Source organism: Zophobas morio, unplaced genomic scaffold (genome assembly GCF_036711695.1).
Source record: "Zophobas morio isolate AGI-343-1 ecotype UQ-CSIRO unplaced genomic scaffold, CSIRO_AGI_Zmor_V1 ptg000007l, whole genome shotgun sequence".
Classification (NCBI taxonomy): Eukaryota; Metazoa; Arthropoda; class Insecta; order Coleoptera; family Tenebrionidae; genus Zophobas; species Zophobas morio.
This window is the reverse complement of record NW_026972112.1, coordinates 8,631,287-8,775,465: the sequence shown is the minus strand read 5'-3', so window position 1 is coordinate 8,775,465 and position 144,179 is coordinate 8,631,287. Positions and strand designations below refer to the sequence as shown.

Genomic DNA, 144,179 nt, shown 5'->3' with positions numbered 1-144,179 from the left:
ATTTTTGAAACATTTTAATTGAGACCGAATATTTAAAAAATCGGTCCTGAACTATAAACAACCACCTTGTTTTTTTAGAATTGGCACGTAGAGATCTATATGTCTGAGTTTTCGCGGATTTTTGGACAATTTTTCCAAGATCTCAATTTTTCGACTAGTTGTAAAAACCAGAACACTTTGTATAATTGAAAAGAATTTTAGTATATGCACTCAAAAAACTAGATAATTTTGTTTTTTAACTTTTTTCGATCTCTAATGATTAATGAAATATCGAGGACAGCATCCTTAGTGACTCACCCTGTATACGTTCAGGCCAGGTTACCTCAGATTCAGAAATTTTAGCTATCAACTAAAGAAAAACATTATTATTAGCAGACTTTGAAAGTGAAGGACCAACCTTGCATCTTTCAAGTAAGACATTATAAGAACAGTTCCTCGTTACTATTCCTAAAACACAGAAAAGTAGGTCTCCCGTTTCCCTTTATTATCAGTCGTCTATTGATAGACAGATGATTTCAGAAACTACTGGACTGATTATTGTGAAATGTCAGGGGCGAGAAAAGTTCTGTGTAAATAACTGTACATAATTTTCCATCCTGAGCGAAAGTGAATAAAGTATCTAATAGGGTCCATCTGGCGAACGCCTATTTTCATATTTTCTCGACCTTTCATGGCCCCTAGAGAATGAAAAATTAGGTCACCTGTTTCCGTTTGTCATCTATCGTCTGCCTCCTTTCATGTGTGTCGATGTCCAAATATGTGTATTATGAATATCATGTAGACGGTAAAACGCTAAGAAAAATTTGTCTAATCATCCCCACCAAAAATTTGATGACGTTATCTCAAAATTTTGCAATGCGTCACAAAGATCGCGGGTTCGATCGCCACATGGACTTTTTTTCTTACACTGTGACTAGTCCTATCTATTTTTTTTTCTCAAATATTGGATTTCTTTGATTGTACTACAGACCGCAGAGGTAAGGGAGGTTCTCTTGTTAGTTGTAATTATCATATGATCGAAAAAAAAACGTGTCCAGTATACTTTGGAATTTATTTAAAAAATATATATATGTTGGCAGTATGATTAGTTTTGACTGACGTTATTTAAAGCTGACGTTATATTTGATACATAATGAGTTATCATTGTCATTGATTTACATAACCTTAAACTATAAACGTTGCACTTCTCATACGAAAATAATAAAAATCGACAACTCTGAAAATACAATTAGGTAAATAAAAAAAATTCAAAGCACACTTGACATGTTTTTTTTTCGATTACCTATATGATTACCTATTTGGAAATTTCCTTCTTCTTTCGAGAAAAGTTTATTACTTAAGAAAAATGTATGTCTGGACATTTGGTTATTAGATTATGCCAGTTTCACCCATTTTTGATTGCTTTCAAAATTAAGGTAGTATTTTCTCTTAATTACTGTAGTTAGAGATTTAAATTCGGTAGATTAAAATTATGACGTTTGAGAGTACTTTTTTCCTTTTTTCTTCTAAATGCACTGACCATTAATAAACTGCACGTCAAAATGGGAAAATAAGTGTTTAAAAATTTTCTGTCGCTTGTATAGTAACTAATAAAAATAATGTTACAATACAATAGAACACTATGATACTATTTTAAAATTTAATAACGGACTAGCATTTGGATCAATTTAAATTTTTTTAAAATTACTCGAACCAGAATCCGCTAAGTATTTTCGCTCGACAAAAAACCTTTTTCGGAGCTTTGTGCAATCTCCATAGCGCACACAAATTACCCCAAACTCAAACATAGCAGATCTCTCCAACTTCAATAATTCGATCATTTAAATATAGAGAATCTGCGCGAACAAGTTAAATTAATTAAGTATATAGTTTGTAATGGCACACAGGCTCGGTCCCCGCCAGCAAATTTGTCCACATTATTCCGTCAAATTGAGTAAAGCCGGTACAATTTTCCCCAATTAAGGGTTAAAAACAAAGTAGGGAAAGTGGCCTAACTCACTAAGTGGAAAACATTATAGTGGGAATAATACAACACGGCCCAAACTTCCAACTCGTACCCAACTCGCAACCACATCAACAACTTTCTAATTTATTAATAATGTTCACCGAATAACTGTATGTATAATCAGAATTGACCACCGGAAATGGACTAAAAGGCATCGGCGGTCACGTGACTGGGCGTCGCGACGGCCGCACGCCACATATCACTTAACCGATGATGGCCGGTGTCTTTCCTGGTTTTTTGTCGGTCATGGAAAGTGGTGACTTTCCAAGCGGACTCCTCGGTGCCGATAATTAATTGCAGTTGCAACGGCGTGGTGGGAAAAATCACGAGCCGGTGCCGCTACCGGAAGGCCATAAATCGGCTTATCTTTGATAAATAAATGTAACGTACGAGGTAGGCAAACAATGTTGTCAATGTGGCGTGAAACTCGTGGCCGTTCCTTTATCGGAAGATTATTTTTATGAGTCAATTAAAGGGTTGATAACTTTGATTCCATTCATAATTATGTGGCGTACTGGCACCGAAATGGGTACTTCAGATTTTTGTTAATGCAATCCAGATTTTTTTTCAGTTCTCGAAAGGTCCTTAGATTAAATATTTTTGTTTCCCTAAGGTAAGCTGTTTTCTCGACGTTTCATGAACCCTAGAGTACGAAAAAATAGGTCCTCGTTTCTGTCTGTTTGTATATCTGTCTGTTGTCTGTTTAATTTTTTATTAGACGATAATCTCAAATTTTATATATCCTTTACATGTGGTTTATGAAACCGTATTCAGTGTTTACTCTAGACATCCATATTTTCGGAAAAAATTAAAATCAAATACTTTGAAATCTTGCAAATTTTAAAGTTATCATCATCATGATAAATCGTTAATCAAAATTTATTTGTTTATCTCCTTCCAAAAAATTTATAACGTCATCACAAAAGTTTGTAATAGAAAAACTCACTTGAAACAAATGCATAGCATGATTTTTAAATTTATTTTGACATATCATACATATCTTTATTTTATATGGGTCATCATAAAAATAAAATTTGTAAAATGAAGTTTATAATTTTTTCCAAAAATCTCGATTGATTTTTTAACATCTCAATTTTTTGTTTTTTCATTTTCTGGAGTTTTTCAATACATTTTTTCGGTTTCATAAATTTTTTCTTTTTTTTAACTTTAATTTTTTCGATTTTTCGATTTTTCGGCTTCCAAATTTTCAATTTTTGGCGTATTCAATTTTTCGATTTGCAGTTTTCTCATTTTTTCCATTTTTTGATTTTTATTTCTAATTTTCCCGGTTTTTTAATTTTCATTGTCTCGAATTTGGGTATTTCACAATTTTATATTTTTTTATTTTTTTTATTTTTTCAATAAATTGTCTCGGTTTCATAATTTTTCGATTTTGCAGTTTTATCACTGCCTCAGTTTTTCAAGTTACTGTTTTTTTTTAATTTTCATTTTCTCAATTATATACATATCACAGTTTTTTCGACTTTATAATTTTTCATGTCTTCAATTTTTTTAATTTTCGAACTTTAGATTTTTCAGTTCCTCATTTTCCAATTTTAAAATTTTTCAAATTTGCAATTTTTGGATTTCTCAGTTAATATTTCGTTTTTTAGATTTTTGAGATCCTCAATTTTTAATCTTTCGATTTATCAATTTTTCATTTCTTTAGTTCCAGTTCTTAATTTCTAGTTTTTATATTTTTCAAAGTTGTCATTTTATACTTTTTCAATTTTGATTTTTCAATTTTTCAAGTGTTTGCTTCCAAATTTCTCATTTTTTTGTGTATTAAAGTTTTCGATTTGCAGTTTTTCAATTTTGCAAATTTTAATTTTTCGATTTTTTGTTTCCTCAATTTTTCAATTTCTTGAGAATTTTTTTCCCGATTTTTTAATTTTCATTGTGATTTTTTTTTTCCGATTTTTTAATTTTCATTGTTTGAATTTACGAGTATATCACAATTTTTCATTTTTTGTTTTCTTTATTTTTTCAAAAAAATTTTTCGGTTTCACAATTTTTCGATTTTTCAGCTTCCCAAATTTTAATTTTTTGATTTTTCAATTTTTTGCTTCCTCAATTTTCCAAGTTCTTGATTTTTATTTTTCATTTCTCCCGATTTTTTCATTTTCATTTTCCCTATTTTATATCACAATTTTTTCGATTTTATAATTCCTCATTTATTTTCAATTTTTCAAATTTTCGATCTTTGATTTCTCAGTTCTTCGATTTTCCAATTTTTAAATTTTTCAAATTGGCAAATTTTGGATTTCTCAATTACCCGATTTTCTAATTGCTTTAATTTTCTATATTTCGATTTTACATTTCGTTTTTTCGAATTTTGAATTCCTCAAATTTTAATCTTTCGATTTTTCAATTTTTCATTTCTTCAATTCTAGTTCTTAATGTCCAATTTTTATATGTTTCAAAGTTTTCATTTTCTAATTTCAAGTTTTCCAAATGTTTCAATTTTTTGTGTATTCAATTTTTCGATTTGTTTTTCAATTTTGCACACGTTCGATATTAAAATTCTCCATTTTTCGAATTTTTCAATTTCTCAAATTTTAATTTTTCGATTTTTAAATTTCTGGCTTCCTGGTTTTTTAATTTTCATTTTCTTGATTTTATATCACAATTTTTTCAATTTTAAAACTTCTCATTTATTCAATTTTTCAAATTATCTATCTTTTAATTTTCTAATTTTTAAATTTTTCAAATTTGCAATTTTTGGATTTCTCAATTATACGATTTCCCGATTTTTTTATTTTGTATATTTTTCAATTTTATATTTCTTCAGTTCTAGTTCTTCCAATTTTTAGATTTTTCAAAGTTTTCATTTTATACTTTTTCGTTTTTTAATTTTTGATTTTTCGATTTTACAATATTTCAATTTTTCAATTTTTCAGCTTCCCAATTTTTCCATTTTGTGTTCATTCAATTTTTCAATTTTTAGTTTTTCAATTTTACACACTTTGTATATTATAATCTTTCATTTTTCGATTTTTCAGTTCGCTAAAATTTAATTTTTCGATTTTTCAATTTTTTCTTTTATCAATTTTCCAATTTCTTGATTTTTATTTTTAATTTTTCGGATTTTTTAATTTTCATTGTCTGGAATTTACGAGTAGATATATCATAATTTTTCATTTTTTTTATTTTTTCAGTGAATTGTTTAGGTTTCATAATTTTTCGATTTTTCAGTTTTTCAATTTTTTGTTTCCTCAATTTTTCAAATTCTTGATTGTTATTTTTATTTTATATCATAATTTTTTCGCTTATATATTTTATTCTACTTTTCAAATTTTTTATCTTTTGATTTTTCAGTTCCTCGATTTTCCAGTTTTTAAATTTTTCAAATTTGCAGCTTTTGAATTTCTCAGTTATCCGATTTTGCAATATTTCGTTTTTTGAGTTCCTCAGTTAAAAGCTTTCGACTTTTCAATTTTTCATTTTTTCAATTCCTGTTCTTAATTTCCAATTTTTATATTTTTCAAAAATTTCCATTTTATACTTTTTCGTTTTTTCATTTTTGATTTTTTCAATTTTTCAGTTTTGCAGTTTTTCCATTTTTTCATTCGAAAAGTTCAAAAATCAGAAAATTGCAAATGGAAGAACTGAAGAAACATTGAGAAACTTAAAATCGAAAAAACAATGATTCGAAAAATTGGAAAAAGAAAAACGATCCGAAGAATTGGAAAATCTCCAAAAATTGTTGAATAAAAAAATTAGAGTCGTCATATTTGTAAAGTCGAAAAATTATAACAGTGGAAGTTTGAAAAATTAAATATCGATAAATTAAAAAATTAAAAATCGAACAATTCTAAAATCGTAAAATTGAAAAAAAACTTATAATTAATTGTTAGATATTTACAAAAAAAAGCTGTAAATCCAAAATTGAAGAAACGAAAGAAAAATTGAAACAATACAAAGAATAAAAACCGAAACGAAAAATTGTAAAAACTGAAAATTCAAAAATCGCAAAATTACTGAATTTGTAAATCCAAAAACTACTAATTCTGAAAATGGAGACATCCAAGAGTTGGAAAATCGAAGATTTGAATGATTTTAAAATGAAAACTCAAAGAGTTACGTATCGTAAAATTGAAGACAAAGAAGAAATCAAAAATCAAAAAATTGAAGAAACGAAAACTTACAAAATCCGAACATTGAAAAATCAAAAATTTAAAAAATAAAGAAATTAGAAAACCGAAACGAAAACGTGCAAAATCGAAAAATATAAAAATCAAAATTTGGAAAATTGAAAAACTGTAAATTTTAAAAGTGGAAACCCGAAAAATTGCAAATCAAAAAATTGAAGAATTGAGGAGTGTGATTTACGTTTTTACTTTATGGAGGTTATTTGAAAAAAAAATCCCAAAAATTTTTTGTCATTTTTCAAAGAAGCGGAATTTATTGGGCTGCACGTCAGGGCCGAGGGAAATTCTGTCGAAATAACTTTAGACCAATTGTTTCTATATGTAAGAGTCTATGGATATTCCCAGTGGGGCTGTTTCCTTGCATTACTCAACTGGTTGTGTTATTGTTTAGCATCCTTCTTTTACCGTCTCTAAACCTATTCTAAGCAAGTCACTCTCAATTCCGCTCCTTTCTCCCACAGACTAAATTCTTGAACAATTTTCCATCTGCCCCCTGCCCCTTTATAAAATTTCCTTTCACTCTCAGCTTCCTCCCTATCTGTCGCTCCTCTGTGCCTCTATTACAATTTAAACTCAACAATGATATTGTGTTGGAGTGCAATTTCCAATTGTTCGTGAAAATCTGTATCGGGGCGTGCATGAGCTTTTATGACGGCCGATCAAGAGAGAGCTTTAATCACTGCTAGAGGACTTAATGTGCATGTCTCGGTCACTCCGACAATGCCCGTGGAGGGTCCCCGGCACAATACATTATCGATTTATCACCATCACGACCCATCTTGAGCAGTTCGTGTCTTTATCGAATCATTTTTTCGCAGTAGACAGGGCGGTCAGGAGACACAGGAAGCTAATGGGATAATTTAATAATAATAAACGAGAGGAGACGGGATTACAGGGCCGGAACGGCAGGGACCACCGGTGAAACTTATTCGAACTGACACTTTCGCCGAGGGGCACTTAGCGCACAACTTGCAAATCCGAATGCAACAACTGGGATTAATTCGTACTGGAAATGGTGACTAATTATTGGGATGTGATAGTGTTGTGATGGCAGGGGGTGTGGAAGGGAATAAAGGCACGTTTGGCAAATTGTTACTCGTTTTAATAAAGTTGAAATCACCAGCTTATTAATATTAATTAAATATATACATATTATATGTAGTTTTTCTCTTATTAACATTAATGACGAATGATTTGCATTCCCGGAAATATCGTCTAGTAATAATAATAATTATACATTTCGTAATATTACATGTTGTTACATATATGCTTACACTCAAGAAGTTCATTGCATGAGTAATAGCTTTTATGTAGTAGTGACGATTTTAGTTTTGTATTGAAAGAATCTATTACAAGATTTATTGTTAGTGGTAGATACTTAGTTAAAAAAAAAATTGGTTTCACTAAATAAGTACGAACTTTGGATGAAGAAACCAATGTAACAGTCGGTTCCCTAAGGAGCCTTGACATTCGATGTTGTATTAGTAGCACGTACTATCACCTTGTCGTTAATATACTTAAATTAGAAAAAGCAAAGTTCCTAGAACAAAGCCCTGAAGTATACCCACATTTACAGGAAGATATATTGCACTTTTACTCAGGGGTCGATGGAACCATCTGGAAATCGGGAAGGCGCCAGTAGGCAAATTTTGTATATTTTTAAATGAAGTAAAATTTTAGCCTTCAGGCGCCGGTCTAAATTTTTTCTGCGTTAGTTCAGCAGATCCCATTCGCTCCTGATCAAGGGATTCCGAGATTCTTTCAGATTACTTAAACAATAAGACAAGGAATCGCCAAGATTCTTTCAAACTACTTCAAAAACACAACAAAAAGAGTCCCCGTGATCCTTTTAAACCCTTCAAAAACACAACAAAAAGAGTCTTCGAGATTCTTTCAAACTACTTCAAAAACAAAACAAAAAGAGTGCCCGAGATTGTTTCAAACTACTTCAAAAACACAACAAAAAGAGTCCCCGAGATTTTTGCAAACTTCTTCAAAAACACAACAAAAAGAGTCCTCGAGATTCTTTCAAACTACTTTGAAAACAAAACAAAAGGAGTGCCAGAGATTCTTTCAAACCACTTCAAAAACCAGACAGAAGGGATCCCCGAGATTCTTTCAAACAACTTCAAAAATAAACTAAAGGGATCCCAGAAATTCTTTCAAACTACTTCAAAAACAAAACTGAAGAGGTCGTCGACATTCCTTCAAATTACTTCGAAAACAAGACCTACAGGGAGTCACCGAGATTCTTTAAAACTACTTCAAAAACAAAATGCATCGAGTTCTCGAAATTGTTTCAAACCACTTCAAAAACCAGACACAAGTGATCCCCGAGATTCTTTCGAACTACTTCAAAGACCCAACAAAAAGAGTCCTCGAGAATCTTGCAAACTACTTCAAAAACAAAACAAAAGGAATCCCAGAGATTCTTACATATCACTTCAAAAACCAGACAGAACGGATCCCCGAGATTCTATCAGACTACATACTTCAAAAACACAACAAAAGGGGTTTCCGAGATTCTTTGAAATCACTTCAAAAACCAGACATAAGAAATCACGAGATTCTTTCAAACTACTTCAAAAACACAACAAAAAGAGTCGCGAAATTCTTTTTCAAACTACTTCCGAAACACAAGAAAGAGTCCTCGATATTCTATTTCAAACTACTTCAAAAACAAAACAAAAGGAATCCCCGAAATTCTTTCAGACCACTTCAAAAACCAGACACAAGGGATCCCCGAGATTGTTTCAAACCCTTCAAAAACACAACAAAAAGAGTCTTCGACATTCTTTCAAACTACTTCAAAAACAAAACAAAACGAAACAAAAGGAATCCCCGAGATTATTTCAAATCACTTCAAAAGCCAGACACAATGGATCCCCGAGATTCTTTCAAACTACTTCAAAAACACAACAAATGGGGTTCCCTAGATTCTTTGAAATCACTTCAAAAACCAGACATAAGTAATCCTGAGATTCTTTCAAACTACTTCGAAAACTCAACAAAAAGAGTCCTCGATATTCTTTTTCAAACTACTTCAAAAACAAAACAAAAGGAATCCCCGAGATTCTTTCAGACTACTTCAAAAACAAAACAAAAGGAATCCCCGAGATTCTTTCAGACCACTTCAAAAACAAAACAGAAGGAGTGCCCCAGATTCCTCCAAACCACTTTAAAAACCAGACACAAGAGATTCACGAAATTCTTTCAAACTACCTACGTCAAAAACAAAAAAAAGTCCTAGAGATTCTTTCAAATTACTTTGAAAACAAGACAACAGGTATCCAAGATTCTTTCAAATTGCTTCAAAAACAAAACACAAAATGAATCCCCGAGATTCTTTTATATCACTTCAAAAACCAGACACAAGCGATCCCCGAGATTCTTTCAAACTACTCCAAAAACACAACAAAAGGGGTTCCCGAGATTCTTTGAAATCACTTCAAAACCAGACATAAGGAATCCCGAGATTCTTTCAAACTACTTCAAAAACACAACAAAAAGAGTCCTCGATATTCTTTTTCAAACTACTTCAAAAACAAAACAAAAGGAATCCCCGAGATTCTTTCAGACCACTTCAAAAACAAAACAGAAGGAGTGCCCCAAATTCCTCCAAACCACTTTAAAAACCAGACACAAGAGATTCACGAAATTCTTTCAAACTACCTACGTCAAAAACAAAAAAAAGTCCTAGAGATTCTTTCAAATTACTTTGAAAACAAGACAACAGGTATCCAAGATTCTTTCAAATTGCTTCAAAAACAAAACACAAAAGGAATCCCCGAGATTCTTTTATATCACTTCAAAAACCAGACACAAGCGATCCCCGAGATTCTTTCAAACTACTCCAAAAACACAACAAAAGGGGTTCCCGAGATTCTTTGAAATCACTTCAAAACCAGACATAAGGAATCCCGAGATTCTTTCAAACTACTTCAAAAACACAACAAAAAGAGTCCTCGATATTCTTTTTCAAACTACTTCAAAAACAAAACAAAAGGAATCCCCGAGATTCTTTCAGACCACTTCAAAAACAAAACAGAAGGAGTGCCCCAGATTCCTCCAAACCACTTTAAAAACCAGACAGAAGGGATTCACGAAATTCTTTCAAACTACCTACGTCAAAAACAAAAAAAGCCCTAGAGATTCTTTCAAATTACTTTAAAAACAAGACTACAGGTATCCAAGATTCTTTCAAATTGCTTCAAAAACAAAACACAAAAGGTCTCTGGGAATCTTTCAAATTATTTCATAAACAACACAAGGGATTCCTAAGATTTTTCCAACCTACTTCAGAAAGAAAACAAAAAGAGTCTCCGAAATACTTTCAAATTGCTTCAAAAACAAGACACCAGTGGTCCTCGAGATTATTTCAAATACTCCTAATTGTTTTAAAAACAATGCACAGAAACATCCCCAAGCTTAGCTATAAAGCGTACAAATCAGCAAAAATCGAGTAAGCAGTTAAAAATGTTTGACGGTTCAAAAATTGTCAAAGATTGCAAAACCCTACGTTTAGAATGTTTGCAGTTAATTTTAGGTCCCCTGGTGTTTTATTTTCGGATAAATTTAAAGGAATCTGATGTTTTGTTGCTGGATGAAATTGAAAAAAATCTTTTTCTACCGCCCACGTTTTTTGGTTTTCTAATAGAGCTATTAACGCACGCAAATGACGTCACAGCAGTTCGTTAATAGCCGAAAGGCGTTCTTTAATAGATCTGGTGTAATTTAGATCGGTAAGATTGGTAGCAATGACGAGAAATGTCAGGTGAATGTCAGTGGCAAATGTAAACTTAAAATTTCCCATGTTTCCGGACGCGTAACTTCTTCGCAAGACATTTTAACCAATTTTAAATTACAAAAACTCGAATTGATTCGAATTACAGTTGTTGTTGTGAAAATTCGAACCTCAAATATTTCGTGGTTAGTGTCAGACCAACCCATCACCAACCACGACAAAAGTCCCCAGATTAAAAAAAATGCAAATTTCAATTAAATTTTGGGAAAAAACGTGTGCGGTAGAAAAAATAGTATAAATAACTCGTTCATAAGGCCATTGAGGCACTCATCCTTTATATAACTCGCGGCTTCGCCGCTCGTTCTATAAACTTGGATTCGTGCCTCAATATTTGCCTTATGAAACTCGTTCTTTAATATACTATTTGAGCTTTTAGTGTTTTATTTTTTACTAATTCCAAAAAGTCTTCAGTACGGCAGTGTTTCCTTTTTAATTCGGGAAACTCTTTGGCATCCATGGTGTATTATTTTAAGAGCCCATACATATTTTTTTGTAAATTATTTAAAACAATTTTGGGGGACTTTGGTATTCTATTAGCTGCTAAAATAAAAATGATTTTGGCAAATGACATATCCTCTAAGAAAAGAGAGGGTAGGTGGGCGGGGCTAGTAGCTACTAAGATAAGACTGATTGTTGGCTAATGAGATACCTTCTAAGAAAATAAAGGGTCGTGGGCGGGGTTAGTTCTTGGTAAAGTAAGATCGATTTTGACAAATGACATACCCTATAAGAAACGAGGGGGTGGGTGGGCGGTCCCCTGGTGTTTCATTTTCGGATAAATTTAAAGGAATCTGATGTTTTGTTGCTGGATGAAATTCAAAAAATCTTTTGAGCTTTTAGTGTTTTATTTTTTATGAATTTGAAAAAGTCTTGAGTGCTGCATTGTTTTTTTTTTAATTCGGGAGACTCTTGGGTACCCATGGTGTATTGTTTTGGGAGCCCATGAACGTTTTTTTTATAAATTATTTAAAACAATTTTGAGGGAGCTTGGTGTTCTATTTTTGGAAAATTCTGACCTGATCTGTTTTTGAGTCAATTTTGGGACCCCTTTTTTTGAAAAATTTAAAACAATCTTGAGGTTCCAGGTGTTCCTTTTTGGAAAGATTTTGAAAGTGCTTTGGAGCCTCTAGTGTCTTTTCTTATAATAATTTAATTAAAATTTTTAGAGGATGCGTCATTTGCTAAAATCAGTCTTATCTTGGCAGGTACTAGCCCAACCCGCCCGCTCTCTATTTTCTTAGAGAATATGCCATTTTTCAAAATAAGTCTTAACAGGTACTAGCCCCGCCCACCCACCCTCTCTTTTCTTCGAGAGTATGTCATTTGCCAAAATCAGTTTTATCATAGCAGGTACTAAAATAAAATAAAATAGTTCAATATAATATAGATATTTTTTACTTAAACCATCACATATTTCTTTAACTAGATCTATAACGGCTAAAATAGTAAATTTCCTGATTCTAAAACCACATTCTCTTGAATCAAACAGCTTTCAAAACGTTGATATAATTCAATTTACAGTCTTTTTCAAAGATTCCAGGTGCAATAAAATGTATCCGATACAGAACGAAAATTGTGCAAAACTGTATGTGCTTCTGTGGATGCAACCTTATTATTTGTTACTCAATTTAGTTTCCTGTCTGTCTGTCGTCGTGTCGGTCTTTATTAGATAGAGAATCTCCGAAACTACTGAACTGATTGTCGTCAAATTTTATAGGTATTTTAGTCAATAATTAGATAGTCACCTCAAAATTTTGCGTGGTAAATGATAATTAAATTTTAGAAGACAAAATGCTCCTGTACTTGGAGTTTATGAGTGCGCCCTGCAATTTTTGTGCTAGATATCCAGATTTTCACAAGAAATCTGTGGCTGGTGTTAAATATTTTTTTCTTAAAAACTGGATTCAGCACGAGGAGAGTTCTGTGTAATAATATGAGACGATTTTTTTTTTTTTTTTAATATATCTGGAGATAAACCTTCTTCCACCCATTGATTAAGAAGCTGGATTAAGGGATAAATGACAATATTTTGCAAACTTAAGCTAAAAATATATTTAGAATGGAAAATATTTTTTAATGCTAATGTCATAATCTAATTTCGTTATAAGTAGCAAATTCAGAACTATCAGCATGTTTGTTAATTGAAATAGTGTATAAACAAGTCACATGAAATTAAATCCTTAGCTAATAGATATAAAATTTGGGAATTATTGATTACAGATTTCAGGGTGGAAATGTATATCTGGGGACATAAATACTGTGCCTTTCGAGTGATTTATTAATTCCATATTGCTCGTGGGCCAAGAACTGTCATAAGTTCGATTCTTATAGTACGTTTTACTACAAGTTTATATATTTTTTTCCAAGATCTTTTAATTGTTCCAGATATTCATTAGTATTTGTTATTTTATAAAGTTCTTGCAGTGAATGCAATTCGTCTCCTTTATACATAACTTTTTCAGTACGATGACTCCGTTAGGTATATTTCTCGACGTTTCATGACACCTAGAGAATGAAAAAATAGGTCACCTATTTCCGGCTGCCTGTCGCGTGCCTGCATGCATCTGTCGTCTATCGTCTACATCAATATTTATTATAAAGCTATTCTCCAAAACTACTGGACCGATTATTGTCAAACTTTGTGCATAAACAAAATTTGTCTGATACTCCTGCACTTGATGTTTTTGAATCCACCTTGATTTTTTACCCAAGGCATCCAGATTTTCGCATAATTAAGTTGTTCAGTTTGCCAATAACAAAATTGACCAACAATTTTAGAAATACGATGAGTGCTCGTATGAAGAGTAACCACGTTTGGCTCTTATGGTGTTATCAATACATTTTCAGAATATAATATCATTATTAACAGATTTTCATTACTTAATGCGAGACAGTTTTTTTTTTTAATTTTCATTACATTATTGTTATCAGCCACGCTAATGAATTTCTGCCCAGTGTGACGATTTAATTTATTTTCACCTGCAGCGATTAAAAATAGGTCAATGATCGCCTCAAACTATGTCCAGTGTTTTAGACATTTGCTTTTTCCAAATTTATTTTTCCTACCACTACCAAGATTTGTATATATTTCGGGAGTTTTGGACCAAAAAGAACTACTGCGTGTCCTTAATACATACATAATTTTTATTGTCTAAAACCAATTTTTTATATATAGATAAAAAATAATACTTGACTATTGGTTGATTTATTTGCACGAACTTACTTTGGCAACGGACACCATACAACAATTTTGTACAAATGCCGGCTTTTGATAGGCAAAAAGGGAGCCGAGCTACCTGCTCTTACAATGGGTTGAAGTGTACATTTTTCTTACAAAGGTAGCGCACCTGCAACGATTGTACATTTTCTAGGCGGCTACCTGACCTTCCTGGAAGTATACACTTGTATACTTTCCAGATACCTATAGGATAAATTCGGTATTAGTGAAAAAAAGTGATGGAATACAAATTCGTCTATATAATTTAAATCAATATAATATATGCGATCCTACACCACAATCGGACTTTCCATTGTTGTTCTTTTGTTATTTCAGTCAACAATTTGATTAATATCTCATCTACATCTTAAAATTATATAAATTATAATGAAAACCACGAAAATCCAAAATTTTCTTAGTAACAAAAATTTCTAAACCTTAAGCAGTTTCTCCTCGGCCATCGATTACTTTGTCAAAGCTTTACAGTAGGGAACCCCCCGGTGCCCCAAAACTCACTGTCCCACCCCTTTAAAACCGCATCATTTATAAATGAATATGACGGTCCATTCAACAAACATCTATTTCCACGTAAGATCATTTGTCAATCAGACCCGAAGCGCAACCAATCAATTTCCTTTGCGCATTGTAGGAAAAAAAACTATAAAGCATCATCCATCATGCTAAGGCTCCATTTGCACACCCTTTCTGCGAAAACAGCTCACCATTATTCAAAGAAAAAATGCTGAAAAAGTGGTAGAACATGCACACGTATATACATGTTGTCTCGTGCATTACCCGCGGTTTGAAAAATTGAAATATCGCCGCTCGGATGATGCAAGATTGATGTTCCATCAAGGCGTCGCTCGTTTGTTTCAATCAACAGATGACAGATAGGTGGTGGCGATTATTGTTGATTGTTACCTGTAAATATATAGAGCGTGCTGTACTGAATCATGCCCGTGCAGATGGTCTCGGTGTGGATAACATCTGCGCGATTTATTAGTCTACTGTCTCATTTTGAACTCATTTGCTGGACATGAAGCGAAGTCATGTGTGTTTTGACCCCCGTTTCGATTTTGGTTGGTCATTGTGGTGAGGTGATGGTGACGCACAATCATATTTTTTATGTGAGACTATCAATCAACGCAAGCCTTCGCTTTTACAGAAAATACAGAAATATATTACTTTAGAAAACAGCAAAATACAATTTATTATCATCATTTTAAGTTTCTGAGCGTAAGGTCTCCCGTTTCCGTCTATCTGTCTGTCTGTTTGTCGTCTGTCTGTTGAGTAAATTACCATGCTTGACCGCCAACTTCTCATACCTGTTTTAGAAAGTCAAACAAAAGTCGTTATTTCACCAGCAGCAAGGGAGTTTTCGGCATATTAAACGTTTTGTAAAAAATTGAGCACAACCCCGTCGTGACTTCGCATCAAAATCGATTCACATGCTGGCCTAATTAGAATTTATGTGGTGTTATAATTATGATAAGAGAAAGCATCGGGTTTTTGCAGGGCAGATGGGCGCTTGGCGTGTAGGTGTCGAGGGTTGCGTGACCATCAACCACCGGAGGCCTGTGTTGGGTGACTTGACTGCGGCCCTAATCACCGCCGAGTCACGCTCATCAACCACTATCAGCGTGCCATCCTCGTGCTAACGTCAATGTTAACTAATAGTAATAATGATGATTGCATGCGCATATGACGGAATCGCTTCACGAACAAAGGGTTTCAGTTTCGTGCGGGTGACATAAATATCGCGTTTTTCTGAAACAGTGACCTCTGAGGTATATGCTTTTTTATTTTCTCATAGACGATGGATCGGGTGATTTTTTTTTCATTTATGGCTAACTAGAGCGGAAATTTAAGAAATCACACGGTACACTTTGTACTGAGGTGACGAAAATAAAAATCAACAAAACAAAATCACATTTAATGCTATTCCTATTTTGTCATTCAACACGTAACTTAAGTGAAAGAAAGAAATTACCACTTGAGGAATACGAGAACCTGTCATACTTTGACCAGAACTCTTGTGCGGAGTCTGTCTCAGGCGTCTATTGACTTCCACCAGATTTTGTGAAGGCTTAACTAAAGAAAGACCCTTGTAAACTTCCCGCAGTCGAGATGGCTGGGAGGAGATTTGTCGAGATGGACAGTAATGAAAATTTTACTACCATCTGAATATTACTGAAGACAGCGGTTGGGGTAAGTAGACATGTTTACAACAGTGGGTGGTTAAGCCCTCATAAAACTTAGTGGAAGTTAATAGACGCCCTAGGCAGACTCCGCACAAGAGTTCTGGTCAAAGTTTATGTACCAGAAAGATACAATCACATTTTTAAAAGGTGAGACATAACTCCAAAAAGGCACGATTCCGTGAAGCTGCCTAGTTCTACGAGTAAATTTTCAGACTGAATACTCGATCCGTTTATTGTTTTTGCCATTTCTATTGAAACACCACCTGGTGACAGCTTTCGGTTGATTGACAACGGCTTTTAGTTAGAAAATTGTCTGAATATGAACGTTGCCAAATTTACTATTAACAAGTGGTGTTTCAATAGAAATGGCGAAGATTTTAGCTAATTTTACAAAAGTAAAATACAGCTATTGGTTAACAAGTTTAACACAAGTCTTGGTGATAAAAAATGTACTCCTAATAAATTTATTAAACTACATAAAAATATAGAAACAAATTCTATTTAAAGGTAGGTTCCTCTTTCGTCTTGAATGCCCCAAAGTAAAATCTGTCCAGTTTATCTACCATCTGTTTACATATTTCTTCGTCTTTATAAGTTTTTTCTACACTTATTGCTTTGGGTGTCCAACTGTCCACACGAAAAATAAACTTATGAAATACCTGTAACAAGCATTTGTCCCTGGGCTTGAAAGTAGTAATCGTGTTTTTTTTTAAAGTTTCAATTCTCTACCTGTCAATGTACAAAATTTGATTTTTTTTTTTAACTGCTTCTTCGGGAGACAAATCTTGCCATGCACTCCTATCCTCTAGAACCCTGTCTGGACTAGCAGAAAAATAAAGAAGTTATTTTGAAATAAACAACCCACACCGTTCAGTTTTTATACATATTTTTATTTATTTCAAAACACTTGACAGCTTGTTTCTGATTTTGTTGTCCATATGATCAGTCTATACTTGTAATTTATCATTGCATTCATATGTTTTATTTTTGCTTAAACAGATGGCCCAAAAAATTAATGAGTGGGTTAGTTTATTTTATTGATTAAATCAGGAACGGCTCACTCCATTTTTCGAGATAATTTTGGGAATACAATACTGTTCTTTTTCAATTTCCATTTTACACTAAATAAAGTTAGACAGACAAATGGAGAAAGGAGGTGGGCGGAGCTAAATTCAGCTTTTTTCTAGTTCTATGAGCAAACAGTAGCCGCGCCCACCCACCCCTTCTTCGTTCCAGTGACTACTCTCAATATTGTTCAGCCCTACCAAGTTCTAAGAATAATAATAATATTTATTCATTCAAAATATTCAAAGAAAGAGAACAAAAATAGACTAAGGTGTAGTAATAAAATACAGGGTTTTAGGATTTCATAGGATAATACTAATTTTGTAAAAAATCATTAGCTTCCACTCCCACTGTACAGGAGAAGATATTTAGGCCCACCCACCCACCCTGCCTCTTTTTCAGTGATTGATTTTATCCAATCAGAATAAAACTTATACTTAACAGAAATAAAATTAGCTGTTAGAATGAGAAGAGGGGCTGTGTGTGGGGCTAATACTTGCTAAGATAAGACTGATTTTGGCAAATGACCTACCTTACAAGAAAACAGAGGGTGGGTGGGCGGGGCTAGTATTTGATAGAATAATACCGATTTTGTCAAATAACATATCCTCTAAGAAATTATAGGGTGGGCGTGTATTTGATAGGATAAGACTGATTTTGGCACTTTTAGACATTTTCAACCATTTTTCAACTAGAACAGGTCAAGTCAAATCAGGTGCATGACACTTATAAGAAATAAATTTTATAGCAAATAGTATGACAAAAAAAATACGATTAGCGTTTTTTTACTTTTCCCACAATGCCATCCTAGATTATATTATTAGTTTCCACTCACACTCGACAGAAGAACATAACATTTTTTATGATTACTGCAATTGGTCGAACTTTTGTAAAAAATGTATTCATTAACAGAAACCATAACTTTAGTCAAAAACATGCTACTGTAATAGGGGCTGTCGGACAACTGACTATTTTCATGTTTTCTCGACGTTTTATGACCCAACACTTTGGTAACGTTACCTCAAAATAGTACATAGTAACTGTTATTGAAATTTTATAAAATAACATACTGCTGTACGTGTGGTTTATGAATCCACCATAAGTTTTTCCTCTTTTTATGTTAATATTAGCGAGCGCCGGGTGGTGCATCGGTTACCGTGTACTGCTCGGAACGCGAAAATCGTGTATTCGATTACCTTTTGCGCGTTTTTATTCTTACGTTGTAACGGTTATTATTTATATTTTATAACTTATAGGGGTTATCATTAAAAAATCTCTAAATCAAATTTTATAATTTTTCGAAGAGGCATAATTTATTGGGCTGTACTTCAGGTGCTAGTGCAATTAATCACAACAGAAATTAAAAAAAAAAATTGGCATCAATCTAAACAAATCTGGCATCAAAAGGAAAAAATTTTCAAATATGACCTTTAGGTACATAAAAATGTCGATTCACGCATGGTGTATGATTTGAAAACAAAACATCCTGTAAATTTAAAAATAATTTTTAAAATCTTTTATTATTTAAAATGATAATAACTGTTTTCATTTAACGCATTTTACATTTTTTTTAGGTTTGTTTTGAGGTTTCCGTTAAAGTGGCAGTTTTTTCAGATTTGTTAATTAAGAGTACACTGAAAAAAAACTGTTCTTCCCTCGCTTCTGAAGTACAATGAAACATATCCAACATTTTCGGGTTGAGTTTTTCTTACACAATTTTGGGATGACGTCATCAACATTTTTGCAAGGACACCTGTATCAACTAGGATTGGTGCAGTGTAATACTAATAATAACAGTATTGTATTCCCAAAATTTTCTGGGAAAATGGAGTGAGCCGTTCCTGATTTAATCAATAAAATAAATTGACTCATTCATAATTTTTTTTAGTTCACCTTTTTAAGCAAATCTAAAAAATATGAATACAATGAAAAATCACAAGTAAAATTCATCACATTTTGCACATTTTGGGTAAAATTTATTCGGTAAAATTTTTAGATGTCGTCATTAATTGTTTGGGGGAAATAAGCAGATAGATTTTGATTAACAATATATCATGCTGACAATAACTTAAAAACGTCTGACAGATTAAAATTAATTGACTGATTCATTAATTTTTTTGAGTGACCTTGTATAAACATACATAAAAAATGAGCCTCTTAATTTGATCAATAAAAAATTCGAAGGCTATAAGTTTAGTAGAATCCGGCAAATCCAGTTCTTTGGAATTTGATTTTACGACTTTTGTGATAAACGCTGTTCGCTGTAAAATAAAAACCAGGGGTATAAATGACACCCATTGTCCTTCAGCACTTATACATCGAAAGAATGTCACGTAGAAGTTAGTTTGATTTGAATAAGGTTTCTGAGATTACGTGTCTAATAAAAATGGATACAGACACCAGACGTACATACAGGCACACGGAAACGGGAGACTACTTTTTTCGTGCTGTAGGGGTCATGAAACGTCGAGAAAACATAAAAGTGACCATTCATCCAACGGACTCGATTACAATTACAAAAATGTTGACATCCATCTTAACAAATCGGATGCTGAAATAAAGTTTAATTAGAGGTAAGTTCGCAAATCTACAGTACAAGGCGGCCCGTTAAAAAAAGACAAAACTGACAATGTAAATTCAACCACCCTCTATAAATATGTCAAACAACTTTCCTTTTCTACATGTTTGTTAAGGCAAGCTGTGAGTTTAAAAATTATTTTTTAATTGGAGCCTAGTTAGAGTATCTCAAAAAAATTTTAGGGAAATGCTAAATCTTTTTCGCATTTTACAATTTCATTTCCTAGAGTTGTTTTGAAGTTTCCGTGAAAGTGGAAGTTTTTTTAGATTTTTTGCTAGAGTACAGTGCAAAAAACTGAGTACACTCCTGATTTTTGGTTATAATAATATTGTATCTAAAATTAATTTTATTGATTGTTTTAACAAAAAAATATATTTACGAAATACACCCTTAAGTCGCCCCGGTACGACACCTATGGCCGTCGAGAACTCTCTGACGATGATTCATCCTCAATGCGACTGAGCGACGGAGCGCTAAAGAAACGCGTGGAAACGGAAGTCGCGAATGGGGGGTTCCGGAGGAGTCTAGAAGCGGTGACGTAGGGTTTTGAGAAGCTAGTTTGAGTTTTAATCCACGCCGATTTTATTCGTCCGATCAACGTAACAATATTTTGAAGCTTATCTTGGAAGGAAATTCTAAGGCAAAGCAAATGTTGACGAGCCTATGGAATAGGGATTGAAACGCTGTAGTAAGTGTGGGAACACTTTGAGTGGAATGAGATTATGATTTTATCTGTTCTTGGTTTCCTAAATTACAATAATTTCAGAGATAAGTCGGATCTTTCTCGAGTTTTGACTATAGAACTGGAAAAAATATGTCTTAGAATTAACTCGGTCACGAAATAAAAATTAAAGCTATGGGTAGATACATGAGAGAATAAAAGAGATCCAACAAGGTTTTGAGTGAAAGAGAAATAATACCTGCTCTAATGGCGAAAATTTGAATATTTAAAACAAATTTAAATTTTCGTACCGCCTTGACATCATACTTATCAATCTAATTCATTTAAACCTTTGTGGATATGCTACAACAAGTTGGTCACTTAGCTAAGACAAAGCAAAATATTTTAATGAGGTTTATTACACCAAGAAGGCGTGAGTGGTAGTAAATGCCTCTTGTTAAATTAACAAGTCTTATTTACGAAACCTCTAGGTATAAAAAAGCCTTAAGTTGGTGTCTAATTTGTCGGTGCAATATCCGCTTCCCAAACGCGCACCTAAATTCCAGCCTTAATTGTGTGAAACCCGCACCGGATTAGTAAATGCAACTTTTCCGGGAGCTTTGCTGTATTATTCATGACGCCAGATGTGTCCGCATCACGAGTCCTCGCAGATAAACAAGCCAATTAATACCTTCTACACGATTAGACACCGAATGCTTTTTCGTGTTATTTATTTATTGGCCGTTGCGCCATTAAGTCCCTCGGAACACGTGCAATTATCCCATTCCGATCCAATCTCAGAATGACAAGCATCAAATGCAAATTTCCTTTGTCTCGGCTCCTCGAGAACAAGACGCAAAAAAGCATCTCTCACACCATCTGATATGGCGGTAATTAGACTCATTTCACCTGTAATTGTTGTTGATTGGTGTAATTATAAACAATATCGGATTTCTGCTAAAGCACGCTGTGCTCTAATTGGACGACGTTAAAAGCATCGGCGAAGGTGTAACGTCGTGCTGGAAGAAGCACTCTGATTCCGGCCAAATAACATAATAACTATTTTCAGGGACCGACCAGATCACACTAAGAGGTTTTAGATTCAAACAATAGCCTTGTTCCATTTCACAAATTGCTGGCCGACACACCTGAAGCTCTTCTGTCGCGCATGTGATGCCCAATGGGGGATGGGAGGCCCGGTGTTGGGTTGGTTTAGAGCGAGCTAATTTCAAGATGGAATATCGCTGGATTTCTGAATTATATGAAGTGAGAAAAGAACTGTGTTAAAGCGAAAATTGCGCGAGTTTTGCAGAAAGATATATATTTATTCGGCTGGACAATCCAAAGGTAAATATTTATGCTGCTCTGCAATAGGTTCCAAGAAAAGATCTGTTAGGAATAAAAGATGATGATTAATGATTATTATTATTATTACAGTTATTTTGAAGAACTCATGAAACCGTTTGTTATTTGACTTATTTGCACTACTGTAACTACATATTTTGACCCCTAGAGTGCAAATAAATAGGTCTCTCGTTTCCGTCTGTCTGTCTGTCTAATTATCGTCGTCTGTCTGGATTTTTATTAAACAGATAATTGTCAAAACTACAGGGCTGATTATTGTCAAATTTTGTATGCATGTTAGAACTATCATGTAGAACGTAAAAAGTTAACCAAAAATTGGATAATCATCTCCACCAACAATTAGATGACATGATTTTTATAAAAGACAAACCCCTGCACTTGTCGTGTATGAATCCGTGTGGAGTTATCACCTTAAACATCAAAATTTTTGCAATTTAACTTTGAAATTGCAAAACCAAATGCTCTAAAATCTTGCAATATCCCCTCCCAAAAAATTGACGATGTCATTTCAAAATTTTGCCGAACAAATCGTCTCTGAAATATTATGCAAAACATTGTAACCCTATAATTGTGGTTTTTAACTTCACATACATATCTTTATTTTAACTGATGGAGGTTACGTATCATAAAAAAATAAAATTCGCAAAATCAGATTTTATATTTTTTTGAAAAATCTGGATTTATTTAGCTTTGATATCACAACTTTTCGTTTTTCCTTTTTTTTTCAATTATACAATTTTTTTATATCACCATTTTTGGTTTTTCATTTTTTTAATTTTTTCAATGTTTCCATTTTCAGTATTTCGGTTTCATAATTTTTTAATTTTTTCAACTTTAATTTTTCCAATTTTTCAATTCTTCGATTTGTATTTCGGTTGCCATTTTTCGACTTTACAGTTTTTGGTTTTTGAGTTTTCGTTTTTCGATTTTATAGGTTTTCAATTTTACAATATTTTGATTTTTCAATTTTGTTTCTTCAATTTTTCAAGTTCCCAATTTTTCCTTGTTCTTCAACTTTATAATTTTTTGATACCATAATTTTTCCTTTCTTCGTTCTCTTTATTTTTTCAATTCTTCCATTTTTCCATGTTTCGCTTTCATAAACTTTTCGTTTTTTCAACTTTAATTTTTTCGATTTCTCGGCTTCTAAAATTTTCAATTTTTCGTATCTTCAGTGTTTCGGTTTGTAATTTTTCCATTTTTCATTTTTCGACTTCACAGTTTTTGGTTTCTTGATTTTTCGTTTTTCTATTTTTTAGTTTCTTAATTTTTAATTTGTAGATTCTTGAATTTTTCGTTGCTTCAGTTCTTCAAGTTGTTGATTTTTATTTTTCAATGTCTCAGTTTTACAATTTTTAGATTGTTCCATTTTTGTTTCTTCAATTTTTCAAGTTCTTAATTTATAATTTTTCATTTTCTTGTTTTCAGTTTTTGGATCTTAAATATTTTTTGATATCACAATTTTTCATTTTTTCGTTTTCTTTATTTTTTTCATTTTTTCCATTTTTTATTTTTTCGGTTTCATAAATATTTCGTTTCTTCAACTTTAATTTTTTCGATTTTTCGATTACTCGAATACTAAAATTTTCAATTTTTCCTATCTTCACTGTTTCGGTTTGTAATTTTTCCATTTTGCCATTTTTCGACTTTACAGGTTTTGATTTCTTGATTTTTCGTTTTTCGATTTTTTAGTTCCTTAATTTTTAATTTGTAGATTTTTTGGTCTTTCGTTGCTTCAGATCTTCAAATTGTTGATTTTTTTTTATACAGTGCCCAACGGGATTAAAACCCAATAACAGGACAAGGTTATTATAATACATAAATTAAAATACAATATTACAAAACAAAACAAAAATTGACCAACAAGGCAAAACAAAAATTGACGAATTATAACATATGCAGGTCACTTAGGGATGTTCAGGTCGAAATTGTCTTTTTATATCTTTTTATTTTTCAATTTCTCAGTTTTACGATTATTCGATTTTTCCATTTTTGTTTCTTCAATTTTTCAACCTCTTTGTTTATAATTTTTCATTTTCTTGCTTTTCAGTTTTTCAATTTTTGGATCTTACAAATTTTTGGATATCACAATTTTTCGTTTTTTCATTTTCCTTTTTTTTCAATATCTCAGCTTTTTCTTTTTTTCGATTTCCAACTTTTCAATTTTGCAAATTTTAATTTTTTTGATTTTTCAGTTTTTCAGTTTCTAATTTTTCGATTTTCTATGTTTCATTTATTCAGTTTTTCTGGTTCCTGATTTTTATTTTTCATTTTCGTGGTTTTTAAATTTTTATTTTCTTCAGTTCCTTTATTTTTTCAATGTTTCTTTCAATTTTATAATTTTTCGTGTATTCAGTTTTTTAAATTTGCAATCTATGAGTTTTCAATTCGTCAAATTACCTATTTTTTAATAATACAATTTTTGGTTTTCTAAGTTTTCCAATTTTCCGATTTCTTTAATTTTCAACATTTTGATTTTACATTTAGATTTTGCACTATTTTAACTTTTGAGTTTCTCAATTTTTAATCTTTTGGTTTTTGAATTTTTTAAGTTCTTGATTTCCAATTTTTGGTTTTTCAAGGTTTTTATTTACGCTTTTTAATTTTTCCATTTTTGATTTTTCAGTTTTACAATATTGCAATTTTTCAATTTTTTGACCTGATGAGTTGAGAAATCGAAAAACTGAAAAATCGAAAAATTGAAAATTGGAAAAAATTGGAAAACCAAAACATTGAAAACAAGAAAAATTGCAAAATCGAAAAAGTGGTAATTCAAAAAACTGCAATTCAAAAAATTGAAGAAACGAAATATTCAAGTTTTTGAATATTTCGTTCCTTCAGTGATTTTTGATTTTTAATTTTAAAAATCGAAAAACTTAAAAATCGAAAAAATTAATGAATTCAATTGTGATGGCATCGTCAAAATTGTGAAGTCGAAAAATTAAATACCGAAAAATTCAAAAATTAAAAATCGAAAAGTTTAAAAATTAAAAATCGAAAAATTAAAAATCGAATAAATGAAAAAGTTTAAATTGAAAAACGGGAAAATTCTAAGATCGTAGAATTGAAAAAGTGCGAAATTTTAAAATATATATTTATTAAGTAGATATTACATATTTATAATGAAAACTAGAAAAATTGCAAATCAAAAATTGAAGAAACGAAAAATTGAAAAATCGAGAAATTGAAAAATCTGAAACTGAAAAACTAAAATTAAAAAATTAAGTTGAAAACTGAAACATTGAAAACCGAAAATTTTCAAATTGAGAAATTGAGAAATCCAAAAATTGAAAAATCACATTAAAAAAAAATTAGAATCGAAAAATTAAAGAAATGAACAACTGAAAAATCGAAAAATTGAAAAATCAAAAATTGAAACATCCAAAAGTTGGAAAATCAGAAAACTGAACAACTTAAAAATTAAAAGTCGAAGAACTGAAGAAAAAAAAAGAAAAATGAAAAACTGAAAAATTTCAAATCGAAAAATTGAAAAATCCAAAAACTGAAAAAGTTCACATTGAAAAAAGAAAAATTATAAAATGAGGACATTGAAAAACTGAAAAATTTAAAAAATAAAGGAAAAACCGAAACGAGAAACTGCAAATCGAAAAATTAACAATTGAAAAATCAAAAATTGCAAAACTAAAAATTGAAACATTCAAAAGTTGGAAAATCGGAATACTGAAAAATTTAAAAATGAAAACTCCAAGAGATACATGTCGTAAAATTGAAGAAAAAAGGCAAAATGATTAAGTGAAAAATTTCAAATCGAAAAACTGAAAAATTACACATCAAGAAAAGAAAAATTATAAAATCAGGGTATGAAAAACCGAACTATTGAAAAAGTAAAGCAACTAAAAAACCTGAAACGAGAAACTGCAAATCGAAAAATTAAAAAATTGAACAACTGAAAATTCGAAAAATTGCAAAATCAAAAATTGACACATCCAAAAGTTGGAAAATCAAAAAACTGAAAAATTTAAAGATTTTAGATGCATGTCGCAGAATTGAAGAAAAAAAAAAGAGAAAAATGAATAAGAGAAAAATTTCAAATCGAAAAATTGAAAAATCCAAAAATTGAAAAATTTCACATTGAAAAAAAACTATAAAATCAAGACATTGAAAAACCGAAATAGGTACATAACTACATACCTATATATTTTAAAAATAAAGAAAATTAAAAACCGAAACGAGAAATTGCAAATTGAAAAATTGCAAAGTTAAAAATTGAAAAATCCAAAAGTTAGATAAATGGAAAACTGAAAAATTTTGTAACCTCAAGAGTTAGATACATAAATTATCGTAAAATTCAAGAAAAAAAAGAAAAATAAATAATTAAAAATTTCAAATGGAAAAACTGACAAATCCAAAAATTGAAATATTTCACATTGGAAAAATGAAAATCAGGACATTGAAAAACTGAACAATTAAAAAAATTAAGAAAATAAAAAACCGAATTTTAAAATAAAATAAAAACTCGAAGAGTTGGATACATGTCGTAAAATTGAAGAAAACACAAAAATGAATAACTGGAAAATTGTAAATCGAGAAATTTAAGAATCGGAAAATAAAAAAAAATTGAAATTGAAAAACAAAAAATTATAATTTTTCTTCTGTGTTCTAATAAAAGACCTTTTCTTTCCGCCTTTTAAATACTTTTTATTTTCTGTTACCCGTTTCGGGCTAAACACCGCCCTTCTTCAGACAGTCGACAAATAGAAGGGCAGTATTTAGCCCGAAACAGGTGACAGAAAATAAAAAAGATTTAAAAAGTGAAGAGAAAAAGGCAATTTATTAGAACACAGAAGAAAAATTGAAAGGTACATACCTCAAAAAATTGTAACATTGGCACACTGAAAAATCGAAAAATTGTAAAAAAAACCGAAACGAAAAATTGAAAATTGAAAACCCCAGAAATTTTAAGTCGAAAAAAAATTTTTTTTAGTACACAGGATTCCGTTCAAATTTTTTTTTAATCCGAACGTAACATACAGGCTGTATAAAAAACTGAGTTTTCTATAGCCCGAACTGCGTGACAGAACTTCCATGGCCACATATAAACCATAAAATGAGATAGTATAGCCATTACCTAAAGCTTAGCTGTTTTTCTACCACTATTATAGCTTTTTAGTGCTTCAGTTCCATTTCCAGCGCCACAAATACATATATCACGATGAAAAATGTAGCAAATCCGTTTTTAAAAACCTTTTTATTCCCTAAATAAAAAATACTGCCGAGCTGGTAATTGCCTTTTGTTATAACCACAATTCTCCTCCTTCTTTTATTTTTTGGTAAAATTTAATGCCCACCGCACAACACAAATATGTCATCGTTATTGCCGTTTTCCTCTCCAATCTGCAATTTATCCGTAGCTCGGCAAACAAAAAGCCACTAATTAAAATAAAAATAAACACCCCAACCGACTCGTGTAAACATTCGTCTCTCTCCTCATCCTACCGAAATAAAATAAACAACCGTAATTAATTCAAACGTAAACATCGATTCCGATTGAGAAGACACGGTTTAGTGAATCGATAATCGACAGGGTGCAACATATGGGCCGTCAATAAAACAAAATCAAGGCGGCTGAAAGTGCAGTAATAAAACACTATCGACGGGATTAGCGCCCTCTGCGTCCTGGAGGGCGGCCCATAAACATGTGGCGAATTCTTCCGCGTCGGTGGATGTTTTATAAGGGCTTATTTTTGGATTAAAGGGCGCTTTTATTAGGCGACTTGACAAAAATAGGAAAGGTCGAAGTTCGATTAAGCACAATTAGAAGCTTAAAAACCGTTTGGTAGCTCAAAACTAGACTTCATTTTTATATATTTTTTTTTGTAAAAATATATATTATTCTGCTTTGAGACCAATAATGAAACTGAACTATTAATACCTGTGGATAAAAATACACTCACAGTACACTTTGTATACACTATTATTACCACAGCTCGCTACAACATTTATCTTGACAACACTTACTTAATTAAAATTAAATCATTCTATCCAGTATCACGTGTACATACCTCGCCGTACATATTAACTACGATTATCTGTCCACGAGGATCAATACAAACAATGGCCACATCTGTTCTTATGAATAATTCAGAAAAACTCCCTGAAAAGTTCACTTACAAATTAGTTTCAGATTCTGTATTGTTAATTATTTACAGAAATTGGCATAGCGGCACTGTAAAAAGCACATTAACGTCGTACAAACATTAGAGACAGAGTTTTAACGATCGTCATTTATCGAAACACACCTGAGCTTCAAGAAAGCTGCATTAATTATTCAAGTCGGCTTAAAGCTTCTACACACGCTAATTATCCGACCGACGCGACGGAGGAATTAGCTTTTTCGTTTACTGGTGTTACGTTCTCATTCAGTCTTAGATAGCACATAAATCCCTATAAACGTACTCATTTTACTTTACCTAATACAAGCAGTTACATGTTATACAAAATTAACTATTACAACGCAGTCTGAAACATTTTGATCAGAGCTAACTTTAATTGGTTGCATTTATTTAGCCGTTTAACTCAAAATAATGTGACAGTAAAGCGATATTTAACCGCCATTAGTTACGGCCAGCTGTAAATCAAAATGTTTTCGATCGTGCACTAATTTTCAAACGTTAAATGTCAATATAAACTAATACCGTTTTTTTATTATAACTATAAACAAACGGTATTTGTTTATTTGAGTGAGTAAACTTTTCAACGGTGGTTGGTTGAAATTTTTTATTTTCTGTGAACTATTGAGTAAATGTTTTGCCAGTTTAATTGAACACGTTTAGGTTTAAAACCTGGTTATTCCACGTGTTCCATTTCAAAGTTGCACATCAAACATGTTGATTTTAATGGATCATTTCATGAATTTTTGCTACTAAAGTAGACATTAAATTTGAAACAGTTAAGTTTGACCAGTTTGCAAAATAACTAAAGCTGTTTAGAAAAATTTTGAAATTGTCCACAAAGTGGAAAATTTGTTTTGTCGGATAGTAAGCTTCTATTATTATTAAAAATGGCTATACTTAAAAATTCAGCGTAACGTCATTTTTAAATTTCAAAAATTGTCGAAAATTGGCCGAAATTTTTGTAATTTACGTTTTACATATACATATACTTGGAAACCTTTTCAATATATACACCTATATAATATGTATTGAAAAATTTTCCAACAAAAAACAAAAAATTGTGGCCTATAAAAAAATACTATTCAGATAAAGAAAATTCGGTTTAAAAATCAATTTTTTTTAAGTCCAGGCAATTGCAATTTTATTTTAGGGGATTTTAAAAAAATGGAAAGAGCTATCGACGAAATAAGACCTAAACTAACTTCTGGACATCGAATTCTATAAGAAAATGTCTTTAAGAGTGAAAATTTTCTACCAAGTGACAATTAATGTTCGTAATCTTGTTTGTCAGGTTGGTAACAGATTTAAAATTTTATGATGGCTGATTGTCAAATTGACATTTTTGACAGCAAATCAGTAGCTGTCAACACGTTTCTTAGACGCGCTTACGTGAAAATGACAGCTATGAATTGACATACTAGCACTACTGCCAATAATTCAGAATTGCCAACACAACAATTTGCTTCCATCAATTTATAACAATTTTTATTTCCCGAGCGTAAACTAACGAAATATAGTAATCGAGTCTATCGGACGACGGTCTGTCTGTCTGTCTGTCTGTCTGTCTGTCTGTCTGTATCCCTTTATATTAGACACACAATCTCCAAAACTGCTGGACTGATTGTTCTCAAACTTTGTATGTATATTAGAAATCTCATATAGATACTTAATTGCTAACCAAAATTTGGCTAATCATCCCAACCAACAATTTGATGGCGTCATTTCAATGAATGGTCTTTTAAAATGATTTGAATGTTACACAAAAATATATTCATATACTTGTACTGTGCGAATTCGCTTTCAGTTTTTTCGCTAAACGTTCAAATTTTTAAAAACATTTGCAAGGTATAATAACGTTTTATTCCCAACACGGTTTGTACGTCTCCGTGGCGCAGTGGGTGTAACGGAGAGAACGGCGACCCTGCGGTACTGCGATTGTGAGTTCGAAACCAAACTTGGCGGTTTCCTTTTTTTTTCATACATTGGTGTAACGCTGTAATTATTTTTCATTTGTGCTGTGATTAGAATTATCCATGTTGATGACGTTATCGCAAACTTTTTTATGGGTCAAATTAAGAACGAAAATGTGAAGAATACGCACGTCTTTATATACTAATAATAAAATAAGGATTATAATAATCAGAACATTTTGTTCGATTGTGGTTTAATTAATAATTTTAGTCCTGTTTTGAGAAGAGAAACTCATTCAAATCAAACTAATTTCTACCTGATATTCGTTCGATGTATAAACATTAGGGTGATTCAAAAAAAAATATATTTTTTTTTTTCGTGTCAAAGAGGTTCAAAAGTTTCTTTTCAACGTAAAAAAATACCAGTTAAAAGTTGAGCTCTTAATATTAATATTAAGACCGTCCGCATCGCGTTTTTCTATTTCCCATAAGAATAACATGGGAAAATTTTTGTTTGCACCTTCTGATTTTTATTGCTAGCCCGTCGTGTGTCGTGAAAAAAATTCAATCACATATTTTTATAGAGAATTGAACGCTTTACAAAAAGTGTCTCCTATGATTTTGCGAGAAACCTGACTATGATTTTTTAACCCACTGATGCTGAAAATGTTCGGAAAGAGTTTTACTGGCCTTATTATAGCATAAAATTATAAACAATTACTGTTTAAAAAACTAAATTTAAAATGTGTATAAATTTTTGTGGTGATTTATTCCAATAAGACCATCAAATTTATTGTAATGCATCAAAAACGTCAAAATTTGGATAAATTTAACTTTAGCCTAAAATAACTCTTCAACTATCAGGTTTCTCGCACAATCATAGGAGACACTTTTTGTAGAGCGTTCAATTCTCTATAAAAATATGTGATTGAATTTTTTTCACGACACACGACGGGCTAGCAATAAAAATCAGAAGGTGCAAACAAAAATTTTCTCATGTTATTCTTATGGGAAATAGAAAAACGCGATGCGGACGGTCTTAATATTAATATTAAGAGCTCAAATTTTAACTGGTATTTTTTTACGTTGAAAAGCAACTTTTGAACCTCTTTGCACGAAAAAAAAAATTATTTTTTTTTTTGAATCACCCTAATAAACATAATACATAAATAAACACTTGAGCTTCAGATTGCTATTACCTAGTGCTGAGGGACAAGTGGGGTTATGTATGCCTCTGGTTTTTACTTTGCAGCGGTTATCACAAAATAAAAATCGTAAAATCAAATTTTATAATTCTTTAAAAGCTGGATTTGTCGGATCGCGTTTTTTTTTTGAAAAATTTAAATAAAACAATCTTGAGGTTAGAGGTATTCTTGTTTGAAAAGAATTTGAAAGTGCTTTGGAGCCTCGAGTGTCTTTTCTTACAATAATTTAATTAAATTTCTTAGAGGATGCGTCATTTGCCAAAATCGGTCTTATTTTAGCAGGTACTAGCCTCACCTACCCGCTCTCTCTTTTCTTAGAGGGTATCTCATTTGCCAAAATCAGTTTTATCGCAGCAGGTACTAGCCCCGCCCACCCGCCCTGTCTTTTCTTAGAAAGTATCTTATTAGCCAAAACCACTCTTATCTTAGCAGGTATTGGCCCCGCCCACCCGCCCTCTCTTTTCTTAGAAGGTATCTCATTAGCCGAAATCACCCTTAGCCCCGTCACTCTCTTTTCTTAGAGGGTGTCATTTGTCAAAATCGGTCTTATTTTAGCACGAACTAGCCCCACCCACCCACCCTTTTTTTTCTTAGAGGGTATGTCATTTGCCAAAATCAACCTTATCTTAGCAAGTACTAGCCCCGCCCACCCACCCTTTCATTTCTTAGAAGGTATCTCATTTGCCAAAATCACGCTTATCTTATCAGGTACTAACCCCGCCCACCCACCCTCTCTTTTCTTAGAGGGTCTCTCATTTGCCAAAATCACTCTCATCTTAGCAGGTATTAGCCCCGCCCACCCACCCTCTCTTTTCTTAGAGGGTATCTCGTTAGCCAAAATCAGTCTTATCTTAGCAGCTACTAGCCCCCCTGGTTGTGATGGTTATTGTCCTAAAAAAAATAAAAGATGGATTTCAGTCATCATCGTTACTAAGAAATCAGAAAGTAGGCCGTAGGTATTCATGCATTAGGTGCGTACAGTGGCAATTTTACTTTTATAAAACTACGTTCTAATGTAGATCATAAAGAATTTTTTGGGACTCCCAAAACCCCCGTAGATAACGTACTGAAGAGTTATCCTCCATTTTCCAGATACCCGGTATAAAGGTTATTAGAAAACAAAAATTTTGTATAATTTTTCAAAGAAGCGGAATTTGTTGGATTGTACTTTAAGGGCGAGGGAAATTCTGTCGAAGTAACCTTGGACCAATTTTTTCTTTCTGTTATAAACTATGTAGAACATTAAAAACCATCTACTTAAAAAAAAGCATTTTTAATGCTCAAGCGGAGCATCACTAAAAAAGTTTTAGGCTGATTCTATAGGCCATCCACAAAAATAGGGGTTTTACAATTATGACTCCTTCACCACCCTTGTGAGCGAATAATGCAGCTTATTAGAGGCAAATTTATGACACCATCACCAACTCAGGTAGCGGCTCTTTCTTCGCGAACGAAAGGTTTGGAAAGTCAAAATGATAAAACCACTATTTTGATGGATGGCCTATACCAAAACTAGTCGAAATACTTTTTTTATTTGTTTTGTGATTACCATGACTTACTTCTACCGTTAAAAATAGCATTTGAAAGATTGAGAACAGGTTACTTAAAATCTCTTACAAATTTCAGTTATGCTACCTACCAGTGTCCAATTTTTCCACCAAAAATAATCCTTTTGGAATTTTTAAAACGAAATTTTCAAATAAAACTTACTCGAAAATTTTGTTAACCCCTAGATTTTCGGTGGATAGATAGTCTCCGAAACTATAAATTGTTGGGTAATTTTATATGTCAGTAGATGGTAAACCGTTAACCAAATTTTATCTAATTATCCCCAGTAACACCTTGAATTGAAATTTTAGAAAATAACATACTCCTGTACTTGTAATTTATGAATCCGTCTTATAATAAAATTGTATCTCAGTAAGAGACTAATTGCTAGTACCTGCTAAGATAAGAATGATTTTGGCAAATGAGATACCCTGTAACAAAAGAGAGGGTGGGTGGGAGGGGCTAGTACCTGCTAAGATAAGAATGATTTTGGCAAATGACATACCTTCCAAGAAAAGAGAGGGTGGGCGGGCGGGGCTAGTACTTGCTAAGATAAGACTGATATTGGTAAACGACCTACTCTCTAAGAAAATGAAGGGTATATTATTTGGCAAAATCAGTCTTATCTTAGCATCGACTAGCGAAGGAAGTATTGTAATCGAGATCGTCGGCCGACTCTCCTCTACTTAATTTTTTTAGCTGAGGGGCGGAGTTTAATGTAAAATCCTTATTTTTCTACGAGAAATTATCATGTGAAATACGTTCTTTAGTAATCGTGTTATACAAAGAAAACTAAATGTATTAATTAAAACAGATGCTCCACCCATCCGTCTCGATCTCAATTTTGATGAATTTTTCATTCGTTGTCAGACCGAGGGGCGGAGCGTAATTGCAAAATCGATATTTCCCTATACAAATTTACGACGTTAAACATGTTTTAAGTTTTTTGTTGTGAAAAGATGAGTATACATATTAAGAAAATAGGCGAGAATATGAGCCCCGCCCACCCGCCCTGTCTCAATTCTGATAATTTTTTTTTATTCGTCGTAAGCAGAGGGGTAGAGCTTAATTGTAAAATCCTTATTTCTTTACAAAAATTTACCATTTGAAAAGTGTTTTGTGTTTCTAAGAATTAAAAAATCATCACAATTGAGATGGGGTGGGTGGGTGGGGTTTATATTTTGCTTTTTTTCTTAGTATACATAGTATTCCTTGAACAATACTCAAAAACAAGTTTTTACACACTATATTCCTTAGTACACTATAACAAACTTCTTTGTACTAGGACCTACTATCACTAACATTCGTATTTAGTAGATATTATAAAAAAAAACCTCGTAACACTCTTTTCAATAACAAACATGTAACATCAAAAATAATATGGCTAATATAAAACTGTAGGTGAAAAAATGTATAAATTATTTCTTTTTACTTTCAGAGTACGCTGCTTTCATGTTCTCACGACATTTCATAACGACCAGAGTACGAAAATATGGGTCTCTCATTTCCCCTGTCTGCTATCTCATTTTTTTTTTAAATCACCGTTTTATTTTTTGATATAATAACATATTCCTGTACTTGTCGTTTATGAACCTGCCTTGAGTTTTTACCCTAGGGATCCAGGTTTTGCAAAAAAATACAAATTCCATCATCATATTTTATACTAGTATAAGAGCACTGACGTGTCGAGAACTTACTAACGCGAGGATTACGCTATTTTCTCGAAAACTTGGGAGCGTTGGGGCCGCCGATGCATAATATTAATAACAACTACTTATCCAAAATAACATTCAGAACGTTTTGCTCCATTATAGCTTAATTAATAATAATTTTAGTCGCCTCTTCTGGTTTGAGGAGACAAAATCATTCAAATCATACAGCTTGCTACATGCTTAATCGTCGCATTCTTTCGATGTATGAACATATAGAATCGAAGTCAAACATGTATTACTGATAATACATTTTTCCGTGGCGCAGGATCTTCGAAGGGTTACTTACGTCACTGCTTTTTATTTCCGTCTGTCTGTCTGTCTGTCTGTCTGTCTGTCTGTCTGTCTGTCTGTCGGTCTGTCCGTGTCCGTGTCCATGATGTGTATTATGATTTATGAATATCATGTAGATGGTAAAAAACGCTGCCATTAGATGTCATATCATTAGAATAGACAATACTTAGTTAAGTATGTAACTTTTAAAAAACCAACACAAAATTCCAAATAAATTACGATACATGATGTGCTAATTCCAAAAATTGTAGAATGTCAAAAGGCTTCAAATAAATTGGATATACTCAAAATAAATCCTTATTCCCATACAATACGAGTTCGCTACACCCTACTAAAAGTAAACTAGACATTAATTATTGCGTATAAAATATCTGGGACGACCTTCGATCAGAATCCTTTTCACTCCCACACACCTCTCGCATTCCAATTTCTGCCTGTCGCTCTCCTTTTTCCAAAATTCGCGGCCGTCAAAATATTGTCCAGCCCTCGCCCGTCCGTCACAAAAATGGGAAGCTCAGCTTTATCGCATCACCATCTTGCCCGTAAATCCGACAAGACAAAGGCAGAATCTTGAATAAATTACGTTCGATTGTGTCAAGTCAGCATGCCTTTTAAGTCCGGAACCGCCCCCTGCATTTGGCGGCGGCGTTCGTGCATCCTTGATTAACGCCGCTAATGTAGCAACGACTTGCATCCAGTCATCATCCTGCGGTTAGTCCTTTGGTACCGTCGCCATGTCCACACCACCGCCGATAGCGATCTAACCAATGATGACGACTCTTTTAACGTTATGAGATTATCATGATTTCACAAAGGACGACTCGGTTCTTACCATGCTTCCACCGTCTCCGTTATCAAGATCAAAGAAATGTCTGCGACGGGACAGTAGCGCCGATAATAGTACGGTCGGAGCGTCTATTAAGACTTTTTCAGGATATGAGTTCTTTTATTCGTCGTGTCATGCTAACTTTGCTCGTGGTGATATGACGAAGGCTTCTTAGAATAGGAAGGTTTGTGATTGATTTCTGGGTTTGGGATTGGGAGGCTGGTGGAAATGGAAATGGACAAACTGAAAGGTTTTTTTAATTGGGTTGTGGCTGATAATTGGAATTGTCTGCTGTCATGAATCATGAATTTGTGATGTTGGTGATTGGTGAATGGTGTATTAATGGTTTGTTAATGTGGGAAGTTTAATATAGACGTGGACTCTACTGGCCAAAGGTGTGATAAGAAGAAAGTATGAGATATAATCTGATGATGAATGATTTTTTAAATTGTACGGTGCGTTTCGTATAACGGTTGCTGCCAAATTATTTCACTTACTTATCAGCAAAGAAGTAAGTAATTTCAACTTAAAGTGCCATGGGTATTATTTTTAAGTTTTATTGCGTCAGTGAGATTCCACTTATTATGTATTGGCAGTACCGTTTTACGATAGAAGCTAAGTTTAATGAGCAGTTGAATAGTTTATAAAAACAGAGTTAAAAGGTCGAATGCTGGTTATCGCCACTCTAAAATTCTATAATTTGATTTTGCGATTTTTCGTTTTATATCTTTTATGAAATAAAAACCAGTGGTTTTTTTTTTTTTTTTTTCTAAATGGTTGCATACGATTAAATAAAATTTACTATACCCTTTATCACTTAAATAACCTACCAGCAGATTGACAATCTAACGTACGAAAGCATCAGAAGTTTCGTCCACCACAAAATATATACCTAAACTGATTTTTTACAATTCCTTTAATACTAGAAATAGTGTTGCTGTAAATATCTGATACAAAATTTTTTCTCAGCGTATTTTCGTCTGTGTAACATTTTTACAATATTTTTTTTTAATGCTTTGAAACAAGAATCTTTCAAATTTTTAAAGAGAGTATTAGCACTAGGCATCGCTTTATAAATCTGAATTAAATACTTATTTGTTCATTTTTCTTTGAAGTTCCGGCAACAGTTTGTTTTAAGGAAATTTGTGACAGTTTTGATTCTTGGAGATTTTGATACTCCCTTTTGGGAAGCTGTGTTAAAACATGCGAAATTTGGAACCTGCGCTCACAAAATTTACTACCACGGAATTTCTTCAATATCTAATTATGAATGAATTAGAAATATTTTGTCAAATTATTCTCTCCATCTTTACTTGCCAATATCTGAAATATTGTATGCTCAGTCGACATGTACCTAGTCAAACTTTTATGACTTAAGACAGACTACCCTTAGAAATCAAACTGGCTATTGTAAACTGCAACAAGGAAATTTTCAGGTACATTTATTTTCAAAATACCAGAAAAACCCATATAGATCGTTTAGGTTTTTTTTTTATTAACAAAGTAGAACATACACAAATATGTAAGTATACATATGCTCAAACCGAAACAATATTGTATACTTGCAAAATTGAGTATTCTATTATTTAACACATTAATACCTAACTAAATTTTGTCGATTTTAATGATATGCCCTCTAATGCCCAAATGTGCCTATTTAATTTTTTATTACCTGCATAACATTTGTTTTTGAACTTTTTTTCAAATCATATTGTTTCTTGTAGATGAGTATTATTATTGCATTCTATGACTATATAAAAAAATATTTGTCAAAAATTTTTAAATTAATATTCCTGACACAAAGCAATTTCTAAATTTCCCTATACTCAATCCGAAAGTTTTCTCAAAAAAAATTCGTTACTGAAAATTTTAAAATTCTTGTAGTAAAAAATTAATTAGATATTAGTGAATCAGTAAAAATATGTAAATTTCAAAAAAAAAAAAATTCAAAGCATTCGTTTTTGCAGTTTCATTTTTTTTCCAAAAATCTGGATATCTAGGATTAAAAATCAAGACCAATTCATAAACAACAAGTATAGAAATATACTATTTTATGAAATTGAAATAACATTTACTATTGTAAAATTTGGAGATGACGACATCCCATTATGAGCGTTTTACCATTTACACAATATTCCTAGCATACATACAAAATTTGACAACTATCGCTCCAATAGTTTCGAATATTATCTGTGTAATAAAAATCCGGGACGGCAGACAGACGGACAGACAGACAGACGGACAGACAGACTTCATCAACATTTTTACAAGGACACGTACATCAATTTGTATAGGTGCAGTGTGTAATACTACTAATAAAAATAGTATTGCATTCACAAATTTTTGGAAAAAAGAAGTGAACCTTTCCTGATTTAATTAATAAAATAAACTACATTATTCATTAATTTTTTGACTCACCCTGTATAAGCAATTCTAAAAAATTGGTTGAAGGTTGTTTCGACAGAACTTCCCTCGTCTCTGTACTTGAAGTAAAGCCCAAAAAATCGAAAAGCAGAAACATTGAAAATTCAAATATTGAAAATTGAAAAGTTATGTCGAATTCGAGTTTTGTCTATCTTTCAATTCGTTCATTACTCAATTTTTCGATTATTTAATTTGATTTCTTTAAATTTCAGATCTTTCCAATTCTCGATTTTCTATTTTCTGATTTTCTGGTTTTTTAAATTTCCCATTCATGGGTTATTTAATTTTTCCATTTTACAATTTAATTTTTTTTTTAAATTTCCATTTTTTGATTTTTCGATTTTTCAAGTTTTCGATATCTCAACTTTTCGTCACTTCTGTTTTGGGAATTTTTTCGTTTCTGTATTTTTCAGTTTCTTGATATTTTAACTTTTAGATTTTTCGATTTATCGATTCCTCGAATTTTCGACTTTTCGATTTCTCGATTTCTCGATCTTTTGATGTTTCGATTTATTGACGTTTCAATTTTTCGATGTTTGGGTTTCTCGATTTCGCGTTATTTCGATTTTTCGACTTTTCGGCCTTTCGATATTGCAAGTTTTCAATTTTCGAAATTTGGAATTTTCGAATTTTCCATTTGTTTCGTTTTCGGTCTTACCATATTCGAATTTTTTAATTTGACCTGATTCGTTGAATTTCCGATTTTTCAATATAGGTATTTCCTTTGCGATTTTTCGACTTTCATTTTTTCAATTCTTCGATTTTTCACACTTTCAAATTCTCGCGTTCTCGAATTTTTAATTTTTCCATTCTTCAGTTTTTAAACTTTTCATATTCTTTGCTTTTCGATTTTTCGATGTTCGAGTTTTCAATTTTTTTTAATGTTCGATTTTCAGTTTTTCCGTTCTTTAGTTTTAAAGGCAAAGAACTGAAAAATCGAAACATCGAAATCTGGATTATTCGAAAAATCGAAAAATGATCAAACTGAAAAATTAAAGAATTTAAAAACCAAAAAATTGAAACATCGAAAAACCGAAAAACCGAAAAATCAAAAAACGGGAAATCGAAGAAATTAACATAACAAAAAATTGAAGATTCATAATAATTGAAAAATCTTAAAATTCGATCTCTAAATATTGAGCAATCGATAAATCGAAAAATCTAAAAATTGCAAAAGAAAAACTGAGATATGAAAAAAATGCAAAATCCGGAAATCGAAAAGTCGAGGAAGAATCGAAAATATGACAATGGAAAAATCCAGAAATCGCGAAATTGAAAAGCCGACACACTGAAACATTGAAAAATTGAACAATGGAGAAATGGGAGAATCAAAATATCCAAAAATCGAAAAATCTAATAGTCAAAAGATCGGGAAGTCGAAAAATCGATAAGCCGAAGAATTGAACAATCGAGGAATGGGAAGATCAAAATATCGATAAATCGAAAAATCGAGAAGTCGGAAAAGTCAGAAATGGAAAAGTCGCAAAATCAATTGATTGAAAAATCGAAAATTTAAACATCAAAAACTGGAATATTAAAAACCGAAATATTTAAAAATCGGAAAATTGAAGATCCGGAAATTAAAAAATCTCAAAACTGGGACATCGAAAAACTGAGATAGGGGAAAATTAAAAAATTGAGAAATCGAAAAGTCGAGAATCAATCGAAAATATGAAAATCGAAAAACTGAGAAGTCGAGACACCGGAAAATTGAGCAATCGAGAAATGACAAATGCAAAATATCGAAAAATCAAAACATCTAATTGTCGAAAAGTCGAAAAATCGAAAAATCGATTGATAGAAAATTAGAAAATTTAGAAACACCAAACACTGGAATATTAAACAATCGGAAAATTTAAAAATCGAGAAATTGTAGAATCGAAAAATTGAAAAATCGTAAAACTAAAATATCAGAAAATAGAGAAATCGAAAAATAAAATAATCGAGGAATGAAAAATTGGAAAAATCCAGAAATTTAATAATCGAAAAATTGAAAAATCCCGAAACCCAAAAATCGAAAAATTGATCAATCGATAAGTCAAACAATTGGTCGAAAGTTTTACATTTTGACTAAAAAGTCACTTCAAAACGTCTACAAGATTTCAAAGTATTCAGCTTTGCACTTGTCCACTTAATAAATAAAATAAATTGATTCAGTCATTAATATTCTTGAGACACCCTGTATAAGCAAATTTAAAAAATATTAGTACAGTGATAAATCACAAGTATAAGACTCACCATATTTTGCACATTTAACACAGGATTTAGTCAGGAATATTTTGAGGTGACGTCAACAATTTTTTTACGGGGGATGGACAAGTACATTTTGATCAAAAATTTGCCATGCTTATCATGACTTTAAAACGTCTGCAAGATTTCAAAACATTCGGTTTTGCAGATTCCAAATTAAATTGCAAAATGTTGTTTGATTTTTGTTTTTTTTTTTCAAAAATTTGGACGTTTCGGGCAAAAACGTCTGCAAAATTTTAGAGCATTCGGTTTTGCAGTTTCTAAATTAAATTGCAAAATGTGATTATAGAATTTTGATTTTTTTCCAAAAATCTGGGTAAAAATGAAGAGTATGTTATTTTATAAAAGTTAAAACCCACATACTATGTACAATTTTGAGGTAACGTCATCACATTGTTGGTGGGAATGATTAAACAATATTTGGTCAGCGTTTTACTTTCTACACGATATTCATAAGTCATAGCACACATTAAATTTGACAACAATCGATCCAATAGTTTCAAAGACAGCGGACAAACAGACAGACAGACATACGGAAACGGGGATCAATTTTTTCGTATTCTAAGGGCCATCACACATCGAAAAAGCATGAAAATGGCTAGTCGCTCTTTTATAATATTTCCTTAGCTTACGCTCGGCAAATTAAAATGAAGAAAACGACTAAAAGAGGACAAGAACACGCTTCAAAAGGGGTTACAAACGACAATACAAAAGCGACAAAGAAAGAAACAAAAAACGACCAAAAGAGGACAAAAAGTGCTTCATTTATAATAGATTTTAGTAAAGAAACGTCTGATGGTAAACCATTAAATATGTAAATTTTTCCAGAATTTATAAAGCGGTTTTTTTCGAGAATTCGCGGTGTTTTGAACGAACTGGCAACACTGCTACAAATGTGTTATATAAAACGCATTACTTGCGTTTCCACGCTCTACTGCTATTATGTGATTAGGTTTATTAGATTACAATGTGAAACAAATTGGATAACAGAAACTGGTTATCACACCCGGATAGAGAGACATTTTTCTGTTATGGACAAATTTGACTATGATCTATCTGTTGAATATATTCTGAAAACTTGTATCTATTTGTTCATTCCCTGAAAAAAAAAATGTTGACGTAATTTCAAAACTTTGTCCAGTAGGTGAAAGTACTAAAACATAGGGCTCGTGTTTCGGTCTGTTTGTTGTCTACGTCTGTGTCTGGCCCTACCAACAATTTAATGACGTTACCTTAAAATTTTGACTGGTAAATGTCATTTAAATTTTATAGAATAGCATGCTCCTATACTTGTGGTTTATGAATCCACCTTGATTTTTCAAAAAGCTTTTTTTATTCGGATACGCTCTTGCATGCTGTATTAATACTTGGATTCAAACTTACTTATCTATAGGTATATCAAAATAAATTTGTTAATTTTTACCAAAAAACTGTAAAATACAAATAAAACACAACCCTGAAATTTACGCAGACGTCGTCTTGGAAGGCTCTAAAATTTTATTAGTATACAAAATAGTGTCTTTCGTATACTAAAAGTTGTAAGAAAAATTGACAACTTCAATTGAAAAGATGCTTTTCTACAATTTGACCTGAGATAACTATGACCATTGTATTTATTTTGTTTGTATTTCTGCCTTTCAATATTCTAAAATCCTTGCATGTATCTTGTTACCTTATCAAAAAATAAAAACGTTCCAGTGTAAACATTCTGATAACGATGATGTCATAAAAATCTAGGTTTCTTATTTCTATTTACTCAGCAATTAATGTCTCGGGTAGGTTTATTGACGTAGATACCATCTAATCCACAAAGTTCTTTTTTCACACAAATTATGTAAAATTATTTCAGAATGTTTGACTTAATTATTATTATTAATCAATAAAATAACTTACGTTAAACCGTCTCTACACATTTTCTGTGAATATTTAGCACAAAGATCTTAAATGTAATTCTAAATTTACACTCAGTGTTAGCACTCAAAAAAAAATGGTACTAGATTTTGTTTATATTAAATAAGCTAGTTACATAACATAAATTAAAGAGTGTCATGTGGAGATGATGTATAACAAAAACGTAATTGTAAATATGCATAATCAACATCGAAATGATTTTTTACGAGTGAGTTTCACTGTGTCACTTTAAGCGACAATTTTATTGAGGAATAAAAACGCACGTTTTCGCGGTTAATTATCTCTAGATATATTTCACAAAGAGTCATAGTGGATCACATATCAAGTGTGTACTTCACACATGAATCAGAGCAGTTTGTCATTTCCTACAAAATCAACCCAAAAAAATATCATCAAAATGACTGAGCACAAAAATATTTTACAATATCGATTACACATTTCTTATCACAAGTTCACAGAACCAACAAACACTTGGACCAAAGTTCCGCTATCACCTCTCAGATACGGATCGCTCTTTTTTCTCCCAGTACAATGTGTACCGACCGGTCCACAAGTGTCGTCTAAATTACAGCATGCTCGATCACAATCTCTGTCTCTATGTGATTACCGTATTACGTAAATCCTGCTACTATGGGATGCTCTTATTCAGCTGGGATCGCTAATCCTACAGTCCCAACAATGCACCCAGTAAGCGTAAAGTTATCTATTCTTACAGTAGCGTTTGCGTTACCTCCACAAACACCACCTTTGCCGACGGATTTTAACGCTACATTACCTCGAAAGTGGCCGTTTTCGACACGGCTTTGTATTTTTAGCTGGATCGAATGGGACAAACGTCGGCGGATTATTTTTATCATTCATAAGTGGTCGGGATGGCGAATTCTGAACTGATCAAAATTTATTTGATGAGTGGCTAATTTCTCGACGTTCCATAGCTCCTAGAATGTGAAAAGTAATTTGTCTGATCATCTTTTCCAAAAACTCGATGAGGTCATGTAAAAATTTTATCAAGTTATTCGTGATTAATAGTGAATCCATATTTTTTATCGTAAATACGTCTGCCGATTATCGTAAAAATATAAAATTTTTAAACAAAAACTTTACAGTTTGTCATAATATACCTAGAATCTACGAAATGATTTGTTTTTATTTTGGCGAGATACCAACTTTGATTTATTGATTACCAAACAACGATTAAAATTTATTTATTCATCGCCTTGAGAAAGTTAATAACGTCATCACAAGATTATTATTAAATAAATATTTGCTCAAAATAAAAATGTTCTTCAAGACGCAACATTGTTTACACTTTGGGAATAAATTTTTATTTTTAGAATTATTTATGTAGGTAGACTAAAAAAGTAATGAATAAATCATTTATTTTTGTTGATTAATTCAAAAATGGCTGGTAACAAATTGATATATTTGCCCCCACTAGAAATTTGATGAAGTCAGTTGAGACTTTTATTAATAAAAAACCATAGCATGCTCCTTTTTCATCAAAATTTCTCATCAAGAAGTACTGAGTAAATTCTTAAGAGTTTTTTTTTTATACAATTTTCACTGGAAATTTATTCTCCTTGCGTTGATAACTAATGTTGTAACCAAACATAAAAACTTTTCTCGTCAGTAAAATCCTGAGGGAAAATTAGAAAATAAACAAATTTTACGTCCTGTTTGCGGAAGTTGAAACTAAATATGTGCCTCAAATACCAGCGGATTTGTGAAAACAGTTAATTTCTTTTTACCTGTATTGTATTTAGGGTTGAGTGATTTAGACTAAACAAGTAGTGACGTTAGCGACTTAGTGCATTTAATTGAAAGGCAAAGCAGCGTGAAAATTCTAAACAGCATTTAGCTAATGAAATGTGGTTTGCTTTGTTAGGGAAAGCAAATATGCAGAAACAATTGGATACGACGTACCAGTGAAGCATCGCTACTAACAAGAAAAGTATTGATAAAAGCAAAACTGTAGGATTTTATAAAATTATCGTACAGTGGGGAGAAAAAGTTCTGATATTTGCGACTGAATTAAAAATGTTAGAAAAAGAAACACAATTACCTAATTAAACATTTTTTTCGGAAATATATGCTGATGTTAAGTATCTGGAGGTCATATAAGATGAAACAATTGAATATTTCTACTAAGTAGATTACAAATTATTGCTGTTTTACCACTAGTTAACAAAAAACTAAAGCTTTTAACTCTCCTATTCATTGAAAAAGAAGATATTCCTCAACACATTTGGCGCACTAAAAGAAAACTTGATTGTGATCAAAGCAATTTGTTATTAAATAAATTTTGAAATATTTCTAATTCTACTTTTATCAGGCACCATGAACTTCTTCATGTTCGATTTATATGTTAAAATATTTAAGTAATTTAATTTAAGTAGTAATATTTAAATTACAATATTTTTTGTAGCTATACTAAATATATTATAAAGTTACCTACATTTTTATTAGAAACTCTTATTAATATACCTAATTTGATCAATTTGATGTTTCCTCAAGACTATTTTAAAGAACCGAAAAACTCATCAACATCAAGAATTCTCCCAATAAAAGTTTCCAATGGACCGAAAAGTTAAATTTTCTCATATTTATTAATGGAAATTCTTATCAATGTAACTTGATGTTCAAGAATATTTTATAGAAATAAAAAAAAATTATCAACATCAGGAAATCTTTCAAAAAGAGTTTCCAGTAGCCCGTGATGTCTCTCAAGATGAGTTTCTAAACTTTCTCATATTTATTTATGGAAATTTTTATCAATATAACTTAATTTCCTTAAGATTATTTTATGAAAACGAAAAAACTGATCAAAGTCAGGAGGTCTCCCAGGAAGAGTTTTCAGTCAGCCAGAGTTACATTTTTTCATATTTATTAATGCAAGTTGTCATCAATGTAATTTGTTGTTTTCTCGAGACTATTTTACAAAAATTTAAAAAAAACTGATCAACATCAGAAAATCTTTCAAAAAGATTTTCCAGTAGCCCGAAGAGTTAATTTTTTTCATATTTATTCGTGGGGACTTTGATCAATATAACGTGATATTTCTCAACATTTATCAGTATAACTTAATTTTCCTCAAGATTATTTTATAGAAACAAACGAAAAAACTGATCAAAGTCAGGAGGTCTCCCAGGAAAAGTTTCCAGTCAGCCAAAGGGTTAAATTTTCTCATATTTATTAATGGAAATTCTCATCAATATAATTTGATGGTTCAAGACTATTTTACAGAAATGAAAAAAATCAACATCAGGAAATCTTTCAAAAAGAGTTTCCAATAACCCGAAGAGTTAATTTTTTTCGTATTTATTCGTGGTCACTTGCATCAATACGACTTGATGTTTCTTCAAGACTATTTTACAGAAACCAAAAAACTCATCAACATCAGCTCTCCAAATAAGAGTTTCCAGTGGGCTGAAGAGTTAAATTTTCTTATATTTATTTATGGAAACTTTTATCAGTATGACTTCATATTTCCTTAAGATTTTTTTAAAGGAATTTTCAAACTGATCATTGATCAGCATCAATAAGTTTCCCAAAAAGAGTTTCCAGAGAGTGAGTAGGTCTTTCAAGATGAGTTTCCAGTAGTGTGAAGAGTTAAATTTTCTCATATAAATTTATAGAAACTTTTCTTAATGTAACTTGAAGTCTCCTCAAGACATTTTGCAAAATGAAAATTACATCAACATCTAGGTTCCAAAGAAGAGTTTCCAGTGGGCTGAAGAGTTAAATGTTCTCATAATTATATATGGAAACTTTTATCATATGACTATTTTACTTAAACGAAAGACAGTGATTGACATCAGGAGATATAACAAGAAGAGTTCTCATTAGGCCAAAAACATAAATTTTCTCATATTTATCTATGGAAACTTTTATCAATGTAACTTGATGTTTCCATACTATTTATTTTACAGAAACGAAAACACTCATCAACATCAGGTCTCCAAAGAAGAATTTCCATAGGACCGACGAGTTAAATTTTGTCATATTTATCTATGGAAACTTTATCAATATGACTTAATATTTTCTTAAGATTTCTTTATAGGAATTAAAACTCTGACCAACATCAAGAGATTTCCCAAAAAAGAGTTTCCTGTAGGCTTAAGAGTTAACATTTTTTCCTCAACACTATTTTACGTAAATGAAAAACCTTAGCAATGTGAGGAGGTTGTGGGATGATCAAGTGATTGAAACAATACTTGCGTTTTGGCGTACCTATTTATTTTGATATTGTTTGATAAGGTATTCGAAATCTGGGAAAGGATAAGTATTACTGAGAAGGGTGAACAAAAGATAGGTTTTACGACATGCAGGTGGACGAAGAGAAAGTTTCGGGGTGATACTGGTTGGAAGTAAAGTTTAATTAAATACGGATTATATAGGTACAAATTTACAATTTTGTTTTTAAAGATGAGTTTCCAGTAGTCTGAGGAGTTAAATTTTCTCGTATATATTTATGGGAACTTGAAGTCTCCTCAAGACTCAATTAGCCAGAATAAATATAACTTAATGTTTCCTCGAGACAATTTATATAAATAAAAAAAAACTGATCAACATCAGAAATTCTTTGAAAAAGAATCTCTAGTGGACCATAAAGTTTAATGTTCTGATAATTATACAAGGTGATTTTTTTCACTTGAAACATTCAAGTATCTCGAAAAGCACTCTACAAAAAAACTAATGAACATCAAGAGGTCTCCAAAAAGAGTTTCTAGGAGGCCGAAGAGTTATATTTTTTCTTTACTTATTAATGGAAACTTTTGATAATATGACTTAATATTTTTTCCTCAAGTCTATTTTACAGAAACCAAAAAGTCGTATCTAATGCATAAAAAAATTTAAAATAAGACTTATAATCTGTTGGATCTCACCACTGAATATTGAAATTTTTCATGTTAACTTCTGCTACACAATTCTTAATTTTTTAGTTGATAATAATCTTCAGTAAATTTTTCAAAAAACAATTCAAGATTTTAGTGCTATTTAGTGCCAAACTGAGACAAACAAAATCATTCTTAACAAATACCAAGCTTAACAAAAAGATTTTTGTGATGTTTTTTTAAAATCGTACTTTCACTAAATTATAAACAAATTATAAGTATTTTAAGAGAAATTCCTCTTTTCGAAAAAAAAAGTGAAAACGCTCATTAAATGTTCAGGGAAAGGCAAATTTTTGCAGAGAATAAAATTTCAGATTTGACCATTATATTGATAAGACAATAAAAAAAACAATATTCAATTCAAATTCCAATGCTAATTATAATTACGGCGTCGTCATAATTGTACTACAATTTTACGCAGTTTTTTTCTAGAATTTTACAAGTCTTTTTTATAAACGCTTTTATGATAAATATAACTGCAATAATTTATTTTTACCTAATGACGTCCTTACCGTTTTTGCGCAAACAAACACTGCCCCAAAAAACAACTTTAAACATCTTTTTATACAAAGTTATTTCTACAAAAACTGGCTTTTGTTGTTATAACATGAATCATGTTTAATAAATACAAAGATTTGTTCGCTAACACTAAAAAACTTGTTTTACAAATCTTTTCCAAAAAAACGTTTCTTTTCAGTGTGTTTTTTTTTCAGTAATACCTACTTATTAAATATTTTTGAATTTTTGCTACATGAAATAAAGTATTAGAGAATTAAAGTGTACGTAAAAATGAACTAAAAGGTAAATGTGCATTCGCATACATCTTGTTATTTAAAAAAAATCCACATCTATACTGAACACTGGAAGAGTTGAGTCATAACAAGTTTCTACGCCCCGATTAAAGTGTTTATACAAAAAGTTGTTTGATTCATGCAAATAGTATTTCTCGAATGATTTCAGTCTTGTTAACTAAAATCAACATATGTAACATCAATTTTTACGTAAATTTATGTTTTTATTTGAAATATAGTTTACAATATAGTTTTTAACCTCCATTCACGACATATTAATTGATGTTCTTAAATCCGAATTGTTTTTGGGATTTAGTACTTTCAAACTCATGAGAAATTTTTTTCAAAATTTTGGTAAATACTTAGAAAAAACTACAATTGTGTTCACATTAAGACATGACTATTATCACGTTATCTCAAAATTACTGTATTTACCCGGGACAAAATGTTGATAATGTCATCTCAAAAAAAAACGGTATACCTGTTTACAGAAAATGGAGACGTTTGTGTCAATAACTCAAAAGATAGCTGTTACAAAATTTTTGGTCGAGCTTGATCTACATTTTACAATTCCCCTGCACCACGATTACACCAGTTAAATTATTACATATCCTGACCTCACTATCCATACAGTAGCGTCTGCGTTTTACCTTTTACAAACACCACTTTTCCGACGGGATTTAACGCTACATTACCTCCGAAGTGGCTATTTTCAGCACACGGGTTTTGTATTTTTAGCTCGATCATGTTCGCTTTTATTTATTGGCCTATCAGAATTTGATCGATTGGCATGAAACACTGGCTTAAGCATTTATCGGGCTTAAAAATGCTTAATTCATGGGGATGAAGAGGTCACGGATATGTCATGTAGGATCACTTCGGACTCAAGTGTTTTATGATCGCCGATTAATATTTATGATCGATAATTTGATTTGGATCGGTTTGTAATTACAAAGTCGTTTAATCGGCTAGATTTAATGGTGCTTGAGGTGTTTTTCTATTGATAAGATTACCGCTTTGTCATTCACCGGAACTGGAGCCGCTTCTTCAATTTCTCTTCTTGTTTGAACACTTTTTTTTTAGCAAACATTTGCACAAAATTTTGATAACGTGAGAAGGTGCAACTGAGATAAGGTCAAAAGTGCGTTGCGTCATTGATCGCGGTTTTGTGATTTATTGCATTTAATTTTAGTCGTAATATGGACAGTAATTAAAATCGAAGAGCTTCTTGATGTTTGTATAGTGAAGCAAAAATTATTATAGATATTTTATAACATAAAACTTGAAGTGATTATCGCGCAATGCAAAAAAGATAAAGCTATAAAGTTGTCATGTCATAAATTATTTTTCATTAATTGGATTCCACTAACGGATGGAAATTTAAAAATTAACTATATTGGTATTTGTGGTATAAATAAAATATAAACATAAATAATGTAACTGGATTTAAAATTAAAAACATTGAAAGGTTTGTGGGCTGGTTTTTAATTAAATTTTGGCAAAGTGCAACTAATGTAACATTTTTAATAAACAGAAATTAGGTAAACTGGGATTTTTATGTTAATTAGTTTATTTTGGATAAACCTTGATTAAGAGTTTTAGAAAATTATCATTATCAAAATGCCTTAGCCCTAACGCTTTTAGTAACAGCGTTATGAATAATAAGCAAACAATAGTTTTGTTTTAAAATTTTAATAATAAAATTAATTAAAAATCTCATTTAAATTTGACGTTTCATTTATTTACAATGCCATAGCAGAATGTCACTTCCTAGCATCACTATTAAATCACTCGTGAAATAAATACTAGCATAATAGCACTTAGTTAATAACAAATCTGATACCTAATATAGACAGACAAAAAAATCTCTCTAAATGTTTTCATATTTTTTAAATTAAATTTATAAGTATTTTCATTGTACCTACAAGAAAAAATCAGCTACAACATTTGGCCAAAACCTGGTACCAAACTATTCCACATGAACAATAAAATATATTTTACTCCATTGGCAGTCGTAAAATTTGAAATTTATACCTCCGCATTTTCGCCGTGTATTCTGTGGTATCTGTGGAAGCCGATATGAAAGACAAACAATGCATTTTTACAATACCTGTTCGTGTTTACCTTGAGCAAATATGTATTCTCCGATATAAATTCGAATCAATGAAAATAACACGTGGAAAGATCACCCAGCCCTCCATAACCCTCAACCAGTGAAACAACTTGAAAGACACATACAGAATTTTATTAAATGAGACAAACATATAATTAATTGAACCGATGCGGGGCGGGAAAATAGGGTTAATTCCGTTGATTGCTCGGGGGCTTTCAGTCCTATAATTACATTTTTTTTTATCACGACATATCTTTACGTTATTAGTGATATTGGGTATTCGTGTTAATCGATTTGACTTAATCGAAAACTGTTTACACAGACCAATTTGAATATTTTATTTGTTCTTGTGTATAATTATTTGGAAGTTGCTGATGCAATAACACTCGATAAAATTATAGCCACTTGAAAATTAGCGCACATGTGACTGAAGAAGCCGCAGTCAGCTTCTTGTGTTATCTAATCTCCCACATGGCACTCGAATCAAAAGATTTAAAAAATAGCCGACGGACAAGCACAATATGCACAGATTTTTCCAAGTGGTACTTGATGTTTTTCCCAATTTTGTTGATGTTTATTAGACCGGTTTTTTGTTGGGTTATCTTCAGATAACGCACTTTTAATCTGCTAGATCAACGATTGCTTATGTCTAGAGACTCGCTATATTTTTAGAAATGTGGGGTACTCATGTAAATGATAGTACTTCGATCGACTTAATTGACTGACTTTATAGAAAGTGGTTGGAAAATAATTCATCCTTTTTGTTCCTCTTTCCTTATTTATTATCTTTATTTTTTATAACTATATCATTTAGACTGATTCTCTGTCGGCTTTTGTGTTTGTTTGTATTGATTTCCCAATATTTTTCAGTCGAATCTGTAACTCTGATAAGAATACACCTAATTACTTTGTTTTAGAAAACACTGCAGAACTTAGACAATACGAATTATATACTTATATTTTAAACTTTTAGCCCTGTAAGATTTATTTTGAAAGTTGTGTGGTGTTAAAAAATATAAAACAGACTTCTCCATAGTTGCCAAGGTATTTTTCCTTTTCTTATCGGTTAATACATTACTAATTTGCGATATCTCTGTTAGAGCTTGAGATATTACCTATCCATAATTTCCACGATGCATCATACAAAAAAGTGTGCAATAAATAACGTTGTTCAATGATCAGAATTTCATTCTCAATATAAACTTAATATACTTAGATAAGTTAGTAATCCAAAAACAAAATATATTACTGTTCAAAGTAATACTATTTCCTGTGGTTAGTTTAGAATGGCGTCAAGTAGTTAATCGATGTCGAAAATCATTTTAATCGTACGTCGTAAGCGAACATAACTAATAGGTCGATTCTGTAACAATCAGTTAACATTATGTTATTTTAAATTTCTGTTATTAAAATTGCTATGTTATCAGGACGTTAACATAAAACAAGAAATGTCGTATTCTGTAAACCGTTATGTTAGTACCTAAATAACAGATGTGTCATTTGTCCGAAAATGTTATTTTTCGAAGTAATGACACCCTTTTCATCATCTGTCACTATCAAACAAATACACCACGAAAATGTGGTTTTTCATAAAATTTTTGCTTAGTAGATATTATCGCTTCTGCTGTCGTTGGGAACTAGATCCAGACAGGCATTAAAATTTCACTAATTAGGCGACAAATTTAAGTCATGACCCTGCTAACCGATGGTTGACTCATTCCTACGCAGTGTTGGTATGGAACCATGGCCTAAGAAGTTCAATGTGGCTAAAATTTTTAAGTATGCCGGAATACCACTGGGACGTAGATTTCCCAAATGAGGTTCCAACCTCTCCAGTAAGAAACGGGTCATATTTTTGCTAAAATGAAAGGCATGGGCGCCGGCAGGATTATTTGCAGGGGGGTGCACCCATACGTTATAGGATATAGTATATTTACTCCATTTTCGAACTGAATCTGGGGTTGAAATTTTAAAAAATCATTTAGAGTCAGGAGCAAGAAACTCTTTGTATATATCGCATCAAATTCAAAATGAATTGATTGAAATTTGTTCTGATGTTCTGAAGGGAAAAATAATTGAGGAGGTGAATCAGGCATCTGTTTTTTAGGTGTTGGCTGATGAGACTGCTAATATTAGTGGCACAGAATAATTATCGATTGGAGTTTGGTATTTGCGTTGTGATCAAGACAATAAAAATCCAATAATTTGCGAAGAATTTTTAGGATATATGCCGCTGTAAGAACTGAATGCGGAAGCCATTTTAAAAACTATTATCCACTTCCTAAACGATTGCAATTTGGATTTAAAGTGTGTATTTTATACTAAGCCAGGGGGGTGCAAGTGCACCCCCTTGCACCCCCCTGCCGGCGCCCATGATGAAAGGACTTTCTAAATTCCGTCTCTGTTAAATTTTCAAAGGAATTTTGATTCCGAAGCTCCCTCAGCCGAATTCTCATTCTGTTCATATAATACATGTATTGTTATATTTTTAGTAATACTATGATATGAAAGACCTACCGTTGAATTTCGTCTTCTAATAATAAGTAACCGAAGACTGGTAGAAAATCATCCACTTCTGTCATTTTACTTCTTTTGCCACCTCAGTCAAATTTGTGATATTATTAATTAATAAACCTTAAAATAACCGCATTATGTTAATAACATTGACTCAAATGTCTCTGTTATTTTACAGAGTATTTTAATAACATAATGTTATTAACATAACAGAAAGAAGCTTAGCGAATTGCAATTTATGTTAAATATGTTATTACGTAGCAACAACAGAATGTTAGCTGTGTTTACATAGTGATAACAGAATGTTATTAACATAACAAGTTGCAGAATCGATCTATAAATTGAAATAATGTTTTCTGGTCCTTTTTCTTGTTAAAATAACTTTTAAACAACGAGATTCGACGGCAAAATATTCTTTAAGCGAGAAGTTGCGTAGGATTATATCGTGTTAATCATGTATAATTTCAGATAATTTTTCTAATTGATTTCCTTCGATTAAGATTAAGAGATTTTTTTCAGAATTTAATAGTACTGACTGAATATTGTTGACGCGATTCAGAAACAGGGCTGTTAATTTACGATTTAGGAACAATACATACTGAATGCATATTGTAGAGGTTTTCATTTTTTCTTTTTCTATGACCATCATTTACGACGTTCCTTACATGGAGCTTGTCAGATATGCTGTATCTACACTTAGTGGATAATTTATTACAAAAAAGAAATATCGGAGCTGTTAAAGATGTTTTAACATTTAACTTTTCATTAGACAATTTAAATTTTGTTGATTTAATTGAAGCTTTTATACTTAATTGTTAATAATAAGAATACAATTTTACCGTATTTTTGTGGCACTAAGTTGAAACAAATATGTACCTAGTATAGAATAAATAAAAATAATACATAAGTATACTGGAAAAATATAACTCTTTCAGTTACAAGTTGCATAAAAAAAATTCAAGCAAAGTTACATTTTTTTTTAACTTTCATAATACAAAGTGTTAAAATAAATTGTCAAAAGTGTAGACCTCAACTAATATTTATTAAAAAAAACCTGCAGTTGACGAAACTCTGAAATTTTACATAAAAAGCACAAGGATGTCAAATTTTTTCTTTGGGTTTAATATCTAATATAAAAAAAAGTTGATACTTTGACCATAGATAATTACGTTATTTCTCCATTAACTTTTTATTTAAAAAATTTTAAGGTAATTTTACAATTTTTCAAAAATATTATCGGTATGTACCTATATGACACGATTTTTTTTTAAACGCAAAAAAAAAATATTTTACATTTTTTATATTTTCAACTATACCTACTTGTGTTGTACTAAAAAGATTTTTCGTTAAATTTAAAACTTTCGGCTTGCGTTGTATCCAGCAGATTTCAAAAAAGCACATTACGTTTAAAGATTCAGTTCGACCATTTTTAAAAACGGAAATTTGGAATTTTGCACGTAACTTTTTAAACACCTTGCCTTAACGCACCAATAAAAACTGCACCAGGTGTGAGCTTATTTATACAGGATGTATAAATTTGCAAATTTTCAGTTTTCTGACGTCTACTCTATTTTTAAACTGGAACAACAGCTATTTATTTTACAATATTTTAGAACTTTTCTCTTGTAGTAAGCTTTCTTTCGATGATATATTGTGATTTACGCTAATAATAATTTTTAAAAAATCTTAAGCTAAAATCCACAAATTTCACACCAAAAGAAAGCTGTCTAGAGATTAGCTCCTAAATGTTATACAATATTCTATTTGAAAAATATGAGAAAACTGTCAATTTGGAAATTTGGAAGCGCCTTCTTGTATAAGAAAGTTAAAACACACTTCAATATGGTGTAAAACACCAAACTCCCATCTCTAAATATGGCAGAAGTAATTATTTTTTAAAAATGACTATTTTGTAACATAAAAATGCAAATATGTTAAAAATTTTGGTTCAAAAAATATGTTTACGTTTACGACTGTGACTTCATAAGATTTTGCAGTGGATATCCCTCTTAAATAATTTTTAGAAATTTGTTACTTTTAAAATATCACAATTCACTATCGTGAATAATTCATAAAAAATTACCTCAATTTGAGTAGCAATTAGGTTATAACGGAACTATATTTGGTAAGCTTTTTTTTTCTTTACTCTAAACAACCTCATTAGAATAAATTACAGGGTAAGACTTTTTTGCAACAAAAACTGTTCGATATACGACGAATTTTTTTAGAAGGAAACAATATACCTACCTACCTACCTAATTAATTTTCTTTAATTATTATCGTCTAGTTTAAAGTCTATGATTTAATTCTCAAAAATATCGTGTTTTTTTATTTAATTTGTAAAGGCAAAAATTATAAGAATTTAATTTTGTTACAGAGATATGTAAAAAAAATTTGAACATTCAAATCTTCCAAAAACAAAACAGTGTAGAGTAGACTACTAAGGCTAATTTAGTCTCTTTAAAAAACAAAACCCCTGGAGGCACCTAACATTCTATTAAATTCTTTGAAAATATAAGACAGAACCAAAAATTCCTCCAATTATTGTCCCCAAAATTTTTTAAGGAAACAAAACACCAGAAACCTTAAAAGTTATTTTGTTCTCATTCATAAACAATAGTTTTCTAAATTATTTCAAAAACCAAAAATTGCGGGCCCTCAAGATTCTTTTAAATTATTTCAAACAAAAAAAAAAAGAAAAATGCCAGGGACAACAGGATTTTTAAAAAGGAACCAACTGAAGCCTCAATTTTGTTTAAGATTCTTTCTAAAACAGAACACCAAAATCCCCCACAATGTTTTCAAATTCGTTCAAAAAGAAAATAGCATAAATCCCAAGATTCTTTTAAATTCTTTCAAAGAGGAAGACCAAAATTTTCTCAGATGCAAACCACCAGAGTTTCTCAACGTTCTTTTATTCTCAGTAAACAACAACAATACTCTTCTAAATTCTGTCAAAAACAAAGATTATGGGTCATCAATTTTTTTTAAAAAAGAAGCAGTAGGAGCCCCATTTTTTTAACAAAACAGCTTCTAAATTCTGTCAAAAACAAAGTTTATGGGTCATCAAATTTTTTTAAAAAAGAAGCAGTAGGAGCCCCATTTTTTTAACAAAACAGCACAAAATCACCAAGGTACTTTTAATCTCTTTTAAAAACAAAACGCAAAATGCACCTAAGATTCTTCTAAATTCTTTCAAAGAATAAAAGACAACTCAAAATTCGTACAATTTAAAAAAAACGCATGGTCCCCAAAATTCTTTCAGAAACAAAACACCATAGACCTTCAAAGTTCTTTTACTCCATTCAAAATCAATATTTTTTCGAAATTCTTTCGAAAACAAAAATTGGGGATCCTTAAGACGCTAAATTATTTCAAACAAAAAAACGCAAGATTTTCTAAAAAGGAAGCAGCTGGAATCTTCAATTTTGTTTCAAATTCTTTCAAAAAGGAAGGCATAGCACCCAAAATTCGCTCAGAAGCAAAACACTAGAATTTCTCGAGATACTTTTAGAGCTATAAAAGCTTGATTATAATTAATAAAGTACCGTCGAATTTATATTTGTTTTATTGTTGTTATTTTCTCTTCTTTACAACAAATCTTATTGATGTTGTAGAACATTTAAGCCCTATTAATCTTGTATAAATTAGTAATTCAATTTAATACTGTTGCTGTAAATTTTGACAATCACAAATTTTTTAATTAAAAAGAATTTTTTTCAGATCCTATAGGCTTCGAGTAGGTATACAGTAGAGAAACCTACTACATATATACTTAGAATATTTAATTGTTTTTATATAAAAAATATATAACTGTGGGCCTGGCAAGTCCCACAAAATTGTATAGTATTTGTATACCTATAATCTGTATTTAATTACTTCCAACCAGTATCACCCTGAAACATTCTCTTTGTTCACCTGCATGTCGTAAAACCTTTTCAGTAATACCTACTTATCCTTCCTAGATTTCGAGTATGTACCTTCCTAGAACTCTTTTGATACAACCGTTTTCACCGTTTTCTACCGACCTTTCTTTTCATTTCAAATTCACAAACTCCAGGACTCTCCCCTCATCTGCCGAACCGACAACACCAAAATAAATACGTCAAAACGCAAGTACTGTTTCAATCACCTAATCACCCCTCATAACTTTGTAAATTTGCTAAAATCCGTTTATATTTTTTAGTCTTCTGTCTGTGGAATTTTATAATGTATTATAATTACTTTATCTGCAATAGTACTTTATCAGTGAACAGGCACTCAAAATAATATGGTTAAAAAAATAATCTTCTGCAATCACTTATAGACGCAAAAATTATCTTACAGATTAAATAAAAAAAATCGACTTTGTAAGATTATAAAATGCATGCTTAATCATTGTCGTCTGTCTTATAATTTTTACAGGCAGATTTTAAGCTATTTCACTTTAATTTTTCGGTATATACCAAAAATTACTGTGGGCACATATTTACCAAGTCCTATAATTTCTGTAATTAAAATCTGAGTTTTATTTTAATGTCACCCTGTATAGCTCACCTAGAACTGAGAATTGTATATTATCTAAACCTTGGTGGAAACTACTGATCCTCTGAAAACAAATATAAACTTAAATTATTTTGTATGTTTTTGGTGAAAAGTATATATAAGTATATGTTAAATTTAAGATTATTTTCTTGTTTGTTTTAGTTTTTTGCTTTGTCCTGCTCTATCATATTTTACAATTTGTTATCTCAATAACATCATAGTTGCTATCATGTCACCAATTTATCAGCGTCATTCATTTTTAGAAAACCGTATAAATTAATGATGCACATGAAGCTTATCGATAATATATGTCATTCAAAAATTGCAAGGATAAAGATTAAAGATATTATTCATCAATCATCATATTGTCAGCTAATCATTTTTATATGATCTCCGGGTCAACAGGTCTGGATAGACCTCCGATAAGAAAACCACTTGCAAAAATCTAGTACATGTCATTTATTTATCAACCGTCACACTTCATCCATCTACAAATATCCAGAATTCCCCCAGAAATGACATAATAGCACTATCACCCAACCGTCCCAACCATGTGTACTAGAACTAGATATCCTCGTTTACATATACACACACGAGCCTAGGTGTGACATCCACGTACTTGTAATTTTTATCGCTGATAAGATAAGCCGACGTGTAGGCACTTGTCCCGATAACGCAAAAAAGCACCAGCACTAATTCCCTGATCCCTGCACGAACCCATCCCTCCCTGAGCGCTCCCATCCGGACCCATTCCAATTTCCATCTCCAAGTCCGAACGCAGCGGCGAATTTTACCATGACGTTGTGGGACGAGACTCGGTTATTGATTACCTGCCGACCATTTTGTGATTCCGGGCCCCGTGCTATCAACAAAATGGACCAATTGGGGAGCAGAACACGCAAACGCGGTGGGCGTGGCGGCGGGGGATCGAACAAAAACTAATCGCCGGACCGAGTTCTCCCGACGGCTGCCGCGATACCATCAGTCGGTCCGAAACGCTCGCTGTTCGTGGATGTGCTTGTGCGAAAACAGTTGCGGTCAACTCCGGATGAACCGATTGTAAGAGGTCGCGCTCGGTGCGGACTGTGCCGGTTGTACTTCTGGTGGACGGTTCTTTGACGTGCAGTTCGTATGGTGATGTCAGAGCAAGGCGGACTGGCCATGCACCAGTTACCGATGCACCACAGGGGTTTGGTGCAGCCGAGCCTTGTGATGAACCCGCATCCTATCAACAATTCTTGCTCGATGGACTCGCAAAACAGTAAGTCCAGTAAGAAGATTGTTTGGGGGTGGGACATAGGAAGAGGGTTCAATTAGCATTGTCTTATGTGTGTACTATAGTACATAACTATATTGTTTTTACTACCGTGTAAACTATCAAATTTATGTTTGGAAATTTTGTGAACAAATAATACAAAATTTTTGGCAACCATTTGTCGACCAGTGATACTACGGCATCTGTTATTTAAATCTGTGGGTTTTGTTGTATAGTGTGTTTGTTGTCAACTTCCAAATATTCTTTAGAAGTACCATATAAACTCAGACAATTTGTCAAAATGTCATTCTTAAAATTCTTATGGCACTGTATGCTATATAAAGTGTACTATTAAAAATCACATTTTAACAAATGCAGTAAAAAAAAATACTGATGTGTTGTAACTGCTAGTATAGTTTTGGAAATTTCATTCTACCCTATAAAATTTTATTGAGAACAACGAGACAGACAGTAGTACACCCGAATTAGTCGGAGAACACTAGCAGGTAGTTGTACTAGATAATGGTCATTTTCATTCGTGAGTAACGATGGTTCCTGTCCGGACCTGGATTATTCTGCTTTCTAACATCTGGGGATTACCGGCACTCGACAACTTGAGTTTTAAATATCTCTTGCTATTGTACTACTGTCCGTGTCGTTATTGCAAATAAAATTTTATAGGGTAGAATGAAATTTCCAAAACTATACCTACTGTAAATGAATTAGATACAGCCTTTGCCATATTTTTTTCAACATTTTCAGTCCTGTAATTTTTCATCTCACAAAATTTAGGAAATCATTCCATTATTAATAATTATCACTGAAAAATATTCTACCTTAACACATACCCAGTTATTATTATCAATGATTTAAATGCAAAAAATATTTTTTTAAGAAAAAAAATTCCCATTCGTAATTGAATGGATTTAGTTTAAAACTAACAAATAAGTCAAAAATTAAATAGTTTATGTCTGCGGCTCTTTACTTATGAAATTTAACACCTAACCCTCGTCCTTGACGCTTTAAAAAAATAAATAAATAAAATTATAAGCTCACAAATAAGTCAGTACTTAATTATTTCTAAAAGTTGGAAATAGAATCTAAAAAGGAACTACTGATACCTATACTAATAACACTATGACAACTTCGACTAAAAAGTCAAAAATTCTGATTCTAGTTCCAATCATTCTGTAAGGATTTTTTAAAAAACGAGTCATTCGAATATTATTATTGAAGCCAAAAGCGGCGTTAGATATTTGAACTACCACTTACATAGCTACTCGCAAACTTCAGATCGGCCGAAAAAGTTCTTCTTTATGGCCTTGATACACAAATAACTATTAGTAGAAATTACAATATCACAACACACGCAATATTCACAACATTGTAGTTAGATAAGTCAAAAATCAGGAAAGTTATGCTATAAAATTTTTCAACATCCTACCTCTATCCATGAAAATACTAAAAATTTATTTATTACATCAGACTGCACTTAGTCCTCAATGGGTTTTGCTGCACAGTGTTTATTTGTTGTCAGCTTCACAATACTCTTTAGACATACCAGATAAACATACCGAATACTGTCATTGTTAAAGTTCTTACCATACTTTATATTACACGTTCGCATGAGGCATACTACTATACAAGGTATCGTTTTTATCGAATACCATACAGGTATATCCTTTCCAGCAAATACCATACCCTCTTCACGAAATTCTTCCCCCTTTTTTTGTCTGTAACTATAGTCTTTTACCTTGTTCCAGTCACTATTTCGTCCCTTCCCACGTTCACTACTCCATCAACCCATGTTTTTCTGGACCTTCCTCTATCCTTTTTCTTTGTTGCAGTTTTCCATACTGCTTTTGCTATTTTATACTTTTCACTATTTTTTCTTCTATTGATTCTAGTCATAACGTTTCCCTTATGTCCCATTTTGTTTACCTCAAATTGATGTAAATTCATCCAAAACGTAACATTTTACAACATTCAATCAAAAAAATATATTGGGTCACCACTAATACATTAAATAAATTATTATAACGCTGGTATTAAAGGACCTCAGTATTTGCCATATTTTTTTCAAAATTTTCATTCCAGTATCTTTTCACCCATGTCGCTTTTGTTGTTTGCTACATTATCAAACCTACTTTCCAGCATCATTAATTTTATTAGCAAAAAATTGCTTAGGTACCTACTTTAAAAATCACATTATTTTGTTATTTTCTGAGTACCTTGGAAATTATATTATTACGAATTTCTTTAGTAAATTCCAAAAATTGACTAACCTATTCGATAAGAAATGTTTTCTAATAATTAATAACAGTAGAAAGTAATTTTAATCCGTCACGAAATTTTTTAATTTTCTGATAGGTATATTTTATAGAATGACCATCTTTCAATAACATTATTTACAATTTTTTTGTCATATAATTCTCCATTAAAATTGTGCAGTAGTGATTGAATCACCCTGTATATCTTAATTGATTCTCTTAGTATTTTTAAATACACTTGAATACTAATTTTGATTAATAACTGACAGTTTTTTATATGATATACAAAACATATGATTTTTTAATTAAAAAACTGTCATTTAAAAAAAACATTGTTTGACAATAAGTTAGAACTACTAAGTACGATGGTTTCGCCTGAAAAATTTAAAAATCAAAATGAAAGAAAATGAAAAAAAGAATATATTTTAAAAAATGGGCAGTCTATTTTTTAAAACCACCACAAACTCTAAAAAAATATTTCTTATTTTTGTGCCCTTTTATTAATGATTAAATATGATATTGTAATTTTAAAATTAATATCGGGTGTTCAGTTGAAAAAAGTTGTCAAGTTGGCTTTGATATTTGTAAACATCGTGAAACATTCTACAATAAATCTAAAATTTAATCAGTGACAGCTGACAACGGGGAAATGTCAACTATACAAAACAGTGTGGATTAATACAACACATGCGTTTTTCGCTACGTCTTCCTTTACCATCAGCAATCAACTTCGTAAGAACAGACCTAAAGCATCTGTAGTAATAATTTGAGTTTTATTTTATTATTATTCTTTCGATTTATATTGATAACTATTTTAAAAGTCGCGATCATGCTTAGAGACAATTTTTAATAATAAAAAAATGTGTATGCAACCAAGGTAAATTTATTGCTTTTGCCATCACCAATCCGACGCCTACGCGACATGCCGATTGAACAAATTTTACACGCTTTTTTACACGGAATTCAACAATTTGTTTCTCTTTGATTTATCCTACAAACAAAAAATAATCACCATGCATGATGGCTTGTAGTTCTTATAATTAAAACACTTGACTCACTGAGAAGTCACGCTATATAAACTTAAGATTTATAACTCTTGTCCTAATAATAATTTTTACTTATCATTATTAGTATTATTATTATTACTTGCTTATTTTAGGAATATAATACTGAAAACAAAACTACGTTTTTTAAAAATATGTAGATAATTGTGCTTCTCGTATGAAGTTCAAACGGTGACGATGCTGGAAAAAATGTAAATTGCAGTGATGGTTAATTACTCGGTATGTCAGTAGTGATAGTTTTGGTTTCAACACTGCTCGATGATGTCACACACCACTCAAATTAGACCAATAAGTATCCAGTACTTTTCGTGAATCTTGAAAATTCAATATTTGTGCAAATTTTGACCCTAATATTTTAGCTGAGTAGATAAGAGAAAGGTCACGCATACAGGGTGAACTTTTTTTTTATTTTTGAACACTCTTGCAACACTGAAATTTTTTTATCAATAATTATTTACAGTGGATAAGAAACATATTTAAATTAAGAACTAATTTGTTGACTGTTTATATAAATTGTACTTTTGCTAAATTCCAAAAGGGTCAATGACAGGAGTCAGACTCTGTATTACTTTGTACTTAAAATTTGTGTTCACACATTTTTCTTTTGTAAACAAATTTTAATCTTTATGTAGCACAATATATTATTTTTTCATATTTATTTTCACGCTTTCTACCAAAGTGTCCCATTTCCATATAAAGTTTAATTAAATTTTTTGTATTTCGCGGCAATTTTTCACTAATCGACACTCGGGGCTCCAATGGGTGAAAAATACTAATAAGAATAAGTTTATTAATTTACCCAAATATACACATATTTTTCTAAAAGATGTTAAAAGTATGTGTAAATATTGCCCAATATGGTTTAACTTACAAAAGTTGTCATTTAAAAAAATACGTTTTGTTTTATTAAAATTTTTTAGTACAGTAGAAAAGTTAAAGATGTGTTCCCTCGAATAAATGTGTAGGTATTCTTGACGTTTCTGATAAACTTAATGAGATTCCTGTGTACCTACATACAGAATTAATACATTTTGTGTTACAAATAAGTGACACATAACCTAAAAAAATTATTAAAGAAATCCTTGTGAAAAAATATTCTCTGAATGCATGCGTGCTTCAAACCCGACGGAAATTCAATGTAAATAAATTTTTTTCTTCATCCTTTTATTACCACAATTTGCTAGTTTTCAAGATTTTGTTAAGTAGTAATTACAAGTCGCTGGTCATTTACAGTAGACCTAATTAAATATGCACAAAAATATAGACGTTTGTAATTAAAGTTATTCCCTGTTACTTTTATTATCGTTAGGTATCTATGCTTTCATTTTTCAATTAATTTTATTTATTTTTACAATTATCACCATCAGTTTAACAATTACTTTAAAACATATTGAGTTAACGCTCATTACATATCATCACAACAAATGATTTTCGAATAATATTTTGAGTTAAGCGATGAAAGTTGAAGAACTGGTTAATATGATTTTGAAAATAAGAAAACAACTATTTTGACATTCATTTAACACCACACCGAAAAATATTTAGATCCGGTTTACAGAAGCGCCATTAATTTAATCACTCAGTAAATCGATCACGTGTCCAAATTCAACCAATCAACCTCCCAAACGCGAGGGTTAATACCAATCATCCAGTATTTAATCACTTACTATAAACCATTTAATTAAATGTGAATTTCGATAAATTGTTCAATTATTTAAACTATAAAATTTGTACATCGAAATTTTCTTGTAAAAAAAATTAAATACAAAAAACGCATTGAGTGCAACGTGGCCCATGGAGTCTAGATTCTAGGTTACTATAAAGGTGAACCACATTTACTCAAATTTATAGTTTCGATTCGTCTAAAGCGAGAATTACACGTGTCTGTGTTTCGCCAGCATAGGCGTCAAACTTAGCATCACTGAAATGAGTTTTTTTTTCTTACTTCAGTGGTGGACTACGATAATAAATTAAAATTTTAGTTGATTGTAACGAATTATTATTATAAATATTTTTAAATCACTATATCTATATATTATTTCCAATTTTTTTAAAAGAGTTTCCAACATATTAACAATGAGATAATTGTGTTAAATTTGGTGTTTGTATATGTTGTTACGAGTTATTTAGGTTGTATTATTTTGTAATCTAAAATAAATACTTTTATTGAAATAATGATAATTATCTAAATTTTTTAAGCCTTCAGATAGTAATCTGAGCGCAAATTTTGAGCAAACATCGTTTGAGAAAAAGCCGCCTCTGCCCTTTTAAAACGAAAGCAAATTATTTAAATTATTGTTAAGAAATTGAGAAAGTCTATCCAAATAACGCTAAAAATTGCATCACATTTATTTAAGTACCATGAAAGTGGATAGAATCTGATAGCCGGATGTTCCTCTACATACAAAAAAAGATAGACAAAACGCAATATTTAACCACAATTTTCGCACTTTTATACCATTATATAACGTTTCCGGAAAAAAGCTGCCAGCTTTTTTGGTTATATTTCTATATTTTGCCAATCCTGTCACTGCATAATTACCCAAATAAATCACCGGCTTAATCCTTAGATCATACCAATAAGAATTCGAAGCCTCCCAGACATCCACTCGATAGTATTTATGTCAATTAATTACCAGTCAAGGTTTTAAATTTGATAAGTTCATAGCTTGATCAAGCCGCAGATAGAAATCCAAAACCAGTTAATCCCCAAAATTATGGGCCACTATTTCATGTAATGCCACAAACTCCGCGCACGTATTCCAAAATCGTGAAAAATTTTCGCCGAAAATGTCCTTTGCCTACTTTTGACACCTAATCCGGTAGAGATAGCAGGTAAGATTTAGGTATAAACCATCGTAAAATGCAAATTAGGTAATTTCCGTCTTCTTTCACCACGAGAAATGCGTTTGATTGTTGCCGGCTAACTGTGTTCGAAATTTTTATTCGTCAGTGTTATTATTTTCGGAGTTTGAGGTTGCTCGTAAAAAAATGGAAATCATTTTGGTTACGGTTTGGCTTGACAACAGTTCTGGGAAAAGTGACACAAAGAGTTCTGTGGAACGAAACGTTGTTTAGGTAAACCGCAAAAGCAAAATTTTGAAGAAGAGAGAAGAAATAAATGTGAAGGTCTTTGTAAATAAGCAAACATTAGATGTAGTTTTGTCAACATGGGTTTGCGTGTTTTTATTGTGGAACTAATGTATACTTCGTAACTTATTAATAAATTATTGCTTTATTATAAAAGTGATAACTACAAGCCAAATAATGTTACAATGGGAGAACTAAGTCTTAATAAATATTCGCTTTTTATATGCATGCTTCATTGTTTTACTAGTACATAAATATACATATATTGAGGCTGTTGGAAAAGAATGATGTATACTGTACCTTTGATAAGAAATTGTAGGTAATTGTAAAAAAGATGATTACTAGAACCTTGAGAAAATTACATGAACCTGCAATTATGTGACTAAATGCACAGAAACTTATCGCAAATGTAAACTGTGTCGGTAGTGCAGTGGCGGCGTCAAGTTTCGGAGTATATAAATGTACATGTAAAACTAAATTAATTTGTTTGATTTTTTTAATTCTTCATACTTGTTATTTGTGGATATAAGTTAGCAAATATATTATGTTTCCTGAGATAATAATGACAAAACATTTTATTTATTCATCCCTTCCAAAATGTTGATGACATCATCGTAAAAACCCACTAAATTTAAAATTTCGAAGCAAAATTTTTGCAGTGAAAAGTGTGTTTTTCGATATTACCATTAGCACCAATTTTTTTGTTAATTTAATTATTTGAGTGACGTCATGAACATGACATAGCTGTTTTAAGCTAATCCTAAGAAGTCAACTATATATTTCGAAGTGACAATTGACCAATTGACTGATTGGAGTTATTTTAAAAAATTCCAGTGACAAAATCACCTTTAATATTTAAGTTTGCAACCTTGATTTTCCATGACTTACAAATATTATTGTAAAATTCCCGACACTAACGAGCCGTAATTGTTGTAATCAAACAAAGGACAAAAGGATGATTTCGTTTGTATTTATTCTGGCACAATAACACAGTTGAATCATCCTGTTTGTATTTGTGTAGTATCCTCAAATATTTAAATAAAAAATTAAGAGCTTGTCACTTATTATGATGTTGGACATTTTTATGTATACCCCGCACTTAAATGTATAATCAAATTATTACCGTGATTATAATAAAAGCCCCGGACTTAACGATTAATTCCGTATAAACATAACCCAAAGTGATTTATTTTAACCGTCGGAACGTGCAGGTACAGTATTCACATTCACTAGACTAGAAATAATAAAAGTAATTTTAAACCTTAATTAGAAATCGGGAAATTCAATAAAAATAAAGATAAAAGCAACAATAAAACGAGTAGTAAACCTTTAATACTACAAATTTTTAGAGTCAATTTTTAATGCAGGTGTATGTGTTTTGGGAAACAGTAACTGATCATTATCTGGTTTAAAAGCTTGTTAACATTAACGCTTTCCTCGTTTGAATTATGTCTTTTTTCCTGTTATTATTATAATTATTAATCTCCCGTCGATGTCGCCTTTTCGCTTGAAATAAATTTTGTAATAAACGATCCATAATCGTTTTTATTATTTAAGCGAACGTGTGTTTGATTTATTGAAATGAACGAGAAGAGTAGCGCCGAGAAGTCGTAAATTAATTTCTATCTCGTAATTAATTTTAATAGCTCATCGCGTTTTGAAGCGTGAAAAATGAAATTCTATAACGAGACGTGAATGTAATTAATGTTACACATTTAATAATTCATATACTTATTTGTCAAATTTAAATTCATGGCCACGAAACCAATTAAATTTACATCGAATTTCATCTCTCGAAAAATCTAAGTTTAATTAAACGCCGGGGAAAGAGCTAGAAAATTCACTCCAGCTGATTAGTCGCTCGCAAATTAGCGTAATTAAAAATTATACGCTACAGGTGCTCCGATTATCCGTGTCTGTGAGTATGTTATTTCGTCTCACGTTTTGTCATTTTTCGGTGCGTGTTTTCCCTCCGAACGGCTTACGCCAGACAAGTAAAACGCTAACAAATACTGCCTTGTTGCGGTATCCTCGAGGGCTTTATGGCAGGCATACCAGGACCAGACTGGAGATAAGTGAGGCGCCGGCCAGGGCCAAGAATGTCGGATTATAGCCCGGCTCTGATAAATCCCGAACCCGGTCTTCGTCATCACGAAAATTCAATTAAACGAACGGTACAGGCGATAAATTAAATAATGCTTGACCCAGAACTGCGACTTTTGGGTAATCGACTTTGCAGCGAAAGTGAGGAACGAAAAATCGGTAAAATTATTTACGCAGAAAGAACAAGCTTATCACTGAATTAGAATACAGATGGTTAATTCGTTCCATTTTGAAACATCCTGTGTGTTTCTAAAGTGCCGTTTTATATAGCTAGGTTTGCCAAGCCAACCAGCGACGTAAAACGAACCAGATTCAGCGTGAGAAGTGATTTAAAGGCATGGTCAGATTCTAATTTATGCAATGCTGGTAGTTGACGGAATTATAACACATCGTAAAGTCCGGTTTAAGTTATTGTTTGCCAAGCTCGACTTGGCAAACATACAACTGTGTAAATAGCCCTTAAAAAATGAATGCAATTAAATCACAAGCACCGTATCCCAAGGTGTATTTTTCATAAAATTATATCTAAGATTTTCTCAAAAGACGTCATCAACTTTTTGCGGAGGATTTGTACACCAATTTTAGTTAATTATCAAAATTTTGAAAAAAACTGTCACGTTAACTGTGATTTTTTGTAAAATTTTATAAGGCCAATATGATTTCTTCATCCTTAAAAATAAAAAAAAATACTTGATAGTATTCTGAGATCTTAAAAAAATATCAAAGTAAAAGAATACAGAGATTTCGATTTTTTTATTCTTTCTCTTATTCTATTACGCAAAATTACACAAGAAAATATCGAAGTAAATCAAAAGTAATTTTATTTAAAAATTATTAGAATCAGTTTTGACTAAATATAAAAACATGGTTGAAAATTGTGCCCACAACAATCAGTTTATATGGCAACACAGTACCTAGCATTTTATAATATAATATAATGCAAAAGTGCTTATTTTAACCTATGTAAACAAATTTTGCATTATTATATAGATCAAATAAGGGGTGATCAAAAAGTTTTTGGATTAGAGTTGGCCACGGAAATATTTGTCACGTCTTTGAATAAAGTGCAAATGTCATGCATAAGCTGATTTGTATTTCAATAATTTGGATTTTTGCATTTGGATATTAATCAAAGACACAACAAATATTTCCATGGCCAACTCTAATCTAAAAACTTTTTGATCACACGTTAATAGTTAATATTGACCTTACTAACGAACTAAAAGGTTTTAAATAGGCTCAACTTAGCAAAATTTTAGGACGATAAAATTTTTGGTGGGGATGGTCAAACCATTTTGAACATGTTTTAAGTTTCTTGTTGTGAAAAGAGGAAAACGTTAGTCAGTAAAAGAAAAAGGTAAAATATAAGTCCCACCCACCCACCCTATCTCAATTGTGATGATTTTTTTATTCGCTATTAGCCGAGGGGCGGAGCTTAACTGCAAAATGTTCGTTTCTCTACAAGCAATTATCTTGTGATTCTTCTTTGGACAACAAACCTGTTCGAATGGTAGGTAAATTCTTGTGGGAAATATGGATTTTGCAATTATGCTCCGCCTCCCGGCTCATGACGAATAAAAAAAATCTTGACAATTGAGATGTGTCGGGTGGGTGAGGGTTGTATTTTATCCTTTTTTTTCTCGATAGACACAGTCTTTTTTCACAACAAGAAACTTAAAATATGTTTAGAATTGTAAGCTTCTGGATGGAAATATGGATTTTGCGATTACGCTCCACCCCTTGGTCTTACATCGAATGAAAAATTCACCACAATTGAGATCGGGGTGGGTGGGTGGGGCTTAATTTTTGGCTTTTCTTTCTTTATACATATATATTTTTTTCTAACAACACGGTACTCTAAAACATGTTTCGCAAGGTAATTGCCAGTAGAGAAATGAGAATTTTGCAATTAAGCTCCGCCCACTGGCTCACGACGAATAAAAAAATCATTACAATTGAGATAGGGCGGGTGGGTGGGGTATATATTTTACCTTTTTTATTTCTTAAATTTTGTTTGCTTCTTTTCCCAACAAGAAACTTAAAACATGTTCAATATGGTAATTTTTAGGAAAATATGCATTTTGCAATTTTTGTAACTTTACCATTTTGAACATGTTTTAAGTTTCTTTTTATGAAAAGAAGAAAAAATAGGTCTCCCGTTTTCGTCTGTCTGTGGTCTATGTCGATTTTTATTAGACAGACTATCTTCGAAACTACTGGATCGATTGTCGTCAAATTTTGTATGTATTTTAGGGGGATGAAGGGTCCGGGGAGCAATGCCGGGCCGCAGCATTTTTTCCAAATTAAATTTTACAAACTTTCGAAAATGCATTTGTTTGATTGTACCTCAGACTTCAGGACGAGGAAAGTTCCATGTTCATAACCTTAGATCAATTTTTTTTTAATGAATTTTGTTGTGTACTATACGGCTTAAAATACTTATCTTCTGATTTATGATACCAATAAAGGAATTAATGAAGATTAAGTTGAATTAAATGGATTAAAGACAATACAACAAGAATATAGAGTACGCAAATTTAAAAAACTAAAGTTAAACAAAAATGAAAACAACTGTCAGAGGAAGATAATTGAACTAAAACAGATTTTGGTGAGGATAAATGGGTACATTATCAATCTGACGCTCTTAATTAACACAATCGCAACTTTACAATGTTAGAAGAATTTTAAGAAAATTATTACGTAAATTTGTAAGACTTACTAATTTTTTTATAGAAAAACTAAAAATGTTTAAATAGCTCCTGAAATTATCCTTTAACAAAATTGCTAACAGGCAAACGCAAACAAAAAATTGCTTTAAAGTTATGTCGACAGAACTTCCCTCGCCCCTGAAGTACTATACAATAAATCCGAATTTTCCGAAAAAATATAAGATTTGATTTTTATGATCGCCTTTATAAGTTGGAATAAAGATATGTACATATGTAATGTTAAAGTAAAAGTAAGGAAGCATTCCCAAATTTTCGGACGACAGGCAGACGGAAACAGGAAACCACCTGCATTTTCGTATTCTACAAGTTATTAGTAGCCTAGAAAATATTCGTCCAAATGGTCTCGTCACAATATTAGTTGTAGTTCAGAATGTCAAATACCTAGAATTATGAAAAAAATCTTTTGAAATTAAGGTCTAGATATTTTGAAAAATCTAAATCTATCGAGAGTGTTTTTAGTTTAAATGTAACATCTCCTTTATTACTGAAGACACTGAAATAAAACCAGATTTAATGACATGTTGAATAAATTTCAAATAACAGACTCGGGAGTGTTACGGAGATAATCGTCACCGCATAACCACTTTCATTATTTTTTTTACTTTCCGAGCGTTAGCAAGAAAAGTATAGTGAACCAAGAGTTATAAGGTTATATGGCCATCATAAAATCATCCCATTGTGTCGAAGTTAAGTTGTTTACAATAGAAAAGGTTTTAGGGTCGTAAATAACGTGTCCACTGCAGCTCGACCGGCTCTTGTGGTTTCGTTCAGGGGCGGCTTTCACTAAATATGAAAATCCACCACTCCACTATTTCTTTACTACCTGCAGCCGCTGAGGGTTCCGAAATAACCACTCGCTTTGTTAAATATGAGCAAGAAATGTTTAGAAGATGATTTATTGCCAACCGGTAAGTTTAGTGCGAACCACACAAAGGGGGTATTTATTTGCGGTCAACTACTTTTATGATGGCCATATAACCTTATAGGTCTTGGTTCACTATACCAAGTATAACAAGGTCTCTATCTTTCACAGATCCTAAAATATGAAAAAGTAGGCACCCCATTTCCATCTTTCTGTTATCTGTTGTCGATTTTATTAAACAAGCAGTAACTGAAACTACTGGACTAAGTGTTTTTAAACTAATCAAGTTCATTTGTCCATCTCCACCAAAAATTTGATGACGTAATTTCAAAGTTTTACAGATTAAATCCTATAGATAAAATACAAATACATACGAGTTCAAAATTGTACAGCACAATGTTACAGTCTCTAAATATATCGTTTCTAAACAACTCTAAACCAATTTTTGCCGTCAAATACAATTTTCTAATACCTTTCTAGCGTGAAATTTAAGTGAGCAATGAACAATTTTATCTGCATCAATACAACGATGTACATGTACAGGTGATTTTTCCTGGAAAAATGAGATAATTCAATAAAATAAACGTAACTTATCAAAAATGTAAACATCAATAAATAGCGATATCCTTTTTTTCGTGTTTTCTTAGAATTTTTATCGTACTTGATAAATTGCCCGAAATGTTTCATATAGGTACATGATGACAAATAGCGTCTGAAATACCACTTTGAATTACTAAATTTCAACCACACCTTCTCAAAAATGATCCACCAGGGCTTGGTTTAGATAAATTTCTACGTTTCTTAAAAAAATGTTATTTAAAACGAAACTCCACAGAAAAACTAAATTAAGTTTAATAGGACACCCTGTATATACCTATGTAAAACTGAAGTGCTGAGGCAATAAATTTAGGGCTAAAAATCGAAAAATTATCGTAAATGAATTATGTAGGACATCTTAATTAAAACAATAGATCAACAAGGAACGGCGTCAAGTACGGAGTAGACGCTCGATGGGTTTGTTCGAGGTGCGACATTAACTATCTAGTTTTCACTTGACGTCGTTTTTAGTGGATCACATGCAGAGTATAAAATTTTATGAGCTCACTTTGCATATAAAAATTAAAATTCTCTTTCGGAAAAAAATCCGAAAATATTCCTCACTTCCACCGAAAGTGTGATGATTTCCATATAAAAATGTCATCGCCGTCGACACAACCGTCAACAAGTGGCACAGAACCACAATCAAGCATACTAATTTTGGCCGAAAACCAGAAAATTATGCAAATCGCTCGTCAATACTAACTTATGGCTACTTCAAGCCATGTATTTTTCGAGTGAAAGGAATCTTGTCGATCCTTAATCTCTCGAAACCGTGCATATTAATCGGACTATCGAGTATAACTGTACCGAAATTCACCAAACGTCTTTTTCAATAAAATTCCGCGGCGAGAGACACAAGATTCCCTTAATCGGAGGTCATTTCTCTTGAGGAGTCGGCGGTCGCTTTGAACATTACTCGGCCACGGTTTTATTGCATTTTTAGGCTACAGGAATCTGTTAGTTTTATTTAATTAGAGACCGGGCGTTATATTTAACTTTGACGCCCGCCAACATCAAAATATTGGGACGTTTTTGGACAAAATAAAGAAGGGAACGGTCGGACCACCACCAAAGCCGCAAGTCGCCTGCAGAGAGGACAACTTGTACGAAAGACATTACATGTGTTTGCCAATTTAATCGAACGGCGAAATTTTCGTTGAGTCAACGAGATTTTTTAAATAGCGATAAGCGGGCTTGTCGTGTTATGGTTTATGGCATTTGGTATGACTCAGAGTTTCAAACAATACACGAAAATCTGATTTTCCGGATAAGCTAATTCTAGGTCGTTTCCTCTACGTTGTATCCCTGTGGAATAAAACTGCAGTCAGGTGAAATTGCTTCAAGTGTGTTCTTAAATCACCTCAATCCGCATAAAATCATCATAACAATCTTGGTCAGTATACAATTTCGTTAATCGTTATTTAAAAATCGCAATTTCACAAATTCTAGAAAGTAGTTTGTGCATAAAATTATACTTTTCTTGTCAAATTTAAGAATCTTTATTTTTAGCGTTGTTGTAATAGTTGAGCAAAACATCCGAGCGATTAAATCGGACTATAAAGTTTGAACATCCTTTTTTAAGAAACGTAGTTCCGTTTTCAAAAAGGAGAAATCTAAGATAAAATGGGAAAAAAATTCTTCAGCTTGTGCGTTGTTCCAGATAGCGCTGATAACATTTTGTTTGTATATAACAATTATATATTTTTTAAATTATGCAACACATAATACGCCATCAACAAACAACTACAAGGAAAAAATACAACTGACTAAGTTTTTCTTGTAAAATGATTTTAGCTCATTTGGGATCAAACACCCTATAGAATTGTAAAAATGTACATGAAATATATGCAACACTATAGTTTTTATAACAATTAGAATTCGACATTTCATTGCTTATAAATTCCAAAACACTGCACAGCTGCCAGTTAACTTGATTTCCACTGACACCTAACAGCAAGAACAAACTTCAAAAGAATAAAGACAACAAAAAATGTTATTATATAAAAGCACAAAAATCCAAAAGCTTCGTCCATTAGAAGCTCCCTGAGTAGCCATTAGTCAGATGAATTTAAAGCACGGAAATAGTGTAGAATATGAAATTTCGTTAAAACAGTTCCATTAACTAGTTAAAGTTTAATCACAATAGTACACGACAGTACCATTACGGCCTTTAATTTTTAAAGAGCATTACCAACACAAAATACGTGACAGTAGAATGAATGTTAATAGACATCTAACAGACGCAGATAAAATTTCCTAACGGGTCATTTCACAACTCATCACCAAAATTAGGTAAACGAAATATATTACAACTTTTAAAAAATCGTGAATAAATAGGATACCTGTTGAAACTTGATACAGAGTTGTTTGAAAACATCGAAAGCCGACTTCCAAAATATAACTGTAAACGCTTGTTCGGATCATATTTAACATGGAAACTAAATGGAAACAACCAAAACAAAATGATTCATCGAGCTTAACCATAACAAAAAGGGTACACTGGAGAGTGATTTATGTTTACACACTTGATCTTGCAATAAATACTTGGAACAAATAGGATTAAACACTTGCTCTTGTTTTGTGGTGTTGTGTTATGTTGGTTGTAAATTGTAGTTTCATACACAGCTTGGATAACTTTGTAATTGTATTAAAGACGCACTACAAATCATATAGTTATACAGAGTGTTTACTAAACATGTGGCAAAACTTCTGAGGGGTGTTCTTTGGATCATTTTAAGATTTTTTTGTTGTTGAATGATTTTCAGAAAAACCCTTTGTTTCGAAGATAAAAGCAACTTAAGTGTACTGCCCATATAACGATTGCTGGATTGACCTTATAGCCTGTTCGCCCCTAGATTTAAAACTTTTGGATTTTTATTTATGGGGTTTTGTCAAAAATTGTATTTTTGAAAAAGTTCAGCAGTCAGTGCGAAGATCATCCTAGTTGGTGGTAGCAGTTTTTGTAGCACCCTGTATCTTCGAAACAAACAATCTTTTCCAAAATCATCAAAGGCCAAAAAGATCTTAAAATAATCCAAAGAATAACCCATGACTTTTCCCACAAGTTTAGTAAACACCCTGTAGATCAAAGATTTCGACTTCTATATTGAACTTTTTTTTTAATCCAAGCAATTGCAATATTTTCAGTGTGTGATTCAGGAAAAATAGGACGAGCTATCGAAGAAATGAGGCCTAAACTAACTTCTGGAAGTCGAAATCTATAACAAAATGCCTAGTCCAAAATTGCCAAAAATTGGCCCAAATTTTCATAGGAACGGAATATAGAAAAGTTTTGCTTTTGAAAATGCTGCCAAACAATCTGGAATATAGATTTCGGAGTGGTGTAAAATTTAAGAATATTCGGTTTGAAATTTTTTTTAATCCAAAAAATTCCAATAATTCAGTGGATGATTCTGGAAAAATGGATAAAGCTATTGAAAACACTAAGCCGAAACTAACTTCTGGAGGTCGAAATCTATAAGAAAATGCCTTTAGTTCAATTTTAAAAATTATCGAAAATTTACGAAATTTTCATGGGGTCTGTAAAATTTTGTTTTTGAAAAAGTTGTCAAAAAATCCCCCAAAAATTTAGATATAGATTTCGTCGTGCTGATTTCAAAAACATGGCAAGATTTAAAAATATTCGGTTTGAAAACATATTTTTTTAATCCAAAAATTGCAATACTTCAGTGGGAAAAAAGAAATGAGTTCGAAATTATCTTCTGGAGCTCGAAATCTATAAGAAGATGTCTTTCGTCAAATTTTGGAAATTGTAGAAATTGCTTAACTTTTCGTAGGAGCGGGATATTGAAAAATTTTGCTTTTGGAAAAGCTGTCAAAAAAATTTTAATTCTGTCTGTCGTCTGTCCGTCGTGTGTCTGTCGTGTGTCTATCATCTTTTTTTTTGAAATCCAAAAATTTGCAATATTCCAGGGGAGGATTCTGGAAAAATGGTAGAAGCTATCGAAAAAATTATGCCGAAACTAACTCCTGAAGGTCGAAGTCTATAAGAAAATGACTTCAGTTCAATTTTAAAAATTATCCAAAACTGGGGAAATTATCAATGGGTTTGTAAAATTTTATTTTTGAAAAATTGCAAAAAAATTACCAAAAAATTCTGGAATATAGATTTTGTCGTACTGATTCCAAAAACATAGCATGTTTATGCTGTCGGTGCAAAATTATAAATAATTGGTTTGATTTTTTTTTTATTCAAAAAATTGCAATACTTCAGTGGGCAATTCTGGAAAAATGGTAAGAGCTATACAAGAAATGAGTTCGAAATTACCTTCTGGAGGTCGTAATCTGCAAGAAAATATATTTCGTTAAATTTTGGAAATTATAGAAAATACTCAAAATTTTCGTATGAGGGAAATATTGAAAAATTTTGCGTTTGGGAAAGCCCCCAAAAAATTTTCAATTCTGTCTGTCGTCTGTACATCGTGTCTGTCGTCTATCTGTCTATCTGTTGACTATTTCATTAGGCAGACAATCTCCGAAACTACTGAACTGATTGTTGCGAAAATTTTAAGAATATCGTGTTTAGTGTGACAAGAAATATAAGTTTTACGACTTCGAAAAAATATATATATTTTAGATGCAACTTTATGACACCATCCCAAACTTATATGGTGGCTGTTCTTAATATTTGGCTAGACCTCTTGACCTAAATAGAGCCGATTATTTTTAAGAGTATTAGTTTAAGATTCTCTTATTAATAGACGAGGGGGTTGAAAAAGTCAAAGCCTACAATTGGAAAAAAACAAGTCAAAATTTGTCTAATCGTTCCCACATTCCATGAGCATTCGAAATACTTAAATTTTATAAAATAAACGTTTTTCCGTACCTGATTTATTATTTCGCCCTTATTTTTGCTTTAAACGTATAGATTTTTTTGAGAATCAAAACTGTTAAATAATATTTTACAGTTTAACTTGGAAACTATAACACCGGTTACTCTGAAATTTTGCAAGTAATTTAAGGTTATAGTAATTTTTTTTTGTTTGTCCTCTCCAAAAACTTGATGATGTCATATTGAAATTTTACTGGATACATACTGTCTAAAACGGTAAAATATTATGAGTTAGCACTTCATTATATATACAGAGTGACTCAAAAAAATTAATGAATGAAGCCAATTTATTTTACTGGTTCAATGTTTCACTTCATGTTCATGAAATTATGGAAATACAGTGCTATATTTAGTAATACTACTCTATCCAAATTAATATATTTTCCCCTACTAAAATATTGATGACGTCATAACAAAACTCACTTGGAACATACGCATAGAATGCCTTTACCTGTAGTTTAAGAATCCACACCCGTTTGTATGTCAAGTTTTAGGAATTATTATAGAAAAATTAATTTCGCAGAATGAATTCAGTTTCAAAGTCAAATTTTTTTAAATCTCTCAAAAATTTTGGGCGAATTTTCGAAGTACTGAAGCCGTAAAAAACTTCAGAGGATTAAAGTCAACAAAAAGATATCTTTTGTTTAATATTGAAGGTTCTTGAAGAAAGGTTAAAAATTTAACAGGGGAGGGTATTGAGAGATTGACCTGTTGGCGAAATTGTCTATAAATCTACAAAAAAATCTGGGAGATAGATTTCGACGAGCTGGATCCAAAAATATGGTCAGTTGATGGTTCCGGTTTAAGATTGTTATGATCGAAAATTCCAGAGGGCATTTTTTTAAGCACGTATTTAGCTTTTATTCCGGAAAAACTGGGTGACCTAAAATTATCAAAAAAATCAAGATTACGCAGGAATGGTGTATTTATTAGAGAAAATAATTCCAAGTCGATACGACAATTACTTTTTGAAACATTCCGTTCCAAAGCAAAATTTGAAAAATATCTCAAAAATCGCCGCATTTCATTCTGGCGATTTTCAAAAAACGATATAAATTTTCTAAGTACTGAACTTCTAGGAAACTTCAGGAGTTGAAATCAACAAAAAAAATCTTCTTTATTTAATTTCGAAAGTTCTTGAAGAAAGGTAAAAAATTTCATAGGGGAGGGTATTGAGAAATTGACTTTTTGGCAAAATTGTACAGAAATCTACAAAAAATTCTTGGAGACAAATTTCGAGGAGCTGAATCCAAAAATATAATGGTTAGTTGATGGCTCTGGTTTAAGATTGCTATAATGGAAAATTCCGGAGTATATTATCCGGGCATTTTTGTTAAGCACGTATTTAGCTTGATTCCGGAAAAACTGGGTGACCTAAAATTATGAGAAAAATCAAGATTACGCAGGAATGGTGTATTTATCAGAGAAAATAATTCTAAATCGATACGACTGCTTTTCAAACAATTTAGTTTCAAATTAAAATTTTTAAAATATTTCAAAAATTGGCGTATTTCATTTTGGCGATTTTCAAAAAAGCGTCGGAATTTTTTGGAAATACTGAACCCCTGAGAAACTTCGGGGATTAAAGTCAACAAAAAATCTTCTTTACTCATTTTCAAAGGTTGTTGAGGAAAGGTAAAAAATTTCATAGGAGAGGTTTTGGGAAATTGACCTTGTGGCGAAATTGTCCAGAAATCTACAAAAAAATTCTGGCAGACAGAAGAGCCGAATACAAAAATATGGCATGTTGAGGGTTCCAGTACAAGATCGAGGGCATTTCAAAATTTCGGTGTAATCCTGGTATTTTTGTTAAGGACGTATTTAGCGCGATTCCGGAAAAACTGGGTGTCCAAAAATTATTATGAAAAAAATCGTACTTACGCAAGAATCATGGGTTTATCAGAGAAAATAATCCCAAGTTGATAGAATGACTGATCCTCAAAATATTGGGTTTCAAAGACAAAGTTTTAAAATATCTCAAAAATTGCCACATTTGATTTTGGCGATTTTGGAAAAATTGTAGAAATTTTCGAAGAACTGAAACCGTTAGAGACTTATTGTTTTGTGTTTTCGGTTTTATGAGAAATAAACATTACAGTATCAAATTTTATAATTTTTCGAAGAAGCTGGATTTGTCAGACTGTCTTTTTTATTTAATTTTCCCAAAAAAATTGTAGTTGAAATAATCAAGGAAATTATTTTATTCATTAATACAAAAATTGCACTATACATTTGTGAAGAAGTTTTACGCATTACAAACATACCGCCCACCAAGATAGCAATTAAATAATGCATAAAGCAGACCCGGCGCCTTCACACGTTTTTCCTGGAAACTCTTGAGTGACTCAACCCCCATTCACAGCTTTTCACCCCATTCGGCGCCCTTTGCGCCAAATTCCGTAGTACGCGTGGGCCGGAAGAGCCCCCTCTGTGGCGAATACTCCATTGACCACGGTACCGAGAAGCAGGGTGATTTATGAGGGCCGTCGGTCGGTCCTGTTGTCACATTCGTGTCGGAGTCTTCATCGAGTCCTTGTGTTGGCCGGTGGCGACGAGACTAGGCGCCGGCGTTTATAACCTACAGGACCCAGACAGCTTAGTGAGATACCCTGACTGGTTTATGGGTGCGGATTAGGTCCGTCGAAAGTCTCCAACAGATAAGTCTGGTAAAGAAACTTGTCAGGTGCCTCCGACCACCTCACACAAAAAAGGAAACGATTTAACAAACTGGAATCGGGGAGTCGTAAACGTCATATAAATGTCAAATTTCGGCTGTCAAAACAAGTGGAGACTTGAGGGTGGCTCGGAATTGGAAATCGTTTTCGGAGTAACGAGCAGCCAAATTTTTTTTTTTTAATTTGAACGCACGTGTTCTACTTTTTCTTAGAACGTTAAGTATAAAATTAGTTAACTGATAATAAAGCTACCTTCCTATCTAACACTTAGTGCATGCTTTGTTACCACGCCATTTTTTTGTTTAATTGCGATGATAAATAAGACACTAAACACTACAATAATACCACACAGTACCTTGTAATTTAAACTAACATCTTAAAAAATTAAGAACACCCGGTGGTTAAGAAAACATTAAATTCACTTATTGGAGAAATCTGAACCTCTGATGACCTAAATAAAATTAAAAAAATGTGTTATGTAGTTAGAGCGTGGAACAACACTTTTCTACGGGCCGTGACTGCAACTTCAAGTGCATAATTTTTCTCTCGAGTCAAATTGACCAAAAAACAATTCGAACAAGTAGTCACGCCTCGTGCTCCTTCATTTTATTAGGTGTCAGGTAGCGGTGTAGCGTGTAATGAGTATGTTCTGTATTTTATTCCAGATAATAATTCAACGTAAAAAACTTGAATTGGTAGTCATAAAAGTAACATCAGACAAAACACCACTCCACCATCACTTTATCTGTCCGTACATCTAACAATTTTATTATCTGTAGGAGATTTGTATGATTATTTCTTCTTTTATTTGGCATCAAAACAATAAAATTATTTTAGATAGTTGGAAAAAAGGTTTTTAATTGCCAGCTGTAATGGCTTAGGTCGTTCCTATCATGTTTAATGGCACGGTCCTTTCGGTTAATTATTATTTAAACAAATATCGCATTCTGGCGGTGTTTTATGTCTGGAAATGCCGTAAATATTTGTTGGACACATTAAAATGTAACAATAATAGCGCGGTATCCAATAAAAGGGATCAGTAAAGTTGAGAAACCAACTTTTTGCCAATTTATTCGGTTCGGTAGAGTTATTTGGAATGAAATTTGAAAAATGCAAGGGCGATTTTTTTTCTTACACGTGTCTAAAGTATTATCATTTTAAAAAGGACGCGGTCGGGTCTTTATAATTACCGTGAAAATGGTGCCAGGTCGTTGATTATTTTGAACCGTAATTTTTGTTAAGATAATAATATGTACTTTTCCTATCGTTTTTGGTTCAATTTTGTGTTCCATTAAATAGGTAATCGTCGGCACCAAATACATATTTCGATAAATAGCCTAAAAATAAAATTATGAGTAATTTGTAATTTCTAATAGGTAATAAAACAACTAACAAGAAAGCATGTACAAAAAGACCAGTAATTTAATTTTAAAATTAATACAGGTATCATATGTGTAGTTTTTTGTACACTTTCATTGTAATTACGGCTATTATCTACATGTGGATCAAAATGTACAAGCGGAACATTTTTTGCTACTATGTTTACGCACCGGTAAATTAATTCTAATCGTGACTTTGAAACGAATATTTTATAAAAACAACGTACAAATATTTTAAAACAATAACTCTATTTAACTATAGTGGAAGAATATAATATAAATAAATCTACGGCACACAAAACTGTTAAAAGATTTTTGTCTGACGACTTATTATTAGTTTACAATTTTATTCATGTTTAATATATTTTATTTTTGACTTTCACAGAATTAAATTCAAACATTCATCTAATTAAGGCTAAATCAAAACCAAAATCCACAAGCCAAGAGCTTTTTTCACCGTTACTGTGCGCATCTATAACCTATCTGTGTAGAAATTTACAGTCTATTGTTATAGGCGTTTATGATTATGAGGGTTAAGAAACTATTGCTCTTAGAAAGTGCGCAGGTAAGCAAGCATTAACGAAGAAGATTTAAAGCAACACTAAATTTTAACCTGGCAGCTAAAAAATTCTATTCAGACTTTATAAAAAAATTGAATATTTTGCATCGATTAAGGATGCTAAAGCCTACGATTAGTCATTTTGTTCAGGTTATAGTTTAGGGTCAGGTTCACGATTAACATATTACATTTTCATTATGTTACACACTAATGGCGAGGCATTAGTGGAATTAAAAAATTGGTCGAAGGTTATTTCGACAGAACTTTCCTTGCCTCCGAAGTTCATTTTGACATTTTATTTGTGATAACCTCTGTTCATAAAAAAATATATAGATAATAGCAGCAACAGGCGCAGTCCGCATGATTGCGGACAATATGATATATTTTTGAAACAAATAACCAACGGGAAAACATGTGTTCTCAGTTTGTCAGTACATGCTTAACTTCGACTGTTTATATTTTTACTTCGAAAGAATTCGACTATTTGGACGTTCCGATAACAAGCATCTGCGTTAAAACAAAATGAAATTTAATTACTCAAGCTACAATCGGGCAAAACGGACCGAATATAATTTTGGGCAAGCTGAAAAAAAAACATCAGAGATGCCCTAGGTTTGTTTCAAGCTTTTAAAAAATTCAGAAGCCCTAAGACATTTTCACAGTCTACAAATTTTATTTATACTTTTAAATTAGTCATTAAGCAGATGGACCCTATTGGATTAATAGATCATAAGTCTACAATTATATTACTTAACAAAATTTAATTACGATTTACATAGCAAAATTTTTAAATGATGTAATTAAATTGTTGGTGGGGATAAACAAACAAATTTGGTTATGTACACGGTAATCTTAAAATAGCGCCATGGTTTCGAACCAAGATTTAAAAAAAAATCGGCTTGAAAATGAAATTTTTTCATAAATTTTTTGAAAATGGTAATTTTTCCTTTCTATTCTGGAAAAATTGTTAGAATTTTCGTAGAAACAAAATCGAAAATAACCTCTCGAAAGTGGAAATCTATAAGAAACTATATTTCAGTAATTTTGGAAAGATATTCAAGTTCAAGGTCATCAAGATGGCGACAAAGAACACAGACACGGATAGTAGTGCGCTGTGTAAAAAGTGCAAAAATAAAGTAGTGACTAGTGTAAAATGCGTAAAGTGCCAGCAACCATTTCATCCTAGCTGTGCAAAGAACTCTGCCAAATACTCGGACGATGGAACAACTTTTACTTGTTGTGAAAACGAAGACACCATTACAGAAATGACAGACCCCGACTTCTGGGACGCAGTTAATCGTCTCCAACAGCAGCCGAACACGGGTATGGACCTCAGAATCTTTACGTACATAATAAAACAAAAGGACATTATTATTGATGAACTAAGACAGCAAATACAGCTACTAAATAATCAACTTTCCATGGCAGCCTCTACAGGTACCACAAGCAAAAACATCATTAAAGGTAACGAGAAACCGAACAACGAAAAAAAAAGAGAAACAAACGCCATTGCTCAGAAAAACACCAACGATAAGGAACCACCTACCTTAATAACAACAAACATCAATAACAAACCTAAGACAACTCCTTGGAATAAATCTAAGGTTAAGCAATGTTTTCTTTCTTCTGTACAACTTTTCTTGATTTATTACTATCAAACATTGTAAATGACATTTATGTTATCTCTGTATTTTGACGAGTGTAAAATGTGTGTACATTTAAGCACAATAAATTGATTGATTGATTGATTGATTGATTGACAAAAAACGCTAAAAAATGAAAAATTGAGATTCTTGAAAAACGAACTAAAAAGCTCAACAAATTCTGGGAAATACAGTTCGTCGAGCTGATTTAATGAACATAACGTGTTGAATTTTTTAATATATATATATAGCTATTTTTTGTAAATTAGCATTTTTCGTTTTATCCATTCTACAAGTCGAAATCTATTTACAAAATAATATCTTTCCGTCATTTTAGAAAGATGCTCGAAAAAAGGTAAAAAAATTCAAAAATTGAGATTTTTTGAAAAGTCAACTAAAAACACCTACAAAAAAAACTGGGAAAATGCTTCGATGAGCTGATTCAAAAACATAACTTGTTGATGGTCCCGGACAAACATTTTCGAAAAATTCTGTTTAAAACTAAAAATTTTGAAATACATACTGAAATAACTTCTGCAATTCGACATCTGTAAGAAAATATCTTTCGGTAATTTTGGAAAGATGCTTGAAAAATAGTAAAAAAATTGAAAAATTGGGGTTTTTCAAAAGATAAAAAAAAATCCTCAAAAAAATTATAGATTCTGGAAAAATCGCTGAACTTAAAAAAAGAAACCAAGAATAACTTGACGTAGTAGTCGAAATTTACTAGAAAATGTATTTACATACTTTTCGTAGGATGGTAGAAAGTCGATCAAAAAATTCATATGGAAAATTTGAGATTTCAAAAATTTCGTAAAAATTCTCCAAAAATTGTAGAAAATACATTTCAACGAGCTGATTCTAAAAAGGAACAAGATGTGACTGCTGGACCAAAATTTTCCAAAAATTCACGTTTGAAAATTACATTTTTTAAATATCCCGAAAACTGTCATTTTTCATTTTATCGATTCTGGAAAAATACAAATCGAAATCTACAAGAAAATGTCTTTAGATAATTTTCGAATGGTGCTCAAAAAATAGTCAAAAAATCCTACATTATACATATTAAAAATTTGAAATTTCTGTGAAAGAATCTTGAAGCTCTTGAGGTTTTTGAAAAAATCTGGACGGATCTTGAGAGACCTTCGTATCTTTTTCTAGAACGAATTTAAAATAATCTTGAGTGTTTTGTTTTTGGAAGAATCTTGAGGTCCATTGGGTTTTTTAAGAATCTTGGGAGTCCCTGGTGTTTTGTTCAAATAAAGAGTTTGAAATAATCTTGGGAGCCTCGTGTGTCTTTCTTAAGGAATTTAAAATAATCTTAGAAATTTTAGAACGATTTTTAAAGAATCTTAGAGCTCCTTAGTGTTTCGTTTTTGAAAAAATCTGAACGAATCTTGAGAGTTCCTTGTGACTTTTTTTACGACGAATTTAAATAATATTGAGTGTTTTGTCTATGAATGACGTTGAGGTCCCTAGTGTTTTTTTTAAGAATCTTGTGAAAACCTGGTCTTTTATTTTAAGAAAAAATTTGAAATCTTGGGGATGCTTTGTGTTTTGTTTTTGAAAAAAATTGGAAAAAGACTTGGAGACCCATATCTATTTTAAGGAATTTAAAGGAATTTTGAGAGCTCCTAATGTTCTGGTTTAGAATGAATTTGAAAGAATTTTGGAGCTCCTAGTGTTTCGTTTTTGAAAAAATCTGAACGAATCTGAGAATCCTGTGAGTCTTTTTTTTCAACGAATTTAATAATATTGAGTGTTTTGATTTTGAAAAAATCTTGAGGTTCCGAGTGTTTTTTTTTAAGAATTTTATGATTGCCTGGTGTTTTGTTTTTAAAAAAATTTAAAAAAACTTGAAGCCCTTGTGTCTTTTTTAAAGAATTTAAACGAATCTTGGCGTTTTTAAAAAAATCTAGATGAGTCTTGAGAGACCTTCGTATCCTTTTTTAGAACAAATTTAAAATAATCTTTGAATGTTTTGTTTTTGAAAGAATCTTGGGTGTTTTTTTTAATCTTGGGAGTCCCTGGTGTTTTGTTTAAAGAAACAATTTGAAAGAATCTTGAGATTCTCTTGGGTCTTTCTTAATTCTCTTAATGCTCCTATTGTTCTATTTTGCAACGAATTTTATATAATCTTGGAGCTCCTGGTGTTTCGTTTTTGAAAAAATCTGAACAAATCTCGAGAGTCCGTTGTCTCTTTTTTTATAATGAATTTAAAATAATCTTGAGTCTTTTGTCTTTGAAAGAATCTTGAGAAGTCCCTAGCGTTTTTTTAAGAATATTGGGAGTCCCAGGTGTTTTGATTTTAAGAAAAAACTTGGGAAAATCTTAGAGCTCCTGGCGTTTTGTTTTTGAAAAAATCTGAATGAATTTTGAGAGTCCTTTGTGTATTTTTTCAGAACGAATTTAAAATAATTTTGAGTGTTTTGTGTTTTAAAGAATCTTGATGTCCCTAGTGTTCTATTTTAAGAAAAAATCTGAAAGAATCTTGGGAGGTTTTGGTGTTCTGTTTTTGGAAAAATTTGAAAAAATCTTGGAGTCCCTTGTGCCTTTTTAAGGAATTTAAAACAATCATGAGAGTCCGTAATATTTTGTTTTAGGACAAATTTGAAATAATCATGGGGCTCTTGGCGTGTATTTTTTTTAGAATGAATTTTAAAGAATCTTGGACGCCTCTGGTGTTTATTTTTAAAAATAATTGTAGGAATCTTCGGGTACCTTGTGTCTTTTTTTTTAAAGATCTTGAAATAATCTTTTAGGTCCCAGTGTCTTTTTTTACGAATTCGAATTAATCTTGTGTTTATTTTTGAAGTAATTTAAAAGAATACTGCAAACCCTTGGTGTTTTTAGAACGAATTTAAAAGACTCTTGGGGACACACATTGGGATTTTGTTTTGAAAAAAATTGAAAGAATCTTGTAATCCCTTGTGTCTTTTTAAGGAATTTAAAAGAATCTTGAGAGCCCGTAATATTTTGTTTAGAACAAATTTGAAATAATCTTGGGGCCCCTGGTGTGTGTTTTTTTAGAACGAATTTTAAAGAATCTTGGGGACCTCTGGTGTTTTGTTTTTGAAAAGAATCGAAAGAATCTTTAGGTCCCTTGTGTCTTTTTTTAAGGATCCTTAAAGAATCTTTTAGAACTCGGTGTATTTTTTTTAGAATTTGAGTGAATCTTGTGGTCTCTTGTGTTTATTTTTGAAGTAATTTAAAAGAATCTTGTATCATCTGGGGTTTTCGAAAACCCTGGAGCCGCTTCAAAACATTTTTGGGGGTCGCTTTGTTTTTGAAATAATCTTGGAAGTCCATTGTACCTTTTATTAAAGTTATTTAAAAGATTACTGGTGTATTTTAGAACGAATTTGAAAGACTCTTGGAGTCCCTTGTGTGTTTTTCATTAGTTGCAGTAACTTTATATTATTTCATTATGTATTCCCACGTTCGGTTTCTTCACGTGTCAACCTTTCAGAAAAGCCTCAAGAAACGTCAAAAACATTCCGTGGCTAATTTTGCTAATTAAATAATTTTGTTCATGTTTTTTCCAAGAACACAGACTTCCTAATCAAAATCCAAGCGACTTCTTCGTCGGAAATTCACACGGTTCCACACTATCTAAAATTTTGCGGCTTCGGTCTTCCACCGTGTTGGCGTTCAGCAAATCCTAGACCTCATCCAGCCAAGCACCTTTGTTTACTCGCTCATCAAAGTTGCAAAAAACACGCGTTGCGCAAGGAGGTCGTTGTTTGCGCTTCGCTTTTAATAATTTACAATTGTGTATGCAAATGCCCTCTGGTTTGAAGATAACTCGGATAAGGCTCCACAACGCTCGTAATCAACAAACCGATCGACATGCCGATAGCCGTCGGAGGCGAGGGTCTCTCACCATCTACCTGAAATGAAATGCAAACACTTCTTCACGGACCGTCACAGCACTTTCCAAATGACGCTAACGCAAATTTTATGCCGTATATGCATTTGCATATGGGCCGACTTCCTTTCGATGACGATCTTTTTTTTTTGAGACGGAGTGAGGTAATTCGGAAAAAAACGGAACTGGAGGAGCATGGGTGTTGCATGGCCAGCCAGCTGTTAATGAGAGTGTTAATTATCGATGCGGTCAATGTGGAGAAGGAGGACGAGGGGGAGGAGAGGCGCTGAGGTGTACTAATGAGATCAAAGGTGCCGACAGAGGTGTAGTGCCTGTAGCGGTGACGTGAACTCGCTGGGACATGGGTGTACCGTACTGGTCTGTGGTCACCGACATTAGATGGAGAGATGGTGCAGTGGCGGGAAAAGTGTGAAGAGTAAACTAAAGAGGTCCAATAACGTTGCAAATCTTTTTAGTTTAGCAGTACCGAACTATTTAAAGTGGTTCCTGGTATATCAGTGATGGTTTTTTTTAAAGAGGAAAAAGAGAATGGGAAAAAAGCTAATTCTGTTTTTCAATATTCGTTTAAAAATCGCGATCTCAGAATGCCTCCCTGAAGTACTTTTCATTTCACTGTAATTTCATGGACAAAAAAATTTATTTTCTGTTATTTTGCAAACCTAGCTAATGTTCGCACTTACAATAGACTTAACAGTAAATACAGAAATTACAGATGTTTTTAATTAAAAATCTCCGAAGCTGCTGGACTTGTTACTTTAAAATTTTAGATGTTTTTGTAGGTTACAATGTAGATGATACAAAATGTACCAAAATTTGTTATTCGTTCTCTCCAAGAAATTCGTGATGTCATATATAAATATTTTAACATAGTTGCTCACCTACCTGTGATTGATCTTTTGAACTTTGAATGATGAATTATTTGGAAATCTGGTTTTATTGTTCTTAAATACTTACCTAAACAGAGTTTCTCAAAAAACTAGTGAATTATTTATGTTGCCAGCCGACTCAGAAACGCTTTCCCTAGGGTATAATTTTTGATAATATATTGTCAATGACATTTTTGAACATTTTCTAAATTGCATATTTCTTAAGATTTCTTTTATTTGGGAGAATCATTTTCGGTAAAGTTACAACGTTATATAGTTATGTTACGTGGTTTGGAAAATGGAAATTTTATGTTGAATTAAGATAGCGTATTTTCAAACTATAAGAATTAAATTTTTAATTTTATATCTTGAGACTTTTTGACATTCACCCACCAGAAATTTTATCAAGTTATCTCATTTTACATAGTAAGTTCCATAGGTATACATATAGTGTAATAAAATAATGTGCATGTAGATTTTAAGAAAGAACTACAAAATTTTACAATTGATTACATAGTTCAAAAAATTGAATTCAAAATCTTGTCGTATTTGAGGTTAAAAAATATCTTTCTTTTTACAATTGTTTATGTAAATGTCCAAAAAAGTGAATAAGTGAGACAATAATATTATTAAGAACATTTTACTTGAAATATATAGGGTGCTCAAAATCTCAACGCTACATTCAGATTCACCCTAAACAATTTTTAAGAAAATATACCTCCAAAATTATTGATTTCATGTACCGAACACAAAGTAGTGATTTAAATATGGTGAAATGTCGAAAAGACAAATTGAACTTTGAAGTGCTATATCTTCTACATTTGGGCCCAAGGATTTTTTTAATGATTATTTCTGTGCTCCATAAATAGTCTTCCACAACGTGGCATAGAGTTGGTGCGCCATTTTTTGAACACCCTGTATAACAGTATGATCCTTTGTCTCTAGTTCAGCAGGCAATACCTTTTTAACTTTTAAATATAGGGTTTACCATAAAATAAATAACATTTTCTCTATCAATTTTTATTGTCAAAAAAATTTTGATTTGTTTAGTGCTTCTAGATGTAACTTTAGAACAATTTTTTAACTAACGTTAAATTAACATAAAATTTCCTTTTCTTAAAATGATAGCAGTCTATAATTGTATGCCAAATTTTGTTATTTTGACAATTATACATAAAACAACACTCAAAATATTACACAACTAAAAAAAATACTACAAAGAATAGTATCACCGTAGAGAGAAGCAGGAACCTACAAAACTGTATTTATTAGAAATATATACAAGGTGAGTCACTAAGGGCACGCTTCTGGATAACTCATTAGTTATTAGAAATGGAAAAAAGGGTCAAGAATCACAATTATACACTCTTTTGAGGAACACACTTTGTTATTTCAAGTGGAATACCCTCAATATTATTACACATTTTACATTTTTTTATTGACTTCCTTATTTTTTAATTTCTGATGCAACGTTGCCAAGTTTTTCCATTTTTAGAATCTACATTACATTACATATTTTGTGGAGAGATAAATAAAGGTATTATTGCAGTATAAATAAAATTAAATACTGATATACAGATGCTGTTTATTAAAACAAATAAACTATTACCATTTTCAACTATCGGAATTTCGGTTTTTTCAAATAGAACACCCGTATTTTATCACTGCACCTTCTCTGTTTTTTGTTCTCTTTGTTTTTTGTTAAGTGTTTTCTATATTTAAGCTGTAACGATTTTTTATTTTTTAAGAAACACACCGACGGACCTATTGATAAAATGAGAACACAAAATAGAAAGCGATGTGGTAATAAAATATAGGGTGTTCTATTTGAAAAAACTGAAATACCGATATTTGAAAACTGTTGAGTTTTATATATTTCTAAACACTCTGTTCATTAAAATTTGATGTAATTGATATCATAACAAAGCTTTATTTAAAAATAGCAGTATGTATTGCAATTCTTCATTATTATTATTATTATTTTTTTTTTGTAAATATTGCATCTAAAAATTAAGAAAAGTGGAATAACGTGGCAACGTCGCATCTGAATTTCAAAAATAAACTATTGTTAAAAGGTGTAGAAAAATGCTAATGAGAATATGTAAAAATAATTTGGCGTCTTTAGAAAAAAAGAAGTTTTGTGCTATATCTACCTCTGTACTCTCTAAAATAATTTGAATGCATTGTACTCATACCTATAACTTCAGAGATATCAAGGAGCGCGCGCTTTGTTATCCACTCACCCTGTATATTTTCACTTTTGCTTGTCACAAAACAAAAAAAAAAATCACAACTGGTGCTAAGGAAACAATAAAATTTTGGCAAAAATGTCAGAAATACAATACTGTAATTAGGTTATTATAGTAGATATGTATTTTAGAAATTGTATAATGTGTACTTTTAAAATTTTTGAAAATATTCTTACAATTCTATTATGTATCAAACGAAGAATAATAAAACCGACTGAAGTGATACTGATTTTCGATATATGTTTTCAGCTATCATATAGAAATTTTTTTTTTTTTTTTATTAATTACGTCCCCCAACAGGCACTGAGGCCCAATTACAGGGGAACGGGACATACACGTTACACCCAGAGCCATGGCGGGAATCGAACCCACGACCCAAGGTGTAGCGGGCAAGCATGATGCTAACTAGCCCACCCCGGGTCCTCAAATTTAATTTTTTTTAAGATTTTTTTAGGGACATTGAAATTCACCTTTCATTTTTTTTTTTTTGTTTATTTATAAATTTTATTTTTTTTTATCAACTGAAAATAATACAAATATCTAAGACCAATTAAATATTCGATTGCGATTAAATTTTACATACCTACGGGATTAAAGTACCACGTGACTGACCCTGCGCCAATTAAATGCCTCATTAAATCCTTGATTAACTTAATCTCAATTAAAATATTCTATAAACTGGCCTTAAATGTTCTAGATCATTGTAATTGCAATTTAATGATGCATGTGTTAAATCAAAATTTCCCCTTCAAGTTAAAACAACGACGTTTACATAATTTCAATATCTCTAGTCGCAGACTAGAGATATTGAATATAGACCATAGACTGGGACACCTGTATATGGTAAAAAAAAATAAATAACATTTTATACCAGTTAATTTTCCATAACATGGGCTTTATAATCATTTCATCTAGATTTTACAATCTTTTAATGTATTAGTTTTTATATGGAGTAATTTTTCGTTTTGACAATTTTTTTTATTTTGAATTTTATCCTACTTTTAATTTTTGAACAATCTTTCTATGGTCTTATTTAATGAATTTTATTTTGCTAAAATGACAACTAAATCTGGAACGTCATTTTTTTCATTTGTTGTTTTAAGGTGGAATGATCTTATAGAATCTAAAATCTTCCTTATAAAATGTTTCTTTATAAAAGAAAAAGGTTACAACCCTAAAATACAATTCACAGTTCGCGATTGGAAAAAATGTTAGGTATTTTTTAATTTTTTTATGGATGTGTGTTTTCAGTTGGTAAAAATACATTGAATGAAAATATTTAAATTTTGAAACTTTATCAACAATTCAAAAACCAGCTCTAAGAAAATTAAATTACCATGTAGAAATAAAAATTTCTTTATGACTAATTCGTAATTTCAGAGAACTAAAAAAAATTCTCTTTTCGCAGACATCAGTCACATTATATTTGATTGATAACTGAATAAGAAATGTACTAGAGCTACACAGGAACAGTTTTAAAAAATTTCATGAAAATACGTAATGTAAAAACTATAAATGGTCATTATTTAAAGGTTACATTACAATATCGGCTTGGGAGTTATTTCAGAAATGTGGATTTAGTATAAAACATGTAATTTCGAATTACTTCTCTCTTTCCTGCCATTACATTTTTGTGTAAAAAAATGTAGTTTTTGCCGCTTACTCATCCCGCGTAATTGCCACAGCTCCCATTTTTCATCCTCCTTTTTTCTAATAAAACCGCATTTTCGAGCTGAGAATCTCGCGTAAATTCGTAATCGGCACCGGTAATTGCAGCCTTCCCATTTTCCAACGTGATCAGCAGAATATGGTTTTTTAATTTCGAACCAAGCCGTGATGTTAATTGTTCATATGCCAATTTAATTAGTTATTTTTATTGTAGATGTGCAACGTAACCAGTATAAGCTGTAATTAAATCATCCACTCACTATAAATATAGTTCCTCCAAGGAGAATGGACTTACGAAACTCACTCTTGTAAATGAATCTATTCTATTATATACCGTAGCGAATGACTCGGCTTTTTTCTGTGCTGGCCGCGTCTTTTTTTCAATTAAAATTTAACCTAGCTTAATGTTTCGTATAAAATTTCATACGATGGCCTAATTACTTACGCGCTAATTACTGTAATTGCGAGCGCGAGGAATTCGGACATGCTGGACAAATTACAGTGCATGCTGGTACGTGAATTACATATACAGGGTGACTTTGTGAAATACATTATCAAAGTGACAAAGTACGCTAATTAGTGGCGCCACTATTTCACAACCGGAACTATACATCGGACAAGTTTTTGAAATGTAACATTTCTTGCACTTTTATTGCTAAATTTTATCGTTTTAAAGTACTGGAGTGTCTACCCCCCCAATTAATATAAGGGTGGTTTTGAGACCACCGCCGCCTTATCGGTCAGCATTGGTGGCAGCGTCAGGTAAACAATAGGGTCCTATAAAGTGTCTGCAAACAGACATGAGTGTAGCCGTTTCGGCGTTAATTGCCCAGGTAAAGTCAGTGGCGGTGTCAGTGTAGGCACAATGATGATGGCATCCGGTAGCAAGTCGGCGAGACGGGGGCCTATTAACACCCCGGTGCGAACTGCGGGGTGTCCAGACAGCCCTCGAGGACCACCGACCGAAAAACCGCATCTTGATATCAATATATAACTATAGGCAGAGATGGAAAGAGTTAAAGTTATAAATAGTACAATATATTCAACAAAAATTGTTATAGTTCGGGGAATGAAACAATGAACATTGGCGGACTGACTTCTGGTGACCAGTTCAACGGTGCATCCAGATAAGCTAATTCAAAATTATCATTAGCACTTCAAAAATTCCGGAACTGCCGCCTTTACAGCCTTTGTTCTGGCTCGAAAACGTGCCACAACCCATCTAATTCCCTTTTAGTAGGCCGAGGGTGTAGGTGAGGATTTACGATGGGTCATTTGTGGTCCGCTTATATAAACAAACGCATGGTAGATGATGGGGTTATAAAGAAAGAACGCCGAAGGAAAGAGGAGTCGAGTCGGCTCGTCGAGAATGTGGACAATTCGGAGATCATAAGTTAAGATAAAGTAAACAATTAGCGACATGTTCGACGTTATTTATTCGAGAGCAGGTAGCAGACTATCATTTCAGGTCAACATGCAAATCAGAAAGTCCCTAATGAGCACCACACTGGCACCGGAATGGTGAAGTGGTGAGGTTGGTGGACTTTTTAGACGATTATGTCTTCATGAAGAGTCATGAGATTAATTGGTATTCACGTTGTTCACAAAGTGTGCAGTTTAGTGTGATCTGAAATTAAAATACTTGGTGTTAAGTGAATCGTGAAGAAAATTATATAAAGTATTAATTTGAACCAACGGTCCATTTAAAGTCAATATAAACACTTGATGACAAAAAAATTGCAATAACATAATGAAATTGTGGGATTAGGTCAGGATGTAATGAGTATAGTGTAGCAAGGAATATAGTGGTTTGACTTCTTCACTACCTTTGTCAACGAATAATGCAGGCTTATTAGCTGCAAATTTATGACAGCAGCCGAAATTTCGGCAGCGGTTGCCAATTTTAAGGTGTTCTTTGTTAGCAAACAAGTAAAAAGTCAAAATCATAATATTACTATATGCCTGGGCGTGCTATACTTGTTGTCATTCTTCTGTTATTATTATTTTTTTTTTGTAAAATAACGATTTGATTAAAATAACAATTTTGGATCTGTTTTTATAATGATAATAATAATAATAATTACTTTTAAATCAGAACAAAAATTTTTCGGAAATTAATTAAATTATTATTAATGAAGGTAAATGTCTTGAAGTCTTTAAGTGGATTTACTTAGCAGGTTTTAATATGACGTCACCAAATTTGGGTGAACATGATCAGACAAGTTTTGGTTTGATTACGCTAGGGAAGTAAAAAAAAACGGTGACCATTATGTACTAGAAATTGGGCAAAGGTCAACTGCGCGCCGCGGTTAAAAAATCTACAGGTGGCCCGCAGGACAATTGGGGGCAAACTACCTGAGAGGCACGGGTCAGTTGCGCGCTGCGGCCAGTAAGAGTTGCATATAAATTTAAGGATTAATAATAAAAAAATATAACCCTTATGATCACTAGGGTTAAGTGAGCACCGCGCGCAAGTGACCAATACCCTTAGAAACCATCTACTTTCAAAATTGTTAAAAGCAAGCAAAGTACAGAATAGGACAAAGTTTAAAGATCTGTATGGATGCACGAATACATAGGAAGGTGTCATTTCAGAATTAAGAAATCCTTTTTTTCAAATTTAAGTAAACATAACTCCATAACGGCTTAAAAATTCTCATTGTGGTTTGAGGCACTCCATTCCTTGAGGCTTCCTAATTCTACGATCAAATTTTGAGACCGGATACTGGATCCGTTTAGGTTGACGAGACGAATGTAGAGGAACGCCTAATATATTATAATGAAACATATACCTAGTTCCATAGCGGCTCAAGAATTTTTCTTGTGGGTTGAAGAATTCTATTTCTTGAAGCTTCCTAGTTCTACGAGCAAATTTTCAGACTCGATCCGTTTAGGCTGGAGAGACAAATGTAGAGGAAGGTGTATTTTTTTTAATTAAAATTAACGTCTATAAAGGTACAAAAATCCGCATTTCAGTTTGAAATAGTCGATTCCTTGAAACCTCCTATTTATACGAGCAAATTTTCAAATCGGATACTCGATCCGTTTAGGTTGAGGAGACGAATATAGAGGAAGATATAATATTGAAGATAAAAAAGAAGTTTTTCTTCAAATTTAACTAGAGATAACTCCAAAACGGACCAAAAATTCGCACTACGGTTTGAAGCATTCGATTCTTTGAAGCTTCCTAATTCTACGAGCAAATTTTCAGACCGGATACTCGATTCGTTTAGGTTGAGGAGAGGAATCTAGAGGAAGGTGCAATTTTGAAGACAAAAACTATTTTTTTTTTCAAAAATTTAATGAAACATACCTAGCTCCATAGCGGCCCTAGAATTCTTCTTGTGGTTTAAAGAATTCTATTTATTGAAGCTTCTTAGTTCTACGAACAAATTTTCAGACCGGGTACTCGATCCGTTTAGGTTGAAGAGACAAATGTAGAGGAAGGTGTATTTTTTTAATTAAAAAGCCGGTTTACTCAAATTTAAAGAGTCATAAGTCCATAACGGCACAATAATTTGCATTTTGGTTTGAAGGAGTTGATTCCTTGAAACCTACTAGTTTTACGAGCAAATTTTCAGACCGAGTACTTGATTCGTTTAGGTTGAGGAGAAGAATTTAGAGGAAGGTGTAATATTGAATATAAAAAATCGCCTTTCTTCAAATTTAACTAGACATAACTTTACAACTGTCCAAGAATCCGCTCCGCGGTTTGAAGTATTCGATTCTTTGAAGCTTTCTAATTCTAAGAGTAAATTTTCCGACCGGATACTCGATTCCTTTAGGTTGAGGAGACGAATATAGAGGAAGGTGTAATATTGAAAAAAAAAACAGCCTTTTTTCAAACTTAGCTATTTAGATATAACTCCATAACGACCTAAAAATTCTCATTGTGGTTTGAAGCATTCGCTTTTTTGAAGCTTTCTAGTTCTGCAAGCAAATTGTCAAACCAGATACTAGAAGTCTTTATTTTGGAGACAAAATCTAACCCTTTTTCAAATTTAATGAAACATAACTTCATAGCAGCCCAAGAATTCGTATTGTGGGTTCAACCTTTCCATTCCTTGAAGTTTTCTAGATCTATGAGCAAATTTTGAGACCGGGTACTCGATCTATTTAGGCTGGAGAGATAAATGTAGAAGGTGTGTTTTCTAGTTAAAAATAGCCTTTTTTCAAATTCAAAGAGTCGTAAGTCCACAACGGTGCAAGAATTCGCATTTCGGTTTAAAGCAGTCGATTCCTTGTAACTTTCTAGTTCTACAAGCAAATTTTCAGGCCGGATCCTCGATCTGTTTAGGACGAGGAGACGAACATAGAGAAAGGTGTAATATTGAAAAAAAACAGCTATTTTTCCAATTTAACTAGATATAACTCCATAACGCCCCAAAAATTCTCATTGTAGTTTGAAGCATTCGCTTTCTTGAAGCATCCTAGTTCTACGAGCAAATTTTCATACCGGATACTCAATTCGTTTAGGTTAAGAAGAGGAACAGAAAAAAGTGTAATTTTGGAGACCAAGAAAATAGTTTTTTTTCAGCATAACACCATCACGGCCCAATAATTCTCATTACGATTTGAAGCATTCCATTTTTTGAAGCTTCCTAATTCTGCGAGCAAATTTTCAGACCTGGTACTCGATTCGTTTAGGTTAAAGATACAAATGTAGAGGAATTTTTAATTACAAACAGTCTTTTTTCAAATTTAATGAGATTTAACTCAAAAACATGCGATCCCTTGAAACTTCCTAGTTCTATAAACAAATTTTCAGAGCGAATACTCGATCCTGTTAGTTTGGAATGACGAATATATAGTAATATAGCACCAGAATTTGCACTGTGGTTTGAAGCATTCGATTCCTTGAAACTCAGTTCTACGAGAAAATTTAAACTTTCGAGATCTAATTAAAATAAACTAGAGAAAGCATATATCTTTGAAACGTTGAAAATCTAACAAGTATGAGTTCTTTAGTTATTTTAATTTGAATGCACACGAAAAATTTGTTCACAGTGCAATGTTAAAAAATATTATCTTTATTGCCTCGTTCCTAATTGAACCACTGCTGAAAACCTTTTATTTATTATAATATAATACAATAATAACACGATAGTAATCTTTATTAGCTCGTTTCGTTAACACAAAACGGTTTTGAGTCTCGTCAAATATACATAACAATTTTAAACAATAACAAATGATAAGACAATTCAATTTTAAATAAATAAATAAATAAACAAACAATACATAGTTATAGATTTTTTCTAACTCTGTCGCATTCATTTCAATGAAATTTTTAAGTCAGTTGAGTCCAATACTAGTGGATATTTTCTTGGAGACACTGCGACCAATTTATCAAAAATTAATTACAAAATGAACTTTCATACATTAGCATCGAGGTGAAGAAACTCATTGCTTGAAATATTGTTTAAACGATCTAAAATTATTCATATTGTTGATTAAACGAATTGGCGCGTTAGCCAACATATCGTCGACAGTTAGAAAAATATCCTGTTGAGTAGGATAATTTATAGATAGACTGGTTATAAATTGCGTTTACACAAGTTTTCTGTGTTATCGAATCGGCTGGATTACCACGAGTTCTTAATTATGGAAATAAAGTAATTACAAAGTGCTCCAACTAATTAAATGAGATGGCAGTTTTTCATTATTGATTTACTCGAATTTATCATCCAATTAATCCGTTCGACCAGTTTGTTAGCAAACCGACTTTGTTATTAGGTTTGCTTTCTGCGAGTGCAACAACAAATAATAATAAAGCTGTGTAATTAGCCAGAAGATGATAATAATTGTTATAATTGTAATTATTACCTGACACTTGGATATATGTATGTGAGTGTAATCTTTATTCATAACCGGTGTGGTAATTAAAATTATAATGACGGAACGTAAGCATTTGTAAAGAATTTTCACTTATACAAAGAGTTTCACAATTATGATGAGCATCATTGTTGTTTATCTCGCCTAAGGCAATTAAAGAAGTTTTAACGTAATTTATGCAACAATTAAATTTATATTAGGATGATTTACTTCGGTGTGTTTGTTCCAAAAAATTAAAGCACTTATTACGGTTGTAAATTTGTTTTGGCTAATCAGATTGATGTTAAGACTAGAAAACCTCAGCAATTAGGAGATAAAATTTCAAGACGGCTTGGTTTTACTTTTTAATTATTTCAGGTAAACGGTAACGGAGTCACCGTAAAATTAAGTCCTCTGTGTGGGTACATATAAGTATTTCACGTAACTGGAATGTCATTACTGTGCCATATTTTATTATTTATTAAACTCACGCTTCATTTCATTTAAATAAATTGACCAATTTCGCCTGAATGGGTAATTAAGAGTCCCAGTTTTAATTTGATTCCACATGAAGTGATGTCATCCACCTTGATCTGCTTTAAATGCAGGAGAGTGGAAAAGATGCATCAATTCTTAATGAGATATGAGATTTGAGCAATCTCATGCACCTTCTTTCATGTGAAGGTAATTACGAATTACGACTTACGGTGATTAACATATATACTGGGTGAACTGGTAGGGTACAGTTTTGAAAATAACTCGTACCTATTTTTTTATTACGAATATAAGAAAGTTTTAGTATTATCTAATACATATTTGTTATTTTGTAAAAAATAGGTCTCTATCAGCTCTAACGATAAACAAACAAACAAAATAATGGAACAACAATTACTATATTGGGAAAGTAAGTTAAGTAGGTTTGATAAGGTTTGATAACCTTTTGTAATTTGCAACGTCAAGGTCAAATAAATTGTAAGCACTTTCCGACCTTACCGACTTTCGCAAATCATGCATAAGCATTTGAAATTGGCGGGAAGCCACATTCATTTCAAATATTTTATACATGGAAATGAAACCAACAGTAAAATTGAAACTCGCATATTTTTTTTATAAGTTGGTGAAGGTTTTTAGGTTTCGTGACAACTTTAAAGTCTGTTCTAGTTAAATTTGTTTTTAGTTTATCGTTCAGTACCTAGTCAAAATGGGTTAAAATTAAAATTATCTACATTTTAGTCTACATTTGACCCATAGATATAACATTTTAACTTATCTATTGGCAATTTTAACTACGTAAAAACAAAAGCTGAGTAGTTTTGGTTAAATTTATTGTTTATTAAATAAGACAAGAATTATTTAATTAACATTTAATGAATCATCGATGAACTTACTTCAGATTTGTCCAGTTGTATATTTCGGAATAAAATTTATACGATAGGCAACCAATAAAACATTAATTGTAAGAAATGCAAGAAACTCAAAATACGATAAAGATGCTATTATAAAATTTGACACTGCAATTCAGTGAACTTTCATAACTATTTCAAATTTTATTAAGAATGTGTAACTTGGCTTCAACTGTTCATTCATACAATGAATTATTAAAAAAATAAGTAATAAATTTTTGTAATTTTTGTAAAGCAAAAATTTATTTTATGCAGATCAGTTGATAATTTGTAACGTAGGAATTACAGGCAGTGAAATATTTTTCTCGAATATGTGGCAGGCTTCGGAATTTTATGTGGTGACAGCTTTCTCTTAATTCAAGCAATTTGTTTTATGTAAAATAGACGCAAAAGTTCTTACTCTACCTATTTGTCACCGCATTCCATAATAACAAAAATAATTCATTTTAGGAAGCTAAAGAAACCAGACATCAAGTTGTATCCTTTAAATTAGATTACAAATTATATTTTTCGTTTAGATTTATTTAAAATACCTTTCAATTGTCTTAAAAACAAAACTCGTTTGTCACCACCTTCTATACTCATTTTCGGGTAGTTTGAGATAAATCTAATGATGTCAATTCTTGTTTACTTGGTCCTGAAGAAGTCATCACTCAATCAATTTTGTGGCCACTTTTACGTTTTTTGGACGTTTCATGACTCCTGGGGTAGGAAAAAATAGGTCTTCCGTTCCACCTGTTTGTATCCATTTTTATTAAGCCTATAATCTCCGAAAATACTGGACCGATTATTGTCATTTTTTATGTATTTTAGGAATATCCTATAGATGATAAAACGCTAACCAAAATTTGTCTAATCATCCCTACTAACAATGTGATGATGTCATCTCAAAATGTTGCATATTAAACGTGCTTTAAATTTTATAAAATACAGACTACCAAACTTCTGGTTTATGAATCTACCTTGAGGTTTTCCCAAGGCGTTTACCAATACAATTTAGCACAATCAAATTTTACAATTTTTCAAAGAAACGGAATTTGGTGGACTATACTTCAACATTTTAGGTAAATAATTTTTAAATTTTTATGAGAATGAAATTGTGAAGACAATTTTTCGTAAATAAAATAAGAGAAATTATTCTAGCATTTCCAAGGCCATGAAGGTTTTCAGAATTAATTCACAGAACTAGTTGTCAAAAATGGACCTCTTCTTAGTCTTCAAGGCCTTGACAGTACTAAGGTACGAGTTTTCAAAATTAAAATTTCGAAAATTTTACGTTGCGAACATTCAAAATTTCAAAGGTTACCACGAAACAAAAGACCTGAAAACGCACTACTTTTATAGCCTCGAAATTTGGATTTTCTAAAAGTTTTTAGAGCTATTTAAAGCCTTAACTACAGCAGAAGCTTATGTCTCCAAAATAAGTAATTTTAGTGTTGTCAAGGCTTCGAAGACCTCCATAACCAAATGTTGACGACATTCTTGTCAAATACCAGTCAATTTTTAGTCTTCAGAGCCTTGACTACTCCATGATATTTCTAATGTTGTCAACATTTTTACGAGTTTCTTAAAATTAAATCGAAATATTTCTTTTCACGCAAATTTCAAAGATTCAAAGCTAACAACTGGAAGACGTTATAGAATTCCTTTCAATATTTCTAAAACCTTCAAACTGCAAATTCAAAGTGCCCATTGACCACGTTTTCTTTTTGATCACTCGTTTCATTGGGCGAAAATTGGATTTTATATTATTAAACAGTGGAATTTAGACCAAATAAAAAGCTAAGACTAACCCCACCCACCTCCACTTTTGAATTTCATTGGTTTATTTTATTTACTGTTGGATGAAAATTTAATTCTACTTTGGCAAGTGGACAAATTTAATTAAAAAAACCATTTCCAGGATTTTTTCTATGTTTAAGCTTTTTCGCCAAAAGATATCTTGGGCTCTTTCAAACCATTTCAAATACAAAAACACAAAGGTTCTTTAAGTTCTGGCGAAAAAGACACAAGTGCTCCCAAGATTCTTTCACATTCTTAAAAAAAGACACCAGACCTCCCTATGATTCTTTCAAACTATTTCAAAAGTTAAATCATCCACCCTCTTGACTCAAGACGAATAAAAAAATCAAAACAATTGCAACAGGGCGGGTGGGCGGGGCTTATATTATGCCTTTATTCTTAATATACGTAGTTATCCGGTTTAAATTTTTGTTGTGAAAAAATGACTACGTATGTTAAGAAAATAAAGACAAAATATAAGCCCCACCCGCCCGCCCTGTCGCAATTGTGATGATTTTTTTTATTCGTCGTGAGTCAAGAGGGCGGAGCTTAATTGCAAAATCCTTAGTTCTCTACAAGAAACTACTATGTAAGACATGTTTTTGAACATCGTGTTTTTCAAAAAGTACTATGTGTATTAAAAATTAAAGCCAGATAGAGACCGAGGCTTTGGATTTCTTTTTTATTTAATACATATAATTTGCACAACACGATTACTAAATAGCACATATCACATAGCAATTTCCCGTAGGAAACAAGGATTTTGCAAATAAGCTCCGCCTCACGACTTACGACGGGTAAAAAAAATCATCACGATTGAGACAGGGCGGGTGGGCGGGGCTTATATTATGCCTTCTTTTCTTAATATACGTAGTCATCTGTTTTAAATTTTTGTTGTGAAAAGATGACTACATATATCAAGAAGAAAAACAGGCAAAATATAAGCCCCACCCACCCGCCCTGTCGCAATTGTGGTGATTTTTTTTATTCGTCGTGAGTCAAGAGGGTGGAGCTTAATTGCAAAATCCTTAGTTCTCTACAAGAAATTACTGTGTAAGACATGGTTTTGAACATCGTGTTGTTCAAAAAGTACTATATGTGTAAAGCCAATTTCTCTTTTGATCACTCATTTTATTGGGCGAAAAGTGGATTTTATGTTGAAAAACAATGGAACGTAGAAAAAAAAGTAAAACTAACCCCCCCACTTCCGCTTTTGAATTTCATTGGTTTATTTTATTTACCGTGAGACAAAAATTGAATTCTTATTTAGCAAGTGCTCAATCCATTAAAAAAAAACTTCAAAATTTTTCTTATTACGAAAACAAAGAGAAAATTGAGATTTTTAAAAAGTCACCTCTCAAAAAAATTTGGGATATAGACCTCGACGAGCTGATTAAAAAAATATTAAGTTTCGAGTTCTTCTTCTTTATTTTCATAGCAAAAAAAAATGTTTGATTCTCATAAAGATTTAAAAATTATTTACTTAAAATGATGAAAATGAAGTCTTCTACTGCAAAGTTTTTAAGTAAGTTAAATCGTCATACTGAAAAAATGTATGACAATTTCAAATAAATAAATAAGTATTATTTCGTGGACACTCCATTATATAACTTCCTTGATAAAGTAACATTTTTTGTAATTTTTCTATAAATATCAAAAACGAACTAATATCTATTTACATAAATATTCATCGATAAAAAATTTTCACAATCTCAATTAGACCAATATAGTGTAGTGTAAAATTTATGTACAGTTCATTACCAGCCTCTGAATTAACAAAAGGTCACGTTGTGACAAGTGACACTTTTGATGAAACAGCCTGTATGTTCCAAATTGTCTTTATCTGCTACATCATCACTAGGTAGAGACAGACTTAGTAAACCTTGCCAATTTTAAATGCGAAATTCTCATCGATATATCAATTTGCTTAAAATGGAGAAATCTTCATGAGCAATAGGAAACAACTGTTGCCATCGTGTGGGTAAATTGATGCAATATTTTTTCCGTTAAAAAATTTTAAATTTCTGGAAAAAACGGACATGTAATTTCACAGCGAGTATTAATGCATCGAAATTTGCAAGTAAAATTTTCAGTAACTAATAACGCGGTTATTATCTGACATTTCTGATGGATTTATAAGTTCTATTATTTTCGCAATATTGCCAAAGCGGATACACTAAAGTTATAGTTATCACCAATAATTGTCAGCTTGACAAATTAACAAAAAATGCGTTATTTTTAGTTGCAACAAAGAAACAAAGACTACACCTGAAATTTACAAAAAACTTGACAAATTCAAACTTCTTATATCTTAATGCGTCTGAAACAAATTTAAAATATAGGGACAGGTCTGATTATTTCGACAGAAAAACGAAATACCTAGATCCTTATCTAATTAAAATATGAAAATGACTACCTCTCCACCTTGTATATATCACCAGGATCTTCACAGCTATAAATTTGCTAACCGCTTTGAGCGACATCTTACTCATAGCTCTTAAAAATGTCACCACATACTTCATCGCAGACCTTGACACACAGATTTCTCCAAATGCGTCCAAATCGAGTCAAACATGGTCAATAATCCCCATAACTTTCTACGTTAAAAATAAAAATTTTTCACATTTCACATTCCACGTTGATTTATGGCGTCCATCCATCACCGGCACCTACCTACATCCGAAAAAAACCTACAACCCATCATCGTCCATCGAACTTTCTAATCACCATCAGCTGGGCGAAAGGATCATCCGATAAATCATCCGTCCATCTCGAGCCTTTTAGCTCGCATTTATAGAGCAAAACTATCGCGTATTAAGCAGTAAAGCGGCTGCTGGTTTATGGGTCTGGTCTGTATGATGGATGCGAGGCTGCCTAGCAGGAATTTCACACACAGAAACTACTCGCGTGTTTATATGTGTTCATGTGATGCATTTAACGCGTTGACAGCAACACTAACAGAAATAAACATTCGTACAAGCGGAGTTAATGCATCGTCGCTTTTCCACTCCGCCAGTAAATATTGATGGAAACACGTGTTAAAGCCACTAATATTTAGATGACTTCTGTTAACGCCGGTCTTACATTAGGGTTTTCGGGCGGCAAAAGTCTGATCTATCGCGAAATGGAGCGCTGCTGAAAGGGAATCGCTGCGAGGTATGAATTTGATGTGTGTTTATGGGATGGAAGTCGGCCGTTTCCGGTGAACGAAGAGCTGGATTTCTGGAATTGTTTGTTAATGACAAATCGTGAATTAGTAATATATCTACGACTCTACATATTTTATAACGTTTCCGAGTGAGTCAGTGTTTGTTCTAAAAGTGTCTTATTTAAAACAGACAGCGACCCACCTGAGAATCCACTCAGTGCCCGTGGTAGACTAAAACAATTGTTAAAACTGTTAAGGCTATTTTTATCAAGGCCAGTCTAACCACGAGCATTTTCTCTTTTTTCACTTTTAAACATTCTTAAAATATTGTACCTAAATTTTTGAAAAGTATAATATAGATTTTCATGAATACTACTGAATATTTATCCTAGAATTATCAAAATAAATGTATACAAGTTTTATAAATAAATAGACAACTAAATAAGCTACTTGCATTTAAAAATCAAATATTAGCACTTCTTTATAAAACATGATTTTTCTGAATTCTTGTAGTTTTTATTTTACGAGTATCCTGTTTATAAATTAAGCTTATATGTAGATTCATTACAACAAAAAATTCTTCTGACTAATAGCTTTTTTAAATACATGTCTAAAAAATTTACCGCTTTTTATTTTTGAAGATACGACTCTGAATTTTATATCCAGTTTTTACCTCCTATTGCAAGAGAAAAGTAAAAATAGTTCAACAATTTCTGCAGAGAGATTTATGGCGCAAACAATTGTTTTCTATATTTTTTACTTCCTAATTGCGATAAAAATCGAAGCGGATTCATAAACCACAAATACCTACAGGAATTATGTTATTCCAAAATCAGTGTCAGTTTTAATGATTTATTCTAGTATGGAATAATTTAAGGTTATCTTTGATTTCATTTTCATTGAGAGTTTCTTTCAGATTCTAAACTCAAATTGACAACCCGTGACAAGAATCTTAGAATAATTAAAATATATAATCAGCTTTTTTTGAACTGATATCAACAGGTTATGGATTTTTTATTTTGGAATAAGTTATATGATATTTTATAAAATTTAAACAGTATTTACTGCGCAAAATTTTGGGGTGATGTCATTAAACTGTTGCTGAGGATGATTTATTTGGCAACAATCGTCCGGTAGTTTCGGAGATTATCTATCTAAATCAAATCAACACAGATGACATTCGGAACTGAAGACCTACTTTTTCGTAATCTCGGGGTCATGAAGCCTCAAGAAAACATGAAAGTACCCTTTCGACAGATGGACCTTAATACAATATCTACTTTCTTAGCTTACGCTCAGGAAGTAAAAATTATTTTTTTTTTTAGAATCAAAAGTCAGAATTGTTTATTTTATTTAAATTTAGTCTTTTTTGCCAAAAGAGATGCATTTCCTTTAAAAATCTATATTTGTTGTAAAGTTTGAAGGAATCACCTTGTAGTTTACCAACATATTTTAATCACTCAACAACAAGTTATCTACAACAGTAATCATTAAAACAACTTGTATTTTTTATTAAAAAAAATTTAAGCTCCTGGAATAATAATAAAGCAGCTTTAAAAATCAAGATTTCTAGATTTAAAAATTAAAGCTTCGAAATGTTTAAATTGAACTTTCAAATTAATTGAGGATTCGACGTTTAAGCTCCTCTTTGAAACTAATCTCAAGATCTGAAAGCTTCCATAATGGCGTTAGAGCTTCAAAATTTTGAGTTTCTAAAAGAATATTCGCGCAGCTTTCGACGTTTAAAAAAATAAAAAAATCACACATATCAAAGCATATTTTTAAATTAAAATCGAGATTTGAAAGCTTCTGCAGTGACGTTAAAGTTTCAAAATTTTAAGCTTCTGGAACAATAATAAAGCACCTTAAAAACAAAAATTTCTAGATTTAATAATGAAAGCTTCGAATTGTTTCAGTCGAATTTTTAAATTAATTGAATATTCGACGTTTAAAGCTCTTTTTTGAAACTAATCCCGAGATTTGAAAGCTTCTATAATGGCGCTAAAGCTTCAAAATTTTAAGCTTCTAGAAGAATATTCGACCAGTTTTAAAAATCAAGGTTTCTACGATTGAAAATGAAAAAAATATCGAACATTCACATAATCAAAGCTACTACATTTAAAGCTTATTTTTAAACAAAAATCGACATTTGAAATCTTCTGGAACAATAATAAAGAACATTTAAAAATATTTTTTTTTTTAGATTTAATAATCAAAGCTTCGAATTGTTTTAATCCAATTTTTAAATTAATTGAAGATTCGAAGTTTAAAGCTCCTTTTTGAAACTAATCCCGAGGTTTGAAAGCTTCTATAATGACATTAAAGCTTCAAAATTTTAAGCTTCTAGAAGAATATTAGCGCAATTTTAAAAATTAAGGTTTCTACGCTTAAAAATAGAAAAAATTGAACCTTTAAATAAATCGAAGATTCGACATTTAAAAATCAAAGCTGCCAGATATTAGCTTCTACAGTGACTTTAAATTTTCGAAATTTTAAGCTTCTGGGAGAATAATAAAGCAGATTTAAAAATCAAGATTTCTAGATTTAAAAATGAAAGCTTCGAGTTGTTTAAATCGAACTTTCAAATTAATTGAAGATTTGACATTTAAAACTGATTTTTGAATCTAACCACAAGGTTTGAAAGCTTCTGTATTGGCGTTAAAGCTTCAAAACTTTAAGCTTCTAGAAGAATATTCGCGTTGCTTTAAAAATCAAGGTTTCTACGTTTAACATGGAAATAAACTCGAGCTTTGCAATTAATTGAACATTCAAATTTTAAGCTTCTGAAACAAAATAAAGTAGCTTTAAAAATCAAAATTTCTAGTTTTAAAATGAAAGCGTCGAATTGTTTAAATCGAACTTTCGAACTAATTGAAGATTCTACGTGTAAAGCTCCTTTTTGAAACTAATCCCCAGATTCGAACGCTTCTACAATGGCGTTAAAGCTTCAAAATTTTAAGCTTCTAAAAGAATATTCGCGCAGCTTTGAAAATCAAGGTTTCTGCGTTTAAAAAGGAAAAAATCGAATTTTAAAATTAGTCGACGATTGAACGTTTAAAAATCAAAACTGCCACATATTAAAGGTTTTTTTTAATTAAAATCGAGATTTGAAAGCTTCTACAGTAACGTTAATGTTTCGAAATTTTAAGCTTCGAATTGTTCCAATCGAACTTTCAAATTAATTGAAGATTCGACGTTTCAAGTTCCTTTTTGAAACTAATCCCGAGATTTAAAAGCTTCAATAATGGCGTTAAAGCTTCAAAATTGTAAGCTTTTAGAAGAATAATCGCGCAGCTTTAAAGATCAAGGTTTCTACGCTTAAAAATGAAAAATAAAAGAACTTTTAAATAAATCGAAGATTCGACGTTTAAAAATCAAAGCTTATTTTTAAATTAAAATTGAGATTTTATCGAGTTTCGAAATTTTAAGCTTCTGGGAGAATAATAAAGCAGCTTTAAAAATCAAGATTTCTAGATTTAAAAATGAATGCTTCGAATTGTTTAAATCTATTTGACATTTAAAGCTGCTTTTTGAAACTAATCCCAAGATTTGAAAGCTTCTGTATTGGCGTTAAAGCTTCAAAACTTTAAGCTTCTAGAAGAATATTCGCGTTGCTTTAAAAATCAATGTTCTACGTTTGAAAATGAAAAAAAAGAACTTTGAAATTAATTGAAGATTCAAATTTTAAGCTTCTGAAACAATAATAAAGCAACTTAAAAATCAAGATTTCTAGTTTTAAAAATGAAAGCTCCGAACTGTTAAAAATCGAACTTTCAAATTAATTGAAGATTCGACGTTTAGAGCTCCTTGAAACTAATTTCGAGATTTGAAAGCTTCTATAATGGTATTAAAGCTTCAAAATTTTAATCTTCTAAAAGAATATTCGCGCAGCTTTGAAGATCAGGGTTTCTACGTTTAAAAAGGAAAAAAAAATCTAATTTTGAAAAATCAGAACTGCCACTTATTAAAGCTTATTTTAGATTTGAAGGCTTCTATAATGGCGTTAAAGTTACGAAATTCTAAGTTTTTAGGATAATAACAACCCAACTTTAAAAATTTCTGCGTTTAAAAATTAAAACTTCCAATAATAATTAAAACCTTCTAATTACTTAATGTTGCCAATTCGGGATTTAGCAACATGTAAATAAACTCGAGCTTAGAGCTTTAAGCAAGAATCGTTAAAATTGACACTGAAATTGTAGAATTTCAAAGATTTTATTGAAAATTTTCGATTTTTACATCGCAGCTCCGACCTTAATATCGAAAATTCAAAATTGTAAAGTTTCCGGTATAACGTTGAAAATTTGAAATTTTGAAATCCCGACAAGATCATTTAAAAGGAAAAAGCTTGTTAATCCATTTTTTTTTTTTTGGAATCATGTCAAAATTGTTTATTTTATTTAAAATTATTATTGTTATCGTTTTCTTCTTTACATTACAAGGAGATGAATTTTTTTTATTTAAAAATACAGTAGGTAACAACAGTTTTACTAATATATTTTAATTATCCAACAAGTTATATTCTACCATTAATCATTGTTAAAAATTAATTTCAAAATTTTCCAGATTAGTAACGTGCCAGTTTCCTAAATTTTTTTAAAATCTTATATGTTATAGATTTTATTAGAATTGGGATCGCTTTTCGGAAGTCTTGGATCCGAAAGCCCAAATTTTTGCAAAATCTGTGACCCCATAGTTCGTTCGTATCATTTTTATGTTGAAATCTGCAGTAATTTTAACTTTTATTTCAAACATTTACATTATTAGTTAAATAGAGTTATAAAATATAGTTGCCATTTTCTAAATAAAAAAATATATAACAGTTAACAATAATTAAGAAGACAATTTAATCACTGCACTCAACTGTATGTATCGTAACAAAAAAAGTAAATTTTATCCAAACATTATGAAAATATAATAAAAAGCAAGAAATAAATCTGTGCTTTAAAATCAGAGCAATAGTTCACCATAAGTGAATTAACTGAACTGAGTTGTCAAGTCACAAAATACTAGTTTTCAATAAAAATTTTCATTGCCGTTACGAATCTTATTCTTAATATCATTAAACCTAAATAATTTTCATTTTTTTGTGCTATTTTTAATAAAAGAATCAAAGTTTAAAGCAGCAGTAACGAACACCGTCTAAAAGTAGTCCTTACACATACGAATCACACGATGACTTTCCTCTTCCTATCTCATCTTACAACAACAATATTGTATTAACTCCAACCTTTTCCTGTCGATCTTCTTTAAAATAGACTCTTTTGATTCACAGAAAAACCGCGACAACTCAGCTACTGTGTGGGTTGCGGTGGGCAAATCCATGACCAGTACATCCTAAGGGTGGCACCGGACTTGGAGTGGCACGCAGCGTGTTTGAAATGTCAGGAATGTCATCAATTCCTGGACGAAAACTGTACGTGTTTCGTTCGGGACGGAAAAACGTACTGCAAAAGGGACTATGTGAGGTAAGTTTCCAAAAAGGGTCTTGAAACTTAGAACTAGAACTTCTTCAGTTAAAACTCAGTTCTCTTTAGATAAAGTCCAAACCTTACCAGAAAAGCAATTTTTGTTATTCTCCAGTTTTGTCGTTCCATTAGTCGTTCGACTAATCTAATAACGTTTACAAATGAGAAGTAAGACCAAAAAAAATTTGGCAAACTCCTCACTTCCGTCCTATAATTCAACTGATCCACAACTTTCCACAATCGCTGCATTCATTCCCTCGTAAATCTCCACCCATCCTCCTCGCAGCCTCCCATTGTTTTCCACCGAGACCACTTTCCAACTATTTTTAAACCCCATCACAATTAACCTCCGAAAAAGAAAAAACCCTCCGAGACCTCCACCATCGCCGGTTTGTTTTTCCCGTCACAACTTTTCCACCTCTTGACAGCCAACAAATCCCATGTTTACCAGGACGTGATTTTGGCAATCGCCCCAGTTCGCCGGTGGCCCATATGGGCCGCGTCTCGGCGCCCCTAAGCAAACCCGCTCTCGAATTACATGCGTCACTCAGCCACACACACACTGGGTCAATTTTCTCACGTGTATGTTTTTCTTCCAGGTTGTTCGGGACGAAATGTGACAGGTGCGGTTCGGCGTTTAGCAAAGAAGATTTCGTGATGCGGGCAAAAAGCAAAATTTATCACATAAAGTGTTTCATTTGTTGTGCTTGTTCTCGGCCGTTGAAACCGGGGGACGAGTTCGCGTTAAGGGACGGTGGCGATTTGTATTGCAAGCAGGATCATGACCATATGGAGAAGACGTCGGTGCCGACGCCTCCGCATCTACCATCCGCGGAGAGTAACAACAATACGAGTTTGAGCAACAACAATCATAGCAGTAATTCGATGGAGCTGGGATGCATGTCAGGTGAGGCAAATACTATTTGGAATTCGGGGTGCAATCACCAAGTTTGACAAAGTTACTAAGACGTTTTGCTGACAAAGTTAGCATCATCAGAACGGTTAGCAACCTAAATGATCTAGAAAATATGAAAATTAAAGTCAGAACGTTATTTTTGCATCGACTAAAATTGTAAAGGGGATAAGAATTACTGACGATTGTAAAATGACCCGTGCCGATTAGATCATTGAAAACATAACACTTGTAGGCCAGGTCAAGTCAGATCAGGTCAGGTCAGGTCAGAGACAATGAGGTCCACGGACAAGAAATGGCAAAATATTGTTTATAAATTAAAAGTGTAGAATATGAACCACCTAAAAAACAATCTATAGTTCATTTTTTAAAGGCATGAACAAAATTATGCAACATAATAAAATGTGTGGTCCAATTACATCTTAAAACATATGAAAAAATTGGTCAAACATTACTTCAACAGAACTTCCCTCGCCCATAAAGTACCGCTTGCCAAATCCAACTCTTTCGAAAAATTAAAAAAATTGATTTTGCGACTTTTATTGTTTTTTATGGTACCATTATAAGCTAAAATAAAAATATGTATCTAATGTCTGAGTAAAGGTAAAGAAACGTGTTAACCGTTTGTTACAAGTGAGATTTTCTATTACAAAATTTTGTGTTGATGTTATCCACATTTTTACAAGGACGCATATATCAGTTTGGATAGATGCATTGTAATATAATAATAAAAGTATTGTATTATTGTTATTCTTGAATATTATGTAATTTATAATCAATAAAATAACGAAACCATTTAGTCACGTCTGGCGTATGTAATAACAGAGGTGCGACTGAAGACTGAACCGAAAATCAGTTATGGTACTGGTAATTTAAGACAAATAGCGATAACACTTATCAACCTGTAGACGAGAGAGTGAAACAAAAACTAAACTAAAAGATGTTTCCTATGAATTGCAATAACCGGATCACAATGCCGACGGTCCAGACTTTTTTATTGCTCTGACTTCCGGTTATTGAATAAACCCACTACATTTTATTTTGATTTTAGATGTTGTAATTCACATTTGGTTAATTATAACTTGTCTAGATCTAGGGGAGGCTCAGCATCCCCGAGCGTCCCCGTAACTACGACCTTGTCTGGGGGTTATGAAATATCGAGAAAATTGCCCGACAGACTTCATTACTGTACGTCCTTAGGTTATCCTCGATAAGAAAAACAACTTGAAAGTGTTTATGTTTAGGTATACATCGGAAGAATGTCACGTAGAAATTAGTTGAATGAGTTCGCCTCCTCAAAACAAAGGATCAAAACTAGTAGTAAGCTACAATCGACAAAGTGTTCTGAATATCATTATTACAATTGTTATTAAATAAAGACATTTGTATTTTCACATTTTCGAGAAAATGGGGTGACTCGTTCTTAATTTGATCAATAAAAAATATGAATGCAATAATAAATCACAAGTAAAAACTCATCATATTTTGCACATTTTGAGTGGAATTTATTCACCAAAATTTTGAGACAACGTCATCAATTTTTTGGGGGCAATAAACAGATTTATTTTGATTAACAATTTACCATGCTTACAATGACTTTAAAAAGTCTGCAAGATTTCAAAGCATTCAGTTTTGCAATTCTTGATTTATTCACAAAAATAAATTAACTGTTTTATTAATTTTTTTGAGTTACCCTGTATAAGCAAATCTAAAAAATATAAATCCAGTGATAAATTACAAGTAAGACTGATCATATTTTGCACACTTTAGATTTTGAAAATTTTGAAATGAGGTAGGTAATCAATTTTTTGGGGTTGATAAACAGATACATTTTTATTAAAAAGTTATGCTTACAATAACTTCAAAACGTCTGCAAGATTTCAAAGTATTCTGTTTTGCAATTCTTGATTTGAACAATAAAATAAATTGACTCAGTCATTAACTTTTTTAAGACACCCTGTATAAGCAAATCTAAAAAATATTAATGCAGTGATAAATCACAAGTATTGACTCATCACAGTTCGCACATTTAAAATAGGATTTATTCAACCAAATTTTGAGGTGACGTCATCAATTTTTTAGTAGGATGAGCCAATACATTTTGATAAAAAATTTACCATACTTATGATAACTTTAAAATTTCAAAGCATTCGATTTTGTAGTTCCTGATTAAATCCGTAAAACAAATTCAAGCATTCATTAATTTTTTTGAGTACCCTGTATAAGCAAATCTAAAAAATATGAATGGAACGATAAATCTCATGTACAGGCTCATAATATTTTCTACTTTTTAGATAGGATTTATTTGGCAAAATTTTGGGCTGACGTCATCAATTTTTTGGAGGGGATACGTAAACACATTTTGATTAAAAATTTACCATGACTATCATAACCTTAAAACATCTGGAAGATTTCAAAATATTCCGTTATTAAATTGCAAAATGTTTTATAATTTTGATTTTTTTTTTCCAAAAATCTGGACGTTGCGAATAAAAACTAAACACGGCGTCATATACTACATGTTTAGGACTATGTTATTTTATACAATTTTAAAAAACCCATTTACTATGTACAATTTTGAAGTGATGTTATCACATTATTGGTGGGGATGATTTAGACAAATTTTGCTTAGCGTTTTACCATCTATACAAAACTTGACATACACCTTGTAAAACTTTTATGACTTAAGCGGCTTAAGTCAAAGCACCTTTATAAGTCAAACTGGCTATTGTATACCTAACTTGACTCAGTTCACATATACCTAGTAAAATTTTACAGCACCATTATGGCAACAATGGACAGTAATAATCTTTGCGGTTCGGGTCCATTATAAGGGTGGTTTGGCTTATGCCGCTTAAGTCATAAAAGTTTTACAAGGTGTATGTCAAGTGAGTTTTGTATACATGATATTCCTAATATAAATACAAAATTTGATAACAATCAGTCCAGTAATTTCCGAGATTATCTGTTGAATAAAAATACGTGACGGCAGACAGACAGAGAGACAGACAGACGGCTAAGGGTCATGAAAGGTCGAGAAAACGTAAAAGTAGAGTTAACGCTCGGGAACTAACAAAAAAAAATAGATTAGTATGTGTCTGGAAAATGGCGGATTAACTTTCCGCTACGCTCTTGAAACAAACAACTGGTGAGTCTGAGAAAAATAGTACTCCTAAAAAATTCCTTGTCACATTTTGGTGGAGGTAAAGTCTGTCTAGAATTATAAGAATTTTATGGAGTCCCAAAGTTAATTCGTTTTACAGCCCTGTTGTCAATTTTATTGTACAGCTGAAGAGCGGGGTGCACTAAGGTACAGAAAACATCGGCTTTCCCTTGACAGGCTCTTTACCTGTACAATAGAATGGACGCCTGGGCTGTAAAACGAATTAACGTTGGGAATCCATAAAATTATTATAATTTTGGACAAACTTTATAATGATTTTAAAATTGGTTCTTAAAACTTTTAGTTAATATTTCTCTCGCCCATGACCATGTTTAATTACCATTTTAGTTAGAATATACAAAGACATGGTTGTGTTGTTTTTGAAATAATTTGATAAAATTCCATTTGACAACAATGTTTGCCTGATATACAACGAAGGTACAAATCAGCAAAAATCAACTAACCAGTTAAAAATGTTTCACGTTTAAAATTTTCGCCATTAATTTTAGATCCCCTGGTGTTTTATTTTCGAATAAATTTAAAAGAATCTGGTGTTTTGTTGCTGGATGAACCTGAAAAAATCTTTTGAGCTTTTAGTGCTTTACCTTTTACGAATCTGAAAAAGTCTTGAGTTCCGCAGTGTTTAACTACTCATGAAGATCACGAAGATTTTTTTGTAAATTATTTAAAACAATTTTGGGGACTTTGCTGTTTTATTTTTGGAAAATTGTGACCTGACCTGTTTTTCGGTTAATTTTGGGACCCCGTTTTTTTTTTTGAAAAATTTAAAACAATCTTGAGGTTTTAGGTACTCCTGTTTGGAAAGAATTTAAAGGTGCTTCGGAGTGTCTTTTCTTATAATAATTTAATTAAATTTCTTAAAGTATACGTCATTTGCTAAAATCAGTCTTACCTTAACAGGTACTAGCCCCACCCACCCGCCCTCTCTTTTCTTAAAGGGTATCATTTGCCAAAGTCAGTTTTATCTTAACAGGTACTAGCCCCGCCCACCCGCCCTGTCTTTTCTTTGGGGTTATCTCATTTGCCAAAATCAGTCTTATCTTAGCAGCTACTAGCAACGCCCACCCACCCTCTCTTTCCTAAAAGTGTATGCCATTCGCAAAATCGGTCTTATTTTAGCGGGTAAATTTAAATTTTTACTTGAAACTTGATAATAATGCTCTTCAACACAACCAATCGTCTACCCGAGCGAAGCCGCGGGCGAAAAACTAGTATATACATATAAAATTTCACATAATCAGTCCAGTAGTTTCGGAAATAATCACTCTAATTTTTCATACTTTAAAGATCATGAAACGTCGAGAAAACATGAAACTAACCGATATCTTAAGCAGTCGGCGAGCTATTTATTCGTACTCTGGAGATCCTAAAACGTCGTAAAATCATAAAAGTTGCATTCGCCGAATGGACCTTGTACAATACTCTTCCTTAGTAAATAATAGGTTTAAACTTAGTTAAGAAAGAATTTTTCTCGTTCTTGAAGTACAATGAAATAAATCCAGTTGTCATAACATTTTGCACATTTTAGATACAAGTTATCCAGCAAAATTTTGAGATGACGTCATCAAGTTTTAAGGATTTTGATTTTTGCAATTGATAAATTAAATTGTAGAATGTTTTACTTTACACAATTCTGATTTTTTACAAAAATCTGCATGTCAAAGTAAAAAAATCAAAGCGGTTTCATAGACCACACACATTGAAGTATGTTATTTTATTAAAGTTGAAATAGCATTTACCATGCAAAATTTTGAGATAACGTCATCAAATTAAACTACTGGACTAATTGTTGTGAAATTTTGTATTTATTTTAGCAGTGTCGTGTAGACGGTAAAACTCTTAAGACAATTCCTCTGATCTGATGATCCCATCAACATTTCATACAATACACACCCTTTTTTTTACTTAGGTATATACTGCAGAGGCGAGAGAATTTATATCTAAATAACCACAGATCACTTTTTAAATACCTAATAAAAATTTAAATAAACCGACAACGAGTTTGTAAGACAATGTGCGTAGACTTTCCCCAGGACGTAACTACTAATAATAATTGAACCCTTTATTAAGAGATAATAATAATCATTATGTTTTTATAAGAACCAACAGGTACCGGGTGCATTAATGATCGAAGAAATTTATGTGTTGGCGGTTCTGAATTATTGGCAGCAATCTTAACATATCGGTTCACATTTGTCAACTTTGACAGGAGCGCGATTAACTTGCCGTGCAAACGTGATGGGAAGATAATGTCCTAAATTTAATTTTGACAATGAGCAATGCCATCATAGAATTTTAAATATGTTGCCAACCTGACAAAAAAATCACAATCATTAATAGCCACCCGGTATTTATCTTGTGAATACATTCTTTTCTTTAGCATATAGTCGATGTTGAGCATTATATGATGTAAAAAAGTTGGTCATGACGCGTACGTCTGCAGTGTAACTGAAACGGCTGACGTAAGCGTCATGAGCAACTAGAGCAGAAATTTTAAAAATCACACGGTAGTTTATATTACTCGTATTTATAAAAATTGGAGTAATTCAAAAATGACTTTTTATCAGGTTGTAATTTTTGATCATATGCTTATATTTAGATTTTTTTAATCACTCATTGCGCTTATCACAACATCCTGAAACATAAAATTTAACACAAAACAAAAATACAAAGGATGAAGATTTTCTAACTTCTCGGTTCAGCCTAAGTAGGTGGAAAACAGCAAAAACAACAGTAGAAAACCGATTTGTACAACTGTACAATTCAACACACTTTATACTAAAAAAAAAAGCAGAAGTAATATTAATCGGCTTATTGTTCTCGAGATCTTGAACAAATAGAAGTACTTAAGTATATTTATAATATAACTCCTGAAGACGTTTACAATAATAAACAAAAGTAGTCAACTAAGGTAGTTTATTTTCCCAAGATCCCGACAACAATAAATCAATTAAACAAAACACTACACTACAGTATAACACGCGTTCATGACTGATGAATTTTATGTCCTTGCTTACATGAGAATGATTTATTTCGCGTAACTAGCTTATTTCAAGATTTTCTGGTTATAAATACATACTTTTGAAAAAACTAGATTCGTAATCAGCAGACAAAAATTTGAATTTATTGTATACCTGAAAATAAAATAAAAATCGTTTTAATTCAAATAATGACAATGAAACTAAGAAACAACAAAAAATAAAATCTTTTCAATAAAAAACACCTTCAAATGTCGTGCGAATAAATGAGTAAATCTACCTAAAAAATTTACCATGATGGCGCCAAGTCAAAACTCCAGTAACGTCATTAAGATGTCAATCTTCGAAATTTCGGATTGGTTTTTTGAATCAAAAAGGTAAAAAAACATCTGAATCCTAATGGCAAATCTGTATCTAATACATTTGGAATATATTAAAGATATCTGAAAACTACAGTAACTGGAACCCGGAGAAAACGGTGAACAGTAAATACAAAAGGTTCACTGTTGACAGACAAATGTCAATCTTACTGTGTTGGTTTAGCAGTACAAAATATAAACCCCCATTCATTACGTAAATTTTGTTTTCAACTGCACAATATTTACAATACAAACTAAGATATAATCAACAATTAAATAATTGGCTAACATCGATTTTCTGTTAAGATAATTACATAAAATTGTAGTAATTTTTTATTATGTCGTTTTTTAAACAAACACCGCTTGAAATTACTCACATGATTAACGGTAAACACTTCTTCCAATAACACTTGTAATTATTTTTGTTTTGTTCTTGCAAAACTCAGTGTCCTTCATTACATTCTCAAATAAATTAAATATTTTATTTTTATTACACTCTATTGTACAATAAAACTCACTATTTGACGTTACTAAATAAAGACGTCCTCTTAATTACAAAAACCGATATACCTATATTTACAATTTAAAATTACCTGTAATTTCCTTAGTACAAATTTTGGTACTATGTATTATTTTAAATAAAATAAAACCACCCAGTATTTAAATTAATTAAACACACGGATTTTCAAAAATACGTTTTTAATAAATCATATTAAATCAAAATTTTACCACCTCATTCTAATGACCTGAAATTCTTTTGTTAAAGGTAGAGTGGAAATACTTTGGGAAGAACACACCAATAAAACGTCCCAGTAAACGTAAAGCGTCCGGACGGGTCCACTTGCGGAATTAGGGGGAGGAAACTGTTCTGGTCGTACCATCAGCGACGTCCGTCATTCCGTTTTGTGATTCCTCCGTGGTTTAACCTAACAGTATTTCGTTTCGTCTTTTCGTGACTCATAAGTATTTTTCGTACTCTACCGAAATCGGTTCTTTTCAGAACTGCGGAATACATGAAAATATAATTTTTAGAAAACTCTCATTTCAGAAAGTAAACAGCCAAACTGACAGAATATGATGTAGTTCTTTTCAGAACTGCAAAACCTATGAAAATATATTTTTTAGAACGCCCCCATGGCAGAACGCAAATGATACGGCACTGCTCAAAGCCTAGGTTTTTTTTGGAAAACAGGAAATATGTATTGCTGTTTGCAAAATTGTAACCCTTATATAAATAAAGAATTCCCTTTGTACCCAGCATCCACGTACGTTCCTCTTAATCCTCGTAATATTAGTCCGGCAAGTTAAGCCTTCAGAGACGTGAGAGTGGACGGCGTCCATTAGCAAAGTCCGGTAATTCCGGAGCCGAGTCCGGGGATTATCAAGGCGTGAAACACTGGTCAATGCAGATTAGCTGATTAAAGCGTCACTCTTTGTGAATGGGAGATGAGTGGCCGGCTTTACCTTAATCCCAAGAATTAACTGCAATGTTCACAGAGAACCTACCGAATATAAAGACAGTAATAATTGTGTAATAAACCGGACACTTTTGTTTGTTTTGTGACTCCGGTGTCCGCAGCTTGCTTTGGGGTTTGTTTAAACTGAGAGAATTGGTCCAGAATCTATAGACGGTCAACCTTTGAAGTTAAACCCAATGCAAATATTTAAGGAGTAAAAATGCTCAACCTTCGAGATTTTAAACTAAATAAAACCTTTCTAAACATATACTTAAGCGACCTTTAAAACACTTCAAATGTTCCGTGTTTTTGTTCGTGGACCTCACAGGTTTCGACATCTTCAGAAAAATAACAAATGGTCTTGACTTACGGGTTTGACAATGAAAAAATGGGTCGAGACTTCGGCAAACGCAACTATTGACTTTTGTATTTTCTCATGACTTTTTCCGAACATTGCAATAATTTTTAAAAGTGGTCGCTAACAAAATGCATAATATACCCGTAATCCAGTTCTTAAGATAAAGCATATCAATTCGCAATATCGTAAATTTTATTGAACTAGTTTTTCAGAGGTTGTTTATATTCGTTTGCGTTTACATTTGCATATTTACGCAATATTTTTGTTAAACCGGTGTTCTTCAGTTGCATCATTTGAATGCAATTAACTTAATCATAATACGACGTTTTTTTCAAATGAGAAACGAGTTTTAATGAATTTATCAAATTGATTTTTTATTAACGTACCTACAGTGCAAACTAAAACTGAAAGTTGTATTTTGAGTGCAATTTTTCATTATTTTGGCATTTATAGAGGTCAACTAAGGTGTAACGTTAGGTTTATTAATCCCAAATGACCATTTTTAAAAACTTGTAGCACATTATTTTACTTTTAACATGTTATATTCTTTCCTAACATTTTTTAAATATTTTTAAGTTCCTTTCCCTTTTTGTCCCAATATTCATCGCCTAACACCTAAACGTGACCTTTAATGTTCTACATAACTCGGAAAATTAATTCCAGTTGGAAACTCATTATTTCATAGACTGTAAAAACCACGCTTAGTAAAATTTTCACACAAATTATCGAATCGAACCAACTAAAATGTGATTATTTTCCATCACTGTTGCAGATTCCGGTTCGGAAAGCGGGTCTCACAAGGGTGGCGGCGGCGGCCTCCGGAAAGGCTCCGGGGGCGGCGGCGGCGGCGGTAGCGACGGCAAGCCGACGCGAGTGCGCACTGTCCTGAACGAGAAACAGTTGCACACGCTAAGGACGTGTTACGCAGCCAATCCTCGGCCCGATGCCTTGATGAAGGAGCAGCTGGTCGAAATGACGGGACTTTCGCCCAGAGTCATCAGGGTTTGGTTCCAGAACAAGAGGTGCAAGGATAAAAAAAAGACTATACTGATGAAGCAGCAGATGCAACAGGAGAAGGTTAGTTAATTCTTGTAAATGGTGCGCAGGGTAATGGAAAAAGCGGGACATTAGTTCTGATGATTTCTATTAAGGCGCGGAACAGGGGAATCGTTATAATGGGTGTTGGTTGGTTTTTGTACCTTGATTTATCGTGGATGTGGTCATTTGGTGGTGTTTAAAGGGGAAAGCAGGATTTTAATATTTCGTGTGTGGAGGCACGGAAGAGGGTGCAGGTGTTTTTAAATGGAATTATGCATAATCAAACAAAAAATTGGTGCAAGTGAATTTAATCATTTTAACATGATTTGTCTGGCTGTCACTAAAAAAGACTTTAATGATAATTCGTTGATTAAAAGAACCTTCCCGCATTTAATAAAATATTCTGGGATTTTTTTGCGAGTAATAGTTACTGTGGGAAGATTTTTGTGTTAAAACTTTCATAGATCATTAATCGTCCTGTACAAAAAAATCTACAAAGATGTCATTTACATGATATATTCGTCATAAACCTAACACTTAGTCGAATATTTAAAGTCAACATAAGCAAATTTAATGCCTGCGAAATTCAAAAAATTTTCATGTGACTGTGTGGGTGGTTTCCAATGAATAAAGAAAAGAAAGTGCATACACAAAGAGATATGTACTCAGACATACTCAAAATTTATGCCCAAAAGAAACTAGTTTCTAAACACCCGTTATGACCGTTGTTTATATATTTATTATTTACAATGACCAGTTTTATGGGTTATAAATAAAATAGCATTATTGACTAATATTCAATTTATGTGGCTGAACCTTATGGTGGTGATCGTGGTTTTTGAACTATTGAATACTTACATCAAACTACATTTTTCATATGGTCAACATTTTAGTTAAAAATAATCACTGCACAGATTTTGAACAAAAATATATTTAAACCAGCGATCAAAGATTTTATTACTAGTATTTGTTCAACCCAACGTAGTAACTTGCACTTTAATTGCAGGCTATCTCTTAGCTGATTTTGTTAAATGTATTTCTATGTTTTAATTGTCAACACAGATAAGAGTTCCAAACCTGAAGTTTCAGACTCTCACTTTGCCTTTCTGCGCAAACACTGTCTGCGCCTGAAAGTAGATAAGTAACGCAGTTTTTCAAAATAATTGGCCATAAGTTACTAGTGCTACAAAAACGCCCGTATTGACCATGGACATCAAAGCCTATGACTTGTCAAAAGCGTCACAGACCAAATTTTTATTTGGTCGTGCTTCCAACGAGAAAACGTTCATTATCGACCATCTGACGCCGTTTTTTGTTGATCGCAAGTTATTTCTCTGCAAGATTTACGTTCTTGTTGTCATCTGATAAAAATTTCAAAAAGTTTTGTTGACGTTGTCAATGTAGTGATGAAATCAGTGTTTTTGGAGCACTATTCCAAAATGCCAAAAGAGGGAAGAATTAGAAATCTTATTATAGTAAATTGTGTTGTTGTAGTTGTGACATTTTTTTTATGTTGACACAATATGAGGGCGTAGAGTGATCGATCGTGATTTAACGACTAGTTTTTTTATAACGTACTGAGGCATACATTTTAAGCTTGTGATTGCTGTAATAAATCGAAAATTTCGTCCTTAAAATTGTCTTCTCTGTTGTTGTCTTATAGATTTCAGAAATATTCTCCGCAACAATTAATAATTAATTTTTGTTATTTTGTATGAGTGACTACTGTATTGAATTAAGCATAGAGTCCAGTGTTGTTGCTATGTCAAACCTAGGAACCAGTTGTTTCTAATAATCTCTTTTATTAGTACTCCAAGTTTTGGAAATTAAAAAAAAAGCAAATATATGAGGCAATAAAATAGTGGCAACATTCTTTATTAAATCCTTTTTTATCTTACATAAGATTTATATGACAGTTTAAATAATAATTAAATATTAGATATTATTTAGATAACTACAGACAGTTAACTGTTTTTGATTATTAATAATAAATTTGAAAAAAGTGTACTAACTTATTCTGCGCCCACGAAAGACATTAAAATAATCGAAACTATAATGAAATAAAAATTTATATTTTAAGGACCATTATGCAGAAAAGTTCAACTTCGTAAATATTTTTAAATGTTATTTCTATTTTTTTTACTCTCTCTCCTTAATCTAGAACTGTATTATTGTATAATTTTAAAAGTTTTGTTGTTTTTAAAAATATAAAATTAATGGTTTTATCAAAATTATGAATGTAAAAACAGACACATTTTAGGCGCATTCTCTATACGTTAGACGTTAACTAGTAGATCTGTTTTCGGCAAAAAAGGATCAGATTCTTTTATCTAAATAAGTCTGTTCTTAGCGGGGATTTGTTAAAAAAATACTACTTACTATACAATTTTAAAAATATAACTAATGTTCGAAATTAATCTAACAATAAAATAATTATCGACATAATTTTGAAAAATATAGAAAAATATGCAAAATAAACACAAGTGTTCAATATTTGCAAGAAAAGTGCAAAATCTACAGTAATGAATGTCATCTAATTGTCTTCGACAAACTTACTTGTTCAGAATTAAACTACAGTGAAAATATTATGAGAACAATAAACTGAATCTTTATACAGTAGGGTCATTTTTGCAATACTGATGTTTCATTTGCGCTTTGAAATGGGGGCATTCTAAAAAATATATTTTTGTATGTTTGTTTAGTTTAGATGCAGAAAGAAACGAAGCACTGTTAAGTTAACGAACGCCGCTGATGGTAAATTCCAAAGTAATCATGTCCGAACGATTTTACATCTATAGAAAGTCCTTTTATTTGTGTGTTCTTCTCAAAGTATTTCCACTCTATTTAATTATCTTATTAATTAAATTCGATATACTACTTACCGCGCTAAACGCCCCCTCCTCGAGAACTCCAAAACACGCAACTTAGTTTTTTCAAATGGGACAGTTTATATGATTTTATATATTCTGATTGGTCTCTTTTTTTTTAGGCTTAATAACCACAGTTTATTTTTGAAATTCCCCTGCGACGATGCCACGTTATTCCAGTTCTCTTAAAAAATTTTAGCAATGGAAGGGTTTACAAAAAAATCGCAATCAGGTTATACTTGTCCAAAAGGTATAAGGTTATATGACCATCATAAAAGTAGTTGACCGCAAATAAATACCCCCTTTGTGTGGTTCGCACTAAGCTTACCGGTTGGCAATAAATCGTCTTCTAAACATTTCTTGCTCACATTTAACAGGGCCGGCTTTCAAAGCGAGTGGTTATTTCGGAACCCTCAGCGGCTGCAGGTAGTAAAGAAATCATAGATGTTAAATTAAGTTACCTAGATACCCGACTACCTAACCCTGCGCTGCAGAAGTGAAGCTTCAAGGTCGAGTGGCCGCCATTTGTCAGAAAGGCAAAACATTGCTGTCAATGTATGATCGCTTGGTAGAGCTTATTTGAAACCAGAAGTACATCGAGCGGGAGGGATGACCAGGACCATTAGTGTTGTTATTGGGGTTTATACGTGCTGGCGTTAGTACATATAAGAACGTACAAAACAGGTCCAAAGAGTAAAGGAAGTTCGTTCTCGACGCCGCTGATTCTGTGAAAGTAGTGCTCATGCGCACTGAATAGTGTTTCAAATACTGGTATCTGCGCTCTTTTATTGCTGTGTACTTCTGCTTTCAAATAAGCAATATTAGGAAAATAGTGCTAAATACAACGTGTTTTTGAAATACATGGAAACAAAAAATCTGGTGAATGTAGGGAACCTAAGAAGTCAAATGAACGTTTGTTGTTTTAGTAAAATTTTGAAAGGAAAATTTAACCCCTATCCAAACATTCATTCCTCCACTGATAAATAATGGTTTCACGAAAAAATGTGAAACCTAGTAACTGAAAACTGCCGAGGTGTAACTACTGTTGCTATTAATTTATTGCTAGCAACAAATAAACAATGACAATAATTAATGAACTGACAATTAAAACTTCAAAATCATAATTTAATCAACCATAAAATGAAACAAAACGTAACGTATGCAACTAGAGCAAGTTTTCAAAATGTCCACCACCATTTCGTATACACGTTTCCGCACGTCTAATCAATGATTGTTGCCTTGTTCATGTAGAGTTCTCCACACCACAAAAGGTGAAACTCCCACTCGGTAAGACAATCGTCTACTGCTTATACCTGGATCGTTTTCAACGACATTCAAAATTTCTTCTTCGGCATCAAGTGTCCGTTCTGTCCTTTCACGACCACGATCACTAAAACGAGGTTGAAATTTCCCATTTTCTCGTAGACGCTGCACAACGTTAGCAAATGTTTTATGATTTGGCAATCTTCGTTCGGGAAATGCTTCTTGGTATAAACGTCGAGCTTCCAAGGACTTTCTTAAGGCTTGTCCATACATCAGAACCATGTCAGTCATTTCAGAATTAGAAAAATTCATTTTGTTCTTCCAAAAAATTGCAAAAACGTCAAAAAATGATGGGCTAATGAATGTATTGTCATGTTAACAAGCAACAATTTTACCTACTTTAAATTACTATAGTGATCAAATTTACCTTTAACATTTTTGGAATCAGTAGCGCACACGCAAATTTTAACAGATTTTCAATCAATTTTATCTCAAAAACTAAAGGATTTTTATTAGATCAATATTTGATGCATAAATTCTCTACATCATGACCAATTACGTTAAAAAAACTTTCCATCTATTTCAAAAATACCCTGTAAATGTATGTACGTTGCGAACTGTTTCATGTGTATTGGGAGTGAATGTGTATGATTACTTGAATTAAAGTATAGTTCCAAAAAGTGTTGGTTTATTAAAAGCGAAATATGCCGGCATCGTGTTCCGCATTTGGGTGTACAAATCGGTTTAAACCAGGAGGAAACGTCCAGTTTTTTGGGTAATTTGCGGTCGATTGCTAAATCGGTTTGTCGTTTTATTATGTGATTTTGTCTTTAGATTTCCCCTGAAAAATGAAAAGCTCTTGGAACAGTGGGTTAGAGTAATGAAAAGAAAAAAATTTACACCAACAAAAGTCAGTAAATTGTGTAGTGACCCTTTCACTGAAAGTGATTATTTGGTGCGTCCTGGCACGTATTTACTGCTTAGGTATTTTTTTAATTTTAATGACTTCTGATTTATGTAAGAATTGGAAAACTATTTTAATTATTTTTCCTCAATAACGTAACATTTGTAGTATATTTTAAGTTATATGTACTTTTGTTGTATGTCAGGATTGGCAAGCTAACAATAAAATGTGCACCTGATTTCCTTAGAACAAATAAATAATATTTTACCCTTACTTTCACCATTACTGTAATACGATTCTACAGTATTTTGCCTCTTTGACAAATGGCCGCCATAGGCTTCACTTTACGCGACGCAGTTGCGCATCTAGTAGAGTATAAGGTTAAAATCTATGAAAGAAATAGTGGAGTGGTGGATTTTCATATTTAGTGAAAGCCGTCCCTGAACGAAACCACAACAGCCGGTCGAGCTGCAGTGGACACGTTATTTACGACCCTAAAACCTTTTCTATTGTAAACAACTTAACTTCGACACAATGGGATGATTTTATGATGGCCATATAACCTTATAGCTCTTGGTCCACTATACTATGCAGTGTTATAATTTAAGATACATAAATTTCAAATTTCAAATATTTATATTTCTTTTTTTATTAGGTATTTTCTATTTTTAAAGTTGATAGTTATTGCGTTTTTTTACGTCCTTGGGAAACACATCGACATTTGAAAGAATTAAAATACAGGGTCTTCTATTTGAAAAAACTAACATATTAATAGGTATATCTGAAAATTGGAAAGTTTTAGAATTTTTTATTAACACTCTGTATGTTAAAATTTGATTTAACTAATACCACAACGAGGTGCGTACCTCTGTTATCTCTTCATAAAATATTGGAACACAGGTTATAAAAATAACACTACCTACTGGGATTTTTTTACGAATCCTTGCATCGCCAAAAAAAATTCATGAAAATCGCAATAACGTGGCAACGTCGCATCGGCATTTCAAAAATAAACACTGGCTGTAAAGCCAAGTATATAGGCGTTTTACTAAAAAAACTATATTGTGTGCTACACTGTAAATAAATTGGTTGAAGTTTATTTCGACAGAACTTTCCTCAACCCTGAAATACAATAAAACAAATCCAGCTTTTTCGAAAAATTATATAAAATTTGATTAGGTATGCGAATTTTATTTTTTTTATAAAAACGCTTATAAGTTAAAGTAAAGATATGTACCTATGTGACGTTAAAGTAAATATAAAAAAGCGTGTTGGGCGTAAAATAAATTATTTTTTATGAGTCACCCTGTATAAGAAATCTAAAAACTTTTAATGCAATGATAAATCACAAGTATAGACTCGTCGTATTTTGCACATTTTTTTAGGATTTATCCAGTAAAATTTTGAGATGACGTCATCAATTTTTTGGGATGGGATAAATGAATAAATTTTGCTTAACGATTTACCATAATTACGATAACCTTAAAATATTTACAAGTTTTCAGACCATTCGGTTTTGCGATTTCAAAGTTAAATTACAAAATATTGTTATTCAGTTTTGAATTTTTTCCAAAAATTCTGGAGATCTAGGGTGAAAATTCGACACGGATTCCCACACCATAAGTGCAGGAGGTATGTACTTATGTTATGAAATTTCAAAAAAACTTTCCCATTGGTGGTGGGATCATTAGCCAAATTTTAGTTAGGGTTTAATATATTATTAATTAAATAATTATTCTACATGGTATTCCTAATATACACACAAAATTTTGCAACAATCGGTCCAGTAGTTTCGGAGATTACTTGTCTAATGAAAATGGATACAGACACTAAACAGACGGCTTACGCTCGGGAAGTAAAAATCTGATTTTACCATATGCAAATGTAATAATTACCCCTATTAAGTAAATAGGTGATTTTTTTTTGTTTTCAAAAACAAAACACTCTGTATAATCTAAAATAATTTTACTGCATGGTATACTCAAAGAATCGTAAAACTTTGGTTCCTGTTTTTTTTTTTCTATCTCTAATTATTAATAAGAACCGTGCGTTTAATGACTAATCCTGTATATAAATAAGATTTCTTCTGGAACATTCTTTAATAAATCTGAAAATGTATTGATTTTTTGATTGTGCAGACAAAATATTTGTTGGAGATCTTTAAAAAAAAAATGATAAGTATAGGTATAATTTAGATATAAAAAAATAGAGAAAACAGAATTATGAGAAAACTTTACTGTTTCAAAACAAAAATGCTGAGTGTATCTAAGTCCACTAACCCAGTTTTAAATCCTATCAATTTATCACTATTTTTTATGTAATCATGATTTTTACAATATTAAATTTTAATCTAATTTTATATACTACCTACATGCTGTTCCACATAAAAATTCATCTTGAGAACGAACAGCATTGACGTGCTGTAAATGCTATAGTTTTTAGTTTGAAGAGGAAATATTAATTTAGTCCAACGTAAATAAGTATGACGCATACATGACGTCGGCGTCGACGCAAAGTTATATTTTTCCTAAGTTGCAACGTATATTTTTTCTAACGGATTTTAATAGACCATTAAATTATAATCATGATTATATAAAACTTTTATGTGTTGTGTTTTAATTGTAACTAATAGATAGGTATAAATTATAAAAATGACCAGCTCGCAGTCCAGATTTGACGCTCTTAGATTAATTTTTGTGGTGATACGTCAAAGATGTGGCGCATTTGCAACGTTCGCGTGATTTAGGATATTAGAAAAATAGAATATTAGAAATATTTGTATTTCTTTAACACGTGATGCTAAAGAACACAAGTCGCGAACTTATAAGAAGTTTTGTGTTCAATGTTCAGAGAAACTTTTCGAACATATGTGTACTTGATACTTAAATGACTATTTTTAAAACAGGTCTTCGTAATTTTTTGTAAACTAATAGTGCTAGTACCTACTTTATTTTGTTCAACTTAAATTTTTGTATAATTATATTTTTCCTTCTAGACTGACAACTCTTAAGCGATTTATATATCTAATTGTAATCGCAATTTAATGATCTATCAAAATCAGTTGAAAATATAGGTATGTTGTATTTGCAATGTACCCACTAAATTAAGCTTCCCCATTCAAGCTAATACCAATGACGTCTACAGAATTTCAATATTTCTATCAGTTTTGAAGTTATGCCTAAGCGCGCGGATTTTTTCTTTATCTGGGACACTTTGTACACCTATTTGTTTATCCAGTATAAACCTATTCTTGGTACCTAATAACGTCCCTTCTATTTCAAAAACGCGAAAAATATTATGAATTCTGATGACTGATTAATTTTATGTTTTCTGGATGTTTCACAACTTGTAGAATACTACAATGTCAATCCCTCATGTGATTCTGTCAGTTCTCTGTTGGCGATTTTAATAAGAAGACATAATTTCCGAACGTAGTGATAGATCGACTACTGGCAAATTCTAGGTCGACCTTTAAGACAGTCATGTAAATGGTAAAGTTTTAACCAAAATGTCTCTCATGTCATCAAATTTTAACACAAAATTTGATGACATGAGAGACATTTTGACATTAATTTAAAATTTTGTTAGGTGGATAAATCCCGTTTACAAGTAAGTGCAGAATTCACCCCTGTTTTAATTTCAACAAATAGATCATAAATTTAATGTAACAGGATTTAGGTACGCGTTATCAAATTTTGTAAATTTGCGCCTATAAATGATTTTAAGCAATGAGTTCTTATCTAATAGTTTGGAAACAACCCATTTATTTCTCTCAAAATTCGTAGACTACAGTCATGATAATGTTGCAATTCTTATTACTATTATTACTGTTACAAAAAGGTTGCTAAGTAAATTTTTGGTGAAAAATACGCACTAATACGCAGGCAGAATTGGTTGTGCTTTAGAGACGAAGGAAGTTCTGTCTAAATAATTTCAGACGAGTTTTTTTATATTCTTAGTCGTAAAGCACTGTCGTGAGTAGATTATCTATATTACAAATCTTCATTAAAATTTTAAGAGCAGTTTAAATTCAAAATTAAGTAAAATTACTATATATTTTTGAAATAACATCAGTAAAAAAATTTACTACTGTACCATATACCACTGTATTCCTATTTCCGGCACGGCGCCATAAACAAATCTCCAAAATGTTAAAAAAACATATCCACACTCGATCCGAAAATCCTCTTATCACCACCACAGCCTCACCCCTCTACCCAATCAATCCAATCCGGCTCAAAGTGCCACCGTCCAAAACTAATCGTAAACTCGCACGCTTACACACAAACGTGTTATTGATTAGCGGCCGGCCTGTAGCATCAACATCCCAACAGATTGCCCCTCTATAATTGAATACCCCCCACTTCTCAGGTCGTTCACGTCGTAAATCTCAGGAGGCGTTTCTTATCAGCTGTAGTTCGTCCCCGCCTCCCGTCGCCGACCAATCGTCATCGTCACACATGAGCTCGACCGGTCGCATCGATTTCGGTTTTTTTCAGGGGGTTTCACTGGCTAAACACCCGAGCCACCGCCACCGTACACGTTTGCGAACACCATACGTCGGACGGTTGCTCTTCGTCACGTCATTTTCTTTATGTCAAACTAGTTTTTTAACCTTGACGGGAGAACAAGATGACTTTACTTCAGCGCATATTGTTTTTTGTTGAGTTGTTTATGGGTTTGGGATTGGGGGGGAGGTGGGTCGGCGAAAACAAAAGCGAGAAATACCGAAGGATGGCATTTGGGAATAATGTGGATTTATATATAGGTTGCTAAAAATACCGATGTGTCGATTAAGTAGACGCATTCTGTCACCGAAAATGTTTTGGTTTAGAGTTGACTTACGCAAGCAAAAATGATGATGGTAATGATACTAATAAATCTATTATATTGTACATGGTTTTGCAGCTACAAAATGTAGAAAAGATTTTATTAAAAGAGTGGCATTTTAAGTACTCTCATTAAATAAAATTTTAAAAGTCAATAGTGAGTCCAAGAACTCATTTATTGCTCACACTCATGGGTTGTTTCATTCAAACACAAAATTCCTTTTTCGCTTGAAACACTCAGACAAATTAAGAATTGTTTATTATTCTTATTACTTGGATAGATACGTTTATTTTGAGTTCAGCGAGACATAGTTAAAGTCGGGCAATATCAAACTGCGTCGCGTTATGTAGGTACGTAGGTGAATCTGACATGATATATGATGGTCGTTCCCACCTAGATTCATTGCGATAAGTCTTACTCAGAATTGCAATCCTAACATACAAAAAAAATATTGTGATACCTAGTAAACGTATTTATCCACCTACATCAAAATACATATATAGATATTCTTTTTATTTATCCAAAAATATTCAAATGAAAACATTAAATTTCATCTGTGATTTTACCTTAATTTTGAGGTGAAATTTTATTTTACCTAAAAATTAAAGTTTTAAAAAATTATGGGTAATTATTACATTTACGTCCGGTAAAATTACAATTTTTTTACAGTGTACCTATAATTAAATTTCAATGTAAATATCAGCTTTTCGTTGTTGCCCTGTTGTAATTATTTAAACAGTATTTTTAAGATATTTAGAAAAATATATTTTTAAGGAAATGCCATCAACTTTTTCTTTTCAAATAGAAGGTCGTACGTTTTTTAAGTGCGTTGAATACAGTATTTTCTTCATTATCAACTTCTTTTTTCAAATATAATATTTTATATACCGGGTGTCTGGAAAATAGCGGATTAACTCTCCGCTACGCTCTTAAGAAACAACTGGTGTGTCTGGGAAAAATAGTAAAAAAAAATCTTTCTCCCATTTTGGTGGAGTTATAATGATTTTAAAATTGGTTCTTTTGTTACTTTTAACAACTAAACAATCATTCATTATCAGAATAACTAGAAATAAAACTTTTAGTTAATATTTTTCTCGCCCATGACCATGTTTAATTACCATTTCAGTTAGAATGCACAAAGATATGGCTGTGTTGTTTTTGTAATAGGTAATTTGATAAAATTCCATTTGACAACAATGTTTGCCTGATATAATAAAGTTAAGGTGGATTTCAGCTACCATCGTTACTAAGTAACCAGAAAGTAAGCCAGAGGTATTCACGCATTAGGTGTGTGCGGTGTTGCCAATTTTACTTTAATAAAATTACGTTTTTTCCGTAATCTAAATCATAAAGAATTTTTTTATAATTTTTTGGGACTCCCTAAACCCTCGTATATAACGTACTGAAGAGTTAATCCGCCATTTTCCAGACACGCGGTATAATAAGTATAAATAAAAATAAAATCCAGAAAAACCAGCACATCCGAATTATTTTTTCCAAATTTCAAGCTTCTATATCTTTTCAAATTATCTAAAATATTTAAATGGAACAGGTCAACACTAATGCCGTCTTTTTTTAATTTAATATATATATATATTTTTTAATGTATTAAACCTAATGAATTACAAGTATGTGCAACATCATTAGAAAAAATACAAAATATTCTGTTCGACGCATTTAAAAAACAAAAAATTATGTTATATACAGGATGTTCAATAAATAGTGCACCAACTGAACCTTATACCTACTTATTATTAAGTACGCAAGTCTAATTTCGAGAAAAAATAGAAGAAGAGTCTGTAGGGATCTGAATGATCTGGAAAAATTTGAATGAATCTGAGAGAATTTAAGGGAATGTGAAAGAATCGGAGAGAATCTGAGAGATTCCGAAAGAATCTGAATAAATCTAACAGAATTTAAAGGAGTTTGTAAGAATCTGAGAGAATCTAGAAAAATTTGGAAGAATTTGGAAAAGTCTGCAGGGATCTGAAAGGTTTTGTAAGGATCTCAAACAATCTGAACAGAACTGAAAAATTTTAAAGAATCTTGAGGATTTCCATCCAAAAGGAAGAGTCGTAAAGAACTTGAAAGAATTTGAAAAAATCTGGAGGAATTTGAACCATTTTGCAGGAATCTAAAGCGATGTGGTACAATTTGAAAGGATCTGGAAGGGTCTGAAACGATTTGAAAGGTGAAAAATTCTTGAGAATTTGAGAGGATCTGAAAAAATCTAACGGAATCTGAAAGACTCTGGGAAAATATAACAGAATGTGAGAAAATCGACAGAATCTAGGAGGATCTGAAGGAATCTGGGTGAATCTGCGAGAATCTAAAAGAAATTGGAAGATTCGAGAAGGATCTGAAGGAATCTAAAACGATCTGAATGAACTTGTGAGAATCCGAGCAAATTTTGAGGAATTTCCAAGAATTTAGGAAAATTAAAGAGAATCTAAAGAAGAATTTGGAAGAATGTTGATGTCTTTGAAAGCATCTGAAAAAATTCGAACAATCCGGGAGGATCGAAAAGCATCCGGAATAATCCGAAAGAATAAAAAAACAATCTAAAGAATCTGAAAGAGAGAACCAGAAAGAAAATGAAAAAGTGTGAAAACATCTAAAAGAATGTGGAGGAAATTGAGGGAATCTGAGAGAATTTGAGAGAAATTGGGAGATTGAGAAAGAATTTAAAGGAATTTGAGAGAATCTGAAAGAATCTGAGAGAAATTGGGAGATTCGGAAAGAAATGAAAGGAATCTGAGGGAACTTGTGAGAATCCAGAAGCACCTAAAAAAACTGGAAAAATCTAGAACAGTCTGCAGGGATCTGAAAGGATCTAAATGGAAAAATCTAAATGATCTAAATCGATTTCTAAGGATTTGAAAAATTTTGGAAATCTGACAAAAACTTGATATATTTTTTGGCCTAGAAAAATTACACATTTTTGATGTGCTTAATGTTTATAAAATTTAATTTTGTCCGAAAAAATTCGATTCTAACTAAAAACGCAAGCACAACAATATCATTTAGATATTGAAGCATCTAGATTCGTATTGCATGTTTCTGTAAAAAACAACGGTGATATGGATAGGATTAATGGTAGATATATTCATTTTCCAGATGCCTTCGTATTAATTAGCCTGTTTAAATTTTATACATTTGTGTTTTCAAATAATTGAGATATGTATTAAAGAAATAGGTAAACCGGAACACCCCGTTTATAAGACACTGTACATCTTTTTCTGAAAATTAATAGATATAATAATTATGGAGCAATGTAATTAGGTCTCAAGATTATAAAATGCTAAATAAATTATGGCACAGTTTAACATATGTAAAAACTTTCATCTGCGCAATTGCAATACGCCTACGAAGACAACTTCAGTTTTTTATCAAACCGATTTTTTTGTAAATAAAATATAATAAGACAAAATTTAAAATATAGATTACATAGCAAATATTTTGTGTAAATTCAATTTAAAAATTCCTAAGATATGACTGATTTTGGAAAATAACATACCCTCTAAAAAAATAGAGGGCGGGTGGGCGGGGTTAATACTTGCTACACAAGACCGAACAACATTAAGTAGTAGTAGTAACCAGAATGAAGAGAGGGTGGATGAATCATTTGATACTGGTTGCTTATAAAATTGTGCAGAAAGCTATTTAATTCAGTTCGTTGACCGTAATCATTTCAGTTATTGCAACAAATTGATGCTTGTTATTATTTTTTCCGATAGGTTTTAATTTTTGAAACTCATTTAGACTTGTGCGCAATTAGCATGTCCCAACAACGCCCACCCACCCTCTATTTCTTTAGAGGGTATATTAATTGCCAAAATCAGTCTTATTTTAGCAAGTATTATCCCCGCCCATCCGCCCTCTATGTTCTTAGAAAGTATGTCATTTTTTCAATTAGTTTAATCTTAGCCTGTACTAGCCCCGCCCACCCGCCCTCTAATTTCTTAGACACTATAACATTTGCCAAAAAAATTTTTAACACGAATTCTTTTTAGGCAAGATGTAAAACTATACCATTTGCGACATCTGGTATGTTTCGGAAAAAGTAGTCTCCCGTTTCCGTCTGTCTGTCTGTCTATCTGGTGTCTGTACCTATTCATTTTTATTAGACACGTAATCTCCGAAACTGCTGGACCAATTGTTGTCAAATTTTGTACTTTTTTAAAAAGATCATGTATAGATGGTTACATGCTAACTAAAATTTTGCTAATCATCCCCACCAACAATTTGATGACGTCATTTCAAATAATTCTATGTTTATTTGATTTAACTGTTATGCAACAATATAGTCTTCTAGTGGTGTACGAATCCACTTTGAATTTTCCCTTAACGGTCCAAATTTTTGCAAAAACGTTATGCACTGTATAATAAATAAATAAATAAAATACTAAAAAAAATAAGGAATGATTAAAAAATAGCGGCTTAAATGTAGAAGTCATAGGCTTCAAAGTTTAAATTTTCTTTTAGATGACCAAATGTTAATTCGCTAAGTAGTAAGTACTTAATAAAAAATTTATTACGGTACAAATTTGCTTGAAAATTTTGTTATGCAACATACATTAATTTTATGGACCACCCACTGGTGTTGAAAAAATGACGCACCCACTCAACGATACATGAATAAATTCACAAGTCTAAGTTCGGGAAAAATCATTAAAAAACTCTTTACAACAACTTTAGAAAGATAGATCAAAAAATATGAAAATTTAGCCACCGCCGCCAAATTTATCATAATAGTTATTTATATATTAAGGGCATAATTGGGAGATTATGGCACGAGGGAATGTTTAAAGCCCGACAAAGGGCAATTATGCCCGTGGTACATACGTTTTATTCTAAGTACATATTTTAGTTTCTAAAATATTTTTAACGGAAGCGGAAAACGTTTATTCAAAAGAAATTTTAGAAGAATTTGAAGTCGGCCAGGGAATGATTTGATGAAATATTATTTTCCCAACTTTAATAAAATGTTGAATATCGAAGCTTGTTTGAATAATTAATTAATGTAAATGAATAATCAATCGTTGCTTAGCAATTTCTGACTGATTTATGCCATAAAGGCCAATTTATGCCCGCATTTGGGTGCTTATAAACAAGATTATGATTCTAAAATAGAATAAACAAATTTTAAGTTTTCTTAAATGTTATAAAATGAAGAAATCTGTAAATAAAACCAGAAGTCTCAAAATTATTCTGAATAATGAAAGTCCAATTTATTTCAGACACATAGGTAACACAAAGTAGGTACTCAATTAAAATATGGTGAAATTTCGAAAAAAAAACCTTGAAGGGCTACATCTTCTACATTTGGACATTTTTTGAACGTAGGTACTATATATAATGAGGAAACAATGATATTTGCAAAAAAAAAATGTAAATAATAATTAATAATACAATAATAATAGTAATATCCATGATACTTACCCTTTTTAACGTTTGGATTTATTTATTTTTTATGTAAAAATTAGTTATATAGATAAAAATCATCATTTGGGCAATTAATTATAATTAAAAAAAGTTTATCTACTTTATAACAAAATCCAATGTTCCTTTTCAAATACTAGGTAGCTCCCATGGGTCTTGTATTTTATTTAATCTGTTAGATAAGTTAAATTTAATAGTTAAATTAAATTGGTTGAAATGAAGTCTATTTGCATTGTAGAAATAAAGTTCTTCATTGTTAGATTTAATCCTAGTTGTCTTCTGAAAAATTAAATTTGATAGGGGATTTCAAAAAATAAATAATATTGACAAACAATGTTATTAGGTATACCTATCTACTGATCTCAAAAAATTGCAACGAAATATTGCAAAATATTATGCCATCGCACGTTTTGTTATTTCGTTCATTAGAATAACTAAAATATCGAAATAGGTTCAACATAATAAATAAAATTAAACATACATTCGTAAGAGATATGAAATCTTCACAATGAAAAAAATTATCACGAAAACCAAAAACATCTAAATACGAATAGGTACAATAACTGAAATTTCAGGTTTTCCCTCACCAGACTGTGTGTCTTAAGTTTGTTTCTTCGATTTTAATATTTTCATGGACACCAATTATTACATATTGCAATAAAATATTTATTTTAGTTAACCAATATTTCTAAGATAAGTAAACAAATAAGTTTATTATTTCTGCTGTCTTAGAATTAGGTTTAACATAATTTCTACAGTAGATATACGTATTCGGTTCCTAAATTAAAGTGCTTGTATCTGCTAAATATCACAATCTGTAGCAACATGTCAGTCCATGAAAATAACCAGCAACTAAAAAAAAAAACTAAAATATGCATTCTATTTAATACTACATATTCCCTAAATAGTGAAGGTCTCAATTAACAATATTTTTAGCACTTCCCGCCGCACAGTGCATTAGCACGAGATTACTAGGTCTTAAAACATCGGCTTTAATTCTAATTTTATGACAGACACCAGTTGTGTGATATATGACTCGAATAACTACCGAGCCACCGAACACCGATCGATTAATTTTACTATAAAAATGCTCCGCTTCAGTCCACCGTCGATAATAGTTATGACTTTTTATACATCCTCACATTTATTTTCCATTAATTTTATAGCAGTTTTTATGTTCTCCCCGCCGAAATGTCTAACATAACCTAGTATTACGTGCAGGATGGCCGAAAGCTGGGTTACGGGGCGATGCAAGGTATCCCCATGGTTGCGTCGTCGCCAGTTCGACACGACTCGCCCATCGGTGTCCTCCCTTTGGAAGTCCAAGCATACCAACCTCCGTGGAAAGCCCTATCAGATTTCGCCCTTCACGCTGATCTCGAGCAGCCCCATCAGCCGGCCTTTCAGCAACTCGTCAACCAGGTAGGACAATCGTTTTTTTCGCACGAGTTTTGCTCGAAATTTGCACCTTTGTAGACTAGAATGAGTGTAAAAAGTGAATCTGTTTGACTAGGTTGTAGCGGTTTGGATGAGGTATTAAACCTATTAATTGTTACTGAATTTCGATAAACCGTGTGTAATAAAAAATTATAATTTGGTGATAAAAGAAGATTAGTTGTAATAATGTAGGCTGTAATAGATTCAGATTTCGCTGAATTGAGTAGTTTAGTTCTTATTATCATAAAAATCTCGTAATGGATAGAATGTGCAACTCTGCAGGAGCGTAAAAGGCGATTTTAGAATATTTATTAGGTTTCCGTCGCCACGATTTTTTTTTTGTGAAACTGGAGGCTCAAAAATGAAAAATGTAGAATAACAAGACTTAAAAGAAGTAAAAACGTATTGAAGAATTTTATTCTCCACTTTAAACCATTCTGTTTTTTTATACGGTCTTATTTGTATATTAAATCGTCGTGAATACTGTAAACATATATTATTACTTATAAGTGTAAGGAAGTGTTATAAAGTACAACAAAATATAGAATATAAAAGAAATCTACATTTCCACTGTTCGGGGTTTTCTATTATTTTTCATTACCGACTAGTAAAACGTTCTTTGATCTTTCTGATGTAAAAACAGATACCCTAAGGATAGAAAAAAAAGTTACGGATTGATGGTTGACTTTCAATGTACTATTAATTGTCGGCACACTGAAAATTTCATATGTATATAGTGCTCATATTTTAAGTCAATAATAAATGGACAGCTCAAGCCCATGTCCCAGACCACCATCCCTATAAGTGATGAGACACACTGTATGCAATATTTTGGGACTAAAATCATGTATGTATGAATTGTATTGCTGCAACAGATGGATTTATTTAAAATTTTTGAAACTGATAATTTTTCCAGATAACTTAATGTGAATAGTAAATAGCGTTTCAAAGAATAATTTAAAATTTACTTCTTTCTAAAAATTGAGGATGAAAGAAAATGCCAAAAGAAAAAAACAAAGGGAAACGTTACAACTGCAGTAGAAAAATAATCCATGAGAGCAAAAAATTACATCAAACTTGTGTCACGTAGGACAGAATCTCTCACATTTTTTGTAATTTTTTGAGAGGTCGTTATAACTTTTGATAAATACAATGTAAGTAACCGAAAAAATTATTAATTTTCTGATACTGCGTAGGTAATCAACTAGAAAAAAATACAGCATATTATGAGGCACAAACAAAATGACTATTCTAACAATTTTTGAGATAATGGTACCCATTTTCTTGGAAGGATGAATAAATAAATTTTAATTAACGTTCTGTAATCGCTAAATCTATGTTTTTGTTCTGCCGAAATATCAGAGAAGTAGGTATCTTATACAGTTTCCGAGATTAATCGTTAAATTTGATGGTACAAGTTTTTTTTTAGGAGAGCCCACATAAATTGTCAACTAATTATTATTTTTTAAAATGGAAAGAATAAGCTAATTTTCGTTCCTAATTTACTCTATTTGTGTTAATTTTAAAAATTCGGAGTCATGGATGGTTCAGAAATTTCTGAAAAAACAAAGATAGGCACAGGCAGCAAACAAACTGTACATTTTCGTTTTCAAATAATTCGAAAAACATACAGCTATCGTTCAAAAAATAAAAACATGGAAACTTTTCTTAAAAATTTTGTTTAAAATATACAGGATGAGTCACTAAATGCATCGTTCTAATCACAAAAAATCAGAGTTGCATATATATTAAAATTATTTTCCACTATACAGAGTGTTTTGTTTTTGGGACATAGCACACAACTTAGTGTTTTTAAATAAAACAACCTAGCCTATATATTTTTGCATATTCTCATGAGCCTCTTCCTAGGTTTTGTACATAATACTTAGTTCATTTTTGAAATTATAATGTGACGTTGCCACGTTATATATTAAGAGTTCACAAAAAAAATCACAATAATGTTACTTTTAAAATCTATGTTGCAATATTTGACGAAGAGATGAACAGAGCTTTATTGTATCAATTAAATCAAATTTTAGTATACAAGGTGTTTATAAAAAAATCTAAAAATTACAATTTTCAAATATGGATATTTCAGTTTTATCAAGTGGAAGACGCTGTATTCTGTTACTGCAACTTTCTCTGGTTTTTGTTTTCTTTCTTTCAATATGTCTACGTCTTTTTTTATACCTACAATTATTTACATTTTTCACATATGCAGGATGTTACAATTATAAATGCAATAAATATTCGTAAAAATATAACAGATACATAAAAAACGATATATGTAAATGTTAAATAAGAGTATCTTTTAACTTTCCGAGAGTAAATTCACTACGAAACAATAGGTCGCTCCGTATGTCTGTCTATCTGTGTGTCTGCCGTCTGTCCGGATTTTTATTAGACAGATTTCCGAAACTACTGAACCAGTTGTTAAATTTTATGTGTATTACGAATTTATTACATGATCAAAATTTGGCTAATCATCCCTACCAACAATTTGTTGACGTTATCTCCAAAATTTAAATTTTATAAAATGAGATACTCCTGCACACGTGGTTTATGAAACCCTGTTGAATTTTTATATTAAATATCCAGATTTTTGGATAAAAAAAACAAAACTACAACATCTTGCAATTTAACTTTGAAATTGCTGTGAAATTTTGGAAACGTTTTAAATTATTGTATTAAGCATGGTAAATCCTTAATCATTTTTTTTTGTTTATGGCCCTCTAGAACAATAATGACATGATTTTACAATTTTTTCGACTTAATTCATATTTATCAAATATGGTTTTTGGTGATTCCAAAAACATTGTTTATTATTTCAAATCCAATTGTCAACTCGGGTTTAAGGATTGGATTATCGGACACTTTAGATGAAATTTCTAATCTGAAATCAGTACAAAGCAAAATGGTACGTTTCACTTCGCATTTTTTTTTTCATCTATTTAAGCTTTTTTACCTACCTGTTTTTTCATCTAGTTTAAGGTACTTTATCATGTTTTTTATAAAGTAAAAAAGTCTATTTTTGTCGTGAAGTTTTTTTTTAATACATTTTTTTTAACATTTCACCGCATTTTTAAGGTTGTTTTTTAAAATGTTGTGAATTTCTAAAGATTTTGACCATGATTTCAGCAGATCCATATAGAAACCGCTGACTTTGAGATTTTTATAAAAAAATAGAAAAAAACACTTCAACGTCAAAACTGGCCTGTTAAAATGATAAAGCACCTTATAATAAATTAAAAAACAAAATGTGAGTTGAAACCTACCAATTTACTTACTACTAATTTGTCCCTTTTTTGTGTTATACATTTAATTTTATAGTATACTCCTGCATGTGTGATTCACGAATCCGTGTCGCGTTTTCATCCAAATTTTTGGGGAAAAAAATCAAAACTGTGTAACATTGTACAACTTAACTTTGAAATTGTAAAACCGAATGCTTTAAAATCTTACAAGTTTAAGATTATCGTAAGCATAGTAAATCGTTAATCAAAATTTTTTCGTTTATGGTTTCCTAAAAAATAATGACGTCATTTTATAATTTTGTAGAACAAATGTTTCTTAAATTTTATAGAGCTACATACTAACATATTCCATGTATGTTTAATTTAAATTCGCGTTGAGTTTTTACGCCAGACATCGAGATTTTTGGGAAAGAATTCAAACTTGTATTTTACAATTTAACTTGAAAATTGCAAAAGCGGATGTACTGAAATATTGCAAACATTTTAAGGTTATAGGAAAGATGATAAATCTTTAATCAAAATTTGTTCGTTTAAGCCTTCCCAAAAAATTATGACGTCATTCTGAATTTTAGAAAATTAAATTTTATAAAATAACATATTCCTGCATGTGTGATTTATGAATCCGTGTTAAGTTTTTACCTTTAGCATCTAGATTTTTCGAAACAAACTATTTTAAGATTATTTAAAAGATGGTAAATCGTTAGTCAAAATTTGTCCGTCACCTCACATTTTTGCAGAATTTCTTCAAATTTATTAGTGTTTTTGGGAAATAAACTGCGTATGAATTAATCAAGCAGTCTTTTCCTCTGGGTTAAGGACACAAAATCAACCAAATTTCATTTTCTTTTAATAGCTGATATTTATGCTAGTACTAATCGAATTCGGTCCAAGTATAAACATAAACAGTCGAAATTAAGCATATACTGAGAAATTGAAATTGTCAACATTTTTCCCGTTAGTTATCTGCTTTAAATATATTTCATATTTAAAGACGTAGGGGTTGCGGGGATGTTAATTACGCCGCTTTATAGAGGTTAACCGCTATCACAAAACGAAAATCGCAGAATCTAATTTTATAATTTTTTAAAGAAGCGGAATTTATCAGACCATACTTCAAAGGCGAGGGAACTTCTGTCAAAATAACCTTCTACAATTTTTTACTAGCTTTGTTTTTCTTGGTAGCGTCATCAAAATTCCAAAAACAAAATAATTGTGTGCGTGTCTTAAAAAAGTAAAAAATCGCAATGTGTAGTTATAACTTTAAACATAGAAAAGAACTTAACATAAAAGGAAAATAACAAAACACATAATAAGATGCAGTAATAAAATAATAAGAATTTGAAATACAGGGTGATGAAAAAATGACGTATAAACTCAATGATACGTTGTTAAGAAAGTCCTGAAGAACTCGAAAAAAATGGTTGCAAAAATACCTGAACCAAATTTTTGAAAATATTAAACTGCAAAATTTAATTAACTTCGTAATTCTGAATTCTGTGTATTTAATTGATGCAAAAAATGTCGTGAATCGAATTCTACCAAATTATTATCAAATTATTATTAATAACTGATTATTTAACTGGCTGTTAGGCATGCACTTCGTTAAAACGAATCAGAATTACCAAGTTAATTCTTCAACTTAGAAGTTTAATATTTTCAAAAGTTTGGTGGAGGTTTTTTTTTTGAGTTCTTCAGAACCTCCTTAACAACGTACCATCGAGCTTGTAGGTCATTTTCTCATCACCCTGTATTAAAAACAGATTATTTATAAATGACAGATATCAAATCACATATCTATTAATCACAGGGAAGAATTTACGTTTTTTTTTTTAATAAATACAGAGTGTTCTATTTGAAAATTGCAAATATGTAATTTTTTTATACCTAAACAATCTGATTTTTAAGATTTAATTTTATTTATGCGACAACAAAGCGTGCACATTTATTTAAATATCTACCCACAAAATATTGTAACACAAATAACCTTACTGCGATTTTTTTGTCTGAACTCTTCCATTGCTAAACAATTTCAAGAAAACTGGAATAAATAACGTGGCAACGTCGCATTGAAATTTCAAAAAATAAACTGTGGTTATAGATAAAACCTAAGAAGAAATCACTAAGAATATGTAGAAATATATAGGGTTTTTCATCATTAAAAAGATGTGGTTGTATTTTAGGTTCCGTAAAAACGGAACATTCTGTACAGTTGAAAATAATTTTAACTTTAGTCTTTAATTTTGTTTTTCTGTTTTTAATGTAGGTATACTTGATAAGATATCGAAGAGCGCGCGCTTATTGATCCACCCTGTGTATGCCGAGCAAAATAATGTATGATCGCAAGAGGTCCTAAAAACAAAATTTTGAATCTGTACTTGATGGATACGATTGTGTAAAAAGTCACTGAGTTGTCAAATTCTTGTCGTTCAAATTTTGGCAGTCAGAGAGAAATAGATTGGGAGTTCGAAAAGTATTACCGACATACGTTTTCTGAAACACAGCCAAGTGTCCAATTTATGAATCCATTCTTATTTTTATTTATATCTAATATTCCTAGACAATCTTAGGACAAAGAAATAACAAGTTACAAAAATAAAAAAACATTCTGTATAAATGCATACTCATCTTGACGCTTCACAGTTCGCAGAATACAAAAGTGCAAGTTCATTTATCCTTTCATATTATGTAAAGATTCGAATTGATTTTTTTAAACAAAAAACTCTCTAAATAACCATACCTACTAATTACTTTGAAATTTTAATTGTTTTTTAACGTTATCATGAAGATTGTGTTGTGAGCACTGGTGTGACTGAAAAAAATATATATTTGTGTAATCAAATTTTAGTTATTTTAGAAACTGTCTAAAAGTGTTCTCCAAAATTTTGATTTGTTAAATGCAAAATAGTTACTAAGATATAAAAAAGTATAGGTATATGACATAAAAGTCTCCTGTTTCCATGTGTCTGTCGTCTGTCGTGATAATGTTATTAGATAAATAATTGCCGAAACTACTTGAGAAATTATTGTGAAATTTTACATGTATTAAGTATTTAATTGTAACCAAAATTTGTCTGTTCGTTCCCAATAAAAAGTTGATGACATCTACTGCCAATTTTGCTAAAAAAATCTGTAAAATACTTTGATACGTGTATTCCAAAATTAGAAACTACATAGAAAGCGGATAAGAAACGAACTTGTTTAACTGATTATACTTCAGATGCAAGGGAAGCTCTATCTAAAGTGTTGTAGATACGAGTAAAGTACCTTTTTAAAAATATCTGATCTCGTCATAAAAAAGCCACATCGATTTTTTTCTGCTTCAATTTTATTCCTCTTTCTATACTACTAACTCTCGTAGAGAACAAAGCCGTCATCTTCAATTCGTCCCCCTTTTTCCGCCGCTGACGTTAAATTTTTAATTCCAGATGCACGGCTACGACCTCCCGCCCCCATCCATGGGCCCAGCGACGGGTCCGCCGCCCGGGATGCTGCCGTCGTCGGCGCCGCCGTCTGACGTCATGACGCACCCCGACAGCACCGACAGCTACGTTACCTACCTCGAAAGCGACGAGAGCCTGCCCGCCAGTCCCTAACACCCCCACAACTAGCCGTCGCCGCTTCCGCCCCTGAACGCTCTAACACCCCTGCTCGCCGCCTCTTTCCTCTTCTACCACCGCCGCCGAATGCTCGGCGGGCGGCTAGGCACGCCGCCGCCGTAACCATGGATACCACCTTCCTGCAGGGGAGAGGCACGACGAACAATCACCTTGTTTTTTAAATTGTTAATTGTTGACTGGAAATGGCCAGCGAAGCGCGCGATTCGAAAGAAAATCAAAATTTTTAACACATATCGCCGTTTCTTCTGATTTTGTTCTGCACGGACGTGGAAATAAGCGTGGGCAGTGAGGACGCTTCGGTGGCCAGTTCTCGGTGTCTTTATTGTGTTGCGATGTTCTGTCTTTATTATATTAACTATTGATGTTTTGTTGATGTTGTTACTGTCGGGGTAAGCGTGAAGCAGTTTTCTACTAACACTGTACCATATTGTAAAATTTATATATCTATAATGTAACATTTGATTGTACAATTTGTTATGAAATCTAACTTTGTCGCTAATTTGTAGATGTTATTAATTTTAGATTTACTACTGTGCATTCGAATGTATGATATTTTTACAGAGCTCTGTATCACATAATTTATTGCAATGGATTTATAAAAAATTGTATTTGATAAGAAATAAAACAGCAAGTTATATGTAAATAATGTTACATTAAAAAATTAATTTGTAAATAAATACATGAGATAATCATTACTGTTTTTCTTTAATCTTACTAACCCCAAGGACTTCACTAAAAATATTTCGGTCAACATTACTGGTGGATTTTAAACAACCATACATCTAGGTTTTTTCCCTATTGATAAATCGCAAACAGTAAGGGAGAGAATTCAGTTAAATTTAAACAAAGTTGAGTAATTTTGTCGCAAAAAAATAGTCTACTGAAAAGAGATAATTTTTTAAACAATTTCGGAAATATCTCCAAAAAATATTTTTTTTGCAAACTTAAATTTTCTTTCATACGGTTTATTAACGAATCGATTGCTGTAAAATTTTAAATATTTGTGTTGTGCCTACCAGTAGTTTTAAAATGAGTACAAAAACATATAAGCCTCCAGAACTATGTCTCTTATAATATTGGTATAGTTTCCCCAGTTATAATTCGGTTTTATGATAGTACCCCATTGTGTAATAGTGAAGTGAATGGATTTCACCATGTGTAATGGTAACGACATGGTTAAATCCTTATTTATGACTGTCCCATCACCGCCAGTAGTAATCTATTGTTAAGGAAATTAACTTTACACATCATAAAACCGAATTTGAACTGGGAAAACTATAGTAGAAGCTAAAAATTGTCCACCCTGTACCTCCAATTAAAAATTGTTTTATCATTTCTACTCGTACAGGACTAGAGTGATCTCTTCAGGTAACTGAAAATCTCAAACTTTAAAACTTAGGGAAAATTTTTGCATATTATTGGTAGAACTATGAAACAGAAATCAAATTTAGTAACCCTATATACAGGGTGAGTCACTAAGCGAGTGCGCCTCGATATCTGATAAATTATTAGAAATAAAAAAAAGTCTAAGACTAAAGTTGTACTATTTCACATATTCTGATTAACCTCTTCTTAGGCTTTGTAACCATACTTTATTTCAGAAATTTCAATGCAACGTTGCCAAATTATTCCAGCTTTTATTTTTAAAATTTGGGTTACAAAATTTTATGGAAAGATAAATAAAAATACCCGCTTTATTGTGATGTAAACAAATTTGCATTTTAATATACAGTCGTTCATAAAAAATTAAATTATAACGATTTACTAATATCGATATTTCAGTTTTTCACGATATTTCAGTTTTTCAAATGGACCACA

At 31.8% G+C, this 144,179-nt stretch overlaps 1 protein-coding gene across 1 annotated transcript; it reads left to right on the top strand.

Annotated features, from left to right (window-relative positions):
• Positions 1-57,814: 57,814 nt before the first annotated feature.
• LOC135124428 (insulin gene enhancer protein ISL-1) lies at positions 57,815-142,984 on the top strand. The gene is given in 7 exon segments (XM_064049480.1): positions 57,815-58,356; positions 108,268-108,460; positions 109,060-109,367; positions 118,482-118,786; positions 135,275-135,475; positions 142,170-142,319; positions 142,322-142,984. Coding segments are annotated over 7 exon segments (1,488 nt in total). The 5' UTR covers positions 57,815-58,226; the 3' UTR covers positions 142,523-142,984.
• Positions 142,985-144,179: the final 1,195 nt, after the last annotated feature.